The sequence below is a fragment of the Pelobates fuscus genome, chromosome 6, assembly GCF_036172605.1.
Source record: "Pelobates fuscus isolate aPelFus1 chromosome 6, aPelFus1.pri, whole genome shotgun sequence".
Taxonomy (NCBI): domain Eukaryota; kingdom Metazoa; phylum Chordata; class Amphibia; order Anura; family Pelobatidae; genus Pelobates; species Pelobates fuscus.
The window spans coordinates 22,868,287-23,012,465 of NC_086322.1; the positions used below are offsets into that span (position 1 = coordinate 22,868,287).

At 42.5% G+C, this 144,179-nt stretch overlaps 3 protein-coding genes across 4 annotated transcripts; 1 reads left to right on the forward strand and 2 right to left on the reverse strand.

Moving 5' to 3' along the window:
• The first annotated feature begins 13,186 nt into the window (after positions 1 to 13,186).
• TEX261 (testis expressed 261) lies at positions 13,187 to 52,221 on the forward strand. Its single transcript, XM_063459799.1, has 6 exons — positions 13,187 to 13,517; positions 38,676 to 38,755; positions 39,616 to 39,769; positions 46,863 to 46,930; positions 49,314 to 49,416; positions 51,470 to 52,221. Exons 1-6 carry the CDS (start codon positions 13,448 to 13,450, stop codon positions 51,583 to 51,585), a joined length of 591 nt encoding a protein of 196 aa, XP_063315869.1. The 5' UTR covers positions 13,187 to 13,447; the 3' UTR covers positions 51,586 to 52,221.
• Positions 52,222 to 65,094: 12,873 nt separating this feature from the next.
• Positions 65,095 to 75,749, reverse strand: ANKRD53 (ankyrin repeat domain 53). The gene is made up of 6 exons (XM_063459800.1): positions 75,646 to 75,749; positions 72,144 to 72,300; positions 71,022 to 71,221; positions 70,625 to 70,789; positions 69,209 to 69,329; positions 65,095 to 66,361 (listed from the first exon to the last, which is right to left on the reverse strand). Exons 1-6 carry the CDS (start codon positions 75,660 to 75,662, stop codon positions 65,657 to 65,659), a joined length of 1,365 nt encoding a protein of 454 aa, XP_063315870.1. The 5' UTR covers positions 75,663 to 75,749; the 3' UTR covers positions 65,095 to 65,656.
• A 25,969-nt stretch (positions 75,750 to 101,718) lies between these two features.
• On the reverse strand, positions 101,719 to 132,688 carry LOC134614112 (shootin-1-like). Of its 2 annotated transcripts, XM_063457553.1 has the most exons (18): positions 132,555 to 132,688; positions 131,231 to 131,326; positions 129,807 to 129,911; positions 124,342 to 124,464; positions 122,344 to 122,451; positions 121,229 to 121,351; positions 120,513 to 120,608; positions 117,396 to 117,493; positions 116,314 to 116,395; positions 111,232 to 111,326; positions 110,421 to 110,567; positions 109,887 to 110,040; positions 108,933 to 109,074; positions 108,648 to 108,709; positions 105,984 to 106,081; positions 104,585 to 104,647; positions 103,456 to 103,651; positions 101,719 to 102,013 (listed from the first exon to the last, which is right to left on the reverse strand). In XM_063457553.1, exons 1-18 carry the CDS (start codon positions 132,676 to 132,678, stop codon positions 101,895 to 101,897), a joined length of 2,031 nt encoding a protein of 676 aa, XP_063313623.1. In that variant the 5' UTR covers positions 132,679 to 132,688; the 3' UTR covers positions 101,719 to 101,894. The 2 variants fall into 2 exon arrangements, with proteins under 2 accessions (XP_063313623.1, XP_063313624.1); XM_063457554.1 differs by lacking the exons at positions 122,344 to 122,451; positions 124,342 to 124,464 and having other exon boundaries at positions 121,229 to 121,327.
• Between the last annotated feature and the right edge of the window lie 11,491 nt (positions 132,689 to 144,179).

Below are 144,179 nucleotides of genomic sequence, written 5' to 3' on the forward strand. Positions count from 1 at the left end.
AGTGTTTCCTAAGCCTCGGATGAAGAAACGGAGCAGCAGGGGTCTACCTTGGGCCTTCCTCCTAACAAAGTGCAAGTACCTGCTTTCTGCCCACCTAGACTGGGGGCCACAAGGGGAATGATCCCTCGGTGTCAACCGGGGGGGCAGAGGACCTGCAGCAAGTTGCGGCTTTCTACCACCACGGTCTTCTGTCTCAAGGAAGGACTGGGACTCTGTGAGCATCCGAACCCGTGGCTCAAAGACGGCAGCCAGAAAACCGATCTGGGGCTGGGGAGGTGCCCAGCGGCATGTCCAAACTACTGCTACTCCCAACACTGCTATGAAGCACAACATTTCGAAAGTGCCTGATGGAAAACTTACATTCCGGCATGCCGTTGCGTGCCTGGGAGAACTACCCGCCGTCGGAGAGTGTCAGCACAGAGAAGCTTGCTGAGAGAACACCCAGAGGTTCGGATCCTGAGAATTGCAGGGATGTAAATCCTGAAGAAACAACATGTAGGTACAGCCGAACCCCTGGGCAGCCCGGCAGACTGCTGCACACGGTGTCCCATCTACAGGCATCGGCTGAGTACAAAACAAATACTCCCTGCAGCCATGGACTCTATTATCTAACTATAGCTTCCACACTGCTAGGAAGGGCCATCTGTAGTCTTTCTATTTTCTCCTAACACCATAGTCACCCGGTGGTACTAAAGCTGTTATGCTCACTAGAATTGCCAAGCATGTTTATTTCTATTTACTTATATTGTTTATCTATGCATGGAGTTAGCGAGCTCTACTCAACAACAGACAGTGTAGTATTTCTTAATTTTCAATGCCTACTTCATATGACCTATTACTGTCAATATTCATGAAAATATATGCATGGATTTAGCCTATTCTACTTTACTAAAAACAGTGCAGTATTTCTTGATGTTTTGTGTCTCCTTGTTTTGACTTGTATTGTTGTCTTTTACATCATTTAACCCTCGGTCAGGCGCAACGTGAGTAAGAACAGGATGGGGCGCATTGTGCGTAATAGGCCACTTTTACAAAAACAAACTTTTTACTCCAATAAAAACATGTTTATTATTCCATTTGCTCTACAACATTGGCAAAAGCAATTTCTGAGCATTTATTACAATAAAAAGTAGCATGTTCCATTCATAATGCACGTTTACACTTGCTGCACTCATATCTTGATAAGCGACATCCTTCTCCTCTTGCTAGGCATTTCCAAAGTTTCCTCTTTATCTTCTTCTACATTTTCACATCGTTTCAGTTTTGATTGAACATGCAGCGGAATGCCAATTGTTTTTTTTTTTACTTCGTCTTTGAAGTTCATCTAACGTAAGTTCGTGAGAAAGCTGCTTCAGAAATAGATGCCTCTTTATTGGTTTCAAATCATTTCCCAGATAAATTATCTGCAAATTTATGCCAGCAACATTCAACATGGTGAAGAATATATTCATAGGCCAACGTTTTATATTCCTTGCAACGCTGAATGTAGCACACATTTTGTCAACATTGTCTACTCCTCCCTTTGTGGAATTGTAAAATGTAATTATCGATGGTTTCTTTTTCTCGCCTGTTTCTGAATCAAGAGATTTATTGTGGTGAAAGCTGGACACAAGGATAACAGTTTTGTTCTTCTTTGGTACATATGATACTAATGTAGTACCGCGATTGCATCCAAAGCTACTTGAATACACTTCCCTAGATTTCGTTGTTACAAATTCAGGTGGCAGCTCTCTTTTGTTTTTCTTTACTGTGCCAACGTAGGAAAGTTTCATCTTGTTCAGTTCTTCCACTAAAATCAGGGCTCTATAAGCTCCAGCCAAATATAATATACCTATGAACGCTTTTATTTCAATGTCATCAGTAAGTTTAGCGTCTCGTTCGCATCCATATTTATTTTTGATAATATTTATATATTGGTTAGTATATTTTACAATGATATCCAATATATCTCCAGTGAATAAGTATTTCCAACAGTCAACTGGAGATTTCGATAGCTTTGCGGGGCCTATAACACCTGGTAACTGCTTTAACAAATTATGAGGTGCGGCGCGATTTTTCTGGACTTGTCTTTTCCGAGAAAATATGAAGCGTTATCTGTGCTGTCGTCATCGCTGAATTCTTCATCGTTTTGTTCTGATTCAGAACTCTCAATGCGTGCTTCCATGTTATCTTCAGTCAAGCTATCGTGGCTTTCATCTGAATCTTCAAAAATATTTTCATCATCTGATTCGTCCTCTAGCATTTTCATCATATCCGCTACATCGTTCGGATTATTGAAATGGAAAATTCTCTTTGAGTTGTCCATTTTTAATGCCGTATCTACAAAGAAATAACAAAAATAGCATCATCATGCGCAATGTGCCTGAGAGGAACATCGTGCCTCATTATGGAGTTGAACATTATAACTTTGAAAAACAATCAGGTATGGCATTAATATGCTTGCATCAATTAGAAAATGTACTTATAGACATATAATGGTTATACTGCAATCGGGCGCAATGTGCCAAAGAGACACAAAGTGCTGCGACTCGCACACACGACGTTCAAATGCGTACTGCGCATTATAGGTCGCTGCAGAATGTAAAAACAACAAGCTACTGAGGCGGCCGGGCGGTAACGAGTGCTCGCTTTGGTAGGACAAAACAACAAACACTGGCTGTGCCTGTTGGATCAGTTGCGCCTGATCGAGGGTTAAAGCCTGTATGCCTTTTTATGCACTACAAAAATAAAGATTAATAAAAAAATTATAATCTTTACTGTCAAACAAATATACATTTAATAACACGAGTGTGAGAGCAACAAAATAAATCCAAAGTGTCCCTATTTTGGGCCTAAATCCCTCTGTCTATCCCTCTGTCTATCTACAATAAATGTGTTTAGAAATCAGACTGTGTAAATACGATAAATTGTTATTCTTCTAAATTACATTTTAGTTGCATAAATTGTTATTAGTCAGTAACTTAAAACTTCTCAGAACAGCCCCGCCCCTGTCCACAACTGCACTCACACCCCTTAAATTAAAGTGTCCCTCTGTCCATTTTAAATGTTGGAGGTGTCAAGGGTGGCCATACGGACCCCTGAGTGCCTGAAGATGATGGGAGTCTCAGGGTGGAAATGGACTATCAGGGCCTGGTGCAGGGTAACCACATGCCCCCTGGTGTTGAGCACCAGCGTTTGTGCGGCCACATACCAGGGCCCTGATGCAGCTTCTGCGGATCCCAGGAGCAGAGGAAAATATGCAGACCTCCCAGGATATGGATAGGGAGGCTCTGCAGCAGATATGTACTAGAAACAAGGCAAGACTAGAACAGGCACCTAACGAGAAAACAAGACAAGACTAGAAAACCCCAGAAACGGAGCAGGGCAGAAAGCAGAACCCAGAACATGTACACAAGACATGAGGGAAACATGAACAGGGCAGGACACGACTGTACATGAACTGGGAATACATGACAAAATAAAACAAGACAAGAGATACAAGTCAAAACAAGAGACATAACTAAGTACTATATATGTAAAACATTGGAGATTTAGACATACATCAATGGCCAAGATGTATGCAGCCCACCACTGCGCCAAAGTACTCCAATTGCGGTGGGTCCTAACTGCCTGCATATGCATGACTAAGTAAACAACAATAAAACACACACAGTACTTACCTGCAAAGAAAGGAGCAGAGGACATGAAACCACTGCCTGCAGGACCAGACTGAAACAAAAAAGGATTAATGGCAAAGGAATGGGCGTGGCAACAAAAAACAAATATTTAAAGGAATCCAGGAGACTGGGAACTCCAGGAACGGAATAAAGGAATGAACCCAGAAAACCCAGGGTAAAGAAACCAGACATAGAATAGAAAACCAGAAAAAACAAGAAAAACTAAACAAGAATTGTAAAAAGAGTACTGGATACCAGAAGCCATTGTCAGACATATGCGCAGAACAGGATGTGACTTGAGGTATGTAACAACCTACCTTTTTTTTTCATCAAAACTCACAGTGCCATAACTTTCATCCATGAACTGCAAACATAACACGTTCTTGCTCTGAGAGAACATGTGACTGGAGATCCCTGATTAAAAAAATCTGTGCACCTCTGCTAAAATCAGGAGAACAGTGACTCTCCAAATAACTGTCCAAACTGCTACTTTGCAATAATGCATTGAAATTTATATCTTTGAGGCTTCAGGGCAAACGTCAGAACCTGAAGAACAAGGTAGCATAAGAAGAGTACGTAGGAAGGACCTAAAATAAAAAGATAATCTGAGGAACAGAAGCCTAGGGCATAAGTCAAGCCAAGCTTCCTTAAATACAACTCTCAAACATTTTATTTATGGTTTTATTAGCTATGTAAATAGATTTATGCTATTTTTTTAATATATTTTTTTAATTATTATTTTCATAAGAAATAATTTATTGCGTGATTTTCAAATTAAATAGTTTACTCCAGAGATATTTTGACAATGATAGGGTGTCGGGTCCCCATTTAAAAAATAATCGCTCCACTTCTTTGAAAAAAGGTGGTGTTTCAACATTTTTGAAGAGTGGTAAAGGGTCCTATAGTTAAATTATTACGCGGGTGCCTTTCTGATAACCTGATGGTAAAACAAAAAGCCAATCTTTCAAATAGGGTAATATTATTACTTTTGTAATCAATTGGAGTGGAGAAGAGGTTCTTAAAATGCCTCCTAAACATTATCATTTCTGTCACCTGGTCATTGTTTTAGGGTTATTAGGCATAGTTTTATAACATTATTTGCTTACCTTATGCTACATGGCCTACTTCTGATTTAACCTCAGATCTCCATGTTTTAGGGACTTCTCTAGCACAGTTCCTTTCGGGAACAATTGGCAGTGTCTTTATTGCTACACATGAAACTGTAACAGGGCCGACATGGACTCTTATTAGAAAAAGAAGTGTATGTCCATTCCATAACAATATTCCATGTCTTTCAATATAACATATCGGGGACATAGGGGTTAACACTGATTCTCTCTCCCGCCTTTTAGAATCCTACTGGTGTCTAGAGTCACCACATCAGGAGCAGTCTTATAGACATTCAGCATTCTCAAATCTGGTAACTAAACTGCCCACAGAAGATGCCTGTGGAGACCAGGTCAGTCACTGTTACCCAAATAGTATTTAATAGAAAAGCAGCTTAATTTCAACGAAAAACTGCTTAATGCTTGGTGTGGACAGAGTCAACGCAAGGGTAAGGCGGCTCCCGGTGGCCTCCTTATGACCTTCCCCAGGAAAGGTGAGTAAAGCTGCTATAGGGGACTTTTTAATAAGACAGAGTAGGCACATGCCTCTTCCACAGCAGATGCCCACTCTGCCCAAATTAAATGCCAAGACGTGCTAGGTTAGTTTACACTTTAATGGCTCTTGGAGTGATACTTAAAGCCTCCAGTAATTTAAATGTGCATAGAGATTTGGGGATAGTGCACAGGTAACTTTTTATTAATTCTATGTATTGGGTCTGATGAGCACTATAGGCATTGATAATGTCCAAGAGTAGTGGGAGTTTGAGCACAGAATTTAATTTTGTATATTTGTATCTACTAAATGGCAGTGTTTTAGATTGTAGGGTTAAAATGGGCAGCACTTTTTGTATTGTATATATGATTTGTGTTCTGGAAAACATGATGGATATGGTATCCCTATTTAAAGGGACACTCCGGCAGCAATACAAGTTGTCTTTTGACCTTATAACTATGATATGAGGTAAAGCTGCAAATCGGGGTAACACGTTAATTATTGGAGATTTTAATTACCCGGACATAAATTGGGATAGAGGGACTAGTACTTCAGCAAGGGGAATGCGGTTTTTGAATGTGTTAAATGACACCTTTATGTCACAACTGGTACAAGCACCAACTAGAAAGGATGCTTGTCTGGATCTCGTTATAACAAACAATGTTAATCTTTTAACCAACATTCAAGTAGGGGAGCATTTGGGAAATAGTGATCACAATATGGTAACTTTTGAAATAAACTCAAAAAAGCAAAAGCTTGTGGGGTATATTAAAACGTATAATTTAAAAAAAGCCAATTTTAATAAGATTAGGGCAGCTCTACAACATATCGACTGGCATAAACTCCTTAGTGATAAAAACACTGAGGAAAAATGGAAACTATTCAAACAAATATTAGAAAGGTACATTTCACAGTATGTACCATTGGGTAATAAATATAAAAGAAACAAATTAAAACCAACGTGGCTTAGTAGAGAAGTAAAACAAGAGATTAAAAATAAGAAAAGGGCTTTTAAAGCATTTAAATCGGACAAATCAGAGGCATCCTATATTGCAAAACCCACTCCAACATTTTTTTCAAGTCTTTAATTCTAAAAAAACAAAAAATGAAAGTGTAGGTACACTGAAAACAGAGATGGGTCTGTTAGTCAATGAAGACCAGGAAAAGGCAGAAATGTTAAATAACTATTTTTCTTCAGTTTATATATTAAGGAGGATCCTATGGCAAGAGATATGCAAATGATTGCTGCAACAAACTTGCAGATAACTTGTGATTGGATAACTCAAGACAAGGTGCTACAGCTATTAAAGAAAATTAATGTAAATAAAGCTCTGGGACCTGATGGTATCCACCCACGAGTACTTAAGGAGCTAAGTGGGGAAATAAGTGAACCTCTGTATTTAATTTTTCAAGATTCTTTTGTTTCAGGTATTGTACCGGAGGATTGGAGGAAGGCAGATGTTGTTCCTATATTTAAAAAGGGTTCAAAATCCTTGCCTGGAAATTATAGACATGTGAGCTTGACTTCTGTGACTGGGAAATTATTTGAACGGCTATTAAGGGATAATATTCAGGAATTCATTGGGAAGAACTGTGTTATTAGCAATAATCAGCATGGTTTTATGAAACATAGGTCATGTCAAACTAACCTAATTGCATTCTACGAAGAAGTAAGTAGAAATATAGATCAGGGTGTTGCAGTGGATGTGATCTACTTGGATTTTGCCAAGGCATTTGATACGGTTCCTCACAATAGGTTAGTCTTCAAACTAAAAGAAATTGGTCTAGATGAATATTCTTGTTCTTGGGTAGAACATTGGCTTAAGGATAGAGTTGAGGATGACGAGTTGTCATAAATGGTAAATTTTCAAGCTGGACAAAAGTGGTAAGTGGTGTCCCTCAAGGTTCTGTTTTGGGACCGCTTCTATTTAACATATTTATAAATGATCTTGAAATGGGCATTGAAAGCCATGTATCAGTGTTTGCAGATGACACAAAACTTTGTAAAGTAATAAAATGTGAGCAGGATATTTATTGCCTTGATGCAGAGGGATTTGGATAGATTGGGGGACTGGGCACTAAAATGGCAGATGAAATTTAACGTAGAAAAATGCAAAGTTATGCACTTTGGGGTTAAGAATGCACAAGCAATTTACACCCTAAATGGTAGTGAACTAGGGATAACCACACACGAGAAGGATTTGGGAATTGTTATAGATAACAAATTAGGTAGCAATATGCAATGTTAATCTGCCGTTGCTAAGGCCAGTAAGGTTTTGTCATGTATAAATAGGGGCATAAATTCTCGAGATGAAAATATAATTTTGCCTCTTTATAAATCGCTGGTAAGACCACACCTTGAATATGCTGTGCAATTTTGGGCACCTGTTCTAAAGAAAGATATCATGGCACTAAAAAAAGTGCAGAGATGAGCTACAAAATTGATAAAAGGAATGGAGCATTTTTAGTTATGAAGAAAGGTTAAAAATTGTAAATCTCTCTAGTTTGGAAAAACGTCGCCTGAGAGGGGATAAGATAACATTATACAAATATATTCGGGGGCCAGTACAAACCATTATCTGGAAATCTATTCATAAACAGGGCTATACATAGGACACAAGGTCACACATTTAGGCTTGAAGAAAGGAGATTTCATCTAAGGCAAAGAAAAGGTTTTTTTTACAGTAGGAGCAATAAGGATATGGAATTCTTTGCCTGTAGAGGTGGTTTTGTCAGAGTCCATACAGATGTTTAACCCCTTAAGGACCAAACTTCTGGAATAAAAGGGAATCATGACATGCCACACACGTCATGTGTCCTTAAGGGGTTAAACTGCAATTGGATAAATACTTGCAAAAACATAACATACAGGGATATAATTTCTAATTAGTGGGGTAATAGCTGCTTGATCCAAGGAGACATCTGACTGCTATTTTGGGGTCAAGAAGGAATTTTTTCCTAGTTTGTTGCAAAATTGGAAGCGCTTCAGACTGTGTTTTTTGCCTTCTTTTGGATCAACAGCAAAAGCATATGTGAGGAAGGCTGAACTTGATGGACGCAAGTCTCTTTTCAGCTATGTAACTATGTAACTATGTATTTGTTTGCATACTGAACTCTTTATAGTTTTTGCTATAAATATGAAGAGGTATACAAATAATATACGTGCACAATGGTAGTAGTGGTGGTCTCTATACAATTTGACCTCAAAAGATAAGACATACAAAATAATAGTGCAGTAAATCAAGTACAGTGGGTATGTGAATGAATACTTGAAATAATTCACACTCACATTTCCCAGAGCTAACTAAGAGCTCAGCCGTTAGTACGCATGGACGGAACAATCCCCGTCTAAGGATATGTGTAAAACAGTAGATATCTTGGCCGCCTCAGATGGATAATATGTAAAGAGACAGAGAAATCCAGATAGTGCAGTATATACTGGTGAGATGAATAAATTAAATAATAAAATTCCGTACTCACATTTACTAGAGCAGAACTTGCTCTAGTTTCTATAGCATAGGTGGTATAGTCCCCACCAAGGAGCAGGATGGTAACCAGGAAGTAGAAAGTGAAATCCAAATATATATAAACAAGGATAATTTATTTAACAAAAATAAATAAAAAAGATAAAAATACTGTTGCAATACTGTAGTGGACAGGAGAAGGTCACTACATACAAACACACCCCTGCATTCAAACACAAACACTACACACAAGCACACCACCACATTCCAATGGCAACAGTTTTGTTTTTTTAATACAGTCAACTGAATTCTGTTGACGCAATGGTTTGGCAGGTCTAAATTTTGTCCATGCAAACTATTCCAGGAAAATGCATCAGACAAACAATAAATATGTGAAAAAATGAGCTTATTACTGTAAAATACATACATGATATATTGGTTGTATTTATTTTCGCTCCCTTTTAATTATGTTAATTTACGTGATATGTTACCATTAAAGGACCACTATAGGCACCCAGACCACTTCAGCTTAATGAAGTGGTCTGGGTGCCAGGTCCAGCTAGGTTTAACCCTTTTTGCTGTAAACATAGCAGTTTCAGAGAAACGGCTATGTTTATAAATGGGTTAATCCAGCCTCTAGTGGCTGTCTCATTGACAGCCGCTAGAGGCGCTTCCGCGCTTCTCACTGTGATTTTCACAGTGAGAAGACGCCAGCGTCCATAGGAAAGCATTGTGAATGCTTTCCTATGGACTGGCTGAATGCGTGCGCGGCTCCTGCCACGCATGCGCATTCAGCCGATGACGGCGATATGGAGGAGGAGAGGAGGAGGAGGAGAGTTCCCCGCCCGGCGCTGGAGAAAGAGGTAAGTTTAACCCCTTCCTCCCCCTAGAGCCCGGCGGGAGGGGGATCCTGAGGGTGGGGGCACCCTTAAGGGCACTATAGTGCCAGGAAAATTAGTATGTTTTCCTGGCACTATAGTGGTCCTTTAAAATTGGGTTCACATTCAGTTAATATTCACAATTTGAGCTTTCATTACTTTTGAGCAATCGGTTTGCTATGCATTTCATTCGGTTGATCCGTCGTTTCTTTTCTTTTTATTTAATTAAATTTAATGGCTGTTCCCTAACCATTAATCATCTCTCTTTTTTTGCACCACGGATGGAACACTGAATCACGAAGCAAACAAATGTATTTGGCCACTGTCTGTGTCACTTTCTCGTGATATATATCAATATCGTGCATCAGAGTTACAAAATTCTGACACTCCACCAATCGGCCCCAATTTGGAAGAGTTGCAACTTGGAATGGGGTAGCATTCAGCAAAACATTTTATTTATTTTTTTTTTATTAAAAAGATTTGAGCATGCACAAATTATCAATAAAAATAATACAGCACATTAATGACGTCAGAACATATTAAACGCATTCAAGTTTTATTGTGTTTTTTGGAGTTTCCCTTGAATCTACAATAAACATGTTTATAAACCAGTCTGTGTAACAAGATACACTGTTCTTGTTCTAAGTTCCATTTTAGTTGCATTCTATAAAGTGTCCCTCTTAGCCCATGTGACATGTTGGGGGGCATGCCTGCCACTCTCTGTCTTTTAAAGGGACACTATAGTCACCTTAACAACTTCAGCTTAATGAGGTTGTTTAGGTGAGTGCTACAGCTACCCGGAGCCTTTTTCTTGTAAGCACTGTATTTTCTGAGAAAATGCAGTGTTTACATTGGAAGCTTGGAACACCTCTTGTTGCAGTCAATCAGACGGCCACCAGAGGGACTTCCGAGTTCAGAGGCCCTAAAAAGGCCTCTCGTCCGATGCATTCTGGGTGAATGCATCAGACGGACTTCAGCACACAAAGCACTGTGAACGCGCTTTGTGTGCTGATAGCCTGTCAGCACTGCTGTGGGCGTGGCTTCAGCTGACAGCTTCAGCTTCAGCTGACAGCTGAAGCCCGAACCCACAGGGACGCTTACTGTCCACAATAGTGGTTGAAGGGGGGGGGGGGGGAGAGACCTACTCTCCTCCCCCCCCCCCCCCCGGCCCCCACCGCTGTGCGGTGGGTGGGGGCCCTAAATACAAAGGGGGGGGGAACCCTAGTTAACCCTCCCCCCCCCCCAAAAAAAAAATTATCTCCCTACCTACCCCCCTCACCTAAAAATAATGAGGGGGGGAACATTAACTAAAAACCTGTAAAAAAAAAAAAAAAAAAAAGAGATAAAAAAAACTTACCATTCAATGTTTTCTTTCTTCTAAAATCTTCTTTCTTCAGCCCCAAAAAAGGCCAAATAAAAATCCATAATAACCGACGCAATTAAAAAAAAAAAAAAAAAAACGAGCGCAAAAAAAATAATCAATCTTCACCCATGGAGGGCTCCGCGCAGACTGAGCTCCGCAGGGTGGGGAAGGCTTATAAAGCCTTGCCCCGCCCTGCAATTAGGCTAAGAACACTCTGATTGGTGGGTTTAAAACAATCAGAGTGCTCTTTGTCATTTTACAAGCGTGGGAAAGTTCTTTGGAATTTTCCCACGCTTGTAAAATTACACAGAGCACTGTGATTGGATGGATTTCAAGCCATCCAATCACAGTGCTCTTTGTCATTTTGCAAGCGTTGGAAAGTTCTTTGGAATTTTCCCACGCTTGTAAAATGACACAGAGCACTGTGATTGGATGGATTTCAAGCCATCCAATCACAGTGCTCTTTGTCATTTTACAAGCGTGGGAAAGTTCTTTGGAATTTTCCCACGCTTGTAAAATGACACAGAGCACTGTGATTGGATGGATTTCAAGCCATCCAATCACAGTGCTCTTTGTCATTTTACAAGCGTGGGAAAGTTCTTTGGAATTTTCCCACGCTTGTAAAATGACACAGAGCACTGTGATTGGATGGATTTCAAGCCATTTTTTTGGGGGGGGGGGGAGGGTTAACTAGGGTCCCCCCCCTTTGTATTTAGGGCCCCCACCCACCGCTCAGGGGTGGGGGCCAGGGGGGACAATAGGTCCCCCCCTTATCGATAATTTTAGGGCCCCCACCCGCCGCTCAGGGGTGGGGGCCGGGAGGGGGACTGTAGGTCCCCCCCCCCTTATCGATAATTTTAGGGCCCCCACCCGCCACTCAGGGGTGGGGGCCGGGAGGGGGACAGTAGGTCCCCCCCCCTTATCGATAATTTTAGGGCCCCCACCCGCCGCTCAGGGGTGGGGGCCGGGGGGGGACAGTAGGTCCCCCCCCCTTATCGATAATTTTAGGGCCCCCACCCGCCGCTCAGGGGTGGGAGCCGGGGGGGGGGCAGTAGGTCCCCCCCCTCATTGATAATTTTAGGGCCCCCACCCGCCGCTCAGGGGTGGGGGCCGGGGGGGGACAGTAGGTCCCCCCCCCTTATCGATAATTTTAGGGCCCCCACCCGCCGCACTGAGAAAGCGAGCTGAGCTGTCAGTCAGACAGCTCAGCTCACGAACGCGCATTCCGCGCACATGCACGGTAAAGCGCTCAGGTTCTTCATAGGGCGGCATTCAATGCCGCTCTATGAAGAACGCGATTGGTGCAGCGCGAAGCCGCGCACCACATCGCGAAGACGCTTCTCTGTGAGAAGCGTCCTATTGGGCCCCGCGATTTCGTCATTTTGACGAAAAAGGGGGCGCGGCCTAGCGGGGAGCTCGGCGCTGGAACTGAGGTAAGTTTTTAATATAAAAACACCTCGAATTTTTTTTTTAATGAATGTAAGTTCATATAAAAGCAAGAAGGAAGGCTGGGGGACCTGTGTTTCTTGCTTTTATATGGTGACTATAGAGTCCCTTTAATACAAACTACTACATGAATCACAATATTATCTGTAGTCATTAATACATAATACAATACTAATAAAACCAATTTTTAATATATCACTATATACACAGTTCTACTTTCTCCATATACCATGCCATGAGCTATGGCCACTGGCACACTCACACAGTTACTGCAATGCACACTATTGGAATGCTGCAAAACTTTACCCAAATCAAAGATGGCCGCCGGAGCTTCGCACGCCGTCTCTATGATTCCTGGGAGAGCCCTGGGCTCTATGGTTTCCCGCTTACAGGAAGTTGTTGTAGGTCTGAACTCTATGGTTAACGGAGGCTCTATGGTTAGCTGTCCAGTCGGAGGGCTAGAGCTGGGGTAGTTGGTGGGTGCAGGGCGGGTGAGAAGGAGTGAGGCAATGCTGATAGCTTGGTAAGGCTGGGGAGAGGAGCTCTGGGACTGGGGGAGGCACACATAGGGCTAACAAGGTTCACAGGCAATAGGGCAGGTTGCAATAGGGGCATATAAGGAGGATAGGGGCAGTTAAGGGGTCACTGTCAGGGTAGAGAGGGGCAGATAAGGGGTCACTGTCAGGGTAGAGAGGGGCAGATAAGGGGTCACTGTCAGGGTAGAGAGGGGCAGATAAGGGGTCACTGTCAGGGTAGAGAGGGGCAGTTAAGGGGTCACTGCCAGGGTAGAGAGGGGCAGTTAAGGGGTGGCACTGCCAGGGTTGAGAGGGGCAGATAAGGAGGGACTCCCTGCCAGGGTAAAGAGGGGCAGTTAAGGGGTGCCACTGCCAGGGTTGAGAGGGGCAGATAAGGAGGCACTCCCTGCCAGGGTAGATAGGGGCAGTTAAGGGGTGGCTCACTGTCAGGGTAGATAGGGGCAGATAAGGAGTGAACACTAGGGCAGTGAGGGTCCCCTGTGTTAGTGTCTGATCCAGCAGGAAGATGTGGTTTATCTATATACTCAGCTGGCTGTCCTTGCTCATCCAGGTGGCCTTTGTCACTTTGGCAATAGGTGAGTTCCCCTCTTACAGTTTGCCAATTGCTAACATTTGGTCCTGTTATGTACTACCTTCCCATTCACAAACACCCGGCCCAATAGCTTGTTTGGTGTGAAAGGTGGTAGAAGACAGTGGCAAAGATTAGCCACAAATTCCCTAAATGGCTTGCTGCTGGCTTTACGTTATGTGGTCTCGAACTGTCGTGCTAGATTGTAATGTCTCTGGGGCATTGTAGGTTTAAACATGAATTGTGAAATAATGAATGCATTTATTAAATGCGAAAATATGTGAAACATATAATTTATACAAAAAAATAAGTGACTAAAGTTTGTCTTTTGGAAAAGGTGCGGGATAACACCAAACAGTTACAAAATAACTAAACTGAAGAAAAAAATAATTGTAACAAAGAGATTTGATGCAATTAAAATGTTTGTTAATCAGATTAAAACAAAAAAAACCTTCCAAAACGGAAAATTTTATTTATAAATAGAAAAAGAAGTGTATAGACTCAAAAAGTAAGTATTTATATATCAAAAAGTAACAGCAAGGATGATTATTTTATAGACTTGAGTGGCTTATCAAATTGCATCAATGTAAAATGATGTGATTACCCTCCCTGTTACATAGTAGTCATGGAGGAAGAAAAGAGAAACTCCTTAAGTGCCAAAGCAGTAAGTCAGAACTAAATAAATTAAATATAATAAGCATTGGAAGTGCAGAAAAATCTAGTTATATATTCAAAAATGAATCACGGACAACCACCCGGGGTGATATCAAAGATAGTAAAGTTAAGTGGCTACCTATCTAAACACTAATTAGCTGAACACTGTGCCTTCATTGGCACCAAAAGAAGCTTCAAATTCCTGTGCCTTTAAAGGTCACCTATCTACTAAACCGTGCTAGCCTAGAAATACAGGTACTGTGCCTTCACGGGCACCTATCATCTGCATAGCACTTATATACAACGTAGGTGCTAATAAAACGCTCTCTGCATTACAAATCCAACATTTTTAAAAGAGATCATTTAACCCCTTAAGGACACATGACATGTGTAACATGTCATGATTCCCTTTTATTCCAGAAGTTTGGTCCTTAAGGGGTTAAGAGAATAAAGTAAGTTGTAGAAATAAGTCAAACAGTCATAGTGTATGTAAGTAGTCAAAATGAATATAACTTATCAGTGTGGTGAGTGTAGACACACCATGGATGTTTAGCCACCCATGACACGCGCCTTTCGCCATTACACGACTTTTTGATTCATCTTTGGTAACATGAACAGTTTTTAAATGGATTAGCAAATGTGTCAGTCCCTGTACACGAGACTGAGATCTTCTCTCTCATCAAGGCAGAATGTTTTTTTTTTCTAAATGATACATCCAACTTAGTCCTATTTTTATGTAGTGACAATCAAGTATTTGAAACACAACTCCGGAAGAGATACAAAGCTTGTGTACCACTCATGGGTAGCTGTTTTGTCGTTAATGCAACTCATCAGCATGAGATTGGTTACTGGTTTGCTACTGAGGCTTGCCGTCACTTGTGGAGCACAAATAAGAAAGTTATGGTGGGGTAAAAGAGCGATCGAAAACTACTTCCAAGTGAGTGGTCCACTGGATTTGCATCTCTTCCCTGAGTTTTTTCAACACAGTTGTATAATGCAAACACAAACTCCAAGGAATTCATGTTTAAAATGGAACAATGAGGCAAAAGAATCCCTTGCGGTAGTAACATCACTGCAAATTTGAGATTTCTTTGGGAAAAGCAAGTATTATGGCTTGACTGGTGTGTGTAGATCTACATTTAACAATGACTTAATTCTATATGCATATATGTCACGGGATATTCCTTTTCCCTTTTTCAAAATTTCAAATTTAAGACGGTAAGTTTTCTAGAACTTACCACAAATGCTTGTTTATTGAATAAGCTACATCCTACGGTATACAGTTTTAGTTTTACACGTATTTATTTCTGGGGCCAAAACCTGAAATATTTAAAAATTGAACTAATTGCAGACACGGTCTACATACATCCCATTGATTGGTAAGCAATCACCATTATGTCTGGACCCTCTGCCCCATTTCCTATGTTGCACAGCTGAGATAATACCATCAATTGACACTTGCCAAGATAGACGTTTTTTTAGGACTGCTACTGGACGCAAGTGTGTGTGTGACTTAAACGTATGAGATCTCTCTTCCTGATAAGTAGCTGAAGTTGAGATGGCATTCCTCATTATCTGAATGCAAGAAATGCTGATGCAGACCCTCTATAACGTGCTACACTGAGTCACTGCTCTGCTCTTCCCATATGTGTGGAGTTAACATCTGGAGCTCAGGGATCTGTTAGCCAAGTACTAGGAGAAGGCCCTGGAATGAGAATAATGAAAAGCAAAGGCTGAGAGCAGCTTCTATTAGTCTGTTAACTCAACAGAGAACAGGGCTCACCCTTCATAATGTCTAGATAGACTGTACTCCTCCATCTATATTAGCCTTATTGTGTGTATTATGACAGGTAAAATAAGACATGTGGTGGCACCCATGCCATATGTTCGGAGACACTGACCTGAAGTATCGCACTGTTTTGTGACTTTTCAAAAGGATGAAACCGTTGTGAAAAAGTTGTGGGTGCATTTTGATTTCAGTGAAATAATGTCATATAGTTGGCATGGTAGGAGCTGTGTTGAAGTGTTGATTTATGGTATAATGCAAATGACAGCACTGAAAGTAGATTTTGCCACCAGATTGCTAGTGATGGTAATTGGATATCTTCTTGAATGATCAGCAATATATGCCCATAGCATCTCATTGCTATGCAGTGAGGTATGTGGACAATCCTGTGATGTTGCAGGGATTCATTGTGCCAAGGAGAGAGAAGTTTAGATAATCTGATGCTTGTTATATAATTCTCTGCAGCACTTTCTTGGGTAACCATCTGACAATTTATTAATTGGATCTGTGATATGTTTAAAGCCATAGAGGAACACACTTATTCAATATTTTGAATGTCAGAAGAGAGACAAAACTGCATTTAAACATTGTGAAAATAGTTGCTTTCCCATCTGGCACTGAACGGAAAACCTTAAAGGGAAACTCCAGTGCCAGGAAAACGATCAGTCACTTACCTGAGGCAGCGGCGATGTCCCTCGCCGCTGTTTCCTCCTCCGCGACGCTCCTCCCTGTTCTTCCGTCGGCCGGTGGGCGAGACTGATCCCGCCCACCGGCCGAGGATGCTTTCCTATGGGGAGACTTAATGCTGCGCATGCGCATTACGTCTCCCCATAGGAAAGCATTGAAAACGAATTTCAATGCTTTCCTATGGGGATTTGAGCAACGCTGGAGGTCCTCACACAGCGTGAGGACGTCCAGCGACGCTCTAGCACAGGTGTCCTGTGCTATAGAGCAGGAAGTTCCCTCTAGTGGCTGTCTAATAGACAGCCACTAGAGGTGGAGTTAACCCTGCAAGGTAATTATTGCAGTTTATAAAAAAAACTGCAATAATTACACTTGCAGGGTTAGGAGTAGTGGGAGTTGGCACCCAGACCACTCCAATGAGCAGAAGTGGTCTGGGTGCCTGGAGTGTCCCTTTAAAGGGGCAGTCTAGGTTTCACATAAATATTTATTTCAACCAAAAAACAGGTCAAGTTCTCCCTGCAGACTAATACTTCACTGGCTGGGAAAGCATTAGCGTCCTCCTGTCATATCTATAATAACAAATAACCGTGTGCTCAATCCACAAAACACACATCTGCTGACCACAACTACCCTTTAATGGAAACAGGTGTGTTTTCCACAAACCAAATCAAAGGCAAAAAATAAAACATAGCAAAGACTGTGCAAGAGTAGCAGTAATAACAATATATAAAACAGAAGTTAACAGAATATTAAATATTGTATAACAAAATAGATCCACTACACAATTTAGGAAAACCTAATATAACTTTTGATGGGGAGAAAAAACCTCAGCAATACAAAATGTGTACATAAAATTGAGATAAATACATAAAATCACTTCGGATACAATAAAAAGTCCAAATATCCAAATTGTTGCATAATATCCCCCACTGCCCCCCCAAAAATTGTAAAAATGTACCCTTGGAGTAGACCACTCAATGACTTCTGGACAGGGTGAGTCAAATAATAGGAGTCAGCTGACCATGAAACTATCCACAGCCAGCTATAGGGGGCCATGTGATCGCTCTTTGAGAGCGATCACATGGCCCCCGGGGGCCTGATTTGCCGTGGGAGGGCTGCCTGGGCTGTGAGGCAGTCCTCCCGAAGCGGATCGCGGCGGAGGTAAGTACATCTTACCTCCTGGGGCTGCAAGCCGTTACGGCGTGCTATGCCGTCATAACGGCTTTAAAGCCCACTTAACCCGTGACGGCATAGCACGCCGTAACGGCGTTAAGGGGTTAATGAAAAAAACATGGCCAAGCCCATTGAAATAAAATAAATGGTATCTGTGTTTATTGTGTAGTCTAAGTTATTTATGCGAATTATTGCCTACCGGACATAAAACCAGTGCAAGCATAGCTCAACTCTATTCGTAATCACCCAAGAAAACAATGAAATCTAGACTCATGCATTCTTTTTTGGACAAATGAAGATTCATCCAAATGTTGGGCATTTTTCTTCATTTGTCAGAAATATGAACGAACAACTTACACATCTAACAAAATTATTAGATTAGAACTAAAGCAGTGTCAGCCTGGCATGAACACTCTCCGGGTAACTGACTACGTCTCTGGCCGGCTCCACTTTGGACAGACCATGCTTGGAGTGCTGCTGAAGTGCTCTGTGCATCCCTGTATGACCCAGCCTGTAACAGAGGAAAGGAGACCAAAATCTGGATGGGAAATCAGGATGGGGATATGGCATAATTAATCTTTCAAGTATTTTTTTAAATGAGGAACGTATTAAAGTTTCAACTAAAAGCTTGATATATGCACCTATGGGAATATGGTACCTAGGGTTCACTTTTATTTCTAAAGTGTGTTATAGAGGCAGTTACTTGTAAAAACCGAGCTTGTGCTTTGCAAACTGCACGTGGGACATTCAGCCCTTGGGTATAGCACTCTAACAGAGCTCTGCGCATGTGTGTCCCCCATAAATTATTCATTATTTCCAATGAATAAAAAACAAACTGGAACAGAGAATTCAGTCTCTGAGAGAAAAAGGCACACTTGTCCGGCCCTATAAAAATGAATTCCAGGGATTTTCACACATGTCACTGTATACCTGGCGTTCAGTTTATGGGCATATAAAGAGTTTGGTACTATGGTCTATGAGTGCTTTGTATGGTCAGTCAGTGGGCATTCGCATACGTAGCTTGAAGATCTGATGTTCAGGAGAAAAACAGGCTTCTGCCCCTGGACTCACCAATAGTGGAGGACTCCAGAAGAAAAAAAGCCAATGTGTCTGGTCCTCCTGTAATATCTGCACAATCAAAAAGGGGCCGTGTCCTATAACATACACATCCATTGCGGGAATAGTAACGACTCAGGACTGCTTTAGTTTAACTTGTATGTAGGCTTTAAGAGAAGAAAGCTGAGCTTTATTAGTATAATTTGTTCAAACCATGGCTGCCAGATTTTGGGGCTTTTTAGGCACTGACTGTGATTGATCAAACAGCACCTACCTTAACATATCTGTTGATATTTTCTAACCTCTGGGCTAACACTACTTTGTATAGATGTTTCAAGCAGAACTCTGGCAATAACCTAAACCGTGAAGGTGAAATAATTAATTTTAAATAAAACCGGTCTTTTTGCCACCACAAACGTTATCACTTAGGTGTTTCATAGTTTGCCCTGTAAATGTTTGTTTTTAAATGTGACACGGCTCATATATTTATTGCAATAGAGAATGCAAAGGTCGCATGTTTGCTATATGTGTGCATGTTACTAAATGATTTGTTTCCCTGGCACTTGGCAGGCAAAGTTCAGTTATTTCCAATTAGCTGTAATGTAAGTCAAACTGCTTGTCCAAGAGACATGTCCCTACACGCAGTAATTTTAGATTGGATCACCTGCCTAGAGCCCTGGATGTTTAGAGTGTTATTCACTAAACTGGGATTATTTTTTTAGTGCAAATTACATCAGAATGGAAATACTGGGACACATAAAGCTGATCTTTAAAATGTTATGCATTTTTTGCCTCAGCTCTTCCATTCATATCGTGTCGGTATAAATACAGAGGTTAAAGATTCCAGTCCTATGGTAACCACTGCAAGCCTCCATGGTACACTAACCAGGGCTGTGGTGACTGCATGTAGTATGCATGTGTCTGCATATTGTGTGCTGTCTGAGTGTTGTATGTGTGCGTGTGTTTTTATTATTTAAGTTGATAGTAATTATTTTTCATGTGGATTTGTGTTCTTTGTTGAATTTTCTTTTTGTATTTAGTTGTTGAGCTTTTGTTTTCAGTTTGTGTTGCTTAGTATCTGTAACCCCTTAAGGACACAGCTTCAGAAGCTTGTCTTACACTTAATGACACAAACAATTTCAAGCTGTTTGCGTTCAACTGCAATTTGCATCTCTCTCGTTTATTGCACCGACACATATTATATACTGTTTTTTTTAAAGGACATAGTTACATAGCTGAAAAGCTGAAAAACTTGCGTCCATCAAGTTCAGCCTTCCTCACATTTGTTTTTTGCTGTTGATCCAAAATAAGGCAAAAAAACCCAGTTTGAAGCACTTCCAATTTTGCAACAAGCTAGGAAATAATTCCTTCTTGACCCCAGAATGGCAGTCAGATTTATCCTTGGATCAAGCAGTTATTGTAACGGATCACCTGGCACCCCGACTGAGTACCTCCGTTAATGGATGCTCCTAGTGCTTCCTGAGGACTCCAAGCACTCTGGCAGACACCACAATCACCGAATCCGAGAAACCTTTAAATTCTCCCAAGCATATGAATGCTGTAGACCATTGAATAGGAACCATACGAATAGGCTTGTACTCCTAGCAGTCAACTGGAACAGCATGCAATCAATCCTTCCCCCAATAATGAGACGACACATCACTTTGAGGGTAAAACAGGAACTCTGGACTGGCTCATCCAGCCTGGCTTTTATTACACTTGTACACTTACAGGCCACACCCAGGGGGAGGCACAAAATGACCAATCACATACATGGTTCAACCCACACATCCCCTCCCCTCAGATAACAGTAAACCCAATTATACGGTACACATTTTTAGCCAAGTTCTGGATGTACCCCAAAAATAGGGGGTACACCCTTAAATACAGCATCGCTGGATAGCCCTTATTCAGGGGGACAACATATCCAAAAATTCAAGTCATTTGGATGAATGGTTCGGGAGATATGGGGTTCCAAAGATTTGACCGACCGCATGGGTAAAGTATCCGAAAACAGTTCCATGCATTTTGGCCCTGCGGTCGGTCACAGGCAAGGGAATGAAAACAGACGAATTGCCTGTGTTATAGAGCCTGTAGAGGGTTTGAATGAATTCCCTTGTTTGTGGGGTTCTTTCTACCGAACGGCGGGTCATTCGGTAGTTTCTATACGAATTTCTGGAAGTATGGAGGTCTCAGCGGTGTTTGCCTAGTCAAGTGTCCGATTTTAGTTCCAGACACTCGACGGCAAAACACCGCTGTTCGGTAGTTTAAGATGGCCGCCGCCACGTGTTTGTTTCCCGAATGGCGGCCACCCAGAGGACAAAGAATACATTACACTGATTGCCAATTACCCGTTTGCAACATTGTTGCAAACTGTAATTGGAGGCACACTTATTCCTGGGTGGTCTGGTTGTTCGGTAGTTTCACTCAATATAATAAATGGAGTGATTCTACCGAACAATCAGATGAATGCTGCATACATATCCCAGGTTAAACTTAACACACAAATACACATATAATATTACAGGCAGTACACTAGAATATGTATCACAGTCTTAAAGGGACAGTAGTCCCAAAAGTCCCAATATGTCCATAGATGCTGTTAAAAGGGCCAGTAGCAGCAATATTCAGTACAATATGCCCCAAATAACCCAGGGGCCATAGTCAGCAGGTAGGAGGCTAGCAAACAGGCTTCTCCAGGGCCCAGTGGCGAAGTTGGTTTCGCCACATTTCTCCCCTTTTCCAAACAGACTAACAGGGTACCTGACCTCTTGCCGGTCAGTGCCCTTGTTAGTCCAGCAGCCCACCCACAAGACAGAACCAGCAGTACAGCCCACCGCAATAAATGGTTACTACACCTGGGTAAGGGAGAATCTTGTCCATGTCCAGGTGCCTTACTACGGCTGTGTGGGGGACTGGTAGGCTGCCTTGGTGGGTTGCTGAGGGGGCAGAGACCAGCGGTACTCTGTCCTGGTGCCAGCACTACCACGGGAGTAGTCTGTGTAGCGGAGAGCCGATCTTGCACAGCTATTCTCCACTAGAGATCCCAGTGAGGCTCAGGAACAAGGTGATGTTAAGTCCATAGGCAAGGTTTCCAGCAGGTAAAGTAATACAGCAGTATCCCCATCGCAATCCCAATAACTGGACGACACACAGTTTCAGGAGTAGACTGACAAGCTTTATTCCACAGTTCCTTATAAAGCCCTCTCCCATGCAAGGGAGGAGGTTCTATCACTTAAGACATTATCCAATCTCTAAGTAGTAACCTCCCACAGATCTCCTCCCCTCCTCTAGCATCATAATCCCCTTATTGTGTACACAGTTTTCCCCGAGTTTTGGATGTACCCTAAATACTTGGGGTACATCCACAAATCCAACATCCAATATCCCAGATAGCTCTATTCTGGGGGACCAACATACTTAAAAATTAGCCCATTCGGATGAATGGTTCGTGAGATATGGGGTTCCAAAGATTTGACCGACCGCATGGGTAAAGTATCCGAAAACAGTTCCATGCATTTTGGCCCTGCGGTCGGTCACAAACAAGGGAATGAAAACAGGCGAATTGCCTGTGTTATATAGCCTGGAGAGGGTTTGAATGAATTCCCTTGTTTATGGGGCTCTTTCTACCGAACGGCGGGTCATTCGGTAGTTTCCATACGAATTTCTGGAAGTATGGAGGTCTCAGCGGTGTTTGCCTAGTCAAGTGTCCGATTTTAGTTCCAGACACTCGACGGCAAAACACCGCTGTTCGGTAGTTTAAGATGGCCGCCGCCACGTGTTTGTTTCCCGAATGGCGGCCACCCAGAGGACAAAGACCACACTGCACTGATTGCCAATTACCTGTTTGCAACATTGTTGCAAACGGTAATTGGAGGCACACTCATTCCTGGGTGGTCTGGTTGTTCGGTAGTTTCATTCCCTTGTTTTATTTGAATGATTCTACCGAACAACTAGAGGAATACAATTCTTTACATACATTTAACTGTCATTCTACCCGGATACCATGCTTTCTATACATGTACATACACATTAAACCAGCCATATGACCAAATACACTTATTCTCATACATGTCGTGGGACAGCCCGGTACCAATCCGCTACACTGCTCCCCCTTGCCCACAAGCCGGCATACACAGTCTGATCCAACACGGATCGGCTTGGGGATGTCCGGGGGCTCACGGATCATTTCTCTAAGTCAGTTTGTCTTGACAACCCGTCAGCATTTCCATTCTGCTTACCCGGCCGGTACTGGATATTAAAGTCAAAAGGCTGTAGCGCCAAACTCCAGCGCAGCAGCCTGGCGTTGTCTCCAGCCACCCGGTTCAGCCAGACTAACGGGTTGTGATCCGTGAGCAAGGAAAAGGGCTGTCCATATAAATAGGGTTGTAGCTTCTTTAGGGCCCACACCACAGCCAGGCATTCCTTTTCGATGGCGGCGTAGCTTACTTCTCGAGGTAACAGTTTGCGACTGATGTAAGCCACTGGATGTTCCCCGCCATCGGCCCCGACTTGACTCAGTACTGCCCCCAATCCAAACATAGAAGCGTCTGTGTGAACAAGAAAACGTTTAGTTGGATTGGGAGCTGCCAAGACAGGGGCATTTATCAGTGCATTTTTCAATTGTTGGAATGCCTGCTCACACTCCGGGGTCCAGTTTACTTGGCGGGGAAGGTTCTTACGGGTCAGGTCAGTGAGGGGTTTGGCCAGGGCGCTATAATTGGGAACAAACTTCCGGTAATACCCTGCTGTCCCTAGAAACGCTAAAACCTGGGTCTTAGTCCTAGGGGTGGGCCACTGGGCTACAGCCTCTACTTTGGCGGGTTCGGGTTTTTGTTTACCGCACCCTACTCTATGTCCCAGGTATTGTACCTCAGCCATGCCGATACTACACTTGGCCGGCTTCAAGGTCAGACCTGCTTCCCTTATCCTATCTAGTACAGCTCCGATGTGAGCTAAGTGTTCCTGCCACGTATTGCTAAAAATAGCAATATCGTCCAGGTAGGCACATGTATAGTCCTGGAATCCATCTAGGAGTCGATCCACCATCCTTTGGAAGGTGGCCGGGGCGTTTTTCATCCCAAATGGCATGACCTTAAACTGGTACAAGCCAAATGGGGTGACAAAGGCCGACTTCGGGATGGCGTCTGGGGCCAGGGGGATTTGCCAATACCCTTTACACAAGTCAATAGTGGTGAGGTATTGGCCCCTGGCCATTCTGTCCAGTAACTCGTCTATCCGGGGCATCGGATAGGCGTCAGATACAGTCTTCTCGTTCAATCTCCTATAGTCCACGCAGAAGCGGGTCGTACCGTCTCGCTTTGGTACGAGGACTACAGGAGATGCCCAAGGACTGTCTGAGGGTTCAATCACCCCCAGTTGGAGCATTTCGTCGATCTCCTTACGCATGTTTGCCCGTACCGCTTCTGGAATGCGGTATGGCGTCTGGCGCATGGGTAGTTGCCCTGGGGTCTCGACCCGGTGAGTTGCCAGAGGCGTGTATCCAGGTACATTAGAGAACGTGTCGCGTTTCTCTTCCAATAGTTGCTGTACCTCGATCCGCTCCTGTGGGCTCAGCCGATCTCCCAGCGTAACCTCCCCTAAATCTCCGGACAGCTGCCCATCCCCCAGCAAATCGGGGAGGGGTAAGCTGTCAAACTCTTCCGTGTTAGGGGCACAGATGGCGGTTACCTCCTCAGTACGCTCGTGGTAGGGCTTCAGCATGTTCACATGGAGCATGCGTCGCCCCCCAGTCCCTGTGCAGGGGCCGATAATATAGGTGGTATCGCATCTTTGCTCCACCACCTTATATGGGCCCTGCCAGGCGGCCTGTAACTTATCATGTCGGACAGGTTTTAAAATTAGTACCTTCTGCCCGACCTGAAAGCTACGGTCCCTGGCTCCCCGATCATACCATGTACGCTGGCGGGTCTGGGCCTCCTGAAGGTTTTCCCGTACCGTCTTGGTCAACGCTTCTAGGCGGTCCCGAAAGGCCAACACATATGGTAGGATGGGAGTGCCATCTGTGCTCCGGTCTCCCTCCCAATGCTCTCTAATAAGATCCAATGGGCCTCGGACCCTCCTTCCAAACAATAATTCAAACGGGGAGAACCCTGTGGATTCCTGCGGCACCTCCCGGTATGCAAATAGGAGGTGCGGCAGGAATCGTTCCCAGTCCTTGTGGGTCTCTGCGAAGGTTCGGAGCATCTGCTTCAAGGTACCATTGAATCGTTCGCAGAGCCCGTTCGTCTGGGGGTGGTAAGGGGCGCTGATAATAGGCTTAATGCCACAGATCCTCCAGAGGTGTTGGGTGAATTCTGCGGTAAACTGGGTACCCTGATCCGAGATAATCTCCCTGGGTAATCCCATCCGGGAGAATATCCGCATGAGGGCATCCGCGACCGTCTCAGCGTGGATGTTGGTCAGAGCCACTGCTTCTGGATACCTGGTGGCATAATCTACGACCGTTAAAATATACCGTTTTCCTGACGGGCTAACTTTATTGAGGGGGCCTATCAGATCCACCGCTATTCGGCTAAAAGGTTCCTCTATTATGGGTAAGGGGTGAAGTTTAGCCTTCCTGCGATCCCCCCCTTTTCCCACTCTCTGGCAGGTATCGCAAGTCGTGCAATATCTGCGTACTTCCTGGCTAATCCTTGGCCAGAAGAAACTCTGGGTTAGTCTGTACCTGGTGCGACTAACCCCTAGATGTCCGGATAGCGGAATATCATGCGCTATCCGGAGTAATTCAGCCCGGTACCGCTGTGGTACCACTAATTGTCTCCTCGCTATCGGGTCTAACCCCGTAATCTGTTTGGTTGTTTCCCTGTATAAAAGTTGTTTATCCCAGATAAACTTCTCTCCCTCCGCCCCGGGGGAACCCGTGCCAACCTTGTCCCTATACACCTGAAGCGTGGGGTCTGTTGCGACTTCAGCTACAAATTCATTAGGTGGAGCCCAGGGGACACATTCTAAAGGGGGGGTAGGGTTGCTTACCTGGACCTCCGGCAGTGTGTTGTGGTCCTGGGTGCGGGCCTGTTGTCGGGTGACTACAGGGTTGACCTCTCCTGTGGTGGGTGACTGGGGCTCAAAAGCAGAAGTGAGCCTCCCCAGATCGTTCCCCAATAAAACCTCCGCCGGTAAATGTGGCATCAACCCCACCTCCACTTCCCCTGCCCCCGCTCCCCAATGTAAATGTACCCTTGCTGTAGGTAGCCGGTACACTGCTCCCCCAGCTACCCGGACGGCAACAGTTTTGTTCAGTTTTGCCTGATCTGAAATCAGGTGGCTCTGTACCAAAGTGATGGTGGCTCCCGAATCTCGTAATCCCCGGACTGCTGTACCATTCAGATATACCGTCTGTCGATGGTGCCGTAGATTATCCACATTGGCCTGGACCGGATCTGCCTCGTGCAGTACCTCCCATTGTTCCACAGTAGTAATGGGGACTGCGGAACCATATGGGGTGGTGACTAGGTCCTGGTAGTGGTGGGCTGCGGCCGCCCTGGGTGGAGGTGGGCCTGGACGAATCCAGGTGGAACGGTCCCGTAGCTGTGGGCATTCCCTTTTATAATGTCCCCACTTCTGGCAGTGATGACAGGGGCCAGCGGTGGGTTGTCGGAACCGGGGCTGTGCAGCGGGTGGTGGAGGTGGTGGTAGCGGTCTCGGTGGAGCTGGGGTGTAGTTGTTTCCCCCGAATGTTTTAAAGGTTGCTTTTGGAGCTGCAGGTTTTTGTGACCTGCGTGCATCCAGGTAGTCATCCGCTTTCCTAGCCGCCTCGGTAAGGGAAGTAGGGTTTCTGTCCCTTACCCATTCCTGGACCTCATTGGTTACTCCCTCATAGAACTGCTCCATCAGCAACATTTGTATTACATCCTCCATAGAACGTGCCTTGCTAGCTTGCACCCACCCGAGCGCTGCCCCCTGTAATCGGCATGCCCACTCTGCGTGCGAGTCCTTCTCTGTTTTCTTTAGATCCCGGAACCTCCGCCGGTATGCCTCGGGTGTTATAGCATACCTGGCGAGTATAATTTCTTTCACTTTACTGTAATTCCTTATTTCGTCATTAGGTACAGTCCGATATGCCTCTGCTGCCCTCCCGGTTAACCTTCCGGCCAAAATAGGTACCCAGTCCTCTGCGTTAATTTTATGCAGTGCACACAGTCTTTCAAAGTCTTGCAGGAAAGCGTCTATATCTTCCTCTGCCTCCACATATGTTTTAAAAGCCTGCTATGGTATTTTAGGCTTACCTTCCTGTGGCACATTAATTGCAGAGCTTTGTTCTGGTGCCTGTGTCCTTAGGATGAATTCTTGTACCTCGGCCATTGTCCTGGTAACAATTTCTGTTGGGGGGTTTTCCCCATAAAAGGATAGCCTGAACTGAACCTGCCTCTGGAATTCCGATCCTTGTGGTGTTCCTCCCGGCTCCCTCTGTGCCGGAACTGAATCGCCCTCCATTCTGTACTCTGCCATGAGTTCTGTAACAAGTACTGTTTTCTTCTTATTGCTGGCTTGTATACCCCTTGCCTCTAGGAGGTCCTTTCGCGTGGAGCGTTTTAGCGCAGAAAAATCAATCTCCATCCGTACTCCATTTACGCTTGTTCCTCTGTGAGTTTGGATCCCACCGCTGCCAACCAATGTAGCGGAGAGCCGATCTTGCACAGCTATTCTCCACTAGAGATTCCAGTGAGGCTCAGGAACAAGGTGATGTTAAGTCCATAGGCAAGGTTTCCAGCAGGTAAAGTAATACAGCAGTATCCCCATCGCAATCCCAATAACTGGACGACACACAGTTTCAGGAGTAGACTGACAAGCTTTATTCCACAGTTCCTTATAAAGCCCTCTCCCATGCAAGGGAGGAGGTTCTATCACTTAAGACATTATCCAATCTCTAAGTAGTAACCTCCCACAGATCTCCTCCCCTCCTCTAGCATCATAATCCCCTTATTGTGTACACAGTTTTCCCCGAGTTTTGGATGTACCCTAAATACTTAGGGTGAATGGTTCGTGAGATATGGGGTTCCAAAGATTTGACCGACCGCATGGGTAAAGTATCCGAAAACAGTTCCATGCATTTTGGCCCTGCGGTCGGTCACAAACAAGGGAATGAAAACAGGCGAATTGCCTGTGTTATAGAGCCTGGAGAGGGTTTGAATGAATTCCCTTGTTTATGGGGCTCTTTCTACCGAACGGCGGGTCATTCGGTAGTTTCCATACGAATTTCTGGAAGTATGGAGGTCTCAGCGGTGTTTGCCTAGTCAAGTGTCCGATTTTAGTTCCAGACACTCGACGGCAAAACACCGCTGTTCGGTAGTTTAAGATGGCCGCCGCCACGTGTTTGTTTCCCGAATGGCGGCCACCCAGAGGACAAAGACCACACTGCACTGATTGCCAATTACCTGTTTGCAACATTGTTGCAAACGGTAATTGGAGGCACACTCATTCCTGGGTGGTCTGGTTGTTCGGTAGTTTCATTCCCTTGTTTTATTTGAATGATTCTACCGAACAACTAGAGGAATACAATTCTTTACATACATTTAACTGTCATTCTACCCGGATACCATGCTTTCTATACATGTACATACACATTAAACCAGCCATATGACCAAATACACTTATTCTCATACATGTCGTGGGACAGCCCGGTACCAATCCGCTACAGTCTGGTTGGAGCCTGGTTGCTGGAGACCGACTGTCTCCTCTTTAGCTGCACAGCTCTGCTGCTGGAGACCGACTGTCTCCCCTTTGGATACATAGCTCCGCTGTTGGAGGGGGAGACCGACTGTCTCCCCTTTGGCTAAGCAGCCTTGTTGCTGGGGGACAGGACTGACTGTCCTTACCCCCTGTGCTGTAGGTGCAGAGACCACAGTCCCATCTGCACAGTTGTGGGGCTTACAGTCTCCCCCTGGTACATTAAGCTGCCGCTGGGGAGAGGTGGTAACCAGCTCCTCTCCCATTAGAACACTCTGCCGCTGGGGAGAGGTGGTAACAATCTCCTCTCCCATGCATACTTTCAGTCTTTGTGGAGGGAGACCGACTGTCTCTCCTCCCAATGCAGTGTCCTGCTGCTGGGGAACGGAGACTGGGCTCTCTATTCCCCAAAAATCACGCTGCTGCTGGGGGGTAGGACCCACTACCTCTGCCCCCTGTAACTCGGGCGCAGAGACCACGGTCCCATCTGCACTGGTGTGGGGCTTACTTTCTCCCCTTGGTGTGCTAAGCTGCTGCTGGGGAGAGGGGGTAACAAACTCCTCTCCCTTACACACTTTCAGCAGCTGGGGAGCAGGGCTGACCCTCTGTACTCCCTGTAGGCAGGGCGCAGAGACCACGGTCCCATCTGCGCTGGTGAGGGGTTTACTGTCTCCCCTTGGTGGGTTAGGTTGTCGGTGGGGAGAGGGGGTAACAAACTCCTCTCCCTTACACATCTTCAGCCGCTGGGGAGAGGGGATAACAGGTTCCTCTCCCTGAACCGTAGACTGCCGCTGGGGAGGAAGGACGACCCCTTCAGCTCCCTTTTTGTCTAAATCTGCTAGGCGCTGCAGGAAATCTGCCGTTGATTCCCTTATGAACTGCACAATTTTCTCAGAGGGGTTGGGTGCAAAGAAAGCCAGCCGTATGGCAACCTGTCTTTCCAACTGCTCCTGAGTGTAGCCAGGCGCCATGCTTGCTCTGCTGCAGTTGCTTCTTTTGTGGATAGGGACGCTGTACGGGTACTAGCGTTGTCCTCCCTTTGTAATCCAAACGAACTGTGTCTCCGAGCTGCTTTACCTCACACTAGGACGCCATCCCACCGCTGCCACCGATGTAACGGATCACCTGGCACCCCGACCGAGTACCTCCGTTAATGGATGCTCCTAGTGCTTCCTGAGGACTCCAAGCACTCTGGCAGACACCACAATCACCGAATCCGAGAAACCTTTAAATTCTCCCAAGCATATGAATGCTGTAGACCATTGAATAGGAACCATACGAATAGGCTTGTACTCCTAGCAGTCAACTGGAACAGCATGCAATAAATCCTTCCCCCAATAATGAGACGACACATCACTTTGAGGGTAAAACAGGAACTCTGGACTGGCTCATCCAGCCTGGCTTTTATTACACTTGTACACTTACAGGCCACACCCAGGGGGAGGCACAAAATGACCAATCACATACATGGTTCAACCCACACATCCCATCCCCTCAGATAACAGTAAACCCAATTATACGGTACACATTTTTAGCCAAGTTCTGGATGTACCCCAAAAATAGGGGGTACACCCTTAAATCCAGCATCGCTGGATAGCCCTTATTCAGGGGGACAACATATCCAAAAATTCAAGTCATTTGGATGAATGGTTCGGGAGATATGGGGTTCCAAAGATTTGACCGACCGCATGGGTAAAGTATCCGAAAACAGTTCCATGCATTTTGGCCCTGCGGTCGGTCACAGGCAAGGGAATGAAAACAGACGAATTGCCTGTGTTATAGAGCCTGTAGAGGGTTTGAATGAATTCCCTTGTTTGTGGGGTTCTTTCTACCGAACGGCGGGTCATTCGGTAGTTTCTATACGAATTTCTGGAAGTATGGAGGTCTCAGCGGTGTTTGCGTAGTCAAGTGTCCGATTTTAGTTCCAGACACTCGACGGCAAAACACCGCTGTTCGGTAGTTTAAGATGGCCGCCGCCACGTGTTTGTTTCCCGAATGGCGGCCACCCAGAGGACAAAGAATACATTACACTGATTGCCAATTACCCGTTTGCAACATTGTTGCAAACTGTAATTGGAGGCACACTTATTCCTGGGTGGTCTGGTTGTTCGGTAGTTTCACTCAATATAATAAATGGAGTGATTCTACCGAACAATCAGATGAATGCTGCATACATATCCCAGGTTAAACTTAACACACATACACATATAATATTACAGGCAGTACACTAGAATATGTATCAGTCTTAAAGGGACAGTAGTCCCAAAAGTCCCAATATGTCCATAGATGCTGTTAAAAGGGCCAGTAGCAGCAATATACAGTACAATATGCCCCAAATAACCCAGGGGCCATAGTCAGCAGGTAGGAGGCTAGCAAACAGGCTTCTCCAGGGCCCAGTGGCGAGGTTGGTTTCGCCACAGTTATTACCCTACATTGAAAGATTATATCCTTGAATATTCTGTTTTTGCAAGTATGCATCTAGTAGCTGTTTGAACATCTGTATGGACTCTGATAAAACCACTTCTTCAGGCAGAGAATTTCACATCCTGATTGTTCTTACAGTAAAAAAACCTTTCCTTTGGCTTAGACGAAATCTTCTTTCTTCTAGTCTAAACGCATGACCTCATGTCCTATGTAAAGTCTGGTTTGTGAATAGATTTCCACACAATGGTTTGTATTGGCCTCGAATATATTTGTATAATGTTATCATATCCCCTCTCAGGCGACGTTTTTCTAAACTACATAGGTTTAAATTTGTTAACCTTTCTTCATAGCTGATATGTTCCATTCCTTTTATTAATTTTGTAGCCCGTCTCTGCACTTTTTCTAGTGCCATAATATCCTTCTTTAGAACAGGTGCCCAAAATTGCACAGCATATTCAATGTGTGGTCTTACCAGTGATTTATAAAGAGGCAAAATTATATTCTCGTCCCGAGAATGAATGCCCTTTTTCATGCATGACAATACCCTACTGGCCTTGGCCACTGCTGATTGACATTGCACATTGTTGCATAGTTTGTTGTCTATAACAATTCACAAGTCCTTTTCGTGTGTTGTTATCCCTAATTCGCTTCCATTAAGGGTATACGTTGCTTGTGTATTCTTTACGCCGAAGTGCATAACTTTGCATTTTTCAACATTACATTTCATCTGCCATTTGAGTGCCCAGTCCTCCAGTCTATCTAAATCCCTCTGCAGCAAAGTAATATCTTGCTCACATTGTATTATTTTACAAAGTTTTGTGTCATCTGCAAACACTGAAACATGACTTTCAATGCTGTCTTCAAGATCATTTATAAACATGTTAAATAGAAGGGGTCCCAGAACAGACCCCTGAGGGACACCACTTGCCACCTCTGTCCAGCTTGAAAATGTACCATTAACGACAACTCTTTGTACTCTGTTTTTAAGCCAATGTTCTACCCAAGAACAAGCATTTTCATCTAGACCGATTTCCTTGAGTTTAAACACTAATCTTCTGTGTGGAACTGTATAAAATGCCTTGGCAAAGTCCAAATAGATCACATCCACTGCAACACCCTGATCTATACTTCTACTTAGGCTTTAATTTGATGTTATATATATATGCACACATTATTGCAAAAACTGTAAAAAAACAATTAATTTTTTTGATAATAAATAAGTATATATATATATATATATATATATATATATATATATATATATGCTTATTTATTATCAAAAAAAATGTTTTTTTACAGTTTTTGCAATAATGTGTGCATAATTAGTACAGGTTAAAGAAAGCAATTAAAAATAAATTTAGTTGTTCTGATATACAGAATATATAATGTGTCTAGGATTTTAAGGTTTTTTTGGTAGTTACAGGTCACAAAGCACAAGGAGAGCAATTTTAGAATTTGGTATGTTTGTCTTGTAAGCGTAATAGCCATAAAAGAAAACAAAATTGCCACACAAAAGTATATATTTATATAAAGTAGACATCACAGGCTATTTACCTAAGGTTGTTTTGACACTTTCTACGTAGTCATTTTACCGCCAACCTCTGCTAAATATTGGAGATTTTTTTTTTGGCACACAAACTTATAACAAAGAACTTCTCATGTGTATTTTGTAAAGTTGGTGTGTGCTATTCCTTTACAAAGTTTTATTTTGTGTTCAGTTACACCTGCTGAGTAAAATGACACCCCCTTTGTATGTCTTTGGCACTATTTTGTGAAGCTACAGTGCCATATAGGAGACCTGTCCTTTTCAGTATTCACAGTAGAATTTTGAGAGACGGATTTAATGAGCCTATGCTTCCATTTGGGGTATTATAGTAGTTTGACTGTTCAAAAAAAAAAACCCCACAAAGGCCTACCATTTGTAAAAGTAGACACTCCAGGGTATCTCATATGGTGCATATTGTGCCTTAACATGCCCCCATTTTTTCACCAATATATGCCAAAGTATGTGGTAAAAAATTATTTTGGGCATTTTTTACATACGGATTAAATTTTTGCTGGGCATTTTGTATATTTCATATGTGCCTCTAAGTTCAAACCCCCCCAAATTATGCTCAGCTAAGATTTCTGAGTAAAATTGTATGTCTTTGGCAATATTTTGTGAAGTTACACTGCTGTAAAAGAGACGTAACAAGTTAAAGGACCACTCTAGTGCCAGGAAAAGATACTTGTTTTCCTGGCACTAGAGTGCCCTGAGGGTGCCCCCACTCTCAGGGACCCCCTCCCGCCCGGCTCTGGAAAGGGGAAAGGGGTTAAATCTTACCTTTTTCCAGCGCTGGGCGGAGAGCTCTCCTCCTGCTCTCCTCCTCCGATCCGCCTCTTCTCCTCCCCGTCGGCTGAATGCGCACGCGCGGCAAGAGCTGCGCGCGCATTCAGCCGGTCACATAGGAAAGCATTCATAATGCTTTCCTATGGACGCTGGCGTGCTCTCACTGTGAAAATCACAGTGAGAATCACGCAAGCGCCTCTAGCGGCTGTCAATGAGACAGCCACTAGAGGACATAGGGGGAAGGCTTAGCCCATTCATAAACATAGCAGTTTCTCTGAAACTGCTATGTTTATGAAAAAATGGGTTAACCCTAGAAGGACCTGGCACCCAGACCACCTCATTAAGCTGAAGTGGTCTGGGTGCCTAGAGTGGTCCTAAGGTTTTTAAGTGTGAATTTTCATGGAGGGTTTTGATGCGTCCATGTCCCACTTTGGAGCACTTGAGCAGGCTACATATTACAACTACACCATAAAGGCATACCATTTCTTAATGAACACATCCCAGGGTATTTCAAAAGGCATATTTTGAACCTTCGCGTGGGATCATTTTTCCACTAGCTTGTACCAGGTGTAGTGGTAATAAGCATTTTTTCTGCCTTTTTGACACACAAAGTGAGTTTGTACAGTATATTTTGCAAACCTTATGTGTGCTACGACTGTATAATACTTCATATGTTGCTCAGCTATGTGGTCTGAGTACAGCAATACCCCCGTATGTACATTTGAGACGCAGCCATTCAGTTTTTTTCTAACTTTGAAGTTGTACGCTGTGTCCATTTTCCATTTTGGAGTAGATTAGATGGTTGGTTATTGAAACTTCCCCCCAAACACATACTATTTATTAAAGAATACACCCTGGGGTAATTCAAAAGGCATATTTTGAACTTTAGCGTGGGATCATTTTTTCTCTAGTTTGTTCCAGGTATAGTGGTAACGAGTATTTACTTTTTATACTTTTTTAACTTCTTAAACTAGTTTTTAAACTTTTGTTTTGCTCATTTTTTTTTTAAACTTTCTTAAAACTTTTTTTTTACAGATTTAACATTTTTCTAAGCTTTTTTTTTTTTACCGTTAACCCCTAACTAGCAGTAAGCAGCACTAACCGTAAATTCACCATTTTCCCATAACTCCCACCCACCCCAGCTAGCAAAATATATAATTATAAAATATTTTAATTAATTAAATAAATTGAACCCCTGAGAGTTAATAAATAAATAAATAAATAAAAGTTAATCCTCAGGGGTTAAAACAAATTAGATCACAGTATAATACTGTGATCTGTATTTTGATCACTGTAGGCAGTGACCGACTGGCAGGGAAGGGGTTAATTTTTATTTGGACTGGGTAAAGGGGGGTGTCTTTTTTATTTTTTACTTAAACGTTATTAAAACTTTTTTTTAAAAAGTAATTTTTAACTTTTTAAAGCTTATTTTAAAACTTTTTTTAACGTTAACCCCTAGTTAGCCTAACTCCAAATCCCCAAATTCCCCACTAACTTCCACCCACCCCAGTTAGCTAAATATATAATTTGAAAATATTTAAATTAATTAATAAAATAAATTTAACCCCTGAGGGTTAAAAAAAATAAAATCAGATGACAGTAAAATGTAATCCCTGCCAATTGATCACTGTAGCCAACAATTGGCAGGGAAGGGGTTAATTTTTTATTAAAAGGGGTAAAGGGGGGTGGGATTTTAAATAAACTTTATTTATTTTTTTTAACAGGGGGCAGGATCAGCACTGATCCGTCTCCCTGCACTTCACAGTGAACCCGGAAGTGCAGGGAGGCGGAAGGTGAGTATACTGAGCACATGTGCTCGCTCTGACATGCTGTCAGAGCGGGCACATGTGCTGGGACAGCCCGATCCGGTGCTCTCGGTCTGCCTCTAATACAGAGGCAGACCGGAGCACTATTAACCCCGCGATCGCAGCGATCTGCGGTTAATTTTACCGCGTGACTGACAAGGTCCGTCACCCGTCGTTAAGGGTATCCCCAGGATGACGGACCTCGTCCGTCACCCGTCCTTAAGGGGGTAAACACGGGGGACATACTGCAAGTGCTCTGGTAGCTGCTCTGGTCTGCTCCCAGATGACATTCATGTTACTTTGTTCAGAGCTTAATGTTTACTGCTCACTAATATACAATGATGCAGTCAGTATGAGGTTTATTGAAAATGTGGCCTGTTGGTTTTGAATGATATTTGGGTATGGGCTTTGTTCATATAAAGTAGTGCAAGTGAAGCAGTTGCCATATGAACCAACATTCCTGCCACTTCATTGAAATAAAATAGTTTTGGTGTCAGGAGGTCCCTGGCGCCTGCTTCCTTATATGGTTTAAACCGCTTACGAATGGTTTAACCCAAACATTGAGTATCCAGTGCCGTTTGCCTCTGACCCTGTCCTTGCACATGGCTCAGATTCTTGAAAGAGGACGCCTTGGACAGGAGTGCTGCTGATTGGTTAAGAGCGTCAGCTGAAATTATCAGCCAATCAGTAGGTTTTCGTTCACAAAATGGCATGAGAAAGAAAAAGAACAATTCGTTTTTCAATGCACTTGCCTCACAACCCTAAAAAAAGCTTTATTTGCTTCAATAAAGCTGCCTTTTGGCTATTACCTTGAGTGCCTGAACCAATACTTAAGTGCCCAGTCACTCTACAGCTGAGACACTCTGTCTGGCTAGTTGAAAAGTTGTGAAGCTTCAAACTGCTGGACTGGGGCTGTGGACTGATCTGATTCTGGTTTTAATCTGTAATGATTGTTGATACTGCTAACCAGTTCAGCTACTTCTTGGCTCCATATTACCACTGCAGATTAATGATGTAGCCAGTTTCAAATGTAATAAGGAGTCAGTATCAGTTTCCTGCTTCTATAACCCTGTGCACATTGTGTAATATTTAATAGAAAGCTAAAACATTTTACTGATATTAATGTGTGGGAATTCTACACACAGTATTGTGTGTTTATCTCTGTATTGCAGCTCTGTGTAATCCATCACATTGATCCTGGCTGTGTGGGATAGTAATGGTATCTCCTTATTGTGCCAAGCTCTGCGTGTTATTTCTCTGTATTTTACTCTGCTCTACCTGTTGTATGGTATATCTGTAGTCTACCCAGCTCTGTGTATTGTATAGGTATCTTTGTATTGTGCCAAGCTCTGTGCATTGTATCTTTATTTTTGTATCCGCTCTGTTTGTGGTATGGTTATCTCTTTACTGTAACTCGGCTCTATGTATTTTATAGAAATCTTTATGATGTGCCCCATTTATTTTATTGTGTGATCATGATTTCTGTATTATGCTCGGCTCTCTCTATTATATAAGTAACATTTTGGGTGAGGAATCAAGCACCCCACCATCTTAAAGTGTTACTAGAGTTCCTGTAATACAAAACTGTATTCCTGGTACTATAGCTCCCTCTACATCCCCCCTCCTCCCCAGGCTTGAATAAAGGGTAAAAAACTTTTTTTTTTACTTACCTGACTCCAGCGCTAAGGGACATCATGCGAAGAAGGGGCACTAAAGCGCATGTACGGCGTCAGTGCTTTCCTATTGGGAAATAGCTGACACTGGATGACCTTATGCAGACCGTGAGGGTCCAAAAATCCGCTAACATCCCCAAAGCGCCTCTAGTGGCTGTCTTAGTGCTGCATTGTAATCATTGCAGTTTCTCTAAAACTAATGTTTAACATTGCAGCACTATATAGGGACACTGCACCCAGACCAATTCAATGAGCTGAAGTTGTCTATAGTTGTAGATGTGTGTTAAGGAAGGCACAAGACAAGGGGAGAAAGATCGGATAAGGTGAGATGGGACAGGATCAAGCGGGCAAGTGGTTGGGCGATAGGGATAGGGAAAGGAGAAGCGCAGCCACCTCTTGTTCAGTAGCCGGGGAGAAAGTCTGGAGGGTAGGAAAGGCATGATCTACGTGTGGTTGAGAAATAGAGGGGCAAGGTGGGGAGAATTCTTTCCTTAGCTGGTCAATCTTGTCAGTAAAGTAGCATGCAAAGCTATTGGCTGTAAGGTTAGTTTGGGGGGTGGCCACAGCAGGGCGAAGAAGAGAGTTGAAGGTATCAAAGAGACGCTTGGGATTGCGGGAGCATGAACTAATGAGAGAGGAAAAGTAGGACTGTTTGGCAAGGGCTGTGCTGTATGAACACAATATGAATCTATAATGGAGAAAGTCTGTCTGGGTGCGGGACTTCCTTTAGGAGCGTTCAGCACAACGGGAGCATATTTGCAGGTAGCGTGTTCATTTAGTATGTCAAGTTTGGGGTTGTGCTGTCCTGGAGGTGCATGTTTGGAGCGGGGCTGGCAGAGGTGAGGGTAGTGTTATATGTGGAGATGGCCAGTGAGGGACAGGAGAGGGAAGGGATGGATAGCAGTTGTGAATCAATATCAGCTGACAGCTGCTGGAGGTCAATAGAATTAAGGTTCATCCTACGTTGAGGGGGTTAGGCTGAGGTTATTGGGTGAGGGGGAACTTGAAGGACCACTCTAGGCACCCAGGCCACTTCAGCTTAATGAAGTGGTCTGGGTGCCAGGTCCCTCTAGGATTAACCCTTTTTATTATAAACATAGCAGTTTCAGAGAAACTGCTATGTTTATAATAGGGTTAATCCAGCCTCCAAATCCTCTAGTGGCTGTCTCACTGACAGCCGCTAGAGGCGCTTCCGTGATTCTCACTGTGAAAATCACAGTGAGAGCACGCAAGCGTCCATAGGAAAGCATTGTAAATGCTTTCCTATGAGACCGGCTGAATGCGTGCGCAGCTCTTGCCGCGCATGCGCATTAAGCCGAAAGGGAGGATCGGAGGCGGAGAGGAGGAGGAGAGCTCCCCGCCCGGCGCTGGAGAAAGAGGTAAGTTTAACCCCTTCCTCACACCAGAGCTGGGCGGTGTTGTTTTCCTGGCACTATAGTGGTCCTTTAATAGCAAACTATAGAGGTGGTGATCAGAGAGCGGAAATAGTGTTGCAGATATTAGACACTGTACATGCATAAGAGACATTATTAGGACAAGTTGGGGTTTTATTAAGAAGGTGGAGTATTAGGAGGGGTTTAACTGTTGCATTTCTAGGTGACTGCCTGACATTTATGGTCTAGACAGACTGGATAATGTTGTGCACTCCCTCTAATCCTATGACGAATAAATTTGCGCTAAATAAAAATTGATCTTTCTGTACCTAAATTACGTAATTTTCCAATAGAAATATCCATTACAGAAAAGATCGCTACAAAAGGCATGAAACGGTGTCCTTGATATCACAAGTACAGTCATACTGACACTGTACACACACACAGTGTATATACACCTGCTCCATCAATATGTACTAACTAAATTATCACTGATAACCATGCCATCTCTTCCTCAGCTGCCGGACTTTACTACTTGGCGGAGTTAATAGAGGAATATACCGTAGCAACAAGCAGAATCATAAAGTACATGATCTGGGTAAGTGGTATAAATCTTTCATTATGTGGCTTTCAGTGTTCATGTGTATAGAACTACTAAAAATAGACTAATATCATTTTCCAGAGCCAATAAAGATAAAGATTATCCATCGCTCGCCGTTCTGCCGATTGCCAATGTCCTTTACATTTAAGGGTTTGAAAAAGCAACACAATTTTTACAGAAATCTGACATTGAATGAACATGCTGACAACATTCACACTCCTGTCACTCTCAGGCAGCCACTAAATGCTGGGATCACTGAGATCCCAGCATGTAAAGTGCGGTTACTGGTGGGAGCAATCATACTCCTATCACTGCCAGGCAACCAGCCCAGTACATTGCAGTAGCTGAGCTCTGCATGCTTGGAACACAAGGGGGGGTGACATGAGGTAGTTATGTGCTGTCTCATTGACTGACAGCTGGTGTTAATTTATATATATTGATGGCTTCACCATCCGTGCAGCATGGAAATCTAAAACATGTAATAGAAATATTAAGAAAAGGATTCAGTATACCTCTTGTTATGGTTTGTTTAGATCTTTTACCATAATTTTCAGTCGTTTGTGTTACTCTGTTCCATGAGTTTACATCCTGCCTGCTCTTATTACCAGAACTGTGTGTGTGTGTGTATTACCAGACCTGTGTCTTTCTTCTCTCTGTTATTTATATAGGCCAGTGGTAGATCCCCAGGTGTTTTAAAACTACACCTTCCATGATGCTTTGTCATTCTAAAGGCATTTTAAAGGCGCGCAAAGCATCATGGGAGGTTTAGTTCTACAACAGCTGGGGATCTACTTATTGGGTACGTTTGGTACAGGCCATTTGAACATGTTAAGTGATCTTGTGGTTTTGCCTTTCAGTTTTCTACAGGGGTGCTGATTGGTCTGTACCTGTTTGAGAAGTTCCCCGGGGTGATGGTGGGAGTAGGACTTTTCACGAATGTAGTATACTTTGGATTGCTACAGACATTCCCTTTCATATTGCTAACATCCCCCAACTTCATTCTATCCTGTGGTGAGTACTCCTCTGTTGCGGGGAGGGGTTGGGGTTTTTAATGATATTGATATACAATGTGCTGAGAAAGTATTCAGCCCCCTTCATTTTTTTACTTAAATAAAATTGCAGCCTTTAGCTACAGTTGTTTAATTTTGTTAATTTCAAGCTTCACTCAAAACCTTATAATGTAATACCCCCTCTCACTATACTTTAAGGCAGAGTTTTCCAATTGGTGTTCTGCGAGAACAAAACTGAGGTTCCATCGTGATTTGCCAATCCAAAATGTCCGCCATTATTTGCATTTAAGGCCACCCTATGGGTATCTTTGCTGTAGTATCAATGCTGGGAGAAAGTGACACATGGAGAGAGGCAACAGTAAGGAGTGAGCTGCTGCAGACCTTCCACAGATCAGAAACAGAGAGAAATAGGCGCTCTCTATGACACAATAAATAAGTGAGGGCTGCTGAATATAGTAAGAGGATTCCCAAACCTCGTGTTACAAAAAGAGTAAAGAGTATACTGCGCCTACTGCGCCCAGAGTTATACGTACTTACAGCTATAATACGAAACGGCTGGTTGAAAACCTCAGAATAAAAAAAATACAGACAATAATAGTACTGTACAATTTTTTCAGGGTAGGAAGATATTCAATGTGTCTCTGTGTGTGTGTGTCTCTGTGTGTGTGTGTCTCTGTGTGTGTGTGTCTCTGTGTGTGTGTGTCTCTGTGTGTGTGTCTCTGTGTGTGTGTGTGTCTCTGTGTGTGTGTGTGTCTGTGTCTGTGTGTGTGTGTGTCAAGTTGTGTTTACAGTTGCAATCAAAATTGAAAATCGGGTTTATTGTAAAAATGTACAGGCTTTAAGCTGTTTACAATGAACAAATCAAACAAACCATTGAAATAGCTCAACGAAACGAATGCTTCAAGTGGTTTCCCAAAATTCACTTAATAATGCAACATGTAATGACTTCTACGGTCTCAATTTCAATCCCTTCATGGCAAGCATCTTTAGTACATAGTAGAGCACCCTTTTGCTGTTATGACCTGCTGCGAACGCGATGAGTAGCCTGACACCAGTTTATGTCCGCGTTCCTCAGGAATACTAGCCCATGGCTCATGGCCTACAGCAGGCATAGGCAACCTTCGGCACTCCAGATGTTTTGGACTACACCTCCCATGATGCTTTGGCAGCATTATGGGTGTAAGAGCATTATGTGGGGATGTAGTCCACAACATCGGGAGTGCCAAAGGTTGCCTATCCCTGGCCTACAGTTCAGTAATATTCTTGTGTGTGTGTGTGTGTGTGTGTGTGTGTTGCAAGCGCCTTCTTTAAATCCCCCCAAAGAGGGTTCTAGTCAGCTGAATGTGATGGCCACGGTAACATTTTCCAGGGCGACTTCTGCAACTAAGTCTTTGTGGAATTTAAGGGTATGCTTGGGATCATTGCCGGTGGGAGAGCTCAGTGGGCTAATGCATCATCAGTAGAATCTGTTCAACCCTTGGGTTCGAATCCCGGCAGGGTTGACTCAGCCCTTCATCCTTCCGAGGTAGATAAAAATGAGTACCATTAAATTGGGTAATAGTAACAATTATAGCTAAGGTGATATCCCCAGGATGTACCAGGGTACTCTGAATGTCCCTTTCCTAGTTATATACGTTGTTGTTAGTATTGTTTTGTTGGAAGCTTCAACTTCCTCACAGATGGCATGACATTTTCTCCTAGGATTTTCTGATACTTAAATTAATCCATCTTGCCTTTCACATGCTGCTGGTTCCAGTGCCGTAAAATGCAAAGCAGCCACCACCATGCTTAACTGTAGTATTCTTTTCAACGTATGCCTTCTCCAGACATACTCCAGACGAAAGGTTATTTTGTTTTATCGCTCCACAGAACAGATTGCCAATATTTGTGGCTTATTTATATGATTTTAAGCATACTTGAGCCGACTTTTCTTGAGCTTTTGGGGCATTAGTGGTGTACCTCTGTTCTGGCATGGAAACCTTCTGCGATTAGTACGCACCTTACTGTGCTCACTAAAAAGGGTCTTATGCAGTCACTCAAAAGTTTTCCACAACCTGTCTTCTCATAAATCTGGTTGCACCCATTGATAGCTTCCTGTTTTTTTGCTATGGCCAGTATAAGTATAATCACTGTTCTTGCAACTTTGAACTTGCGAACTATGCTTCCAATGGTGTCTCTTGGAACATTCAGTGCCTTCGCTATATTTTTGTATCCTGTTCCTTGTTTGTTTAAATTTGTGAACAATTCTTTTGACTTATCCATATTTCTAACATGCAGTTAAACGTGACACTCAGCAAATCCCTAGCCAGTTCAGGTATTTCAAATGTTCCAGCTCAAACACACCTGTTGCAACTAGTGAAACCTTGACTAGTCTCATCAGGTGTGCTTGAGGCAGTACTTGTTTTGCATATTTCTGCTATTGTGGGGCATTCTGTTTAGGGGTTGAATACATTTGAGACTGGAGAAGTCATTATAAGTTTTGTTTTCAGTTAAATTTGGGGAAACCACTGGAAGCATCTATGTTGGTTACAACTGCGTGTCACTGTGTGTGTGTGTGTGTGTATGTGCCAGTGTGTATATTTGTTTGTATCTGTACCTGTGTGTCAAGGTATGCGTCTTCGTGTTTGTGTGTGTTTGTGTGTGTTTGTATGTCAGTGTGTATATGAATGTGTGTCAGTGTGTTTTTATGTTTATATCTTTGTAAGTATGTGGCAGTGTGCATACATCCCATCAATCAAACACCAACACACCCCTGCAAACACTAACATTACATACAAAAACACCCCTGAATTCCAACTCCGAACTTGTATATAAACACCCAAACACCACACTACACACAAATGTACATCTGCATTTAAATCCAACACTACATATAAACACACCCCTGCTCGCAAATGCAAACGTTACATACAAACACATCCCTGTACTAATATATATATATATATCTCTCTATCCAGAGATTAATAGGAGCACTCAAAAGGACTTTGTTTTCGTGTTTTTAATGTGGCAAAAAAGTTTACATCAAAGTGTAACGCATCAAATCAATCTGATTGATTTGATGCGTTACACTTTGATGTAAACTTTTTTGCCACATTAAAAACACGAAAACGAAGTCCTTTTGAGTGCTCCTATTAATCTCTGGATATATGTTTGACGCTGGCAGCACCAAAGGCAAGAATAATCAGAAAGTTTTTAAAGGGTGAGTGCCTAAACCATCTCTGTCTGTCTGTCTGTCTGTCTGTCCACACACACACACTCCTACGTACTACAACCTGTTTAGTATCACCAAAAAAATTGCAACAATAGAAAACCTTACACTCTGCTAATTAAAAGGTAATGAACCCCCCAAAATTTAGGGGTTCCACAATGTTGGTACACTATGTCAAAGGGCACCACTGGAAAAGCTAATTGGGAATCCCTGCTTTAAGGTATTGTCTACTTAAAATTTGACAATATATTTTTAGTTTAATCCTAAATAAGTCATTTTATATATATTTTGCTGAAAAAGTTAAAAGATGTTACTCTGAAAAGTTTTGCTTTGTGCGCTGCTTAGTGGGTTTGACTACATCTGCAGACAGACACTCCCATGCCTGAATGAGACAATCCAATCAAGCTCCTAACATTCTAGTGTATTGGGAATTATGCGAGAAGTAGTTTATCCCCAAAAAGCTTTTTCAGTCACCACACGTTGATTTACTAATACTGGACTATGTTTTAAAACGTACTGGAATCTTATAGCAGCAGAGATCAGGGTGAATTAGGGGTGCTCTAAGAACTATGCCCTTTGTAGTGATGTAAAATATTTATTGCAATCCGTATTCACCATGCTATATAGGCTGTCAGTCTATAGTATTCTGAGTTAGCAGTATACACAGCATTTAGACTGTACTGTATACCGAGTTAGCATTGTACACAGTGTATAGACTGTCAGTATAGGGTATATTGAGTTAGCATTGTACACAGTGTATAGACTCGGTATACGGTATATTGAGTTAGCATTGTGCACAGTGTATAGACGGTCAGTATACGGTATGCTGAGTTAGCATTGTGTACAATGTATAGACGGTCAGTATACGGTATGCTGAGTTAGCATTGTGCACAGTGTATAGACGGTCAGTACACGGTATATTGAGTTAGCATTGTGCACAGTGTATAGACGGTCAGTATACGGTATACTGAGTTAGCATTGTGCACAGTGTATAGACGGTCAGTACACGGTATATTGAGTTGGCATTGTGCACAGTGTATAGACGGTCAGTACACGGTATATTGAGTTAGCATTGTGCACAGTGTATAGACTGTCAGTATAGGGTATATTGAGTTAGCATTGTACACAGTGTATAGACTCGGTATACGGTATATTGAGTTAGCATTGTGCACAGTGTATAGACGGCCAGTATACGGTATGCTGAGTTAGCATTGTGTACAATGTATAGACGGTCAGTATACGGTATATTGAGTTAGCATTGTGCACAGTGTATAGACGGTCAGTATACGGTATACTGAGTTAGCATTGTGCACAGTGTATAGACGGTCAGTACACGGTATATTGAGTTAGCATTGTGCACAGTGTATAGACGGTCAGTATACGGTATGCTGAGTTAGCATTGTGCACAGTGTATAGACGGTCAGTACACGGTATATTGAGTTAGCATTGTGCACAGTGTATAGACGGTCAGTATACGGTATACTGAGTTAGCATTGTGCACAGTGTATAGACGGTCAGTATACGGTATGCTGAGTTAGCATTGTGCACAGTGTATAGACGGTCAGTACACGGTATGCTGAGTTAGCATTGTACACAGTGTATAGACTCGGTATACGGTATATTGAGTTAGCATTGTACACAGTGTATAGACTCGGTATACGGTATATTGAGTTAGCATTGTACACAGTGTATAGACGGTCAGTACACGGTATGCTGAGTTAGCATTGTACACAGTGTATAGACGGTCAGTACACGGTATGCTGAGTTAGCATTGTGCACAGTGTATAGACGGTCAGTATACGGTATGCTGAGTTAGCATTGTGCACAGTGTATAGTCTGTCAGTATACGGTATACCGAGTTAGCATTGTACACAGTGTATAAACTGTCAGTATACGGTATATTGAGTTAGCATTGTGCACAGTGTATAGACTCGGTATACGGTATGCTGAGTTAGCATTGTACACAGTGTATAGACTCGGTATACGGTATATTGAGTTAGCATTGTACACAGTGTATAGACTAGGTATACGGTATATTGAGTTAGCATTGTACACAGTGTATAGACTAGGTATACGGTATATTGAGTTAGCATTGTGCACAGTGTATAGACGGTCAGTATACGGTATGCTGAGTTAGCATTGTGTACAATGTATAGACGGTCAGTATACGGTATACCAAGTTAGCATTGTGCATAGTGTATAGACGGTCAGTATACGGTATACTGAGTTAGCATTGTGCACAGTGTATAGACGGTCAGTATACGGTATACCAAGTTAGCATTGTGCATAGTGTATAGACGGTCAGTATACGGTATACCAAGTTAGCATTGTGCACAGTGTATAGACGGTCAGTATACGGTATGCTGAGTTAGCATTGTACACAGTGTATAGACTCGCTATACGGTATGCTGAGTTAGCATTGTGCACAGTGTATAGACTGTCAGTACACGGTATGCTGAGTTAGCATTGTACACAGTGTATAGACGGTCAGTATACGGTATGCTGAGTTAGCATTGTGCACAGTGTATAGACTGTCAGTATACGGTATACCGAGTTAGCATTGTACACAGTGTATAAACTGTCAGTATACGGTATATTGAGTTAGCATTGTGCACAGTGTATAGACTCGGTATACGGTATATTGAGTTAGCATTGTGCACAGTGTATAGACTGTCAGTATACGGTATATTGAGTTAGCATTGTGCACAGTGTATAGACTGTCAGTACACGGTATGCTGAGTTAGCATTGTGCACAGTGTATAGACGGTCATTACACGGTATGCTGAGTTATCATTGTGCACAGTGTATAGACTGTCAGTATACGGTATGCTGAGTTAGCATTGTACACAGTGTATAAACTGTCAGTATACGGTATATTGAGTTAGCATTGTGCACAGTGTATAGACTCGGTATACGGTGTATTGAGTTAGCATTGTGCACAGTGTATAGACTGTCAGTATACGGTATATTGAGTTAGCATTGTACACAGTGTATAGACGGTCAGTACACGGTATGCTGAGTTAGCATTGTGCACAGTGTATAGACTCGGTATACGGTATGCTGAGTTAGCATTGTGCACAGTGTATAGACTCGGTATACGGTATGCTGAGTTAGCATTGTGCACAGTGTATAGACTCGGTATACGGTATGCTGAGTTAGCATTGTGCACAGTGTATAGACTCGGTATACGGTATGCTGAGTTAGAATTGTACACAGTGTATAGACGGTCAGTACACGGTATGCTGAGTTAGCATTGTGCACAGTGTATAGACTAGGTATACGGTATATTGAGTTAGCATTGTGCACAGTGTATAGACTCGGTATACGGTATATTGAGTTAGCATTGTGCACAGTGTATAGACTGTCAGTATACGGTATGCTGAGTTAGCATTGTACACAGTGTATAGACGGTCAGTACACGGTATGCTGAGTTAGCATTGTGCACAGTGTATAGACTAGGTATACGGTATATTGAGTTAGCATTGTGCACAGTGTATAGACTAGGTATACGGTATATTGAGTTAGCATTGTGCACAGTGTATAGACTGTCAGTATACGGTATACCGAGCTAGCCATGTAGCTGGAGTACAGTAATCCCAATAGAGAATTAAATTACTGCAGGTGTCCCGTGTGAGCAGTTCCGTGTACACTGCTCTCAGTACAGCTCAGCGTACTAAAATGAAATCAGTGAAGCACAATATGAAACAAGTGTGTAATCTGTTTAGGATTCTGCTGTTAAAGTGTCCGCAGCTGCAGGCTTTGTATTTTGCCAACATAAGCTTTATGAGCGCTCGCGCACAGACTTGAATGTATAAGCAGTTGTTGGTGATTAAATAAAGCCTCTGTATTTATATCTCACAGCTAAATCTTTAATGTTCCTTGACAGCTCTTGTGGTGCTGAATCACTACTTGGCTTTCCAGTTCTTCGCTGAAGAGTATTACCCCTTCTCAGAGGTACGTGATTATAGTATACTGCAAACACAAGGCGTCTTCTATCGCAGCTGGATCAGCCCCCTGCCACTTACCTTGATATGCTGTCTGGTTAGGGAAAGGATTTCTTTAACCCCTTAAGGACCAAACTTCTGGAATAAAAGGGAATCATGACATGTCACACATGTCATGTGTCCTTAAGGGGTTAAACTCGATCAGCTCTTCTTTGCATATCTACTGTCCGAAAAAAGCTAACATTTTCCTTATGAATTGTATATTTTCTAATTTATGAAAATCCATCCTTATTGAATGTGTAACTTTTATAAGCAGCATGTGTTTATTGGCTTTGTGCTTTATATTTTAGAATATCTATGTATGAAAATAAAACCTTGCGCCATACTTTGTTTTAACTACAACAAATGATTGTGGAGTATCGGTGGCATAGCTCTGGGAATTGGGTGCTGATAGGTAACTCCAACTTTCTCCAAATTAGCCCCATACCTAATAGAGAAGAGCCCAGAAGGTAGATCCCCTGATGTTTAAGGACAACATTGACTTTTTTAAAGTCTAGCAAAGCATCATTGGAGCTGTAATACAACAGCATAGTTTATAAGGCATACAGTGAGTTAATTTATTTTCTTTACAGAGGTGGATCCCTTAGTCTGTTTTACAGCAAGTCCCTCTGGTCCATCTGTAGCAACCAATCCTCATCCTCTCTGTTCCTATTGGAAATGTGCATTGGTGCTGTATACAGGCTCTCATTATCCAGCAATTCACTGGTTTTGGATGCTTTTTATCTCGTTCTCTAGATTCCCTGTGAAAGGTTCATGTAGTTTGTGATGTAGTTAGAACTTGTAGGTGGCAGCGATACTAACGGAGAGTCGTATAGGCAGCTTTTACAAACTATAACCAGTGTTTGATCTTGTGATTTGTCCCTTTAGTGATCTGTAAGGTGTGCTTGAAATAAGATTTTATATTTACAGCAAAATCATTTTACTGATTTCAGTCTCTTTTTATGCTTGTTTATAGTGAGTCGGCAAACCTTGTATAAAAGGAATTAAGCCCTGCTTCTGTGTGTAATACCTCTCATACATTTCTCAGATTATTGTAAATATTCTCTCATAATTTCTATTCACACATGCACACAGTGGAAGGATATTCCAGAGTGTCCACCAATGACAGAGTGTTTGCTCCACTGATGGAACCTTGCCCCAGAATTGGTCTCTATAAATAAATCCCTATGTGCCAATCACATGCTTCCTTTAGGCCCTCAGTGTTCTATGATATACTTGCTGCAAAATTGTGCATTGTTTATTCCACCCATACTCATCACATGCCTGCCTTTAATTTAAAAACATGTTAGTCCCTATAGTGTGTTGAAATGTTTTTTGTCACTGAAATATTTTTAACAAAGAAGTGGACCGTGAATAGCAGATACCGTTAATTCTTATCCACCTGTTTTGATTGATGTGTGGTTAGGTTAGAGGGTAACACCAGCTGTTTATTGTATGTGAAGGATCTGTTATTGTGCGCTGGTGCATAAAACAAGCACTGCCAACTGCTTGGCATTATAGCAATCCTCTTGCACAAGATACACTACTCAAGGGGAATTTGGTTAATCTGTCAAGGACACTGATTGCTTTAATAGGCTGCTTGGCATTTGTTTGTAATAGCACTGCATGAAACCGGTTATCATAGATCACATTGGTGTGTTTAAATATATTACAAAGGAACTGATTGAGCACCATAACCAATATAGTACATTGTTGTGGCTATGGTGCTAGTCAGCAGTTTGCTAAACAAAGGGAGTCTCTAGGGTGTGCAAGTGTAAATTGTTCTTTAACCCCTTAAGGACACATGACATGCGTGACATGTCATGATTCCCTTTTATTCCAGAAGCTTGGTCCTTAAGGGGTTAAAATGTGGCAAGAAGAGATGCTGTGGAGATTGTGGTACTTAAACTGCCCCTTTAATAGTAAGTCAGTGCTTGTTAAATCCAAGTCACTGTATGGGACTAAATGCCCAAAATGTGTGTCCTTGTCTGTCAGAAGTGATTAAAATAGTCTTCACTAACACGCACTTTTCAGCTCCGTTATGCTTCCATTCCTTCTCCCCCACTGCAGTCGGAGGTGAGAGGATATGGGGCGATCAGCAGTTCCGCCCTTGGTGGTAGTAGTGGTGATACGGAAATAAAGGTCCCTGTTCCCTTTCAAACACCATGTGAAGAGAAAAGGGAGTAGGTGAAGGTGCTCCTGTAACCAATGAAACCTTCAAAGTGTTTCTAAAACTGTGAACTGGTGCCTGCTGATTGTTTGTTGATTTTACTGTTCTGGTACAAACAAAGAAGTCCAAGGTAATTCTCTTAATGATATACATGCCGGTGATGTGTGTGTTTTCTCCGCTGCAGGTCCTTGCATACTTTACCTTCTGCCTGTGGCTTATACCTTTTGCGTTCTTTGTGTCCCTGTCAGCGGGAGAGAATGTGTTGCCATCTACAATCCAACAAGGAGGTGAGTCCTTAATGTCACATAAATCCTGAACTGCCTTAAAATGGACTCGCCTGTGGCAGAGGTTCTGTTAAGTGAGTCAGTGGTTGAGGGCTGCTAACAGCATTTTTTGGGCGTGGGAATGTTGTGTATCTTCTTTTTTTTTTTTCCACATTTTCTATACTTTGCTTAACGTCAATGAATGCTATCAGCACCCAGACCACTTCACCTCAATTAAGTTTTCTAGGTCCATTGTCCCTACCGTTTAATTCCCACAATTTGAGACATTGCCATTTAGGAGAGACAGCAGTGTTTGTATTGTTGGGCTCAATGCACTTTCAAGCTAGAGCTACTAGATGGTGCCTCCAGAGCCAAGTCAAACACGCTTCTTTACACTTGACATCCTCATTCACTGCATGAGGATGTCAAACGTTTGGTGCTTCTCATAGAGAAGCATTGGATTCAGTGTATGTCTATGACAAACATTTGATTGGATCATCACGCTTGCTGCAAATGCGCATTAAATCCACAATGCTTCTCTGAGATTTGATTGGACAAAATGTTCATCAATCCTGATGTCATCGATGGCGGGTCGAGCTGCAGAGAAGCTCTCTCATCTTTGAATTACATGTGAGTAAAGGGTTAATTTCATTGGCTTTTGTTTTTAAACAAAAAAAAATAGGGTCCTGGGTTCCAAAAGAACTATTGGGTTCCTTTCATTTTTGCTAGCATTTTAGTAAGGAAAGAGATGGGTATTTATCGTGGTATAAAGATTTTTAAACCTGCTCCTTGTGACTCCTAAAAACTATGGATACCACTGCAACATGACTTGGTACAGCGTGTATATTGTTGCAAACACAGGAAATTGTCAAGAAGACGTGAGCAAGGTCTTGCCCACCTATGTTTATCTCTCTCTTGGGACCAGATACAGCTGCACTTCCTACAGTGCCTGTTATTTCACCACTGAAAGGCTAGCATTTACTTATCTCCTTAAAGGGCATGTGTTATGCCCGAAACATCTATCTACACATTGTGCTAGCAGTTTTACTAGCACATTTTATAGATTAGGAGGAAAAACTATTTAAATATAGGCTTTTCTCCCAGCTGTCCTGACAAGGAAGAGGGAAAAGCATCTCCCTCAGGAGCTCCTTTTGGTGCATGTTCTGTGGTTCCTATGGAAACTCCCTAGTTTCCTCTCCTTCTAGCTCCGGAAAGACGATAGGAACGGAGGATGTCACTCCGTTTAGTCTCTGGCAATGAAACCGGCGTCACTGAGGTGGCTTGCCCCTCACAGGGCAAATCACTGAAGACCAGGGGTGGAGCGAAGGTGGGTGTTCCATGAAGAGTAACACCTACTAAGCTCGATGATGGCAGGGCTGGAACGGAGAATAGGTGCATTAATCTCTATATTTTACATTGAGTACACCATGTATCTTTGTGATGTGATATATTCAATGTATATGGAGCAATTTAGGGTAAGGGGATTTTTTTTTTTTTTTTTGACCACCGTTTCACTCTAAACCTAAACAATATTATTTTTAGTTTTTAAAGTGACTGTGTACTCACAGCACAATGGCTATTGTTAGCTTGCCAAGTAGCCTCATTATTTAATCATGTTTATTTATGAATACGACTTATAACACCTACTGAAGTTCATATGATAAACTCCCATTTAAAATAATGTGAAAAATAGGATCTCTAACAGCAAATTGTGAAGGGCTACAGCACTACAAAGTGAGCATTCAGCAGTCTGTATGTATTTTTGTTTGTCTTTATTTCTTTTTTGAGTCATTTTAAATGGTAAGCCGATTACTTTTTAGTGACACAATTATACAGTTTTTTTTAATTGCCAGTCGTAGATCCAGGAGCTATTTTTCCGAAACATTAAAAGCCCTTATTGTTCAGATCCTTCCTGAATAGTTTAAAGCATACAAAAATAATGTAAAAATGCGAGAGAAAAACATATTTCTGCTGGTATGGCAATAAAGAGATTGAAACCTATCCATGCCCTGAATGTACAATGGAGGTTTACCACACAGTCATTTGATGATACTTATTATGTTTATTTGTCCTGTAGATGACGTGGTTTCCAATTATTTTACGAAAGGTAAGCGAGGAAAACGTTCTGGAATCCTTGTTATCTTCTCATTCATCAAGGAAGCCATATTGCCTACTAGGCAGAAAATGTACTGAGCCCTGCATTCCTCCTCCCTGTGGGATCGACCTGTGCACAGCAGCCACGCTGAAACACTAAAACAGAGCTTAAATAAAAGAAGAAAGACTTGCAAAGGGTTGAACCATGGAGGCTGTCTCGGGCTTCATATTTGCACGTACGCTTTTCCCAAAGGATGTTTTCAGGGATATAAGAGCTGCTGTGTGGATGGAAGTCCTGGATCCAGTGGAAGGTGCTGCTTTACGTGCCCAAAACCAGTTGAGGTTCTCCCGTTTGTCAACGCATCCCCGTGATTGCTCGAAGTGGAGGAGTCGTTCCCTAATTTACTGATTTACAGAAAAGGCTATTTTAAACTCACTGGGTTTACTTGTTAGGAGTACTCTTATTTAATTCAAGAATAAAAAGTAGACTCATTCTGCAATGAAAAATCCAAGGTTCTAGTCAATTTTTTTAAACAAAATTTACTTAATGCCGATAGATTTTTTTCTTTATTTTTTCTGGCGTAGGCCAGTTTGGCCTCTCTTAGTCATTCAGCTCTGCAGAGATTAATGTGATTTCTAATAAATGTGTGTTTTCAGCATAGTGGACATTTAACAAGAAACGTGCAGTGACTGCAGTAGCCTCTGCTCTTGTGAAATAAAAGCAGCCTTTCTTAATTGTTGTCTTGATTTCTATATTGTTTAATTTTTCTCTTTAATGTTTGGTAAGATTTTATCTACCTAGGAAAATGTTGAAGCTGGCTGTTTAATTGTGCATTGATTCCATTTTACCTAAGTGATTTGCATTGGCTGATATTGTGAAAGAAAGTTAAAGGACCACTATGGACAACATATCTTCATTGGAATGACGCCTGTTCACTCTGCCCCCGAACCTCTGCTCAATATCCAAAGCTCAATGAACTTAGCGCTTAGAGCGGTTTGATCTCCACTCAGATATGTCTTTATCCGTGAGCCGCGATCATATCGCTCTTATCGCCATCTAAGATCTGATTGGAGGCTCTCCATTTGTGAGTGTATATTTATCACTATAGAAAGTAGGTCTTTGAATATACTGGGTTACACTATTTTTTTCTAGGTTTACATTTCGTATCAGATATTGAGAACCGATCCAGAACAGGTTGCCCTCTCATCTTACTTAAAGATCTGATCGTTTGCCCATCAAGGAGGATAACCGACTAACCTCTAAAAAAAGATTTTACTTCACTACTAAAGGTACTTTTCTCTTTGGGACATGTACTGTACTTTGTATTCAAGTTGTTAGATTTAAATCGTATATATCCTCTTATTTACATGACACTCCTATTTATGTGTTTGGCGCAGATTTTACTGCTATCCTTTCCATTTTTCTTGGATTGTTGGGGTATTCAAGATACAGTCCTGCTTCATGTACCTTATTTCTGTATTTACAACCTGCAGGGAGGACCAAGTACAGGTGGTCTTTGTGGTGGTGGCTTCTAATGAAAGGACTGTGATGTGGACACATCAGTGACCAACTTCTGAGACCACACCGTGGGACCATTTATTAAAAAAAGCAGGGGGGACATATTGTGCCCCGTGCCAACACGGTGCAATCCAGCTAACTAATAATGCGTGGGTTGGGGTCATAATGCCCCCTCCACAAGTCCCTACCCATGGGCAGTATTAGAGTCCCCACTCGTTTATTACTTAGAGCCCTGTGAGTGAGGGCTGAAGGACAATAAATGCCACCCTCATTACAGTATAATAACCCCCACCTGCCGCCTATTATTAATTGCTTTAATTTTCTTAATGAACGTCCCCTCTGGTGTGAGCATGGGGAGGATCTGTATGTTGCTAGCAACTGGGCAGTAGTTAAGTGGGCATGGAGTGAATATAACCCCCTTGTACTAGTGTGGGGGTCTTTTTGACTCCCATAGGCTTTTCATTTTTTTGTTAGTGCTTTCAGCGGCAATTAGGCAAAAAATATTTTTCAAACGCTTCTTGCTGTCAAATTCGATAGGTCCATGAATAGTATGGAGCGGACTAAGCCTGTATTTTCAAAGAGACTTATTTTTGTAATTCCCTGTTTTAACAGTGGGAATTGAATAAATCTAAACGATTAAATGGTTTAGCAGGTGAAGAAAAACTTATCGACACTTCTGCATTATCCAAATTAATTTGTTGTACTATTGTCAACACAGATAATAATCCAGGGCTCGTACGCCAGAGAACAGTGTTAACAGACTCGAAACACCATAACCACTGCAGTGAGCTATAACATTATGAGCATGTAACATTGTCAAGTTAAGATTCTTACTGGTATTTTGTAGGAAACTGTGTGAGAGATAATCTACACCACATGATGTAGGGCTAATATGTGTGCATTGCTTTTATTTTTTTATTTTTTTCTTTATTTTTGTAGTGCATAGTTTGAAATTCTGGCATGCAGAAACATTTCACAAGATGGATTACGTCAAGACATGGATGCAACAACAGTATAAAATGTCAAGAGAGGACTGCACTTTTTGTACGATTAGAAAAATCATAAATGTTAAACTTGCATATCTGGGTCAAATTGGTGTCGCAGGCTTTATAAGTAACAGAATAACAAGGCAATAACACAGTAATGAAAATTAAACCTCTGGTATCAGCAGCACTTTCCTAAGACCATTACATTCAGAGGAAGGTGGAGAGTAACTCATTGTAAAACAAGAAAACCAAAATGGTGGTTACTGAGATTGCTAGGCTCTAATGTTTAGCTGATAGGTCACCACATGCTGGTGTACAGGCGTTCAGCCGACTCCCACACTTGGTAGGCTCAGAGTGGAACGAAAAAGTCTGCTGGGATGAACAGCCAGGGAAGTGTCGGGAAGGCCCGCAGACCTAGGATCTCATAGCATACGTTCCTCCCTTGGGGGAGAATACGGTAAGTCTGGATGTTTTGGCGCCAATACCGGTGAGTGATTTTCCGCTTGGGTGGACAATGTGGTGGGTGCAATCCCTGTTTGGCCCTCAGTCAGGGAGGGCGGGTGAGTAGTGAGACACAAGCTTGTGAAGTTGAATTTTCTATGAGGGGTCTTTCCTGACTCTTGTCTCTAGAATCTCTGATCGCTCTCAGACCGTGGGAAGTGTGATGTTGACAACTGCTCTGCTAGTTGTCCCCAGAAGTGCTCAAATGCAGCTTCCAGTTGTGACAGGATATTAGTGGCATAGTCCTGTTGGTCTGAACAGTGACAGGCTCTGCAGCTCAGGAGTATTTCTCTGCCATTTTGAGTGTTGCTGGCACTGTAAGCTTTTGGGACTGTTCAGCAGAGTCGTGCTTGATGTTGCAGAGGGGACCAGGATAACCCTCACTGGTCCAAAGGGGGATGGGAGGGGGTAGGAGCTGGGTAAGTTCATGTGGATGTCTGTAGAGCGGCCGTCTATCCCCAGCACAGTCACTTGTAGGCTGCAGATTGACTCCGGGGGGCCCCGACTACCAAGCTGCACGTCAATAGTATGTCTGGGTTCATAGAAGCTTCCCCTACACAGCACACTGTGGGGGTGATTGTGGCTAGAAAAGCGTGGTTATACCAGAAAGATCCTGCGAGGGGAAGGGAGCTCGGTTTCCACACGTCCTGTCGACTCGGACGTCAGGCTCCGCCCCCGTGTATGCATTGCTTTTAAACTCTAGTAAGTATGTATATCATTGGTTCTCAACATTTTGTCAGGACGAACCAGTGGTCCAACATGCAGAACTAAGTCAAACACGGACAAAAATAACAAACCGTAACAACGTATTATCGGGCCTTAGAATGGCCAGATTTAACGTAAGAGCCTAACCAGACACGAGCCAAGGTCAGGAATACAGAAAGGAACAAATACGATTAGAACAAAGCCAAAGGGTCAGGGATACCAGAAATACAGGAAGTCAAGCAAAGGTAAAAAACAAATAAACAGTATCAGGAACGCGCTCTCGATAACCAACAGCATGGAAACCACGACAGGGCACTGAACAACTGCAGTTTTTCTGATGACTATAGTGTCCTTTTAACATTTATACTGTGTGCTTTCCACTCTAGCAGTAATTCTTGATATGAGACATATTTTCTTTTATAGAGAAATTATCTTTTCTCTGAAATTTACACCATTGGAAATAATATTGAAATCCACTATAACCTGTGTTAACTGTTTTTCATACGATGTTACATTTTATTTTAAATTTATTTTAATTAAAGGAACTCTCTAAACACCATAAACACAATTGCATGCTGTAGTAATTATGGTGCTGAAATACAAACTTGTCTTTCTTCTGTCAGCATGTCAGTCTCAGTCAATGCTCAGTCAGGATTACACCATAGAGATGCACTAACCAAATGCTTAGTGATGCTGAACATCCTTCCTGCAATCTTTGCAGGACCTTAATTAGGAAGTCCCTCTAGTGGTTGTCTGAGTGACAGCCACTGGAGTTGGTGTTAGGCAGCAAATATAGGGCTTGCAAATAAAATTCTCTGCCTGGCAATTCCTCCAATATATACTTAGTAAAATCACGTAATTATGTAAACATAATACATAAATATACACGTAGGCAACATGGGAGGACTCCACGCCACCCTAACAGAGTTAAAATCCTCCTCTTGTCAGCAGGGGGGATGACGTAGGACGCGTGTGCGCGAGCGCTACGTAAGGGGGGTGGAGGGAGTGAAGCCCGCCGAGAGTGCCGTGGGAGTCGGATGACGGACGGAGGAGATTTGAATGAAACGCGAGATCTATGATCCAGGATTCATGATTAGCCCGGTCGTGCCCTCGACCCGAGTGGATACATGTACTGCGGGAGAAATAGAGGCGCCCTATTATTGCTGAGGTCGGGGCAGAGACCTGTGAGCATTGGACTTCTTACTCATAACTACACGCTTAAGCTGCTAGCTGTAACTTAAGGCTGATGGGCGGATGCAGTTTAAGGAAGACGGGTGAGAATTATACCAATTACAACAATTATACATATTGGTACTCAGCACTCAGCACCCGACAAAGCAATACAATATCTTGGAATTTTTTTCTTGTTTTCCCCGCTGCAGTAATTCCCCCCAGGTCTAGTTAAACGTGGGGTGGTAAAAATAATTCAACGGAAAGTGAAAGGGGAAGAAAAGTAAGACAGAGAAAGTGATATTTTAGTTTACTTTTCTTTTTTTTACATTTACATGCCTTCATAAATATAGAAGGAATTGGGAAACGGTGTATTGGAAGCGAAGGAGGGGGAAAACCCATGATTTCCCATAATTTATCCTAAAACTGAACAGTGTTAAACACCATAGCTTGGAAAAAGTAAAGAGTGCATATAAAGAACCTCCACCTATGAATGCATACTCTTAAAGGAAAAAGGGAAAAAATAAAAAAAGGAGTTATGAAGATGAAGTAGAGAGAAGGAAAACTAATTTTAATCAACCAATTATCTAAGGGTGTAACGTGATACATAAATTAAAACGTCAAAACGTCACTAAAGTTGAAGAAATACGTTTACATTGACTAAACGGACTCACGCTGATATATTTTTGGTGATTTTTCTTTTTTGTTGTTTTGTTTTGTTTTTTTTTGTGCTGCACGATATCACTAAAATTACGTCAACTAGAAGAATTCAAGAATAAAAATGCCATGAAGATGAAGTAGAGAGAAGAAAAACTAATTCTAATCAATCAAACAATTATCTAAGGGCGTAACGTGATACATAAACCAAAACGTTATTAAAGCTGCAGAAACACGTTTTCGTTGACTAACTATCTCACACAAGGAATTAAGCTGATATACTTTTGGTGATTTTTTTTTTTTTTTTTTTTTTCTCTGTGCTGCATGATATCTCTGGGATTATGTCAACCAGAAGAAATCAAGAAAATAAAGTGTCCCTTGGCAAAGATAAAGATAAAGAACATAAAGAGAAGGTTGAAAGAAAAGAGAACAAGACGGAGAAAAGACTCTCTAATTTCTTTTCCCCCCAAACAGATAGATCATTCCCAGAGAGTTCTGTGAAAGAAATTAATTTGACAGCGGGAGAGAAAAAAATATCCCAATTAGAAACATCTCAAATGGAAAACTCGATGGTTACGCCAGAATTTTTAAAAATCTGCCTAGACCAGCAACTATTAGCAATAAAACAAGAAATTCTCAGCAATAATGAGGATTTAAAAAAGGAAATTAAAGAGATAGGCTTCAGAATTAACCAAGTCGAAAGAAAAATGGATCTTATTGACTCACTAATTAAAGACCAACAGCAGCAACAGGGAGAAATAAACCAGAAAATCCAACAGCTACAATCAAAGATAAATGATCTTGAAGACAGATCAAGACAAAACAACTTAAGATTAAGGAACATCCCGGAGAGTATCACACAAGAAAAAATAAAAGCATTCTTGGATTCATACTTCCTGGAACTGGGCATTCAGAAGGATGATAATTATAAATTTCTAGAGAGATATCATAGAATTCCAAAACCTAAAAATCTCCCAATGGAAGCTCCCAGAGATATTATGGTTTGCTGCAACTCATACTTATTTAGAGAAGAAATAAGAAAAACCTCAAGGCAAGGCAGTAAAAAAGAAGAATATGCGAACATAAAAGTTCTCCCAGACTTATCATATGAAACGAGGAAGAAAAGGCGATCATTCGCTTCGGTTCTGGAGACACTAAGGAAAAATGATGTTAGACACTTCTGGGCTTTCCCAGCAAAATTAATTATCACTCATGAAGCAAAAACTCTGGTATTTGCCAACTCAGATTTAGCCAGGAAATGGCTACAGGAGGTCCACATGCAAAATTAATCAATAAGTTTGGACATGCCAGCGGATCGACTAAGGGATGAATTTTTTTTTTTTTTTTTTTTTTCTCTCTCTCTCCTCTGATGTAAATATAATAACTAGATATACTATACTGTAAATGGCTGACAAGGTATTGATCTGATCGGGTTACTTACAGCTTATAAAGGCGTATAATCTAGCAGCTGGTACATGGGAAATTGCAATATCTATACTGAAAATTGTTTACATAATTTATATAATTTTTACATAACAGGGGAATAGGTTATGGTATATATAAATGACACTCACGTGAAAGTATATCCTCTCAGAGGAGAACGAGATTACCCACAGATAATGATAGATATGGACACTTTTGGGTGTAATTTGATTAGTTAAATTGATAGGAATCCTCTGTATGATAGAACACTGCTTCAAAATAATCTCTAAAGCACAAATATTGAAATCACTAATATAAACTTACTAGGTAGTAGTGAAGAGTAGGAGAATGTACACATATCTTTTTTTTTTTTTTTTTGTGTTTACTGTATTTTTGGGGGTAAATTTAAGGGTTAAATTGGCTATCTGGTCCACAAGATATTGTATGGATAACACTTTAGACTGTAAAGACAGATTTTAGTAATATAAAACTGTTATAAAGAAATTGAAATAATCACACTTAAAGGCACTTTTGGCCAAAGGGAAATGGGATAATATATATATAAGGACATTTATTGGAGTAAATTGAATAGTAAGATAAATACACGAGATGTTATTGGTCTAGAGTAATTTTTAGACCATAAGGAAAGTACGATGTATTATAGGAAATTGAAATTATATTGAAAGTAGTTTTCACAACGTGGTTTATGATTGATATGTACATAAAAGGTTTTTTTTTTTTTTTTTTTTTTTTTTTTTTTTTCTTTTTTTTTTTTTTCTCTCTTCCCTTCTCCTTCCCGCTGGGTATATATGGACACCAGCGGCACTCTCGGGGAGGGTTTTCTCATGCTCCCCCAAGTAACTCCATATTTCGTTGTGGAGTTGTGGATGTATTCCCAGAGTTCTGGGATGCATTTTCTGTCTTCCACTAAGTGGGAGTGGAGACGGAATTTTTTACAAAAAATGTGGGTATGTGTGGCCTTATGTTCGACTTACATGAGGTCATATGAATGTAATTGTTATGTGCTTTCCTCCCCCCCCTCTTTTTCTTTTCTTTTTCTCTCCCTCCCGCCGGGGGGTACGGTCTCGAGTTTCAAAGGCTTAGACTATGGTTAAGTTTATGACGCTGAATGTACAGGGCCTGAATAACCCAACTAAAAGAGCCATGGTGTATCAATATATTAAAAAGGAAGGTGCAAAAGTTGTATTACTACAAGAAACTCATTGGCTAAGGAAAGATATAAAACGTTTCATCCCCAAAAATTTTAAAATCCAAATCTGCTCATCATTAGAGGATAAAAAGAAATGTGGAGTAGCTTTACTAGCGACAGATGATTTAGATATTCAAGTCACATACCAGGATATAGATAAAAATGGCAGGTTCATCTTAGCCATATGTAAAGTACAGGATGAAGAATTCACTATTGTAAACATCTATGCTCCTAATACTAATTCAGTTCAGTTTATACAAATGGTGCTGAGTAAATTAGAAAAAATTAAAAAGGGTAAAATCATTATAGGAGGAGATTTTAATTGTATTCTGGATGGCACGTTGGATAGGAACTCATTGGCAGGGGTAACGCAAGATAAAAGGGGAAAGAAATCCTCAATGCAATTTTCAATGTTGATAAATAACTATGAATTATTAGATCTTTGGAGGATAAACCATCCATCAGAAAAAGACTATACCTGCTTTTCGAAAGCACACTGTACCTATTCTAGACTAGATCTGTTTTTGGGTTCGTTAGAGGTCTCATACAAGACTAAAAAGGTTCTGATTCATGACGTAACCTGGTCAGATCATAACCCAGTAATACTTGATCTCACTATCTCACCAGATATTAAAATTAGAAATAGTTGGAGACTAAATGAATTCCTTCTTAGGGAGGCTCAAAATATAAATACCATAAAAGAATTAACAAACAATTTTTTTGAGGAGAATAAGAATAAAGGAACTTCAGATGCCATAGTTTGGTGTACATATAAGGCCGTGCTGAGGGGACAGTTTATTAAATTAGGTACAATCAAGAAAAAACAAAAAGAAGCTTCCCTGACAGAATTATATGTGTCTCTCTATAAACTAACAAAACTTAACAAAAATAATCCAAATATAGAGATAAGTGAGAAAATAGGATTAATAAAAGATAAAATCAATAAAATTCTACTTTTACAAACCTCAAAAAAACTCGAATATCTAAAAATAAAATGGTACTATAAAGGAAATCGAGCAAATAAAATGCTCACAAATCGAGTTAAAGGTGCGAAATTAAACAAATTAATACAAAAAATTATTACAGATGATGGCATCCAATTAACGCCTGAAAATATAGGTAAAGCATTTAACTCATTTTACCAAAAATTGTATAATCTACCTGAACCCCCTTATAAACCAGAAACATACTTTCAAAATAAAACCCTAAAAAAATTATCAAGGGAACAACTGAATTCTATTAATGAACCCTTTTCAAAACTAGAAATAATAAATGCAATAGAGTCTTTAAAAAAAAACAAAACCCCGGGGCCGGACGGCTTTCCAAATATATTTTACCAACAGTTCCAGGACGTGTTGGTAACACACCTTGAAGATCTTTTCAATAGCATAGCTAGAGAAAAAGATTTGCCCAACGAATTACTATATGCTAATATAATTCCCATACAAAAGCCAGATAAATCGACGGAATCAGTGGGGAATTATCGTCCTATATCCTTACTAAATTCCGATATAAAAATATATGCAAGTATTTTGGCAAAGAGATTACAAAGAGTACTCCCGTCCATAATCCATGGAGACCAGGTTGGATTTATGAAGGACAGACAATCAAATAATAGTATAAGGACAGTGATTGACATTTTGGAACACGTTCAAGAATCGGGCACTCCATTGCTGGCCCTGTCATTGGACGCGGAGAAGGCCTTTGACAGGGTCAGATGGGACTTCCTTTGGGAGGCATTAAAGGCCTTTGGTTTCGAAGGCTGGATTCTGAGCGCTATCATGGCCCTGTATAGCTCCCCAATGGCAAGAACAATCGGTAGGGGAATAACCTCTGAGTGGTTTAACATAAGAAATGGGACAAGACAGGGGTGTCCCCTGTCCCCGCTGCTATATTTGATATATATAGAACCCTTGATTTGTGACATCAGGTCTAATGAGAAAATAAAGGGAATAACAATAGGTCAAGAGGAACTTAAAACTTTACTTTATGCAGATGATGTCCTAATCACTATATCAGACCCTATATTATCAATAGACGAATTGTTAAAGGCGATTTATGAATTTGGGTACTATTCCAACTTTAAGTTAAATGTAGATAAGACAACTATTCTTGCCAAAAATATAAAGAAGGAAGAGAAAATATATATTAAAGCGAAATATAGTTTCGAATGGGCAAAAAAATGTATTACCTATCTAGGCATTAAGATTTCCAGTAATCCTTTTAGGATTATGGAATATAATGTTCTACCTCTAATGATGCAAATTAATAAACAACTAAAGGACTTGAGAACAGCAGAGATATCATGGACAGGTAGAATTAACATTGTAAAGTCTTATTTGGTTCCTAGATGGAGTTATATATTCCGTATGTTACCATTGAAAATGCCTAAACCATGGCTCATGATGATTCAAGCTGCTTTAGACAAATATATATGGCTGGGGAAAAAACCCAGAGTTAATAAAAAAATTTTGAATTTAAAGCCTAAATTGGGAGGGATGGGAATCCCTGATATTATGGACATATATGAAGCTTGTTCATTTGCGCATGTTATTTCCTCTATGAAAGAGAGTTCTTGTGGTGAAACATGGGAAAAAATTGAGGCTAGGAAAGCGGCAGTTCCGGACTTAACGACTTTATTCTGGAGTATAGATAAGTTTGAGAAAGATGATATTGGTATAATCCTAGCTAACCTATTGGGCCAATGGAGAATCTGGAAAAAAAGACTCAAGATTGAAGATAAAATTATCATTGATTTACCACTGCATGTATTGGCCAGTAATATGGAGGATTTAAATCTAGAGCCATGGTTAAGCAAAGGTATTAATAGAATAGATCAGCTATTCCAACAGCAACAAATTAGACCTTTTGAGGAGATTAAACAAATTTTTTTGCTTTCTTATAGAGAAAGTTTTGCGTATTTAAGGATAAAACATTTTCTAATGAGACACAGAATAACTGAGATTTCCGAGGGATTACAACTTTTTGTAGACTTGATAAACATCAGACATAATAAAAATTTAGTTTCTAAAAGCTTAAAACTTTTTAGTAAGTATAAGGCAATCCCTGAATTTCCAGCCCTAAAAGCATGGGAAAGAGACTTACAAATTATAATTACGAGAAAGGAATGGCTTAAGGCCAATAAAGCGGTACTGAAAGCTTCACATTGCCTAAACCTAACGGAAAGTCATTATAAAGTCATCAATAGATGGCATTATGTTCCAACTAAATTAACAAAAATATATCCAGGATCTCAATATCTCTGCTGGCGTTGCGCTTCATTGAGAGCAGACTACGTCCATATATGGTGGTCATGCCCGATTATATCTTCATTGTGGCAAAAGGTAGCGAAATTCTGCAGGGAAGTAATAGAGGTAGATCTTGATTACACCTGTAGTTCTATGATATTGCACTTGGGCTGGCCTATAATTCCAAAGGATAAAAAAGAGTTAATAATCCACATTCTCATTGAAACTAAAGCTACTCTTGCAAGATTCTGGAAAAACCCAGACTCCCCGACTTGGGAGCTGATAAAACAGCAGGTCTTGAATAACTGTAAAATGGAAATAGGGATATTAAGACAAGAACACTACTTTAATCCGAGAATTGAACAATGGCAGAAATGGATTATAAAATTAGGTAGAAGAAATGATTCTTAATTTACACTAAGATGTATATGCTATGGATCTGTGGCTGGGGGTGAACCCTGTGCATTCACCTTTAAGATACTTGTGGTTATGAGAAACCTGATTAGTAGTTAGAAGGATGTGTGTTGCCCTTCGGGTTCTTAAGACTGACTCGGGACTGACCCTCGGCGGGAGTGTGATTTTCTTTTATTTTTTCTTTTTCTTTTTTTTCCCCCTAGGTTTTGTTAATAGAGGGCCAGGGCAATAGGGAAATCTAGGGCAAGGTAGAAACATCTAAGAAAGGGACTTATAACCAAGAGGAAGGAGGAAAGGGGAATTAGAAAAGGAAAGGGCCTTAACAAATTATTACACATACTTAATACCATCTTCTTCAGAATGAAAATTGCCAAATTATGACTGAAACGTAATACGTTTCATAGAGTCTTCCCCAGTCTTTCTCTCCATGACTCTTGCAACAACACATGATGTGGGTCTTAAGGTTATGGGAAAATAAGAACGATAGACCGATAGGTATACAAATATAAGGCTCTGTAGTATAAAAGGACGGTTGGAGACAAGCATCTCTTGAACCCTGGTTATTGTGCTTCATAGCGCTTGAAAAAGTTTGTTCCCCCTAACCCTCTCCCCCTCGAATCTTGGTATAGCGAAAGGTGTGTGTGTGTGTATTGTTGTTTTATTGGGAAAAAATTGACATAGAGAGCTTGGTGCTTCTTAGTACAGGCAGATGGAGTCTGACCACCTCATTAAGATAGGCTGTGCAAGTTTACAGAAAAGAATTTTTATTCTTATAAACTGGACATTTGGGGATGGGGAATGATGGTAGAAAACGGAACCGAATACCCAAAAATCCATATGTAATGTCAACATCGGAGAATAAATGTTTTGATTTTTTGTATTTGTTTGTTGCATGATATGGAATTATTGTTAGAAAAGAAGGGGAAAACACAAAAAGATTGGTTCTGAATAATAGAATTTGTACTGCAATTGAAAGAACTTTAATATGCAATTTTTGTACCATATCTCTTTGTAAAATGACAATGTCTTTGTATGAATGTTTATATATATCTATGTTAAAAACTTAATAAAATATTATAAATAAAAAAAAAAAAAAAAAAAAAATCCTCCTCTTGTAGGATGACAAACTGCCCTAACATCAGGAAGGGTTTAAGCTGTAGTGGTTCTGTTGCCTATATTGTCCCTTTAATAATTAATTTGTTTTTTTACTACAGTCTACTTTTACTGTTGTAATAAATAAGGAATCATACATGGTATAAGCAGGATAACCAGATGAACTTTATAGCAGTGTATCACTGTAACACTGGTTATATGTGGCTCTCATGTTTTCAATACTATATAATATGGGGCATAGCTTCGGCAGTCCTGTCCCCGCTGAGTTTCATGGCAGAATCACACATTCTAGTTAGAATACCTTACCCCACATCAGAACTAACATCTTGTTTTATGATTGGAGTCCTTATTGCATTTATTGGATATTTGTCAGATCTTTAATAACAGACATAAAATAATATATAGCCTCATCAATACTTTTATTGTGCCTTCTAACAGTGAAAGAAATGGAAATCAATTAATGGCATGCACAAGGCTTCTAACTGTCCCACCATCCCCGTTTAGTTCCCTGGTGTCCTGCATCCAGGGAACTGTCCCCAGCAGAACCATTCAAGCAAATCAAAAGATGTGCTCGCTCTGTGAGGTGGGCACCAGGACCATGCAGAGAGCTCTTCAGCATCACTCTCTGCATGGTCCTGTATGCTGGAGGACAGCAAGAGCCTGGCGTGCTTGATGCCAGCTTTATTCACCCCTTCAGCGAACAGGAGTGTCAACTTACCATACAGGCTTGCTCATTATGAGCATCACCAGAGAAACATGTTGTTTCACTGAAAATGCCCCCTGAAAGCCCGCCCAACCGTTCTGAATCCATATCTGAATGTGGGATGATTGGAACGCAAGTTAAAGAAACACTCTGAGCACCATAACTACTACAGTGGTTATGATGTCAGAAGTGCCCTAGTATCCTTCCAGTGTTAAGTAGCCGAACTGTTTTGGAACGGTTTGCCAATTTTCCTAGGTTCTGCATAGAGTAAAGCCCAGCAATAATGAGGTTAGCTCATCGGCCGTGAGGTGCTCTTATGGCATGGCAGGGCTTAACTATCAGTGGATCTTTGCAGCAGCCCATCAGACCCCAGGTATGTTGGGAAACTATTAAATGGTTAAACAGCTTGTCTACTGACACTCAGAGGGAGCAAGGGCACTCCTAGTACCATAAGCACAACAGCAAGTTGTAGGGGTTATGGTGCTTAGAGTGTTCCTTTAGCTTCATGAAAGAGCTCTGATATTAAGCTATCTTAAGCTTGGGGTCAAGATTTTGTCGCAGATGGAAAACCATCTCTGACTGGTATCGTCGACCACTGGAGGGCTGATTCTTTTTGGGCAAATCAAAAACATGAATTGCTTGGAAATCCTGTGGCACTCGAACCCTCTCTTGTGGAATGATATCTGGAAAAAGGCTCTTCTTTACAGTCTCATATGGTAAATTGTGAGGCAAAGAGCTAATCATTCCTGTAATTGTCTTAATATTTAAATTTCCATTTTCATCTTTTGTGAGTGATACATAAGGGCTTAAGTCCTCTGTCTTGGCTTCTTCAGGCTGGACGCCCAATCTAACTGTTGGAGCTCTCGTAATTTTGGTAGTTGGTGTCATTGAAGGATTGACACTTGGATTCCAAACACGTTTGGCAGATACATGTTTCCTTTCATTTCGCATTTGTCCTTTCACTGTTGTTTGCACTTGGTCTGTCTTTTTAGAGCGGTGTACTTTGTTTGTCCCACACTTCTTTTTAAAGTCCATTTCACTCTGCTCTGAAGAATGGCTTAGTTCATGTTGACGTCCATTAGAAGATGTTTTTGAGCAGTCATGAAGATGCCTTGACTCTGCTAAGACATCTGCTCTGCAACCAAACTTCTCTTTTAAGCGTTCAGGAAATCCCTTTGTGTCTATCCAAGCATAAAACTTCTTTTGACAAACACTGTCCTCTTCTTTCTGTAATTCATACCAATACCATGCATTTATTGAATTGTTATACATACAATTAATATGAAATGTCATCTTTGATTTTCAGTTAAAGAGGACATTTCTTGCACCTTCCCAGGATGAATAAGGGAGGTATACTGTCACGTACACTGACATGAACATAAAGCACGTCCTTTTCATTTGTATCCGATAATCATGGAATACTTTGCCCATATTAACCTACTGACCAGGTTTAACCTGGAGATACCCTGGAGAGGTCCATAACTTGAGAAAGTGGTTTGTGTTTTCTACATATGTAGGCCAGGGTTTAGCAATACATTTTTTTTATTTGGCACAAGTAAATTTGTCTCACGGACGTTTGTAGACATCCCTTAATTCACTGTGCACCTACAGCTGACAGAAAATTATAGGAATCTAGACTCAAAACATCTTGGCAGTCCACAGATGAACACCCCCTTCTATTTAGGTAAAGTGGTTCTGTTACTTATTAGTATGTCATAAAAATATACTCTTTATGGAATACTGATGCTGGCTACACTGGAATTTCATTGAAATCCCAACACAATCCAAAGATGATAGAAGACAAATTAGTAATAATTTGTTTTATGGCCAAGCCTTGGGTGGGCAAAAATTGACCAACGGTACTTGTCAACTACTGTCCAAACCCACTGGAAAATTGCAAAATGGCCCAGCCACACACACAGATTTCCTCAGAGAGGCAAACTTTATTCAGGAACAGTGCATCACAATGTTTTACCTCTCACATGAGCCATTGTCAAGGCTTGACAAATACTGATGTGAGAGCGGAAATGTTGTGATGCACTGTTCCTGAATAAAATCTGCCTCTCTGAGGAAACCTCTTAGTGTGGCTGGGCCATTTTGCAATTTACCAATGTGTTCAGGAATTTGCCTTCCCCTCCTAGAGCACCCCTTAGAGATTACTGTCCTATGTTGTGTGCATTCCTCACATCTTGTGCAACTTTTGTCCAATCCCAGCGGCCTTCACAAGTGACAGCTATGGACTTCAGGCATCAATCTATTGAGGGATCCTCCATAGACCTTGCATGCGCGAGAGTACAGCACTAGCGCGGCTCGTGACAAATTAGGTGCAAAAGGCTCACAGCACCCAGACCACTTCAATTAGCTGAAGTGGTCTGGGTGCCTACAGTGTCCCTTTCAGTATCAGGAGCCAAAGAAGACCACCAGGCAGCAGCCTAGATGGACACCTTCAGGTAAGTAAAGCCTACCTTTCCTACACCCAGCAGCCCACGGTCCCTAACTACAGCTTTAACAATTGAATTATTCTCATACTGGATCTTTTCAGTTGTATAGTTCCATTCACACCAGAGAGTCAAAACCTTTTAATTTATTTAAAATTCCTGCAGATTATGAGCCCAGAAATATTAGGGATATGTACACTAATGGCACACTTTCTGACATTAAAACATGATCTGTTTGGCCTTATTTTTGCGTTGCACCAGTCTGGTGTAATGAGAACTAAATGGGCTTTACCTAGGACAACATTAAAAATGGCATAGTTGTGCATTTTAATTGTCACATTGTGACTTTATTTATAAAGCAGATAACAGCAGTAACCCAAAAGTGGTGAAAGGTTATGGTATTACTATCTCTGGCTGCTATACCTTTAGACATATATTCATTCAATTCATATATCAGTTGAATTCTTTTATGAAAAATAGATTTTTACATAACCCCAATCACACCCATTAGTTAGGTTTGACTCTTGGACTTTAGATATTGTAAAAATAATTATCTGGCAACCATCAAGCATTTTCTTGATAATACTGGCCACATATAAAGCATTGTCAAGATTATACGTTCAATACACTGTCATAATCCCATGCCTTAAACAAGCTGGTTTCAAACTAACTTACACAATGTGAAGATACCATTTTAAAACAAATGGTTAACAGCCCCTGTTATCAGAGGTGTAACTAGAAACCACTGGGCCCCGGGGCAAAAATTGCCCTGGGGCCCCCCCATACATCTACCTCCTACCCCACATGCAGACAAACAGATACATACAGACACACACATACACACAGAGACCCATACATACAGACACATGTATAGACACACACATACCCTCATATACACACACTCAGACATATACACATGTACACTCACAGACACACACATACACTTACAGACACACAGACACACACACTCACAGACACACACATACACACACTGAGACACATACACTTACAGACAGACACAGACACGCACTCACAAACACACACTCAGACACACATACACTAAGACACACATACACTTACACACACATACACACACTGAGGCACACATACACTTACAGACACACACACACATTTACAGACACACACACATACACCCAGACACACACACAAACTCAGACACACATACACTTACAGACACATACACATTCAGACACACACATACACTTACAGACACACAAATTATTAATATTAAATGTCCACCCAGCCTCCCTACCTGGAGAGCTGGCGTAGATCTGTCCCTGGGGTCCAGTGGAGCTTCAGTGTGGCGGGCGGCAGAGTTCCTGTCAGAGGCGGTGAGGGAGCTGTGTTCTCTCTGCTCTGCTCCCTGCTGTCTACTGATGCCGGGAGCCGGAATATGATGTCATATTCCAGCTCCCGGCATCAGCAAACAGCGCGAGAGGGAGAAGAGCAGAGAGAACACAGCTCCCTCGCCACCTCTGACAGGAACTCTGCCACCCACGGGGGGGGTCCATTAGATGGCCAGCGGGCCACTTCTTGGGCCCCACTATGATAGGGGCCCTGTAGTGAGGGGCCTGGTCGCATTTGCGACCGTAGTATATACCCCACTACCCGTTACCTTTATTTGCAAACGTGCATCTTTTTCTTCTTCATATATTTTTTCTTTAATTTTTTCCAATTTCTTCACCCCTCGGGCATAGTCTTCTTTATCCTTCTTCCACATGGCATCGCGTAGGAACCTATGACGGAATGTTGTCAGATAAAGACAAGGGACGCAAGAGTAACATTAAAAAAGCAATTTTGTTTCCCCCATGGAACAGATCGAATTTGTGTCTTTGACAAATAATTAATTGCATCAGATGGTAAATTCCTATAAAAGTGTTGTAACAACCAGTCTGAGCTTCAGTTACATTTTAGAGTGGCCTTTTATTGTGGCCAACCCAAGGCACACCTTTGCAATAATCATGCTGTCTAATCAGCATCTTGATATGCCACACCTGTGAGGTGGATGGATTATCTTGGCAAAGGAGAAGTGCTCACTAACACAGATTTAGACAGATTTGTGAACAATATTTGGGAGAAATGGGCCTTTTGTGTACATAGAAAAAGTCTTAGATCTTTGAGTTCAGCTCATGAAAAATGGGGGCCAAAACAAAAGTGTTGCGTTTATAATTTTGTATACATATATATGTTCATATTTTTAATATATGTTTATATACAGGATATTGAACTCTCCTATTATTTGAATGAGTACTTGGCATAGAAATCTGAATATTGTGAGCTTCTCTTTGTTGTGTTCCGGTGCCATTAATCATCTTGCAACAATATTCAGATTTAACTGCCATGTTTATCCTGAGAGGCTTCATTTTGCCCTAATATTGTGTGGACTCCTGGACTGATATATTTATTGACGTATTTATAACAATTTATCGTATTCTTTAATATTATATTGGACTTTCATTTTACTCTTTATTTAATAGCATGTTCTGTGGCCCATTTATATTTGCACGTATTTGTATTTCTCTGTATTTGTGGATTTTGAATGACTATAGAGCATTATATATCCTATAGCCCCTGACCATCCTACTATACTTTTAGTTAGGTTATATCTATACATATATATGTTTTTGGTTTTCTTGTGTTTTATTATTTTGCCTAGCCCTATTGACTACCTTCAGTTTAGGACTCTAGAGTCTGATTGATGACCGAATTAAATTGGATTATTGGGCTGAAGGTAGTTCGCTCTGTCTGTTAATAGAAAGTTCTCTGGAAGTTGCAGTTTCAGCCAGTGCATTCTTTGGGATTTCTTTTTCCTATGGAGTCAGGAACTATAAATAGAGCGATCATGGTCCAAACCTGTTCAGTACTAGGCATAGTCTGAGTAGTCAGCACCATCGTATTGCTCTATTACACTATTTCAGTAGCAACAGCATCATCCATTGATTTTCGATTAGAGAGGAATACTCATACAGCTCAGGTATCACTACAGTGAGATATTGGTAAATGGATGTTGAGTCATGTATATAGCATGTACCTTGCACAGACTAAATGGCAGTAGATTGTACACCAGTCAATGGGTTTAAACCCACGTGAATCTTTAGCGTGAAGATCAGCCCCGGATCCCACCAACATCACGATGCACTCCTTCAGCCCCTTACTAGCAGCCAAGTGAAGGGGAGTCGCATTGTCTTTCCCAAGTCTAAAGAGAAATAAAAGGCTTATCAATATACCATAGAGTTGGTGTCATGTAATTCTTTTTTCTAAGAGAGGAATCTCTTATATCCTCAGAGAAATAATTAGCAAGTCCTGCCTTAGAAAGGTACGGTCACCTAGAAAAGAAGCAGTCTCACCTATGAAAGAGGTGAGGGAAAGTTGCCATCCAGTCCAGTTAAAATAAAAGTCTTATAGGAACACATTGTGATATTACTTACACGTTGACATCGGCACCATGTTTTATGAGATACTGGGCACATGTGAGCACCTGAGATCCTCCTTTCTCACTTAAAACCAGGTGAAGAGGTGTCAGTCCAGAATGGGTGGGCAGGTTTACATTAACACCGTAATCTTCCACTAAGAGTTGTAAGCACGGGAGCCTGCAATACTGGGCAGCTCTGTGCAAGGCGGTGAATCCCTGTTACAAAACAGAAATACTATTGATAGGGACATGTGGTGAGTACCGTGCATCGGTGCATGCCTACATTAATAACGAATAATTATATACTTATACAAATTTACAGGTTATTCACTGTACTCTGAATTTCAGCAAATTAAATCCGAATTAACTGAACTTGCTCAGGAAAGCAGCTCTACCTGAGGATGTCCAGACAGATGATCATGAAACCAGTAGAAGCCAACAACAGCAATCCTTCAATCCTTTCTATTGTTGGTGGCCAACCAAAGTTCACCAATCTTGGAAACGAGAAGGAACTGTTACAGCTTCAGTAACATTGGGATTCGCCCAAGAGAACGTTTAGTTCCAGTTCTTTTACCGCAGGCCAAATAATTTCACAATGCTTTTGTATCGCTTTATATTTATGTAAACGCCTTTATGTTTGTAAGTGTGCAATTTTATGAACAATTAGTATTTTTGTGTTTTAATATAATGCACTATAGAAGCTCTGTTTCTTAAGCATCTTAAAGAATTGAAGATTTTTTCCATATACAGGTCCATAGTGGTGTGCGCTACGTTGGTGGAAAGGTGTGAGGGATATTTTTCCTTCAATTTTTTTGCGTTTCTACTCACCATTGTGTTTATATTATTTTCATACCTGTTTTGGAGTTATACCTTAAGTATGTATTGAGGAACCTCAACCACTTATAACCCTGTGTCATAAGTGATTACTGACATGTGCAAAACATCCAATGTTTATCTGTTAACAGGACATTTTTGCACGTCCAGTGATTATTCTTTCGGACTTCTGGGTGAAAAACCTTTCTAGCAAGAAATCACCTCAGGGAATTAAAGGTCGGTTTCCCTTGGCAAGAGGTGAGAAATAGTCTGATTGTTTAAAGATAATTTTCTCCATAAATGAAAGTATAAATCCAGTACTTACCTCCTTGTCCGCTTTGAGTTTGCCGCCAGCGGTATTCATACCTATCTGAAGTAAATCCACATTCCCGACAGTAGCCGCCACTACTTGATCTTTCATTGCATTAACGCTATTTGCAGCACTACCGTAAGTGCTCCTGCGTGAAGTATTTTTCGAGTCCCTGTAGGAAATACAGAAATATAAATTAGCTCCAAATACGCCTTATCGATAACCCTACACCATAATGGTTCCTTTGTTCATAAGGCTTATTTAACTTGGTGCTCCTCACACTTCAACACACTTCAACGATTAGGACACAAGTATTTGTCATGATTTATTCACTAAACAGTTAACTGTACTGAATTGAACACTAAATAGTAAATTTTCGACAAAAATAGACTGTTTATGGTTGATCTGAGAATTTTTTTCCAAATCGGTTATTGTTACAGAAATGTTGCCATTCAGTTGTCAATTCACTACAGTTTCCACGTCCCAACCTCTACTGAACTACCTTTCTGCACAGTATGTTTAATTTGAGGTCCATCAAGGTATTGTATAGCTGTGTTTCAGGTAACCTAACTCTTTTTCCGTTTCCAGGTGGGCTCTGCTACACTGTAGCTTGGAATATGGTATCATTATTTGATTTAGGCCAGTACTACACATTTTCCGTTACACTATACTAATACCATGTTATTGAGATGGGGTCGGGGAGTTGTGGGGAGATAATCAAAGCAGAGGAATCCAAAATATAGTTTACAATATGGCGACCCCCATATAAGTATAAACCATATCCTGGTTAAGCTCTGTAACTAAAAAAACTAAACAAAAAAAAAACTGGTATAAGATGACGACTGGAGCCTACTTCCTTGTATAGTAGAGTCATTTTCCCTTAATCCACAAATAAAGCACTGGTTAGATTGCAGATATTTATTCTTATAACAAACAAAAGGGTCACATTGCAGGATTACCTCATCCTAACATACTAAAGACGAGGGAAGAAAAGGAATTTGTGGAAAACAATAGTTCAAAACATTGTTAAAAAGGCCACCGTGGGTTACAACTATGGTGTCTGCCCGTTCTCACTAGCCAGTCACCGCAGTGAAAAGTTAATAAGATAAATAACTATCTCTGCTGGACATTTTGTAGTTGGGTTCACGTTCACTAAACAGTGAGCAGCAAATGTTTGGTTCACTGTTAGTACCCCATCCCCCCACACACTGCCCATCAGAGGCCTAATCTGACTAGTGACTGGGCAGCCACAGAAAGGTCCTCCTTATTCTCATTATTACAAAGCCTGGTCCACTGCTCGGGTTATGGGCTGCTAATGGTTGAGCTGTCGCTGTTGCTCGATATTTAGCAGATATGCCCCTACCCACGGCATACCAGGTGGGGTTAAGGTAAACATTTTTTGGACATGTTATAGGAAAGTATGGTAAGGGGTTCTCAAGATATGTGAGACAATCCGTGCAGAGGGATCCAGAATTATATTGTGTAATAATGTTATTAATATAAAGCATCTCTTTAAAATTCAACATTTTCACAACAAGAACTGTACAGTAAATCTCAAATGATTGGCAACGTATACTTATTTTCATGGTTTTTGGTTTATTTTTTTTATCTTTGCACCGAGAGTCTTCTTTGCGTGTGTTGAAATTTCAAAACGCTTTATTAAGTAAAACATATGATTTCATTATTTCTCCAGGACCAAAACAAATAAGTCTCTCCTAATCTCTTACGAGGCCGTAATACTACACGGGATTACAGAGGTCACACAAAGGTCTGTATTACACAACAAAACAAATGTAAAAAGATTCCTACATTAGCGGTATTGGGAAAACTGGAATAAAATGAGAATATTGTGATGGCAAGATTTCATACAGCATGTGAAGGGATGCTAATCTATGCCTGTAGTCCTATCCTATCCCTGGGATTGGGAGCATTTTACAGGAGTGTTTCCAAGCTATAAAAAAAATTGTAAAAATATAAATAATATTAAAAAAAAATAAAAAAAAATTGTCCTGAAGCTGGGTTAGAGAATTTTTCCAGTTTGACTATTTTGACCTTAAATTTGAAATTCACTTTTAATTCACCATAGAATTTCACTTTAGTGAATTGGTCTGTGCGATATTTTCTCATTTACCCACAGGTATTTGCACAGCAGTCTTGAATCTTTGTAACAAGAATCTAAAATATTTAATAAAAGCTAAATTGCTCAATGTTTAATAGCAATCATTATAATAAATATGCAAAATGTCATTGCAATCCCATGTGTTCTCATGGATATATATATCTACTCATTTTTCACGGTGAATGCATGGATATTGCGTGCACCGTTTGCTGTTAATGAAAACGAAATTAATTGAATGTATTTTACATGAGGAATGAATCTGCCATTCTAATTACCGAGCAAAATCCGTGATATTAGCGCGGAATTTGCATAGCAGGTAAAACGCACATCACATGGAAAACATTAGCCTGGCAAAGGCAATCTCCCACACATGAGCTGCAGTCACACGGCTCTCCAGCAGAGGCGCTCTAAACACGTGTTTTATAACTCCTCCGGGAACACACTGGCTCCCCAGGGAACTGGTAGGTGATCTGACTGCCCCAAGGATCATTGGTAGACAATGAGGTGATATTAGATCTAATTAATGACAACTGGTAACCCGTTCATGACAAGGCGTAATATTATGGCTGGGAGTGATGTTATGGCTGAGAGTCATGTGATGGCTGGGAGTGGTGTGATGGCTGATAGTGATACTATATCTGTGAGTGGTGTTATGGCTGGGAGTGATACTATATCTGGAGTGATGTTATGGCTGTGAGTGATGTCATGGCTGGGAGTGATACTATATCTGGGAGTGATGTTATGGTTGTGAGTGATGTCATGGCTGGGAGTGATGTGATGGCTGTGAGTGATACTATATCTGGGAGTGATGTTATGGCTGTGAGTGATGTCATGGCTGAGAGTGATACTATATCTGGGAGTGATGTGATGGCTGGGAGTGATACTATATCTGTGAGTGATGTTATGGCTGTGAGTGATGTCATGGCAGGGAGTGATACTATATCTGTGAGTGGTGTTATGGCTGTGAGTGATGTCATGGCAGGGAGTGATACTATATCTGGGAGTGATGTGATGGCTGGGAGTGATACTATATCTGTGAGTGATGTGATGGCTGTGAGTGATACTATATCTGGGAGTGATGTGATGGCTGGGAGTGATACTATATCTGGGAGTGATGTGATGGCTGGGAGTGATACTATATCTGGGAGTGATGTCATGGCTGGGAGTGATGCTAGATATGGGAGTGGTGTTATGCCTGGGAGTTGTGTAATGGCTGGGTGTGATACTACATCTGGGAGCAGTGTTATGCCTGGGAGTGGTGTGATGGGATGTTCCTCAAACTATGTCAACCTCCATTAAAATATTACTTCAAACCTTACTGTACAGAAATAAAAAAACAGAACCCCTGTGCTGTGATGCCCTTATCACACCCAGCCAGCCTGAGGGGATCCATCTTACCTGTGGGGTTCAGGCATTGCAGAGGAGCTCACTGAGATAAGGAATGTCTGTAGAAATACAAGCTGAGTGCCATAGGTGTGTACAATGCCAGAAACATGTTACACAGCCAAGGAGTCCAGCTCTAATGTTATTAATATTGTTGCTAGGCAACCGTAAACACAACTTCCCCGGGTGAGGGAACACCGATTGTGACTTAGTGATGTGATTGATATTTATAATAGCAGTGACTGTGGGAGTCGGTGTACTGAATAGAAATACTGTCTGAAGCTAGCCATAGATAATATAATCTCAGAGCATATGTCAATCCAGCCAGGGATAATATAATCTCAGATCCCATGTCAATCCAGCCAGGGATAATATAATCTCAGATCCCATGTTAATCCAGCCAGGGATAACCCAATCTCAGATCCCATGTTAATCCAGCCATGGATAACCTGATCTCATATCCCATGTTAATCCAGCCATGGATAACCTGATCTCAGATCCCATGTTAATCCAGCCATGGATAACCTGATCTCAGATCCCATGTTAATCCAGCCATGGATAACCTGATCTCAGATTGCATGTTAATCCAGCCATGGATAACCTGATCTCAGATCGCATGTTAATCCAGCCAGGGATAACCCAATCTCAGATCCCATGTTAATCCAGCCAGGGATAACCCAATCTCAGATCCCATGTTAATCCAGCCAGGGATAACCTGATCTCAGATCCCATGTTAATCCAGCCATGGATAACCTGATCTCAGATCCCATGTTAATCCAGCCATGGATAACCTGATCTCAGATTGCATGTTGATCCAGCCATGGATAACCTGATCTCAGATCGCATGTTAATCCAGCCAGGGATAACCCAATCTCAGATCCCATGTTAATCCAGCCAGGGATAACCCAATCTCAGATCCCATGTTAATCCAGCCAGGGATAACCTGATCTCAGATCCCATGTTAATCCAGCCATGGATAACCTGATCTCAGATCCCATGTTAATCCAGCCATGGATAACCTGATCTCAGATTGCATGTTGATCCAGCCATGGATAACCTGATCTCAGATCGCATGTTAATCCAGCCAGGGATAACCCAATCTCAGATCCCATGTTAATCCAGCCAGGGATAACCTGATCTCAGATTGCATGTTAATCCAGTCAGGGATAACCTGGCCTAACATCTCATGTTAATCCAGCCAGGGATAACCTGATCTCAGATCCCATGTCAATCCAGCCATGGATAACCTGATCTCAGATCCCATGTCAATCCAGCCAGGGATAACCTGATCTCAGATCCCATGTCAATCCAGCCAGGGATAACCTGATCTCAGATCCCATGTTAATCCAGCCATGGATAACCCAATCTCAGATTGCATGTTAATCCAGCCATGGATAACCCAATCTCAGATCGCATGTTAATCCAGCCAGGGATAACCTGATCTCAGATCACATCTTAATCCAGCCAGGGATAACCTGATCTCAGATCGCATGTTAATCCAGCCAGGGATAACCTGATCTCAGATTGCATGTTAATCCAGCCAGGGATAACCTGATCTCAGATCGCATGTTAATCCAGTCAGGGATAACCTGGCCTAACATCTCATGTTAATCCAGCCAGGGATAACCTGATCTCAGATCCCATGTCAATCCAGCCATGGATAACCTGATCTCAGATCCCATGTCAATCCAGCCAGGGATAACCTGATCTCAGACCCCATGTCAATCTAGCCTGGGATAACGTGATCTCAGATCCCATGTTAATCCAGCCAGGGGTAATATAATCTCAGATACCGTGTCAATCCAGCCACGGATAACCTGATCTCAGATCCCATGTCAATCCAGCCACGGATAACCTGATCTCATATCCCATGTGAATACAGCCAGGGATAACCTGATCTCAGATCCCATGTTAATCCAGCCAGGGATAACCTGGCCTAAAATCCCATGTTAATCCAGCCATGGATAACCCAATCTCAGATTGCATGTTAATCCAGCCATGGATAACCCAATCTCAGATCGCATGTTAATCCAGCCAGGGATAACCTGATCTCAGATCACATCTTAATCCAGCCAGGGATAACCTGATCTCAGATCGCATGTTAATCCAGCCAGGGATAACCTGATCTCAGATTGCATGTTAATCCAGCCAGGGATAACCTGATCTCAGATCGCATGTTAATCCAGCCATGGATAACCTGATCTCAGATCGCATGTTAATCCAGCCAGGGATAACCTGATCTCAGATCCCATGTCAATCCAGCCAGGGATAACCTGATCTCAGATCATATGTCAATCCACCCAGGGATAACCTGATCTCAGATCCCATGTCAATCCAGCCAGGGATAACCTGATCTCAGATCGCATGTTAATCCAGCCAGGGATAACCTGATCTCAGATCATATGTCAATCCACTCAGGGATAACCTGATCTCAGATCCCATGTCAATCCAGCCAGGGATAACCTGATCTCAGACCCCATGTCAATCTAGCCAGAGATAACCTGATCTCAGATCCCATGTTAATCCAGCCAGGGATAATATAATCTCAGATGCCATGTCAATCCAGCCAGGGATAACCTGATCTCAGATCCCATGTTAATCCAGCCATGGATAACCTGATCTCAGATCCCATGTTAATCCAGCCATGGATAACCTGATCTCAGATTGCATGTTGATCCAGCCATGGATAACCTGATCTCAGATCGCATGTTAATCCAGCCAGGGATAACCCAATCTCAGATCCCATGTTAATCCAGCCAGGGATAACCCAATCTCAGATCCCATGTTAATCCAGCCAGGGATAACCTGATCTCAGATCCCATGTTAATCCAGCCATGGATAACCTGATCTCAGATCCCATGTTAATCCAGCCATGGATAACCTGATCTCAGATTGCATGTTGATCCAGCCATGGATAACCTGATCTCAGATCGCATGTTAATCCAGCCAGGGATAACCCAATCTCAGATCCCATGTTAATCCAGCCAGGGATAACCTGATCTCAGATTGCATGTTAATCCAGTCAGGGATAACCTGGCCTAACATCTCATGTTAATCCAGCCAGGGATAACCTGATCTCAGATCCCATGTCAATCCAGCCATGGATAACCTGATCTCAGATCCCATGTCAATCCAGCCAGGGATAACCTGATCTCAGATCCCATGTCAATCCAGCCAGGGATAACCTGATCTCAGATCCCATGTTAATCCAGCCATGGATAACCCAATCTCAGATTGCATGTTAATCCAGCCATGGATAACCCAATCTCAGATCGCATGTTAATCCAGCCAGGGATAACCTGATCTCAGATCACATCTTAATCCAGCCAGGGATAACCTGATCTCAGATCGCATGTTAATCCAGCCAGGGATAACCTGATCTCAGATTGCATGTTAATCCAGCCAGGGATAACCTGATCTCAGATCGCATGTTAATCCAGTCAGGGATAACCTGGCCTAACATCTCATGTTAATCCAGCCAGGGATAACCTGATCTCAGATCCCATGTCAATCCAGCCATGGATAACCTGATCTCAGATCCCATGTCAATCCAGCCAGGGATAACCTGATCTCAGACCCCATGTCAATCTAGCCTGGGATAACGTGATCTCAGATCCCATGTTAATCCAGCCAGGGGTAATATAATCTCAGATACCGTGTCAATCCAGCCACGGATAACCTGATCTCAGATCCCATGTCAATCCAGCCACGGATAACCTGATCTCATATCCCATGTCAATACAGCCAGGGATAACCTGATCTCAGATCCCATGTTAATCCAGCCAGGGATAACCTGGCCTAAAATCCCATGTTAATCCAGCCATGGATAACCCAATCTCAGATTGCATGTTAATCCAGCCATGGATAACCCAATCTCAGATCGCATGTTAATCCAGCCAGGGATAACCTGATCTCAGATCACATCTTAATCCAGCCAGGGATAACCTGATCTCAGATCGCATGTTAATCCAGCCAGGGATAACCTGATCTCAGATTGCATGTTAATCCAGCCAGGGATAACCTGATCTCAGATCGCATGTTAATCCAGCCATGGATAACCTGATCTCAGATCGCATGTTAATCCAGCCAGGGATAACCTGATCTCAGATCCCATGTCAATCCAGCCAGGGATAACCTGATCTCAGATCATATGTCAATCCACCCAGGGATAACCTGATCTCAGATCCCATGTCAATCCAGCCAGGGATAACCTGATCTCAGATCGCATGTTAATCCAGCCAGGGATAACCTGATCTCAGATCATATGTCAATCCACTCAGGGATAACCTGATCTCAGACCCCATGTCAATCTAGCCAGAGATAACCTGATCTCAGATCCCATGTTAATCCAGCCAGGGATAATATAATCTCAGATGCCATGTCAATCCAGCCACGGATAACCTGATCTCATATCCCATGTCAATCCAGCCAGGGATAACCTGATCTCAGATCCCATGTTAATCCAGCCATGGATAACCTGATCTCAGATCCCATGTTAATCCAGCCAGGGATAACCTGATCTCAGATCCCATGTTAATCCAGCCAGGGATAACCTGGCCTAAAATCCCATGTTAATCCAGCCATGGATAACCCAATCTCAGATTGCATGTTAATCCAGCCATGGATAACCCAATCTCAGATCGCATATTAATCCAGCCAGGGATAACCTGATCTCAGATCACATCTTAATCCAGCCAGGGATAACCTGATCTCAGATCGCATGTTAATCCAGCCAGGGATAACCTGATCTCAGATTGCATGTTAATCCAGCCAGGGATAACCTGATCTCAGATCGCATGTTAATCCAGCCAGGGATAACCTGATCTCAGATCGCATGTTAATCCAGCCAGGGATAACCTGATCTCAGATCCCATGTCAATCCAGCCAGGGATAACCTGATCTCAGATCATATGTCAATCCACCCAGGGATAACCTGATCTCAGATCCCATGTCAATCCAGCCAGGGATAACCTGATCTCAGATCCCATGTCATTCCAGCCATGGATAACCTGATCTCAGATCGCATGTTAATCCATCCAGGGATAACCCGATCTCAGATCCCATGTCAATCCAGCCAGGGATAACCTGATCTCAGATCCCATGTCAATCCAGCCATGGATAACCTGATCTCAGATCGCATGTTAATCCAGCCAGGGATAACCTGATCTCAGATCCCATGTCAATCCAGCCATGGATAACTTGATCTCAGATCGCATGTCAATCCACCCAGGGATAACCTGATCTCAGATCCCATGTCAATCCAGCCAATAGATAACCTGATCTCAGATCGCATGTCAATCCAGCCAGGGATAACCTGATCTCAGATCCAATGTTAATTCAGCCATGGATAACCTGATCTCAGATCCCATGTTAATCCAGCCATGGATAACCTGATCTCAGATCACATGTCAATCCAGCCAGGGATAACCTGATCTCAGATCATATGTCAATCCAGCCAGGGATAACCCTATCTCAGATTTTGTTAATCCAGCCATGGATAACGTGATCTCAGATACCATGTCAATCCAGCCAGGGATAACCTGATCTCAGATCCCATGTTAATCCAGCCATGGATAACGTGATCTCAGATCCGATGTTAATCCAGCCAGGGATAACCTGATCTCACATCCCATGTCAATCCAGCCAGGGATAACCTGGCCTAAAATCCCATGTTAATCCAGCCATGGATAACCCAATCTCAGATCGCATGTTAATCCACCCAGGGATAACCTGATCTCAGATCACATGTTAATCCAGCCAGGGATAAACTGGCCTAAAATCTCATGTTAATCCACCCAGGGATAACCTGATCTCAGATCCCATGTCAATCCAGCCAGGGATAACCTGATCTCAGATCCCATGTCAATCCAGCCAGGGATAACCTGATCTCAGACCCCATGTCAATCCACCCAGGGATAACCTGATCTCAGATCGTATGTTAATCCAGCAGGGATAACCTGATCTCAAATCGTATGTTAATCCAGCCAGGGATAACCTAATCTCAGATCGCATGTTACTCCAGCCATGGATAACCTGATCTCAGATCCCATGTCAGTCCATCCAGGGATAACCTGATCTCAGATCCCATGTCAATCCAGCCAGGGATAACCTGATCTCAGATCCCATGTCAATCCAGCCAGGGATAACCTGATCTCAGACCCCATGTCAATCCACCCAGGGATAACCTGATCTCAGATCGTATGTTAATCCAGCCAGGGATAACCTGATCTCAGATTCCATGTCAATCCAGCCAGGGATAACCTGATCTCAGATCATATGTCAATCCACCCAGGGATAACCTGATCTCAGATCCCATGTCAATCCAGCCAGGGATAACCTGATCTCAGATCGCATGTTAATCCAGCCAGGGATAACCTGATCTCAGATCATATGTCAATCCACCCAGGGATAACCTGATCTCAGATCCCATGTCAATCCAGCCAGGGATAACCTGATCTCAGACCCCATGTCAATCTAGCCAGAGATAACCTGATCTCAGATCCCATGTTAATCCAGCCAGGGATAATATAATCTCAGATACCATGTCAATCCAGCCACGGATAACCTGATCTCAGATCCCATGTCAATCCAGCCAGGGATAACCTGATCTCAGATCCCATGTTAATCCAGCCATGGATAACCTGATCTCAGATCCCATGTTAATCCAGCCAGGGATAACCTGATCTCAGATCCCATGTTAATCCAGCCAGGGATAACCTGGCCTAAAATCCCATGTTAATCCAGCCATGGATAACCCAATCTCAGATTGCATGTTAATCCAGCCATGGATAACCCAATCTCAGATCGCATGTTAATCCAGCCAGGGATAACCTGATCTCAGATCACATCTTAATCCAGCCAGGGATAACCTGATCTCAGATCGCATCTTAATCCAGCCAGGGATAACCTGATCTCAGATTGCATGTTAATCCAGCCAGGGATAACCTGATCTCAGATCGCATGTTAATCCAGCCAGGGATAACCTGATCTCAGATCACATGTTAATCCAGCCAGGGATAACCTGATCTCAGATCCCATGTCAATCCAGCCAGGGATAACCTGATCTCAGACCCCATGTCAATCTAGCCAGAGATAACCTGATCTCAGATCCCATGTTAATCCAGCCAGGGATAATATAATCTCAGATACCATGTCAATCCAGCCACGGATAACCTGATCTCAGATCCCATGTCAATCCAGCCAGGGATAACCTGATCTCAGATCCCATGTTAATCCAGCCATGGATAACCTGATCTCAGATCCCATGTTAATCCAGCCAGGGATAACCTGATCTCAGATCCCATGTTAATCCAGCCAGGGATAACCTGGCCTAAAATCCCATGTTAATCCAGCCATGGATAACCCAATCTCAGATTGCATGTTAATCCAGCCATGGATAACCCAATCTCAGATCGCATGTTAATCCAGCCAGGGATAACCTGATCTCAGATCACATCTTAATCCAGCCAGGGATAACCTGATCTCAGATCGCATCTTAATCCAGCCAGGGATAACCTGATCTCAGATTGCATGTTAATCCAGCCAGGGATAACCTGATCTCAGATCGCATGTTAATCCAGCCAGGGATAACCTGATCTCAGATCGCATGTTAATCCAGCCAGGGATAACCTGATCTCAGATCCCATGTCAATCCAGCCAGGGATAACCTGATCTCAGATCATATGTCAATCCACCCAGGGATAACCTGATCTCAGATCCCATGTCAATCCAGCCAGGGATAACCTGATCTCAGATCCCATGTCATTCCAGCCATGGATAACCTGATCTCAGATCGCATGTTAATCCATCCAGGGATAACCCGATCTCAGATCCCATGTCAATCCAGCCAGGGATAACCTGATCTCAGATCCCATGTCAATCCAGCCATGGATAACCTGATCTCAGATCGCATGTTAATCCAGCCAGGGATAACCTGATCTCAGATCCCATGTCAATCCAGCCATGGATAACTTGATCTCAGATCGCATGTCAATCCACCCAGGGATAACCTGATCTCAGATCCCATGTCAATCCAGCCAATAGATAACCTGATCTCAGATCGCATGTCAATCCAGCCAGGGATAACCTGATCTCAGATCCAATGTTAATTCAGCCATGGATAACCTGATCTCAGATCCCATGTTAATCCAGCCATGGATAACCTGATCTCAGATCACATGTCAATCCAGCCAGGGATAACCTGATCTCAGATCATATGTCAATCCAGCCAGGGATAACCCTATCTCAGATTTTGTTAATCCAGCCATGGATAACGTGATCTCAGATACCATGCCAATCCAGCCAGGGATAACCTGATCTCAGATCCCATGTTAATCCAGCCATGGATAACGTGATCTCAGATCCAATGTTAATCCAGCCAGGGATAACCTGATCTCACATCCCATGTCAATCCAGCCAGGGATAACCTGGCCTAAAATCCCATGTTAATCCAGCCATGGATAACCCAATCTCAGATCGCATGTTAATCCACCCAGGGATAACCTGATCTCAGATCACATGTTAATCCAGCCAGGGATAAACTGGCCTAAAATCTCATGTTAATCCACCCAGGGATAACCTGATCTCAGATCCCATGTCAATCCAGCCAGGGATAACCTGATCTCAGATCCCATGTCAATCCAGCCAGGGATAACCTGATCTCAGACCCCATGTCAATCCACCCAGGGATAACCTGATCTCAGATCGTATGTTAATCCAGCAGGGATAACCTGATCTCAAATCGTATGTTAATCCAGCCAGGGATAACCTAATCTCAGATCGCATGTTACTCCAGCCATGGATAACCTGATCTCAGATCCCATGTCAGTCCATCCAGGGATAACCTGATCTCAGATGCCATGTCAATCCAGCCAGGGATAACCTGATCTCAGATCCCATGTCAATCCAGCCAGGGATAACCTGATCTCAGACCCCATGGCAATCCACCCAGGGATAACCTGATCTCAGATCGTATGTTAATCCAGCCAGGGATAACCTGATCTCAGATCGTATGTTAATCCAGCCAGGGATAACCTGATCTCAAATCCCATGTCAGTCCATCCAGGGATAACCTGATCTCAGATCCCATGTCAATCCACCCAGGGATAACCTGATCTCAGATCCCATGTCAATCCAGCCAGGGATAACCTGATCTCAGACCCCATGTCAATCCACCCAGGGATAACCTGATCTCAGATCGTATGTTAATCCAGCCATGGATAACCCAATCTCAGATCCCATGTTAATCCAGCCAGGGATAACCCAATCTCAGATCCCATGTTAATCCAGCCAGGGATAACCCAATCTCAGATCCCATGTTAATCCAGCCAGGGATAACCTGATCTCAGATCCCATGTTAATCCAGCCAGGGATAACCCAATCTCAGATCCCATGTTAATCCAGCCAGGGATAACCCAATCTCAGATCCCATGTTAATCCAGCCAGGGATAACCCAATCTCAGATCCCATGTTAATCCAGCCAGGGATAACCTGATCTCAGATCACATCCTGCTTATCTGACTACACACACACAGGATTATTCACTAAAATAAGAATTGTCAGGGATTCAAATGTCACATTTCAGACCAAAATAGCCAAACTGGAAACAGACAGCTGACTTGCATATTTTTTATATATTCAGCTATTTTGACTTTATAGACTTGATAATGTTCCATCTTATATCACCTAGTGTGCCTTCTTCTTTTACCCTCCCTAGTGTGACAATCGTTCCACTCTACACCTTTTATATGTTATTGGTCTTAAAACATTTCTACGCCTGGTGCTACTGCAACATAATTTAGTAGTGTCCCTCCCGACATCAGGCTCTGCATCCTCCCCAGCTCAGCCGCAGACATTTTACGTAGAACCGTGACAGCCCACCATTGTATGTGATAAAATATAAAGTACTGTCTAGGCTTCTGAACAGTCATTCCCAGTAAGGCAGATTGGGCAACTGTATACTGTGGCAGTCAGCCACGGTCTCTTCCACAGAGTGTCCATAACAACTTCTGGACAGCAACCTTCTGGTTACATTTTCGACCCCCCCTTAACTCAGGGTTGGCAACTGTGTAACATAGCAAGAACTGATTTATAAGAGGAAGAAATAAGAACAGACATTACATGGCATTTATTAGAATATTATTAGGATATTTTTTACGTGTCTCTTTAAAGCAATTCAGGCTTACGATCAAGATTAAGTCCTATTTTGAAGAAATCCCATTAAGAGGGACATTATTAATATAAAATAACAGCCATTAACCGATGCCTGTATCATTCATGCAAAGTTTCTTCTTAAAACGATAGAAGTGCAGTCTGCCCAGATCTCCTCCGTTGACCTTACTGCCTTTACATATCTTTCTTGCAATTAAACTCTCCTTGCGCGTTCCTCGCTCTTGTGTTCCTGATGAGAAGCTGGTGACATTTAAACTATCAATATTTAAGGATCTGAAAAGTATCTTTTAAATGTGGAGTGCCAGGAGGAAATGTCATGAACTGACACCTGCCAACATTCATTGCAGCAGCAGGTTGAGCAAATTCCTCATTATTGACATGACCCAGCGCTAGCACAACCTGACGTACACTCAACTTGATTCTAGTCTTGAGTTGTTCTTCTCGTTCGGCTGGTCTCGATGCACAATCCACTAGGGAGATAAGATAGCGGCTCTTCTCTCCTTCCATGCACAGCTTATTGATTGTTCGCTGTCTGTATCAGTACGATGTATGGCTTATTAATTACCGTGACCTATACAGATACCCTGAAGGGACAGAACATTGATGAGACTTACACAACATTGCACCTCATATGACTCTTGTAAATAAAAGCAGTATATTTATATTTTACCTGGACCTCTCACCCTGACACTCCAGCTAGAGGTTATAACTCTAGGTTATAAAATTTCCAAAACAGAAATTCACAGGACTCTGCTTCTTGTAAAAAATATGCACATATGCCATCAGGAAATACTAGAGACATTTATGTGAAAAAAATAGATTTAATACCTGGTGTTATGCCAACAGACCATGTAATGCCAAAAATTAGACTACAATATTCGGTTTCGTTCAAATTGAGATTCAGCCGAATTTGGGCTGATCGGCCGAATTCCATATCTGAGAAGAAACATCTGAACGTAATACCGAGCAAATGACAAGGCGATACCGGAATATATTCAGCTGCTTTGAGATTAGGGTTTTGGATTAGTTCCAGAATAAAATAAAAATTATTGATAGGAAAACAAATGATTGATGGCTAGGGGACAGCCACTAAATGTTGATTTTGGTGAGAGATCAGGTGAGAAATCAGTAGATTGAAAATGGAGGAGCAGTCAAATAAAATAAATTATATATATATATAAATACAAATTTTTTTTATTGTTCTTCCTGTTTCACCATCTATTGGTAACTTTTTATCACTTGATCTGTGAACCAAATTGCTGTAAAATGGGCCAATCAGTGTGCTGCAAAATATATGTACTTACTATTTGTTATATATATATATTTTGCAGTACACTGATTGGCCCTTTTTTGTTTCTCAATCATTTTTTTTTTTTTGGCAAACACTAATCTGCATTTTCCAGATTAACACTACGCAGCAGTGAGCTCACTAGACAAGTCTAAAGAAGCCCTACTACAGCAAAGAGCGAAACAACTGGATTTATTAGCAGCAATGTTGGAGTAATTACAGGCCATCTTTAATGATGATTGTACCCTGGGCAAGTATTTGTTTGGGCCCCCTGGACCATGCCTTCCCCCACCCCCCACTCCCTGGCATGCAATCACGGCATCCACCTCAACGCAGTGGCAGGAACTAAAGTAGAAAGAGTCCTGGTGCAAGAATTTTATTGGGCCCCCCAACTGCAAGGTTGGACAAAAGGTAGTGTTTGTTTTTTAATGTAGGGGTTTGTTTATATATAATTTTGTTGTTTAACACAGAGGTGTGTTTTTATGTAGTCTTGACGTTTCAATGCAGGAGTGTGTTTGTATGTAATATTGAAGTTGGAATGGAGGAGTGTATTTGTATTTAAAGGACCACTATAGTGCCAGGAAAACAAACTCGTTTTCTTGGCACTATAGGGTCTTTAGGTCCCCCCACCCTCAGGGTCCCACTCCCGCCGGGCTGAAGGTGGAGGAAGGGGTTAAACACTTACCTTTCTCCCGCACTGGGCTCCCTCGGCGTTGGGGACTCTCCTCCCTCTTCCGACTTCATCTGCTGAATGCGCATGCGCAGCAAGAGCCGCGCGTGCATTCAGTCAGTGCGTAGGAAAGCATTTCTCAATGCTTTCCTATGGACGCTGGCGTCTTCTCACTGTGAAAATCACAGTGAGAAGCGCGGAAGCGCCTCTAGCGGCTGTCAATGAGACAGCCACTAGAGGCTGGATTAACCCTAAAGTAAACATAGCAGTTTCTCTTAAACTGCTATGTTTACAGAAGGACCTGGCACACAGACCACTTCATTGAGCTGAAGTGGTCTGGGTGCATATAGCGGTCCTTTAATGTTGGTGCTCAGATACACAGATACACACAATGACTACATACAGATAGACACACAGATACACACACTAACAACATTTAGGTTCATATACACATACAGATACACAGGCACATACACTGACAGACATACTGGCACACACACATACACACATGTAAAATGTACCTTTTTAAACCCACCCTCCAGTTTCCTACCTTTTGCTGGAGGGTGGCTTTCCTGGGGTCCAGTGTGGTGCCTGAGACTAATGGGAGTGAGGAGCCTTAATCCTTACTGCCACTGCCTCCTTCCTTTCGTACGACTCCTCCTGCCCCCTCCCGAGCTGCTCCTCTCTTTATGGGAGGAAGTGACTTGCGGCTGTCACTTCCTCCCATACTGGCAAAAAGCAAGTGATACCGGAGAAACTGACGGAAGCCAAGCACAGAGAGATGGACACAGGTTTCTTCAGGAAGGAAGAGATTCTTTATTGGATCACCGATCGGGACTCAGAGGGACTAATGTCACCAAAATACAGCAAGTTCTGAGCCCCTGACAATAGTGCAGGCTCCTTATATAGGCACATAACTCCTCCCATATTAAGCTCCACCCGCACATTCTCTTAACCAATCAATACAAATAAGAATTAACTTCCTGCTTGACCGCATGGCCTGTCCAGCACAATGGAGGAGGGGAATACTATATCCTGTATTCTTGCACATGCTCCGTACACTACTGATCGTATCTTGCCTCGTGCAACCAACTGATCGATACGTCAGCATATGCACGTACACATGCCACGTGGTAATCTCGGCCTACTAAATTTATTTTTACCGAGATTCCACCACATTCCCCCCTTTGATGCCTCTTGATATTTCACAATTACTTGAGGCATCACTTAACCTTGGTTTGCATACACCGCAAGTTACCTTGAACCAGACCAGACTTATCTATGATGTGAATCTTCAACACTCATCTTCCTGCATTGGTTCTCCCTGATCTAGAGCCTTATATTTATAAATTGCCATTATCTGTGCAGCAGCCTTCCTCTCTGCTATAATTTCTATCAGGCTTTGCACAGACCTAACTACTAAGGGTATAAGACACGGCAGGAGTAGACACAACATTAAAATTAGTAGGACTCCACCTACCACTGCCTTAAGCCCTCCAAACCACTCATACCAGCTACCAAACCAACTACTTGGATTATACCCTTTCCATACCTGAGTAGGCACATGCGCTAGTTTAACCATATGGCTAGTAAGTTCAGCTATTGCTTGCCCTTCGTCATCTATTTGAAGACAGCAATTGCTCAGGTTAAACTTCCCACATACACCTCCCTCTACTGCCAAAAGGTAATCCAAGGCTAATCTATTTTGGTATACTGCTGTCCTCATCCTGGTATTGTGCTTCGCTAGAAGATTGAGCGCTTGTGATGTCTCGTTAGTAATGATCTCAACCACTGCCTGTAATCTTATAATACGGTTGAGTATATAAATTGGGGTTCTATAACCAAAGGTACCGTCCTCTGCCCACGTGGCTGGCCCATAGTAATCTATAATACGCTGGGGAGGCCATTCATTATCTTCCCAGGCGCCTATCTCTATGGGTCCCCTTTTCTTCCTATGATTCACATCATACACTTTAACACCTAAAGTCTCACCTGTTTCAATAGGTAACAAGAAGAAGGATGGTTTGAGCATACCCAACACACATGCCCCTTCCCAGTCCTGTGGCAACTCCGAATAGGCTTTCTTACCACAGATCCAGTACAAATTTGCTGGGGCTCTCCAGTTAGATGTGATGGATAAATCAAACCACACATCCTTTAAATTGGCGTATCTAGCAAACGGGTTAGATGGTTCTGAGACATTTGAAGCCGACCACCAAGTTGTATTCTTCGTATCATCATCATAAGCTTTTTGCCCTAGACAAGTTAATTCTCCTACAGAAGTATTATACATCATTCCTTTCCTCGCTATGCAAACATAACCTATGATGGAGGTCTTTAATCTCCACTCAGATTTACCTCTAACACTCATATGATAATCGGCTTGTGTAGATATTAATTGGTCAACTGCCTCAGAACCGGACAATACCTCCTTTGCTTCCCAAGGCCATTGGTCTCCCATGTTAGTACCTCCACACACATAGCAGTTGGTAACATTAAGACTACCGGCAATACTTTCAGCTAAATCGATAAACAGGTTTTTAGCATTATGGGGGATCTTGTTATCTATGCTCATCTCTTCATAAAAGGAATGGTATACTTGATGAGTCTGGGAGGATACCGTATCAGTCTCTATCCCTATAAACAATACTGTCCCAGGATCTAAACCCGTCCCATATATTTGAAACCCAAATAAATTACCATATTTATCTAAGAACTTGTCGGGGTTATTTATAAGTATATGGACTGGATTGCATTCCATAGACTTACAATATGGACTAGTAGGCAACTTAGTCACAATCATGTCCTTGTCTACTGTCTGTCCCCAAGTTGCCCACCCCACACAAGACCAATATGGGCAAAAGTTATAATCTCTATTTGGGCATCTAGGGCTCACATACTTATTTTTACTACTGGGACAAATATATTTATCGTTAGACCCATACGTCCTCTCCCATCTAAGATCCCCACATACATTCCACGGCTTTCTACCACTTGATATCGCCTTACACGCATCAAATAGCAGAACACCCGAAGAATGTACGGATTCTAATACCGTCTTATTAATCAGGGTCCCCTGAGGATCTCCATTCCTGAGAGTCAACCAAATTGTACGAGGTTGATACTCTGGACTGAAGCACTTAGGTTCTCCTACTCCTAAATGGCACACACTATATTCTATATTTAGGTATCTACATCTTGATACATCTCCTTTACACTCGTATTGCGAATGCCAAATTAGGGTTTGGGAAATATGGTTACCTGTTCTTGTAGTCTTAATGCATACCTCACAGCTAGGAGTGTCGGTACCTCTACCTTCCTGAATATAAAAATACACATATAAAAACATTATTAAGAATACATCTTTCGTCGTCATCCTCAGTCTTCGTCCATGCGAAGGCACCTCAGCTTCCAGGATGTAAGGGCTGCAGGGAATGGAGTTCTGCTCGTCTTCACAGGGGTCCCTTCGGGACTTTTCCTGGCTTATACACTCGTTGGTAAGCGGACAGGCTTTATTATGACCTTCTCACTCACTTACCAAATCTCTGAAACAATAAAATTTGTAATCCACAAGGTTCCTCGTCACTCCGACTGAGTCGTGCGCTTTAACCGGATCTTGCAGGGATTCTCTGGATCTGCTGTAGCTTGCCAAGAATCGACTGCTGCTGGTTTAACCCTGGAGTGATGTATCCACTGTCAGGGTACCTGTAGTCTCTACCTCAGAGGAGGTGAGAGACTTAGACGTTTATCCTCCCAGAGGGGTTGTTTCTTCCGTTCCTCGCGGTTCTCTCGGCCATTTACAAGCCGACCGCGAGGGATCCACTTCCTTATATGACGCGACGCTCAGTAGTCGACGTCATGACGCCAACCCGGGTCGACCTGTCAGTCAAGTCCCGAGCACTAATCAGGACCCGTCGGGGGCGTTATTACCCTCTAGAATCAAGGTATAAAGTAAGGCTTTCGGCATCTGCTCATTGCCCTGTCGTGGTTCTAGCCTGTCTAGTCACTCAGTGCTCTTGTATTCTAGTTGTCTCTTTGGTTCTGACCCGGCTTGTTTGTACTACCCTGTTTATCTCTGTTACCCTTTGACTCGGCTTGTCTCTCGCTTACCTGTCCTCTCGTTCCCTCGACCTCGGCTTGTTCCTGACCATTCTCTACTTACTCCTTACGTTAAGTCCGGCCATTCTAAGGTCCGGTATACGTACCTACCACCTGTTTGTACTCTGCGTGTTGGATCCCTGTCCCGATCCTGACATCCACGGAGTCACTTCGGCTACTTTTATCGCTGTAGGGGTAGACAAAAGAACAACATAAGGACCTCTCCACTTGGGCCCTAACGGTACATTATTCCACTCTTTAATCCACACTTGGTCTCCTGGGTGGTAACTATGAACTGGGGGATAAATATTCACAGGTAATCTATCTTGTACCCATTTCTGTACCTCCTCCATAGTCTTACCCAACTCTACAACCTGCTGCCGGGTAATTCCTTCTCCCAACTGACTCAAATCCCCCCTTAAGTTACCAAGTACGGGAGGTGGTCGCCCATACATGATTTCAAAAGGAGAGAGGCCCATCCTTCTGGTAGGTGTACTGCGGATTCGCAATAGAGCTATGGGCAAGAGAACGTTCCACTTAAGTTGGGTTTCCTGACACATTTTAGCCAACTGATTCTTAATAGTTCTATTCATTCTCTCTACCTTACCAGAACTCTGGGGTCTATATGCCGTATGAAGCATCCACTTTATACCAAGCATATGAGTCAGTTGTTGTAGGCACTGATGAACAAAAGCTGGACCATTGTCCGATCCTATAGAGCAGGGTAGTCCATATCGGGGTATTATTTCTCGTAGCAGGAATCTCACAACTTCCCCTGCTTTCTCCGTACGAGTAGGACATGCTTCTACCCAGCCTGAATAGGTACACACAACTACCAGCAGGTAGCGATGTCCACCAGATTTAGGCATTACTGTATAGTCAATTTGTAAATCGGACATGGGGAGTCCCCCCATAAACTGGACTCCTGGTGGCTTTACTGGTCCTTGCCTTGCATTATTTTTAGCACACGTTACACATCTTCGTACAATGGTCTGAGTCAAGTTGGACAATCTTGGTATGTAGAAATGTTTTCTGAGGGATTCTTCTGTACTATCTCTGCCAGAATGTGTCCCGTTGTGATAGTTTTGGACAATTTCTACCGCTAGTGATGCTGGAATGACTATTCTTCCATCTTCTAACTGATACCATTTGTTCTCCAAATACTTTCCAGGTTCAGTCTTTAACCACTCCTCTTCTTGAGCTGTATAAACTGGAGTCCATTGAGACAGTGGAGTTGGTATAAGAGCAGCTATATGCCCCACATACTCCTGTCTTCCCGATTCAGCGGCACGCTTAGCTGCACTATCTGCCATCCGATTTCCTTTGGTTACATCACCATCTCCTCTCAGATGCGCTCGACAATGTATAATACCGACTTCTTTCGGCTCCCACACTGCTTCCAATAGTTGTAGGATTTCAGCTGCGTACTTGATTTCCTTGCCTTCTGAATTCAATAGTCCTCTTTCTTTATACAAAGCTCCGTGGGCATGAGTGGTTAAAAACGCATACTTGGAGTCCGTGTAGATGTTCACTCTTAAACCTTCAGCCAATTGTAATGCTCGTGTCAGTGCTATCAATTCTGCCTTTTGTGCTGATGTTCCTTTTGCCAGTGGCCGAGCTTCTATCACCTTGTCTATCGTTGTTACTGCATATCCTGCATAGCGGATCCCTTCTTTCACATAACTACTGCCGTCGGTGTAATATTGAACATCGGGGTTCTGGATGGGAAAATCACGAAGATCTGGTCTACTTGAAAATACTTCATCCATTACTTCCAAACAATCATGTTGACTTTCAGTAGGTTGTGGCAAAAAGGTAGCTGGATTTAAGGTGTTTACAGTCTCTAAATGCACTCTTGGGTTTTCACACAACATTGCTTGATACTTGGTCATACGGCTGTTACTAAACCAATGATTTCCTTTGTAATCCAACAACGTCTGTACTGCATGTGGGACTCGTACATAAAGTTCTTGACCCAGAGTGAGTTTATCGGCTTCAGCTACTAGCAGGGCGGCTGCAGCTACGGCTCTTAGACAAGGTGGAAGTCCGCTGGCCACTGCATCCAGTTGTTTAGACATGTAGGCAACAGGTCTTTGCCATGATCCCAAGTACTGTGTCAATACTCCCACAGCCATTCTTCTTTGCTCATGTACATACAGGTAGAATGGTCGTGTGTGATCAGGTAGACCTAATGCTGGGGCACTCATCAAAGCCTTCTTCACATCTTCAAATGCCGTTTGCTGTTCTTGAGTCCATAAGAAGGGGTCGTGCTCTGTACCTTTGATAGCTGCATACAGAGGTTTTGCCAGTATCGCGTAGCTGGGAATCCATATCCTACAGAAGCCTGCTGCCCCCAAGAATTCTCGCACTTGTCTTCTATTCTTGGGTATCGGTATTTGGCACACAGCTTCTTTTCTCTCTGGCCCCATAATTCTTTGACCTTCAGAGATATGGAATCCCAGATATTTGACAGTTGGCAAACACAACTGAGCCTTCTTTCTAGACACCTTGTATCCTGCCTTCCAGAGAATGTGTAGTAGATCGTGCGTTGCTTGCTGACATATTTCCTTTGTAACTGCTGCTATCAACAAGTCATCTACATATTGTAACAATACACACTCTCCTGGGATGGACTCGAAATCCAATAAATCTTGACTTAGAGCTGAACCAAATAGGGTAGGTGAATTTTTAAACCCTTGGGGCAGTCTTGTCCAGGTCATTTGGCGTTTTGAGCCCGTTACAGCGTTTTCCCATTGGAAAGCGAAGATACATTGACTTTCTGCAGCAATTCGGAGGCAAAAGAAGGCATCTTTGAGGTCTACGACTGTAAAGTAAGTAGCCCCGCCCGGAATTAAAGCAAGCAGGTTATATGGATTGGGCACAACTGGATGTATACTAACAACCGCATCATTGACTGCTCTCAAGTCCTGCACAGGTCGATACTCATCTGTACCGGGCTTTTGAACAGGCAGCAATGGGGTGTTCCAGGGGGAAGTACAGAATTTTAGGATACCATACCGTATGAACTTATCCAGATAAGATTGGATGTTCTTCTTAGCCTTCTGCGGGATGTGATATTGTCTTAGGCTCACTGGATAAACCCCAAGTTTTAGTTCGATTTTAATAGGTGGAATATTGCGGGCCAGTCCTGGTGGGTTGTTCTCTGCCCAAACTCCTGGTATGTTGAATAAGGACTCATCACTCCTAGGGTTTTGGCTAGTCAATGCTGTATAAAGTCGCCACTCTTCTTCCTTTGGTACGGATAATGTCATAATACCTGAAGGTCCATTAAACTTTAAGGATGTTGTTCCATTTGGTAGGAACGTAATCTGCGCTTGTAACTTAGATAGCATATCACGTCCCAGCAATTGGACTGGACATTCAGGCATATAAAGGAATTGATGTTTTACTACGTGGCCTCCCAATGTACAGAGTCGACTTTTAAGAACCGGTTTTGCAGCACTTCTTCCAGTTGCTCCTATTACAGTAATAGTTCTTCCAGATGGAGGAGCAACTAGATCAGTCACCACCGAATGTTCAGCACCAGTGTCGATCATGAACGCACTCCTTTTTCCCCCTATTGATACATCGACCATAGGCTCCGCTCGACCAAGGGGGATGGAGCCCGGTCGGTATCAATAGTCCTCCATGACCGTGTCAGCCAATCCTACAAAGCGCTGCTGGATAGTACCTATCTTCCCTTACACTTCCTCTGTTCCCATTACTCCCTCTATTACCATTGCTCCCTCCGGGGCCTCCTCTACCTCTCGCTCTTCCTCTAAAGTTTCCGTAACCTGCCCTGGGTAGGTCTCTCTCGTACTGCTCTCTTTGCGGACACTCGTTTCTCCAATGCCCTTCTTCCTTGCAATACGCGCACTGATTCCTACTCAAAGGCTCCCTATTCCATCTACTATCGCCTCTATCTGGGCCCCGTCTATCTACGCCTGCGATCGCTACCGCTAGCATATCAGCCTTTTTACGCATCTTGTGCTCTTCCTCTTTCTTTGTCTCTGTTTCCCTGTTCATGTATACTTTATTTGCTACCTCCATTAGTTGGGTGATAGACATTCCTGCAAACCCTTCTAACTTTTGTAGCTTGCGCTTAATATCTCCGTAAGCTTGGCTGACAAAGGCGGAGTTTACCATTCGGGAATTATCAGCGTCTTCCGGATTAAAGGGGGTATACAAGCGGTATGCCTCCAATGATCGGTCATAAAAGACACTGGGCGCTTCATCACTTTTCTGAATCACCTCAACTGTCTTCGACATATTAATAGCTTTCTTTCCTCCGACTTTCATGCCAGCAATTATAGCGTCTCTATAGGCTTTGAGTTGAACCATATCTGCGCCATTAACATTCCAATCGGGATCGGTATTAGGGTAATGTGTTGCGGCCCATGCTGCCGGATTGGCTTGATTTAAAGCAGGGGCTCTATCCTCTAGCGCTTTAATGGCCGCTTGGTTAATCCTTGTCCTTTCCTCATTATTAAACAATGTCATTAATAACTGCTGGCAATCAGCCCATGTCGGATTATGTGTCTGAACTATCGAGGTGAACAGATCGGTCATAGCTTGTGGTTTCTCAGTGTACAAGGAATTGTGGGTCTTCCAATTCAAGAGATCGGTAGTCGTGAATGGGACATATACGAAGACTGGGTCAGCATGTGCCATTTGACCTGCGGCATCGAGATAGGCTGACCCAAGATTCAGACGAAGAGGCATCTGATAATGCTTAAGTTGTTGGGTACTGGTCAGTTGTCTGGTTAGTATAGGGCTACGTGAAGGGGCGTCAGTTATGTGTTCCAGTCGGGGGGAAATAAGGCATGAGGATGTGGGAGCTTGATTTTGGGAAAAGCTAGTAAATAGAATACTCCCAGCCGAGCTAGAAGAAGCTTGACCGGAAGTTTGAAGTGGCGCCAAATCAGGATATTCAGATCTAACGGGGGTTGGTTCTGGTTCCGGAAGGGGAGGTTTAATACGAGGGGGGGTGGATTCTGTACTGGAGGAGGAAGCGGAAGTGGATGAGGGCAATGAGGGGAGGGGTATAGAACTTCCTGCACTCGCGTCACCTCTTCCTGTAGGGAAGTAAGGGGGCGGCAAAGGGATCTCGGACTCAGGGGGCGTGTCCAAAATGGGCCTAACCACTTTCCTAGTGGACAAACAAGTCCTGGCCACCATGAGGCGACATTGCTCCTCGTGGCATATCTGAATCCATTTTGGCGAGTCGTTTACGGCCTGTCTCCAACAATCAATATATGGAAATTGTCCGTAAAGTTCAGGCCTACCTGACACAGCCACGTGTACACGCTGTATCAGGGTTGGATCCAAACTACCACGTGGTGGCCATGCCGCAACCAAAATAGGCCACTCCCTAGTGCACAAAGTGACCAAACGTACAGGAGACATTTTAACCCCAAAATCACATGTTTTAAATCCCTTTTTAAAATGCTTTACCATACAACCTAAGGGATCCAAAATCGTTGACTCCGACGCGCCCATACTTATCAATGGAACGTCGTTGACAACGAATACTATGCACGCGTTCTATTCAACAGTCACACACGTTTCCTTCGGCAACAGCACCACGTGGTACGGTTACCAAGTGAAACGTACACAATAACACAATAAACACTCAGGGAATTCCCGTACACACACAGCTGTTACACCAGTCACTAAATAATCAATATTATGCCCTTTGGCGAAACTATACAGTCACCCACGCTATAATTCTCTATATATGAATTACCCGTCTATAACACACCCCAGTAACATCGTCTTTTACAAACAGCGGTTACAGTACGGTTAGCATAGGTCAAAGCACAATTTAAGGTCACAATACAATTATTAGTGGTTATGGTGTTAAACATGCAATAGACGACAATGATTAGTACTTATATACAGTGTCAGTAAATATACAGGGTTATGGTACCGTGCACTATGATACAGCAACACACTATTAACACTCTCGCTAGACGGCTGAGCTCGCGCTATCTAACAAGATATACACTTTACTAACAATCTTTAACACATATACAATCCCAACTAAACTATTGGCCAGTACCTTGAATGGACTACCTAAAACTATGTACACCCGTTTTGGTTAGCCACACTGCCCAAGCACCACATATAGCGAACTAGAGGGCGGAATTTACAACAGAACCCTCTTAGTCTATTTACTCTATCAAAAATCTAGTGGGTTCCAAATTTACACGCCTTCCCACTTAGCCAAGATAGGTTGAGATCTAGCGAACCGAATTTACACAGGCGCCGCTTAGTCTCCCGGTCCCTCCGACCTAGCTAACGTAATATACACCCTAGAACGCTAGTCTAGACAAGACACCGGTGTCCGGCTAGGGCTATTTACACAGGACCCCGCCTGACTCCAAACCAAATCAAACGGTCTTACTAAAGAGCGTTCGATTGAGCGGTGCGCCTTCGCTCCTTCCCTCCGACAGAGGGGGCAGATTCCATACACAGATTTAAACCCCTTTTGGGCCTACCGCACAATCGGTATACCCCTAGTGGGTCTGCCGTCTAAAACAGCAGTTGTCTTACCTCCTCGTTCCTGAACCTGAGTTCACACTCATCGACGGGGACACCCCAGCACTTCTTACGTAGAGGCCGATGATCTCCTGGACAACAGACCAGTGGCGCCGAGACGAAGGGAGGTCCACGCAGAAGTTCAGGGGTGCAGCCGTAGAGAACGTGGGCAAAGATAGACCGTCTCACGCCTCTGCCTCTCAGCTACCGTTGAACGATGAGCTTCCCGGCCAATGCACCAAATGATACCGGAGAAACTGACGGAAGCCAAGGACAGAGAGATGGACACAGGTTTCTTCAGGAAGGAAGAGATTCTTTATTGGATCACCGATCGGGACTCAGAGGGACTAATGTCACCAAAATACAGCAAGTTCTGAGCCCCGGACAATAGTGCAGGCTCCTTATATAGGCACATAACTCCTCCCATATTAAGCTCCACCCGCACATTCTCTTGACCAATCAATACAAATAAGAATTAACTTCCTGCTTGACCGCATGGCCTGTCCAGCACAATGGAGGAGGGGAATACTATATCCTGTATTCTTGCACATGCTCCATACACTACTGATCGTATCTTGCCTCGTGCAACCAACTGATCGATACGTCAGCATATGCACGTACACATGCCACGTGGTAATCTCGGCCTACTAAATTTATTTTTACCGAGATTCCACCACACAAGGACCTGCTGATACAAGCCCACCGGTTGGCCCTAAGTGCATGGGCTACCCGGTGGGACTCTTTAGAGCACTGGAAAAAAAATTGCTTAGGGCAGCGGGGCCCACACAGCACCGGTCACACACACAGCACCCCTCGTACACATCACACACAAACACACACAGCGCCCCTCACACACACACATACACTGCAACCCTCACTGCAGTCTGTGTGTGTGTATTCACCAGTATGTGTGTGTGTATTCACCAGTATGTGTGTATTCACCAGTATGTGTGTGTGTATTCAGCAGTCTGTGTGTATTCAGCAGTCTGTGTATATTCAGCAGTCTGTGTGTGTGTATTCAGCAGTCTCTCTGTGTGTTTGTGTGTGTGTACTCAGCAGTCTGTGTGTACTCAGCAGTCAGTGTGTACTCAGCAGTCAGTGTGCGTGTATTCAAAACGTGTTGCACCGATTCCATACAGTCTAATCCAATAATTAATGCTTTAACTTTCAAAAAGAACATTTCTTGTGACTTAGATAAACGTTTTGGTTAAATACTTAATCAAATTGTCACTTCTAATTTTTCAAAAGCTTATTACATTTAATGAAACTTCTAACTGTGCGGAAACAAAACATGGTTTTAGTCATCAGGACTGTAGAGGAGAGATTACCAAATATGTGGTTTTGCTGCAACTTAGGGACAGTCTGTCATGGAAACTGTTGGGCTGGGCATCTGTGATGGATCGGATCTAGTTGTGGTCTAGACTCTAACATTATGGAGAGAGCTCCATAGAGTTTCTGCGTGTTTTCCATTATCAGGGTTTTAGTGTGAGAGAGTACCTGGATGGAAACAAGGTATTGTCTGCAGGTGGTTATTGTGGGCCTGGACCTTAAATTGTATCGCATTTGTGGTGGCATTTCAAAGAGGAAAGGAGGATGTCCCTTTTCCCAGAGTTTTTCTTTACTCCTCTTGTTTCTCTGAGACGGCTGTGTTGTATTATCTTCTACAGGTAAACATGAATATTGACCATTAGAACCTCTTTCTCAAACTAAGACCTCGATTTAATAAGCTTTCCAAATGATTCAATACTGATAGAAACGCTTTCTAAATGACTTATCTACACAAATTCCTATATACTTAAATGGCGAGTTCTGTAGATAAATCATTTGTAATGGGTTTTTTTTAATGATAGTGAATCATTTGGAAAGTTTATTAAATTGAGGCCAAAGTGTGCTGTAATTGTACGTTACATGCACCTGACTTCCTCATGACGTGTCCAGTCACAAATGTTATGCCATTGAGCAGGCATAGAAGCTCCGCGTAGGCTGCATTCATTGTATAATGGAAGATTGGTGTTTGTCATGGTACCTGGCCACTCCTGCATCATTCGCAGACAATCATTTTAGGGTCTTATGCTCAGTCTCACACTATTCTTACTTCAATTCTGATTCTGCTGGAAGGTCCATCTCCTTGTCAATGTACAATGCAGTGTCAATGCATCTTAATAATGATGTAAGCTACCTATAAAAGCCCATTGTGGTCAGTAGCTAATGTTCTGTTGTGGTCTCTGTACCCAATAGCATGTTTCTTGCTCTGTGGTAACCTTTGGTATTTTGACCTGTCCTGTCCTGACCTTTCTGCTCTCTGGCATCCACTGATCCAACTCTGTCTAATGTTCACACAGGCCTCTAATGTCCTTGACCTTGGCTAGCCGATCAACTATTCTCTTGTCTGTACTTGTTTTAAAGTCAGTCACCTTAAGGGCCGATAATACACCTTCTATCCTACCCTCCGTTGTGTGCTGGTTCAAGTACTGCGTGTTCACTTGCCTTACCACTGCAACGGTGTTGTAAACTCAATAGTTTCTGCAATTGTAATCTGAATACCTTGAAGTGTTGGCGCATTGCCTCTAGGGCCAACCTTGGCAAGGACAATTATCACACCTACTCAGTGTATTCATCTAGAGCTGGAAATAAGGCCATCATATTAAAGGATAAATACCTTCTCCCTAAACCATGATAAAATAGACAATATTACTACATTCAACTGGCACTTAAGTATCTCCAAAAGTGAATTCTCTTTCCTTCCTTTATAGACATGGGTGACGTGTCATCAAACGGAAGTTATAATGGATTTTTTTTTATAAACCAATGCAGTAAATTTGAATACACCCGCAATATGTTTGGTGTCACAAAATACATTGGTGCCCCATTAACCAGATAAGAGTTATAGGTGCCGTCTCCAGTCACAATATGTACATTTTATAGAATGTAAGTAAGTGGCACATAGTCAATGAAAACATTTGTGTTCTTGTCTACATTTATTTAAGGTTTTCCAATATGAATTTTCCATATTCATGAATGTAGCTCCCAAGATACAAAGAGAACAGATCCTTTCCTGCTGCCGAGCAGCATTGTCCAATTATTCCATTTGCTCGGTTCATCTTGGCTGAATTGGCTGAATTGATCCTTCAAGACCAATAAGGTAACACTGTATAAATCATGGCTGTGTTCTGGGTGTTTGGTGGGCCACAAACAATCCTACTGGAGCACACATATTAACACATACAGTCCTCTGGCTGGGCAATAGTGGCTATAGAAATTAGAAGACAGAGATCTCTTCCTTGGGACCAACTGAATGATACAATGTGTTTGGAAAAATGTCCTGCTGTTACTGCTCCACGTGGTCCAGAGTTCAGCTAGATACTGATACACAGAAACGTTGAAAACCAGCGTCAACCACGATAAAAGGAAAATATTTATTTGTAGACACCTGAATAATCAGCACGGGGGGAAAGAACATACAGCAGAACTCCTTACGCGTTTCGGACCAGTTAGGTATTACTCATAGTCCAATAGAGTTCTCCTACTTTTCTGGAGGCTGGATGATTTCTGCCTCAATTTTACCACAATTGGATTTTTCTGCGTAGATCCTGGATTCAATGTTGACTTTAAATCAGCTGCAGAGGAACAAAATATATATTCAGATGTTTAGCAGTTTTAATTATAGAATAATTATAGATGACTATTTAGTCATGTAGTCTATGTTTTCCTGTGAAGAGGATTCATCATATTGACCACATGCTCTCAGATGTGACTGAACTGGCAGCTAATAAACAGATGTTATAATTTCAATGGTCCTCAGGTGGTCACGATACCTGGGAAGAAATCTTATCTACAGTTCATAGATTGCAATGGCTCTTTGCACATTAAGCTCCCATGGACCTTTGTAATTTACATGCTCTGTGTTTGGCTGGAAATGGCTTATGGGAGATGTAGAACATCATCACTTCTACTGAATCACTCACTGCTGGAATTACTGCCTCCCTAGCATCCTCACTTCTAGCTGAATGCCTCTGACAGTGGCTGCTGCTCATTTAACAAATTACAACCTCACACCAAACTATAAAAGCAAATGTAATTAATTTCACAGAGCCATACAGGGGATTCTGACCTTCTAGCATGTACCTTGTAACTCTGAATGTATTATGGGTTTCAGTGGTGGAATTAATGTTGGAAGGGTCCAGGTGCTTTATTTATGATGGCTGTATAATTCATGGAAAAAAGTTAAGACAGACTGCTTCATTACAGACACACCATAAAGATAAGAGATATGATAGGACATACGACCTCACGGGGCTAAGTGGGTAGAACCCAACAATTGAGGAGGTTCTTTAAACTTCACCAACTGACCACAAATCACCACTGACGAGGGAATTATCAAATCATTTGGCATCATTTAAAGGGACACTTTAGTCACCTGAACAACTTTAGCTTAATGAAGCAGTTTTGGTGTATATAACATGCCCCTGCAGCCTCACTGCTAACTCCTCTGCCATTTAGGAGTTAAATCCCTTTGTTTATGAGCCCTAGTCACACCTCCCTGCATGTGACTTGCACAGCCTTCCATAAACACTTCCTGTAAAGAGAACCCTATTTAGGCTTTCTTTATTGCAAGTTCTGTTTAATTAAGATTTTCTTATCCCCTGCTATGTTAATAGCTCGCTAGACCCTGCAAGAGCCTCCTGTATGTGATTAAAGTTCAATTTAGAGATTGAGATACAATTATTTAAGGTAAATTACATCTGTTTGAAAGTGAATCCAGTTTTTTTTTCATGCAGGCTCTGTCAATCATAGCCAGGGGAGGTGTGGCTAGGGCTGCATAAACAGAAACAAAGTGATTAAACTCCTAAATGACAGTGAATTGAGCAGTGAAATTGCAGGGGAATGATCTATACACTAAAACTGCTTTATTTAGCTAAAGTAATTTAGGTGACTATAGTATTCCTTTAAAGGTTAATAGGTGTTCATCCTCTTTTGATGTGATGGGAGAATTGGACTTTTTCTGAATGTTTTGTCCTACGATGCACTTTTGCAGATATTACACTCAAACAAAACTTACATACGTGCATGTTATTTCCAGGTGCACATTCTTCTACTTTCTTCTCTTGCTTGTCTGTAGTCTCTGCAGACCCATCTGTCTCTGCACAATCCACCTTCTTACGCCGGCGCCGGAGGATGCCATCAAGCTCGTTCTCAGCAACCTTTTTGCTGGCCCTTCGAAAGCTTTTCCTTTGGTTGGGTTTCCTCACTGTATCCTACAAGACCAGTAAGGTAGTATGTGAGTAAAATGTATAGCTTCAATTAGTCATTGGAGACCAGAAAGTAAAGACTCCATCAATTGTTGAATATGAGAAATTAAAGACTGTTTATGTGTAATTGGAAATGAGTTAGTAAATATCATAGAAACACATACTCATTCATTTCATTTTATTACGGTTCTAGATATAGCAAAAATTAACTTGGTAATTGGTAACACAATATTCTGTCCATCTAGTATTTTCCATTATTACATTGTATGGTATTATTATATCTTATTGTACATGTACAGTGTATTAGATTATTATTTGGTGGTGGTTCTGCTTTAGGTGTATTCAAATCAGCGTTCTAAAATGTTCTACACAGCATTCGGGGGAATTTTCTAAAAACAAAAAACCTTAAACTTTCCCTGAAAAGAGGAATCTGAGTGGGGAAAAAAAAAATATTTTTAGAGCTACAGTTTTATAAAATGGGGTAAACCTTGAACCAACCAATTCTGGAACCAAGTTTGTGTTTTAAGTAAAAGAAAATGTGTTCGGTAATAAATGGGACCCTATGCACTTGGTGGGATTTACACAGCCGAAAACAGAAAAAAAAAATCATTATCCACCTGGCAACGGCTACCTGAACTAAACCTTCTCTCTCTCTCAAGCAAGAGGTTTCGCCTGTTGTGACGATGTAGTTATGTGAGCTCCTCCTCATCCATAAATATCCCTCACCCACGGCATCGCTGGGCAAAGGATATATGGTCATGTTACAAGAAAAATAAAATACAAACACGCAAGGACCGGGTTCAATCATATATAGCTGCTAAAAATAACATTTTTGTATGTTTGTAAATTTGACTGTATTTAATTTAAGAGAGAAATATCTAGATAAAAGTAAGCTGTAGACAAAATAAACAAATTGAACAATAATCACTTGCTACTTACCGTAAAAATTCCTTTAAATTCATTGATCACACTCTTCCGTTTGTTGATAGCTTGTGTGTGCTTCTGGAATGAAAACGGACCATCATCTATGGAAGCATTGCCTAGTTCATTGCACAGTAAATGGCTATAGAAATTGAATTCAGCTAATTTGGGGTTTACCGACTAGGGGCCTCGTTTACAATCTTGTCGCTACTTATTGCAAGCCGACTACTGCTTTCTAAAATGCGTGACGATACGTTTGGCGAGGAGTGGCTGCTTAGCTTCCTGTATCCTATAGGAGTCAATTCAAGTACTAATTCCCACCTATAAAGCACTGAACAATTCTAGCCCCTCTTATATCTCCTCACAGATCCATAGGTATGCCCCTTCTCGGTCTCTCCGCTCTGCCCGTGACCTTCTCCTGTCTGACTCTCCCCTAGTCTTTAAGTGCCTTACAATGACAGCTTGCAACAGCTATTTACCAACTTAAAAAAATGAATTAAAATTAATATCCTAACCAAAGCCACCACCATCTCTTTCGGAAAGCTTATGGCCTCCCAGTGTGACCTCTACCTCACATACCTGTCCTTTGCTCTCTCCTAAAGGGCAGCACTCTACTCTCTCCTCCAGCTCTGCTTTACTCCAAACTATTTCCTGTCCTAATGAGTTTTATATCCCACCTCCTATAGACTGTAAGCTCGCGTGAGCAAGGTCCTCTTCAACCTATTGTTCCTGTATGTTTTTGTAATTGTCTCAATTATAGCTAAATCTCCCCTCTCATAATATTGTAAAGCGCCACGGAATGTGCTAGCGCTATATAAATTCCAATATTAATAATAATAGTAACTGCCAAATATCAACAGGGAGTTGCCGGCGCTAAGTGGCAGCTCATGGTTTAAATGATACTCTATGAGAGCTACTTATGAACAGGTTTCTGACTGGTTTACAACACTGTCACTAGTCATTACCAGCTGCCACTAATTAAATCTGTATATGCCCTATTGAAACACAAAGTCTTGTTTCAACCCAGTTGCTAAGTTTTATCGGAAAGGCTCTACTTGTCTGTTGCTAATAGCCACACAGAGCGAAGTGTGTGTTTCAGTGCTTCACTAGCAAGAAGCTAATATACAAGGGGCTGGAATTTGTAGCGGCAGCTGGGTTTAGTGATAGACTACAAATATGTTGCAACAATGTTGTAAACCTGGTGTCAATCCGTTACCATTACACGTTACCTCGTATTGGTAACCATGACAGCTTGCAACAGCTGTTTACCCAATAAAAAAAATGAGCACCAGAAAATGAATTAAAATTAATATCCTAACCAAAGCCACCACACTGGAATAATAACGGCATTATTTTTTTGACCTAATTTCAGTTTTTGAGGAACCATTTCCATGAATACACAGAGATCCATACAAACCTGTCCTTCTTTCCGAGCTGGCCTTAGAACAACACCATTTTTAATTCTCTCAACCATCTCCTTCATCGCATCAGCTTTGACATCAACGTTCTTTGCAGCTAAAAATAAATATGGATCGTATTACGGCCTCAGTATCATATTTTTGGATATCAATTTATAAACAATATCAGAACATTAAAATATTTAAACATTTTGAAAAATAACTGTAAAAGTTTATCCAAAATATTAAATTATTTGAAAAGCGTATCGGAAAATGTTAAAGCGAGGCCCTCAGTAGACTAGAACAGACGTTTATTGGTGTATTGGTGAACACACAGAGGACCACTTCTAAATGTTGACTGAACGTTGGTGGTGGCAGAGGGTGGTAAACGAGGAGAGAGGGAAATGTAGCAACAAAAACATAGGAGGGATAAAATGAGTAGGCAAAGAAAGATGGGGTTTTGACACATCTACATCTATGATATTTCTATGAATAAACAAGTTGACACTTGCCACTGCAGCAATGTTTTTATATGATTGTGTATCCACGTGAGTTACACTACATGGGCAGAACAAACACGTGCCCTACATACCGTATATACTCGAGTATAAGCCGACCCAAATATAAGCCGAGGCCCCTAATTTTACCCCAAAAAAATGGGAAAACGTATTGACTCGAGTATAAGACTAGGGTGGGAAATGCAGCAGCTACTGGTAAATTTCTAAATAAAATTAGATCCTAAAAAAAATATATTATTGAATATTTATTTACAGTGTGTGTATAATGAATGCAGTGTGTGTGTATGAGTGCAGTGTGTGTGTGTATGAGTGCAGTGTGTGTGTATGAATGCAGTGTGTGTGTATGAGTGCAGTGTGTGTATGAGTGCAGTGTGTGTGTATGAGTGCAGTGTGTGTGTGTTGCAGAGCCTTGGTGGGGGGTGGGCAATTTTTTTTTATAATTTTAATTTTTTTTAATTATTATTTATTATTATTTTTTATTTCATTTCATTATTATTATTTTTTTATTATTTAATTTAATTATTATTATTAATATATATTTTTTTCGTCCCCCCTCCCTGCTTGATATATGGCAGGGAGGGGGGCTCTCCTTCCCTGGTGGTCCAGCATTGGCAGTTCAGTGGGGGGGAGAGGGGGGCTGGCAGAGAGTTTACTTACCTGTCCTGCAGCTCCTGTCAGCTCCCTCCTCCTCCGCGCGTCAGTTCAGCTCTTCTGTCAGCTCACACTCTAAGTCTCGCGAGAGCCGCGGCTCTCGCGAGACTTACTCTGGGAGCTGACCGAGGTGCTGAACTGACGGCGCGGAGGAAAAGGGAGCTGACAGGAGCTGCAGGACAGGTAAGTAAACTCTCTGCCAGCCCCCACAGCCCCCAGTCTGTATTATGGCAATGTAAATTGCCATAATACAGACTATTGACTCGAGTATAAGCCGAGTTGGGGTTTTTCAGCACAAAAAATGTGCTGAAAAACTCGACTTATACTCGAGTATATACGGTAAAATAGGAGAGCATGTTAGGAACATAAGGGTTAACTATGAAAAATGTAGTGTGCCTCTACATTTTAAAAATGCACACAGCAGCGATCCACATGGACTTAAATTTATAACATAGAAACATAGAATGTGACGGCAGATAAGAACTATTCGGCTCATCTAGTCTGCCCAATTTACTAAATACTTTCATTAGTCCTTGGCTTTATCTTATAGTTAGGATAGCCTTATGCCTATCCCACGCATGCTTAAATTCCTTTACTGTGTTAACCTCTACCACTTCAGCTGGAAGGGTACTGCATGCATTCACTACCCTCTCAGTAAAGAGCAAGCCAAAATATTATTAGGAACTGGAGAGGGGTTACAATATTATAAGGATACTAGGACAGTCAAAGATGAAATTCATTTTTAATTTAAACACAACAATTTTATAATTTCATAACAATATTTTTTCTTTTATATTTATAATAAGGCGAGGGAGAATATCAAGAGTAGATCTTCAGGTAAAGGTCCATATTTAAGATATTTTATGTACCGTAATTGGTTTTATTTAAATTCTCATTGAGTAATAGTTTTAAATATTATTTAACAATTTTAAAATATTATAATATTTGCATTGTTCAAATTAAATGATAACAATGGTGTTTTTAAATACATGCAGGGTTGTTTCTATTTTAATATTGTTTATCATTTTTGTTCTTTTGTTTGTTATGTAGTATTTATTTGGCAAACAGGATCTTGAACCATGGATATTTGCCATTATATAACCTTAGTTAGGAGAGTCACAACAAGGAGGACTGACAGTTATCATTAGCATACTATAGACACCTGAACCAGTATAGATTAATGTACTGGTTCTTCTACAGCGAGCCTGCCCCTGCAAAGGACACATTGCATTAAAAAATTAAGAAATTTCTTAGAAACGGCATTGCTGCTTAATGCCACCTCTAGTGGCTGCCACTACAGGGACTTCCTGGACGAAGTCTTGCCAAGACACTAAAAGCTCCCCATAGAGATACAATGACTCAATGCTTCTCTATGAGAAGATGCTGATTGGTTGCAGTGCGGCTATTGCGGAGTGGAGGCAGGGTGACTGCAGAGAGACTGTGTACCAGGAAAATAAAGAAATAAGAGAGAGGTTTACTAAATATCACTAATGGGAAATAGTCACTGGTGCGTACGTTTTAATGTGGCAAGTCCAGCTTCCTTCGATCGACGTCTATGTCTGATTAATGTAAGAGCACTGTAAAAAAACAAAACATGTTTACAGTCTTATATTTTCAGTAAAAGGAAAGGTACATCCAAATCTGACACCACCATTACTACATCTGAATGTGGACTTTTAATGCTCTTTAGATGTTGATCTCACGGGTTACTGCAAATAGACTGATACAATACATATTCAGAAAATGAGGGTGGCCATATAGTCCAGTGACAAACATCTCTAGTTATTTACATATTCTTACTTTTCCGAGCAGTTGTGAGGAAGGGTTGGCCGTGGTGGAGGTGGCACAGGGGGCGGTGGAGGAATGGGAGCTTCTGTTACTAGCTCGTCATTCCCACTCGAAAGTGATTCCTCCTTTTTCTTATGTTCTTCCAGAGCTTTAACTAAAAGAAACAAAAGGTAGGCACCCGATATTGTCAGTAAATCAGTTACTTTTTGGGAAATAACTAGTTTATCATAATTTAGGAGATGTTTTTGTTGGATGTTTGCAGATACCTAGTGTCCTCTTAAAGCTTATTTTGCCTTAAAACTCCAGAAGATATCGGATTTGACAGTATAGTTCCAGTGCTGCTCAGAATCCATCATCAACAAGTCAGAATGTCAAAATATTGATGCATTAGCACATGTGCGTTAATCAATGGCTCTGTCATTCTAACTGAAACACTTTGTATATCCAGTAGGACTATGATAAAAAGACAGTACTGGAGGTTTACTAGCAGTCAAATGTCAAGGCAAACTTCGGATGTAGTGTGCCCATGGGGACCAGACGGAAATCTTAACGTTAAAATGTAATCCAATTCTGTTCAGTCAGTGGATTCAAACAGACACATTTCAATCAAATCTGCTGCATACACTCAATAGAGAAACCGCAGTGACATTTCTTCAGGCCAATCGTGCATATTTCCTAAGTGTGTCATTGTATGCCTGGGTGCTTTTAAAGGCATTGTGTAAAGTGCAAACTCTGATGCACCATCAAAGTCCCTCTGGATGCCTTCCACCCCTGGTTGACCTCCCTACCTTATCTATGTTATTGATGAGCGGTGGTGACCTCTAGTAAGATACTCATATTAATCAATGGATATAGTGTATAGACAAATTATATATAATTGAGCCATATACACAGTAAACATCTAAACACTATCTCTAAAAATCTGGCATAAAGATCCAAGAATAGGGAAGACCTCAGTCTGCTTACTTTTTCCTTCTAGAAGTGAGCAAGTCTCCTTGGCTTCTTTCAGCTGGTCATGTAGCGCTCGTTTCTCTTTACTGGTAGCCTTTAGCTCTTCACGAATCAGATCAAATTCTTCTTGAGAAGGTCTCTCGGTCAACTGTGATTCCAAACTCACAACCTCGGGAGTAAAGTAAGAACTGCCATTGTTTATTTATGAAGCAAGAACAGATTCGGCAACACAATGATGAATGATAAACTCTTAATAAAGAGACCTCCAATGAATACTGTGGAAGAAAAAGATTGTGGTGGAATATATTTGCTTCCATGTATGTGTATATTGATGGCATTATAAATATATATCCTACCTTACTTATTGTGTGAGTGTACATTTCCCTGTGTCTGGACATTTTGAAAGCTCATACTGGCTGACTGTCAGCTGTTGCTAAACAATAACAATCTTGATATGTCAGTACCCACTGGGTGCAATACATCAGTGGGTATTTATTACAGCAGACCATTTATGGGCAGCTCTGAATGTGGGGCAGGTTCACTGATTACCTTTGTCTGTAGCTCCTGTTTAGTTTCATCCAGGGCGCAGGTGAGTCTACGGACTTCCTCCAGTGCATGGACCAACATGACGCTGGGTTCTACATTCTGCATCAACAGCATGCTCTGCCTGTTAGCAGCCTGCTTCTCTATCAGCATCTAGGAAAATAAATCAATATGAAAACCATGTCTTCTGTACCTATGAACATGTGTCAGCCAGTCCCTTTGAGGTTGAGTGGATTACTGGCACATAATTTTTTATGTCTATTCTAGACAAGTCTGCTTTTTTTTTTTCTGGAGCAATATGAACTGCACAATAAAGTTATATAGTGGGTTTAAATCCCTTCGTTCTACAAAGTACCAGTAATGCTGGCATATTAATGGGTGTCCCTCCTTGCACTCCAGCTGCCATTAGATTATAGGAACTATGATAAAGGATTTTTAATGTTTTTTTCTGTAATCCCTCCTTTTTCATGTGCTTTGCTTCGAACTTGTCCTATCCCCAACATGCGTTTTCCTGACAGCTAGGAGAGTAAACGTCAGCAGAAGAGGATTGGATTTTGACCAGAGGAAAAAAGATATAAAGAGTCAATGTAACCAAAACCAGTATTTTTGTTAATACATTGTTTTTTTATTGCAGTAAGTCTTTAGTTATCGCTATGTGTCATGTATTATCACAAAGCTACACCAAATTCAGGAGTCCTCCAAGACTGTGACATAGGGTAGAAGATGGCCTGTACATTGTATTTCTCTGCTCTGTACAAAATTGCAAACACACACTCACCACATGTGTTACACTTCCTCTATACAAAAATTCTCCTACCGTGTGCGCTAAATGCTCTGCCTCCTGCCGCAAGTTCTCCTGCAGTTCCAGTTGTTGCACCATATCATTGTATTCATGAGACACCATCACAGACACTGTTTACAAAGAATGGTAAATGTTACATTTTTGCTTTTAGAAGGTTGATCGTTTCTTCTAAAAGAACTAGATCCTCTCTCTCCTTAATCATTCTGATTGTGATTAGACACAGTTGCTGAGTGTCAGAAACTGCTTTAAGGTTGACCCATTAGCATTACATAAATATAATGCATTTAAAAAACACGTTTTTAGCCATGTTGCCTGTCTGTGTAGGTGATATATGTATGATTTATAAGTCTCTGTCAACGAGCCATAATGGACATTGTTGGCATACCCTACTCATCATTAATCCATTAATAAATCCCTTAAAATGTATCTCTTCAGGAAAGCCAATAACCCGGGTAGATCTTGGTTACAGAGCTGTCTGCTCACTTTCTCTCACCTTCCAACTCTGCTTTTTTTCTCCAAACAATGTCCTGCTGATCTTATCCTCTCCATTGGTCTACCATCTTCCTCCTGTGTTTTTATACCTCACCACCTCTAGATTGTCAGCTTGTGCAATAGTTTCCTGATGCTTGTAATAGTTTGACTTATTTGCTCTTATATCGTAAAGTGCTACATCATTTGTTGGTGATATTGATATATATATAAACCAGGACTAATCTTACTAACCAACACAGTAGGGATTTATTTAGTTGTGCTGATGAAATGCAGACATTTACACATTGCAGCCATTGTTACGTGGTTTGACAGAAGCCAATGGCTGCTAGGTGTCTGAGGTCTGAGCGCACACATTTACTTCTATTTTATAATTAGATATTGGTGCGACTGAGGGTGTTGGGAGTAGGGCTTCCCTTTGGTTTGGAAGTCCCTTTGTGGGAATGGGGGTGATATATTGGAGTTCTAGATTTTTTTAAGGGGTGCCCTCGAAGGCACGATAGGGTACTAGCTATTTAGGATCTATTTAACCCGTTCTTGGCTCTATCCCTGCTAACCCCAGCATTGCTAAAGAGACAGATTGACTTTTCATTTTGCCATTTTCTCCCCTTTTTACTCTCAGCAACGGTCTTAATTTTAAACCTGTATTTTTTTTTGCAAACCTACATTGATTATTTTTTGATATTTAGATTACCATACTTTTCACTTCCCTGATTTGAGTTTTAAGCCAATTCATTAAAAGTGATGTTTTAATGATAATATTATTTCTCAGAAGGGCTGCTCTCCCCCTTGTAAAGGGTAGTCTTTGGAGGTATCTATATTTCTTTACCTCTCAGTCTCCCCTTGAGTTATTGTATTTACGTTTCAACTGATTGGCTGAGATCAACAACTGACATGGCCAGCTAATGAACACTGTATACATTTGTACCACATTGATATTGCTAATGCAGAAATGTACCTTGTGTAATAGCAATATGCCAAGCTCGGAGCTGGCTATAGGCATCCAAGAGACCCTTTGTTTGAAACAGAACCAGGGGACAACGCTACCGCCATACTGGCACATAATCACTACCGCTTGCTGTTTTTGGTACCCCTTTAATCCAAATGATGTGCCAGGCATGAGCTTGGCAACCTATTTTTCAGTGAAGAGATCATTCTTGAAGACCACTGTAGCGAAAGCCATTTCGCCACTGTGTTTTGGAGGGGGCTGCTTGCCCGCCTCTTACCGTGTGACTACGGTCCCTGGGCGATTTGGCCCTTTATGCACGGTATTTGGGCATACTGTGTTTTATCGTGCGGCTACTGGCCCTTTAAGCACAGTGAATGGACTTTTATTGTACTGTGCTGGCCTTTTAAAAACAGTGTATGGACATACTGAAACTTTTTGGACACTTCCTCTTCCCCTCCCCCGGATCCATTGTTCTCCAGCAGGGTGTTGTCCCAGGGACAAGGAAAAGCCATGCTTGCAAGTGAAAACAAAGGACTGCGACCTAACCGTTAAACCCCTGAACCTATTCAAGTGAATTTTGGATATGTTTGTCCCCAAGTTATACTGGTTAAAATAATATAAGTTTTATGTATGTACGATGTTAACTCACAAAGTTATAAAAATGTATAAAAAGTGTAACTTTTCAGCTTGGAGATAATTGAGTAGATACAGTAATTGACTCAATTATCTCCTAAGCAGAGGGGAGGAATATGCTGGGTGTGTTTCTATTGTCCCATTGTGTCTGATTGGCTGCTGTACTTGCATTGTATGTGTTGTAATGTGTTTATTGGTTGTTCTGCAAAACCCTGTGAGCAGTACTAGGTTTTGTGGATTGTGAATAAAAAGGGCTGCAAGCTAGCAGCCAGGGAGTTCCTGTTTTACCCTCAACTTGAGTCCTGTGTCTTATTGGGGGAATCTGCTACAAGGGATTGCTATGCTAGGCATATTCCCTTGCTATAATCACTGAGCTCTTGTAAGAGCTTGTTCCTGCTTCGTTCTGAAGGGAGATAGCTGCAGCCTGCGGTGCTTATGGTGTCTGGTGGAGTGCTTGGAGTCCTCTGGAAGCGCTAGGAGCATCTTTCAACGGAGGTACCCAGTCGGGGTGCCAGTGGATCCGTTACATTGGTGGCAGCGGTGGGATGGCGTCCTAGTGCGAGGAGAAGCAGCTCAGAGACACCGGTAACTTGTGGAGTTGTGCAGCGTCCCTATCTTCAGCAACATAATGGAACCAGCAGTGGCTACAGCAAGCATGGCGTATAGCTACTCCGTACTAGAGTTTGGCACGATGGTAGGGTTGCGCCTGAAGTTTTACGGACCCAATCCAGAGGAGAAATACGTGCGGTTTGTGTGGGACATGGTGACCCGGAACCTACAACACAGGGCGTTGAGGGAAGGCCAGTGGGCACGTTGGGAGAAACTCCAGCCACAGGTAGAGTGGGACGAGGAAGAAACCGAGGTGGCCGGTGGAGATGGGACCGAGGTCTCTCTACCGGCCCTACAGGGATGCTGGGCACCCGGCCCAGATCCCCAGCGGCAGTATGTTTTACAGGGAGGGGAGACAGTCGGTCTCACTCCCCAGCGGCAGAATGTGTTATTGGAGGAAGAGACAACCGGTCTCCCTCCCCAACAGCAACCAGAGGTACCCGAGGTAGAGGACCTCATAGACTGGTCCTGGGAGGACCCTCTGCAGGCAGGTGGAGATGGGACCGAGATCTCTCCACCGGCCCTACAGGGATGCTGGGCAACCGGCCCAGATCCCCAACTAGAGCTGGAGTTACAGAAAGTGGAGAGCATCGACCTCCCCCCCCAGCAGCAGCCGGAGTACCAGGGGGAGGTAAGTGATATTTCTCCTCCCCAGTCAACTCCTTTGTTCCCTGACCCCCCAGCAGAAGAGCTGGCAACTGGGCAGAGCGCCGCTGGCCTCTGTCCTCCCTTGTTTCCTTCCCCTGAGCCTGACTTTCTACAGGCTGCCTCAGCGGAAGAGCTGGCAACTGGGCAGAGCGCCGCTGGCCTCTGTCCTTCCTTTTTTCCTTACCCTGAGACTACCCCAGCTCTGACCCCGGAGCAGAGCACATCGGGCATCTGGCCCCCAAGTACTCACAGCCATTTGCCCAGCAAGGCCGAGGGTGCCACAGTTTCACCCCACAACTTGGGACCTACAGGCCAGTATGACTTATTGTTGGGGGGCTATTCTGTGAATTCTTTATTGTGGGGGGGCTACACTGCTAAATTTGTTTTGTGGGTGGGCTACTCTGCTAATTTTGTTTTATGGGTGGGCTGCCCGACTAATATAGGTACTGACCGGCAGAAGGTCAGGTACCTGTTTAGTCTACCCCCGAATGGGAAGATATGTAGCGAAAGCCATTTCGCCACTGTGTTTTGGAGGGGGCTGCTTGCCCGCCTCTTACCGTGTGACTACGGTCCCTGGGCGATTTGGCCCTTTATGCACGGTATTTGGGCATACTGTGTTTTATCGTGCGGCTACTGGCCCTTTAAGCACAGTGAATGGACTTTTATTGTACTGTGCTGGCCTTTTAAAAACAGTGTATGGACATACTGAAACTTTTTGGACACTTCCTCTTCCCCTCCCCCGGATCCATTGTTCTCCAGCAGGGTGTTGTCCCAGGGACAAGGAAAAGCCATGCTTGCAAGTGAAAACAAAGGACTGCGACCTAACCGTTAAACCCCTGAACCTATTCAAGTGAATTTTGGATATGTTTGTCCCCAAGTTATACTGGTTAAAATAATATAAGTTTTATGTATGTACGATGTTAACTCACAAAGTTATAAAAATGTATAAAAAGTGTAACTTTTCAGCTTGGAGATAATTGAGTAGATACAGTAATTGACTCAATTATCTCCTAAGCAGAGGGGAGGAATATGCTGGGTGTGTTTCTATTGTCCCATTGTGTCTGATTGGCTGCTGTACTTGCATTGTATGTGTTGTAATGTGTTTATTGGTTGTTCTGCAAAACCCTGTGAGCAGTACTAGGTTTTGTGGATTGTGAATAAAAAGGGCTGCAAGCTAGCAGCCAGGGAGTTCCTGTTTTACCCTCAACTTGAGTCCTGTGTCTTATTGGGGGAATCTGCTACAAGGGATTGCTATGCTAGGCATATTCCCTTGCTATAATCACTGAGCTCTTGTAAGAGCTTGTTCCTGCTTCGTTCTGAAGGGAGATAGCTGCAGCCTGCGGTGCTTATGGTGTCTGGTGGAGTGCTTGGAGTCCTCTGGAAGCGCTAGGAGCATCTTTCAACGGAGGTACCCAGTCGGGGTGCCAGTGGATCCGTTACAACCACTATAATTAGTATTGTTTATTTTTTGGCAAAACGTCTTAATCAGACCTAATCTTAATGTCTAAAAGGTTTACAGCACTGGACAAGTCAAAGAAAACTACTACATTATTTTCTTATGGTGGGCAATTGTTTGTGACCTGATAAATATTATTTAGTCAACTACAATGAGTTAATGTGTGTGAGCTTTTTGTTTTAAATTACTTCTCAAACTCAACCATGTTACATTGACACTTGTTACAATATTCTCCAAGATGCATATCTCTGTCTGAAACCTTCAATGCTGATTTTACCTCCCAGGTATCTCACATGTTTCACTCATTCCTCACCTCTGTTTAATTTTTGGAACATTCTTTGATTCTTAGCCAATGTTCTTAACAGAGATTTTCCTTCTTGTCGCTCATTTTCAAGCTGTGTTGTACATAAAAATTTAAACGGTTACTGTGATTGGATAACTCAAGACAAGGTGCTGCAGCAACTAAAGAATGTTAATATAAACAAAGCTCCAGGGCCTGATGGTATGCACCCACGAGTACTTAAGGAGATAAATGTAGAAAAAAGTGAACCTCTCATTTTAATTTTTTCGGATTATTTTCTTTTAGGAATTGTACCGGAGTATTGGAGAAAAGCGAATGTGGTTCAAAATCCTTGACTGGAAATTTTAGACCTGTGAGCTTAACTTCTGTGGCTGAGAAAGTTTTTGAGGGATTATTAAGGGATAATATTCAGGAATTCATTGGGAATAATAGTGTTATTAGCAAAAATCAGCACGGTTTTATGGAATGTCAAACTAACATAATTGCATTTTATGAAGAAGTAAGTAGAAATATAGATCATGGTGTTGTCATTTTTAATTTGTTGGGTAATAGCTTCTTGATCCAAGGAGAAATCTAACTGCTATTCTAAAGTCAAGAAGCATTTTTTTCCTAGTTTGCTACAAAAGTGCTTCAAACTGTTTTTGGGATTTTGGATTAACAGCAAAAACAGGTTTAAGAAATGCTGAACTTAATGGATGTAGTTGTCTTTTCAGCTATATAACAATGCAGCTATGTTATCAGAAAAGGATGGTTTTCTGAATAATAACTTGTGTTAAATAATGTTTTGGTAGATTTTTTTATTTTTTTTACTAAGAACACAATCCATATATCCATTTTTATATAACTGTAAAAGTATACACAATCACTCAGAAGTCATGTTTCAGAAAGCACTGATAAAACGAGGAACTGAAATTAACAACAATTTATCAGTGAGGCGTATAAAGTGATTTATTTATTTTTAGATGAATCCTGTGACCGACTAAAGAGCCTATTAGTGAGGTTATCTATACACCTTTTTTTCAGTATCCTATGGCAGTAGGTTTGCAAAGATGTTATAAAAAAAAGTCCACTTTAAAAAGAGGTTGTGGATTTACCTCCGCCTCCACCTTCCTTATCTCGTTGTTTAGATCGTCTATTTGAAGAAATGCTTTTCTCTTGTCTTCTATCAGCCTTGTTATGGTCTCCTGCAAAACTAAACGGATAAAGGTGAGGCCCCTTAATGGATTTATAATTAAATATTCTCAGTCTTGATAGTAAAATATTCACATATTCATACGGGAAATCACCTAGAACTGACATGTCATTGGACTTGCTGGATGACTGAAGAAATTCCAGGATATTGAACATGCCATCTGTATTATTTACCCTCTTTCTATTGTGAAATAGTAGAAATCTGGTACCTACCTATAGCCACAGGCGATCCAAAGGTCGGGCACTATTGCATGCTAGATTTATTTAGTGGCCCCTGTTGGTATAGTTTAACCAGTCACTCCCCTTACCCTTTCTGTGCCTCTTAACCCCCTTTTAACCTCTTCTTACCCCATATCCTCTGCCAATCTGTAGGGTTTTGGGACACATAAAAAAAGATGATTAGGGGAACAGAAAGAAGGGAGGAGTCCGCCATCATCAGTTGTCATTTGTATGAGTATGTAGTGTGTGTAGAGGATTGAGTGTGTGTGTAGAGGATTGAGTGTGTGTGTGTGTGTGTGTGTCAAGGGACTGTAGAGAGTACATGTATATAGTCGACTGAATGTGTGTTTGTAGGGGGCTGTAACGTGTGTGCATAGTGGATATAGTATGTGTATATGTATACAGGGGCTGTAGTGTGTGTGTAGGGGAAGTAGTGTCTGTGCATATGTGTCTAGGGGCTGCAGAGAGTGTGTGTATGTATACAGGACCTAGTTTGTATGTTATTTTAGAGGGTCATAGAGAGTGTGTGTCTAGAGGCTGAAGTGTATGTGTGTGTATATGGGATGTAGTGTGTGCATAGGAGCTGTATTGTGCAAAGGGGCTGCAGTGTAGGGATGTAATGTGTGTATAATGGCTGTAGTGTATCTGCTATTTTTATTTTATGGGGCTGTAGTGTATAGGGGTCTGCAGAGTGTGTATAGGGTATGTAGTGTGTGTCTATTTGTAGGGGGCTGTAGAGAGTGTGTGTATGTATACAGGACATGGCGTGGGTGTTATTTTAGAGGGTGAAAGAGAGTGTGTATGTCTAGAGGCTGAAGTGTATGTGTGTGTGTGCAGGGCCGGTGCTTGGATTTTTAGGTACATAGGCGAAGATGCATTTTCCCCCTCCCCCCCCCCCCAAAAAAAAAAAAAAACACACCATCTTCACCTATGTGCCTCTTAACCAGCCCCCCTCCCCGACCATTAGTGGTCCCTTCCCTGTCCCTTAGTGTTCTTCTCCCCTCCCCCCTCTTTTCCCTGTCTCTTGGTGTTTCTCTCCCATTCCCTCCCTGTCCTTTGGTGCTCCCCACACCCCTTTAGTGGTCACAATTCCCTTCCTGGTGTGCCTCCTACCTCTATTGTTGCATTGCCGAGCGGAGCAGATCCCCTAAAGGAGCTTCAGTTTTCTGTACCCGGCCGGACTGACAGGGAGTGCTCTCTCTGTAGGCACCTCCTGTCAGTCTGGCCAGGTACAGGAAACAGAAGCTCCTGTACTGCGCTCTGCTCCACTCTGTACACACTGACAGTCACACACTCAATGACAAACACACAGACGTCACTGGCAGACACAGACTCATTGATCTGACACACACTCATTCATTGACACTGACAGACCCACACTGATTGACACTCATTGACAGACACACTGATAGTCACACACAGACTCAATGACAAACATACTCTCACTGATTTGACAGACACACACTCATACACTGACAAACACACTCATCATACACTGACAGACACACTCATACGCTCACATGCACACACACTCATACATACAATCACTCACAGACACACACAAACAGACGCACTCACACACACACTCAGTCACTCACAGACACACACTCAGTCACTCACAGACACACACACTGTCACTCACAGACACACTCACTGTCACTCACAGACACACACAATCACTCACAGACACACTCACTGTCACTCACAGACACACACAATGTCACTCACAGACACACTCACTGTCACTCACAGACACACATACTGTCACTCACAGACACACACTCTGTCACTCACAGACACACTCACTGTCACTCACAGACACACTCACTGTCACTCACAGAAACACACTCTGTCACTCACAGACACACACTGTCACTCACAGACACACACTCTGTCACTCACAGACACACATCACATACATTCACTAATTATTTTATAAATACACATTTTCCACCCAGCCTCCCTACCTGGAGAGCTGGTGTGGATGATGGATCGGTCCCTGGGGCTGCTGGGGGGCGTGCGGCAGTGCTGTGATCAGACGCGGCGAGGGAGCTCTAATCTCCACATGGGATGTAGTGTGTGCATAGAAGCTGTTTTGTGCAAAGGGGCTGCAGTGTATGTGTGTAGGGATGTAGTGTTTGTATAATGGCTGCAGTGTAGCCGTTATTTTTATGCTTAGGGGCTGTAGTGTATAGGTGGCTGCAGAGTGTGTATAGGGTATGTAGTGTGTGTCTGTTTGTAGGGGGATGTAGAAAGTGTGTGTGTCTAGGGACTGTAATGATATTGTTGTATAGGGATTGTAGTGTGTAATGGAATATGTATTTGTGGGGTGGTTTAGGTGCTGTATCAGATGTTTCTGATCTAGAACTCCCATGATTTTTTGTCATTTCTTCCATTCACAGAATTCAGGGAGTTGAAGTTCATCAATATCTGGGGTCCAGGGTTTGAGATCCCTGGTTTGCAGAAAGGGATTTAAGCCAGTCTCAAGTAGACTATTAATATTTAATTGCGGTATAGAAAAGATTCAATATCCAACACATAATCTCTCATTGAACAATAAAATATAGGAAAATAAATATAAAAAAAATTGTAAAAATAATAATATTAGAATCTTCAAAGCAAGAATCACTACAAATAGAGGTTATGTAGCTAATATTAGTAAAAGTCAGAATTAATTAAAAAAAAAAAAAATTTGGCACATCGAAAGAGCCATCAAAAGAAATCGTCATTCAAACTGCACGCTAACAAATTTCACAACAAGTAGTTCTCTCTAAACTGAGGAATAGAAAGATAATCCTTACTTTTTAGCTGCTGCTGATAGTCCTGAGCGTTATCGATTGTTTGATCAGTATTATCTTCTTTGATAAACTCTTCAGATGCTGGTGCCTCAGGCATTGCTTCCACATTTAATGTAGCAAAAGAAAACATTTTTATAAAATTATACAAAACAAACCATTCAAATGTATTTTCATAATGTAATTGTTTTACTGTGTAGACTACAAATAAAATGGTTGTCGTTAATCACTAAAGTCTGAATGGCCCAATGGGGCAACACCATTGGGCTCCATTCAGACTCAAATCCGAATATTGTTCACAGTATATAACGTCTGGACTTTGCAATACAGGATCTGAGTGGGCCATTCAGTCCGCATTCAGGCTAGACCAAAAACAGCCAGACGGCTTAAATCTGGACAGAAAGCTCAAAATCCATGTCTGGATAAAAAAAAAAAAAAAAAAAGGTTATGAGAATTCTGTCGAGACCTGGCTGTCAAAACACTCTATTGGTATTGGTTGGCTTTCCCATGCAATTCAATATCTGACGTAGTGTGGGAAAGCCTATAAAACAATATTGACCAGTGGGTGGTGAAGGTCCTCTCTCAAAAAATGGAGAACAGCTATGAAGGCTTTATTTATAGAGGTTACAAAATATTACCATTCTGGTCGTGGTTCTAGATTCCTCCACAGTTATTGATAGTTGACACATAGAAAACACGTGATTCAGTCAGTAAGTCATTACCTTTAACTGGGTGCTGATCCCCTTCTTCTGCATTCACAGATTGGTCTATGGACTCCATAACTTCTTTGCCCTCAGCCAATAACTCTTTAGAACCTTCATCTGACAAATAAATCTCTGCCCCATCTAGATGGAAAATACTGAGAAATGTAAGTAATTCTGACCCACTATATCAACTAACTGAGCTAACTCATGAGAATGTGCGTGCCGAAAGACATAAAATCAACTAAATAGAAGAGGAATTAAAGCAGGGGTGCTAAAAAGGTAGATCCCCAGATGTCGAAGAACTCCAGCTCCATGATGGTCTGCATGCTTTTAGAATGACAAAGCATCATGGAAGCTCTAGTTCTAAAACATCTGGGGACCTACCTTTTGGGCACCCCTAAAGTAAATAACAGCCCGGCTGGGCACCAAAGAGTTATCCTGGAAGTCTGGCAGAGGTGCAGACTCGAGATGTTTTCCCCTCCACCTGTTCCAATAGTTTGGACTGGACTGGTGAGGGAGATCCGTGATCTGTTTCCTGGCCCATGAAGGCTACCCCTGCGCTCATGGAATTGGGTGCTTTGCACCTCTCTCTATAACTTGCCCACCAGTATTGCCGCATAGTAAATTCCTTAGCGACTTAAAGTTGCCCAAACACCTCCACAAGGATGAATACAATACTGTTTAGGGCAGGCAGCTCAAACTCCAGCCCTCCAGATGTTTCAGATCTACTACTCCTATGACTCTTTAGCCATCCATTGCATTCAGAGAATTCTGGGAGTTGTATGCAATCAATGTATGGCGGCCAGGGCTTGGAATCCCTGTTTTGGGGAAAGAGATTGAAGCCGGTCTCTAGTAAATTGTTTAATATTTAGTATAGAGGTATAGATTATATTTCCAGCTTATAAACTCTGATAAAACATAATAAAATGAATATAATAAAATAATAATTACGTGAGAATCTTCAAAGCAAGACTCACTGCTCATACAGTCAATGTAAATAATACTTGAAAAAGTCAGAATTTATTTCAAAAAAACTTTGCACATGTAAAAATGAATCAGAAGGATTAGTCATTCAAACTGCACGCTAACAAACTTCGTAACAAGCGATTCTCTCTATACTGGGGAATCCTTACTCTGCAGCTGCTGCCGATAGTCCGGAGCGTTATCGATTGTTTGATCAGTAACGTCTTCTTTGCTGAATTCTTCAGGAGGTGCAGGAGCCTCAGGAATTGTTTCCGCATCTAAAGTAACAAAATAAAACATTTTTATAAAATTAAGAAAAGAAAAACAAGCATTCAAATGTATAATTGCAATACAATCATTTTACTATATCGTCTATAAATAAAATGGTAAATATGACTTCTATGTGAAGTTATATTAGCTCACACCCTGGTAAGATTCCTACTGAGAAATATAACATTTTATAACATGACAGGAGGCGAATATTTTGCTTAAGTTTCTCTTTACTTCTTCTTCTACCCATATTTCCCTATTCACCCTAAACTATGTGTAGTTTCGGCACTTTCTCGTTATTTGTCCATTCACGGCTGGAGCCTCACTACAAGACATCCTCCGATCGGCAGATCGGTCCTGTGAATAGACGTTTCGCAACTACTACTTTCGTCCGGCTGTCCACGCTTCCTTAGCTTTACTTGGTGAGCGTTAAAACAGCAAAATATGAAGCCTCCTGTCATGTTATAAAATTGTAGATTATGCTAGCTTTAGTGTACCTATAATCTTAATTTTATTAATGACAGGAGGCGAATATTTTCCCACCCTTGTTGTTACCCTGCCCCTTTTTACCTCTTTAGGTGAGACTCCTGGACAGAGGGGTGAGTACGACTAGATTTATTACTGACAGATTCCATTATGGATCGGTTATATTTGATGGGGGGTATAGATAGTTTATCTATAATCATTATTGGAATATTTGTCTAATAGAGTTTAGTGGCATGCCTTTAGAAGTCCAATTCTTAGATCAATCCTCCTTTTCGTTATTTCGTTTCAGTTTAATCCTCCCTCAAGATGTCAAGCCTAGTTTCTGTTCTTCGTACACTTGAACGCTTCTCGTCTTCTATGCTGAGATCTTCTTCCAGTTATTCTCTATTTCCTGTTATTGGTTCATTTTGCAGCCAGAGAGAGGAAGTGACGACAGTGGGAGGGAGTTTTGTAGCTTGTTACTTTTTTCTGATTGGTTTATCCTGTTACTATGTTAAAATATGCTGCTGTGGAGCTTAAGTAAAGAGAGACTTAAGCAAAATATTGGCCTCCTGTCATTAATAAAATTAAGATGATAGGTACACTAGCATAATCTACAATTCTCAATATAAACACGGTTGCTGTTAATCACTAAATTCTGAATGTCCGGTACCGAATGTGGCAAATACCGCCATAAGATTCTCCCCTAGTCTTGCATCTTTTAAGAAGTGCCTTAAAACCCATCTCTTTAGGAAAGCTTATGGCCTCCAAGACTAACCAATACCTCACATACCTGTCTCTTGACCTCTCCTAAAGGGCAGTCCACCTTATTTGATTGCAAATTCCTGTCCTAATGTGTTTTACACCCCACCTCCTATAGAATGTAAGCTCGATCGAGCAGGGTCCTCTTCAACCTATTGTTCCTGTAAGTTTATTTGTAATTGTCCTATTTATAGTTAAATCCCCTTCTTAATATTGTAAAGCGCTACGGAATCTGTTGGCGCTATATAAATTGCAATAATAATAATAATAAATACATTCTGCTGCAAATGGGGCCATTTGGGCTAAAAATCCAGACTTTGTTCACAATATTTAAAATTTTTTAGATTTTGCAATTCAGTACCGGAATGGGACTGAATTTCATTCAAATGTAGGCTAGACCATAAACCGCCAGATGGCTGAAACCTGGATCGAATGCTTCAAATCTGTGTCTGGATTTAAAGAAATCACAGCTATGAGAATTCTCTGGACTTGGCTGTCATAACGCTTATAGTGGTTGTTTTTTCCAATGCAGTTCAATAGCTGACATTGTGGAAAGGCTTCATTTGTAGAGGTTACACAATGTTACCATTCTGGTAAATGATGCTAAATTCCTCCAGGGTTATTTACAGTTTACACATAGAAGATATTTGATCCAGTCAGTAAGTCATTACCTTTAGTTAAGTGCTGATCCCCATCCTCAGTATTCATGGATTGGTCGATAGACTCCTTTTGTTCTTTGTCGTTAGTCAATAACTCTTTTGAACCTTCATCTGACAAAGAAATCTCTGTCACATCTAGGTGGAAATAACAGAAATTGAAGTCGTCCTGATCCATTATATCAATAACTGAATTAATACATGAGAACTTGCATACCAAAAGACAACACAAGTTAAATAGAAAGTAAAGAACAGTCGCATTGGTCACCAATGTTTGTGTGTTTGTGTGTAGGGGGAGATAGAGTGTGTGCAGGTATATGAGATGTTGTGTGTGCCTCTTTGTAGAGGGCTGCAGAGATTATGAGTCTTGGAGCTGTAATGTGGGCATGTGTGTGTGAGTGCTGAATAAGGAACGAAGTGTGTGTAAGGGAATATGTGTGTGGGGGTAGTATATGTGCTGTTTTGTGGGGGTTGAGATAGGGCACTTTAGCTTGTTGAACACCAGGGGTGAGGTAGCAATTTAACATTTTGTTATCAATGTTATACAAATTAAAGTTTACCCCCTCCTCCCTCCCTGTTTTAATACCTTCGACCAGGGAAAGGGGATATCTAAATTACTGATGGTCCAGTGCTTCAGGTTTGCACCTCTACTGTGTGCAGTAGTAGTAGTAGTGTGAATTACTCTTGTGAGTTCTGGCACCCTGAGTGTCAGAGAGTTATCCTGGAAATCCGTAACAATGCTCTCAATGGCCAGAGATGGTGAAATGATTACACTCAGTCAGCACCTACTAATGGTGCAGACTTGAGTCTTTTTCCCCTCCACTTGTCCCAATAGTTTGGAATGAATCGGTGAGGGAGATTTATGATCTGATTCCTGGCCCATGAAGGCACACAGCTGTGCTGCCGACTACCCCTGCGTTCATGGCACTAGGTGCTTTGAACCCCTCTTATAACAGATGCCCAACTCTCTCTATAACTTGCCCACCAGTATTGCCGCATAGTAAATTCCTGAGCGACTTAACGTTTTCCAAACACCTCCACAAGGTTGAAAACAATACTGTTTAGGGCAGACATCTCAAACTCCAGCCCTCCAGATGTTTCAGAAGTACAAACCCCATGACTCATTGACCATCTATTGCATTAAAAAAATTCTAGGGGTTATTGGCAATCAATATATTCGAACCAGGGTTTGAGCTTCCTGTGTTGTTGGGGAAAGAGATTCAAGTCGATGTCTAGTAAAGTGTTTAATATTTAGTTGAGGTATAGATTAGATTTCCAGCTTATAAACTCTAATTGAACAATAAAACATGATAAAATAATTATAATAAAATAATAATTACGTGAGAATCTTCAAAGCAAGACGCGCTGCTAATGCAGGCAATATAAATAATACTTAAAGTCAGAATGTATTTAAAAAAAAACAAAAAAACTTTGCGCATTGAAAAATTAATCAAAAGGATTGGTCATTCAAACTGCAAGCTAACAAATTTCATTACAAGCGATTCTCTCTGAACGTGGGAAGACCCTTACCTTTCAGTTGATGCTGAGAGTCCTGAGCGTTATCGATTGTTTGATCATTAATGTCTACTTTGATAGACTGTACAGGAACTGTAAATGCCTCGGGAATTGCTTCCACATCTAAAGTAACAAACAAAACATTTTTATAAAATTAAAATAAACAAAATGGATAAATATAAACTACCTGAAGTTACAGTGACAACCATTAAGGGTAAAGTCTGAATGGCTTCGTACTGAATCAGAAAAAAACATCAGACTGCAAATGAGACCATTTGGACTTAAAATCCAGACATTTTGCACACTACTTAACAATGTCCAGATTTTGCAATTCAAGACCTGATTGGGCCTGAATTTGGTCCCATTTTCAGTCTGACCGAACAAAGCTGAAAGCCTTGCTCAGATGCTTCAAATCCAATCGCCAGATTTAAAAAAGTTGCACTATGATACTTCTCTTGAGACTTGACTACCAGAGTTCTCAGGTTGGTTGGCTAACTAAGCAACCAATCAGAGCACTCTAACTCATATTGCATAGTGTGGAAAAAAAATCCCACATGATGCAATAGCTAACATAGGGTTGGGAAGCGTAAAACAGGATATAGAAGATTGTCATGTGAATGATGAAGGTTCTCTCATAACAACAGAAAAAATCATTTGTAGGGGTTACAAAATTTTACCATTCTTGATGCTAAATTCCTCCGGGGTTATTTAAAGTTTACACAAAGAGGAAACCTGATCCAGTCAGTAAGTCATTACCTTTAATTGGATGCTGATCCACGTCCTCCGTATTCATGGATTGGTCGATAGACTCTTTTTGTTCTTTGTCCTCAGTCAATAACTCTTTTGAACCTTCATCTGAAATTACAAATAAATCATTGTTACTTCTATGGATGGAAATAACATGGAAATTGAAGTCATTCTGATCCATAATATGACTTAACAAAAGTGGAAAATGAACGGCACTCAATTCACTTAAGACAGGGTGCTTAGCTGAACCAAGGGCCAGCACAAGCCCAGAAGATAATAAATACCAGCATTAGAAAAAGGGTCCAGGCACTCCAATGTCTTCATACACCTTTATTGGAGCATGTGGCACACTGCAACGTTTCGACCCCCAATGGAGTTTTTGTCAAGCTTGTGAGTCGAAACATTACAGTGTTTCATATGTTCCAATAAAGGTGTATGAAGACATTAGAGTGCCTGGACCATTATATGTGAATGTGCTGAAATTATTTTGCAGAAAATCAAGGAAGTAAGGGACAGTCCCATTAGGCATTATATTAAAAATGTTGGTAGTAAAATATTGTGTGTGCTAGAGTATGTATATGTCAGTGTTTGTATCTGTGTGTCAGTGTGTCAGTGTGTTTGTATCTGTGTGTCAGGATGTGTATATGTCAGTGTGTGTGTGTGTGCGTGTTTGCATCTGTGTGTCAGGGTGTGTGTGTCAGTATGTGTTAATGTGTGTGCATGTGTCAGTGTGTGTCGGTGTGCATCTATGTGTGTATATGAATGTTTGTGTATGTGTCAGTATGTTTACATGTTTGCATTTGTGTGTTAATGTGTTAGTATATCTGTGTAAGTGTGTATGTAGGTGGCAGTGTATGTTTGCATGTGCATACATCCAAGTAAACCCCAAAATAGCATGCAAACACACTCCTGCAATTTAACACATATATTACATACAAACACACACTTGCATCCAAATTATATACAAACACACCCCTTCAGTCAAACACTAATAATACATACAAATGTACATCCACAATTAAAGCCAACACTACATAAAACACACACCTTGCATTCAAGCACAAACACTACACACAAGTACACCACTGCATTCCAACAGCAACAATAAACACAAATACACCACTACATGCACACATATTCTCTGTACAAAAACATGCTTACATTCAAACGCACAAACCCAGCTGACAAATATAACCCTGCAAGTATGGGCAAATGGTAGATCCCCAGCTGGCATAGCATCTTTGGAGATGTACAACAGATGGGGATCTACTATTGGACACTCTTGCACTAGAGGGGGCCCGTAAAACTTTCTTGCACCCGGCCCTCTCTACATTAGTTCTGTCTCTGGGTCAGAGGCCAGCTTATTAAATCTCAAAGATCGTTTATAAGCAAATCTATGTTAACCCCTTAAGGATTCCCTTTTATTCCAGAAGTTGTATCATTAAGGGGTTAAATTGGCCAGCTGAACATTTACAATTAGTTTTTTGTTTTTATTTGATTTTAACTTTACTAGTTGCAGTGAATTCTAAGTTAATGAAACTATATTGTTGAAACTATATATTTTTTCAAACTGACTGCAACCCTCACAAAACATAAATCAGTATATTAATCATATTAATTAGCATGCTTTCGTTTACCACAGGGTTTTGATCAGACATGGATACAGCCAGTAAGATGTACAATTTGTTTTCATAGGTTTCATTAGAAATTCTTGTCCTGGTCCCCACAAATCCTTAGATTCCTCTGACTGACATACAAACAGCTGGTTCCTTTGCTCCCTAATTATGAGGCCTAGAAACAGGACGTATGATGCTCGTAGTTATCATTTACTTTAATCTGTAAATTTCGGTTGTGGCGGAACCAACCTCGCCACTGAGAACTGGAGAAGCCTGGTTGCTAGCCTCCTGCCCAGTGATTATGGTCCCTGGGAGGTATTGCCCTTTAAGGGACTGAATTGGGGCTTATGGACTGCTACCATAATGTACTGACCCTTTAAGAACTACTTTTGGGCATGTGGATTGTAGAAGACTGTCCCTAGCCCTTTAAATACTTTGGGGAAAGATTGGTACTTTTGTATATGGCACTTCGGACACAGTCGAAGCTGTCGAAGCTGTCGAAGTTGTCGAAGCTGTCGAAGTGGCCGGTATCGGACAAAGGACCACGTGGCGGCGGCCATTTTAACTTCGAACACCGCCGACCCTTAACATCAACTCCACTTCGACACTTCGACTAAAGTCGAAGTACCAGCCAAACTTCGAATGGGACTTAGCCGTTTTTATGCCAGTAATTGACCGACCGCACAGCCCAAATCCATGGAACTGTTTTGGGCAGGAAAATGTGCTTGCGGTCGGTCACTAAGGGACCTCCAGCTAACTATTGATCTACTGGAAGGATTGGGATGATTTTTGAGAGTATTACTAATTGAAGTATGCTGAGTAAATTTATGTTTTATGTTTGTGACATGTATATTTTAGAAGTTATAGATATTGTGTAAAAGTATATTTTAAACTGTATGCATAATGGGATTATGTGTCACACTAAGGGGAGGGGATGTGTGGGTTGCACCCGTGATACTATTGGTTATGTTATGCCTCCCCCTGGGTGTGGCCTGTATGTGTGAGATGGAAATAAAAGCCAGGCTGGATGTATGCTGTTCCAGTTTGACTGCTAGGATTGAAAACCTATTCGTATGGTTCCTATTCAACTGTCTACTCTACAGCATTCAGAGGCTTGAGAGGATTTATATGCTTCTCAGATTCGGTGATTGTGGTGTCTGCCAGAGTGCTTGGAGTCCTCTGGAAACGCTAGGAGCATCCTTTAACGGAGGTACCCAGTCGGGGTGCCAGGCGATCCGTTACATCGGTGATATGTCACCTATGCCAAGTAAGGCTGACGTTGGTTCAAACATTGACTGCAGGAGGTTTCTGATAGCCAGAGGAAAAAGGTTCTCATGATATTCCTAGAGATTCACTTACCATTGTAGATAAACAGAATAAGAACCAGCTGGTGATGAGTCCAGAAAGAAGATAGGCTTCACACAAGGCTTCTACATGGGCTAAACTGGACCTCTGGATGATAATGAATCTCTTGTGCTAAGTTCAGCAAACTGTCTAAGCTCCCCTATACTCCATGTAAATATATATCGAGACCGGCTACAGGCTTTATGCCGTCTATGATGAATGAGAATGAAAAGTCGAAGATGAGATAAGTTGTGTTACCTTTAATTTGTTGTGAGTTCTTAAAATCTGTGCCTTTGTTGGTAACGTCTGTGTCACTTTTGTCTGAAGATATTTGTTCTGGTTGCTTGTTTACCACAAAGATCTCTAAAATAAATTTAGGAAAAAAAGAAGTGACTGTAATCACTAAAAAATACTATATTATATAAAGGGGCACTGGACCTCATGTTCAGCACACTGGGCTTCTCACTCAGGGCACTGGTCCTCTCACTCCGAGTACTGGACCTCTAACTCAGTGCACTAAGCCTCTCACTCTTGCTCTGGAACTCTCAGTCAGCGCTCTGGAACTCTCACCCATATCCCTGGTTTCCACCTGATCCCTGTTCAGGAAGTCAGTATCTCTTACAGGCAGTCTAAGTCCCTGACTCACAACCCATTACATGTTCCATTGTTCCCTGTGTCCTGTGCTTGTGCCCTAACGATGATTACTCGTTATGTCCCAGAATGCTCTCTGACCTCTGGGAGCAAGTATTCCAATCACTGGCCCTGGCTGAGCTCGTATATACATCATGAAATTTAATGCCAGGTAATGCTATGCCTACAAAACCCTTTGTGATGAGTGGTTAGCCAGGCCAGCTATAGAGTGTTCACAATGGGCAGAAGAAGGAGTAACATGTTTAACCCCTTCACTACCGAGCACGTGTTGATTGAAAATAATATTAGCATACCATTTAATTGATGCAAAGGATAGATATCATAGAAACATATCATAACACAGCAAATTTGGGTATAGATTGCTTTGCAGAAAAAAAAAATAACACAACACAATTTTTATGTATCACTTATTCGCCTTTATAAAAATATTTGGGAAATAACCAGCTTTAGACAGTATACAGGGTCCTTTATCCTGTAATATTTTACATGGCCTGAAATGTAAGTATAAAAGCTCTGGAAAAAATTAAATTTTTCTTATACACAGTCGGTGCAACAACTAAAATAAACAAACAAATAAGAAAATAAATAAAAATGGTCAATGCTTGTAAGTATTTGGAAGTACCCTGAAGGCATTACTTGCAGTGCAGCTTCCTAAAATTTGCAACATAATCTGCGTAAAATGGCCACATACAGTAAATACAGTTAAATCACATATTTTTAAAATAAAGATATTTGGTAATTTCACTTCTCTTTTCCCCCTCTGTGACTGTAGGAATGATGTAACCCATTGAAACTTCCTGTACTGTTTGAAAGCTGGGGGTGAGCTGACATTTTCAGTAACTTTACATTTGTTAAATTGGTGACAAGAGGCTTCTGGCAGACAAAGTGCTCCTCTAAAGGCTGGTACAGTATACATATAGAGGATTGAGGCCTTATAGACTAGATTTCATACTGCAAAATACATGAAAATAAAATGTTTAGACTCGATTTTGGTATTGAAGGGGTTACTAAAATATCAGTTTGCTGCTGACCTTCCCTGGTGGTATCTGCTGCTTTCTGTATATGATCCAGGTCTTTGATGTGCGGAGTCAATGTATCTTCTCTCATCTCATGTATCACAGGAATCGCTGGCATACACCAAACAGGAATATCAAATTGTGAACGATACAAGATAGTATTATACCACATGACATAATATTATTATTATTATTATTACTGGCATTTATAAAGCACCACTATATTCTGCAGTGCTGTACAATTAGGGGAGAAAAGTAGAGGAGAAAAAAAAAAAGCAAAGAAATGTACAATATACACTGATCAATACAGGAGGTAAAGAGCTGAGATCTAGCCATTCAAGCTATTTAAAAAAAAAAAACACTTAGAAAGGTAGCCTGTGAGCTTACAATCTAAAGGATTATTATGCTTAAATTCTTAACAATACAATGCTGTGCTCTTGTCATTAGACCTCTATTTCTTAAATTAAATAGAAAATTCAAAAGTCTTAAGATTATATATTACAAAATGTAATAGTAGACCATCCTCCGGGACAAATCTATGGGACAAACCATTCACCACCAGTCAGCTGATCAGAGTGAGGGAAACAGGAATGGTCCTTGGGGGGTTTGAACTTGCTACACTGTATTAGAGATCCCCACTTTATTAAAGTGGTGGGGGATCAGGAGATAAAAGGAATTAAGTATGAGTGTAGTGACAAGTTTCCTCCGGTGGTGATGTTATAGCAGTAGAATTCTTGAGAATCGTCATTAAAGGGACACTCTAGGCACCCAGACCACTTCTGCTCATTGGAGTGGTCTGGGTGCCAACTCCCACTACCCTTAACCCTGCAAGTGTAATTATTGCAGTTTTTATTAAACTGCAATAATTACCTTGCAGGGTTAAGTCCTCCCCTAGTGGCTGTCTATTAGACAGCCACTAGAGGACACTTCCTGGTCCCTAGCACAGGTTTTCTGTGCTAGAGCGTCGCTGGACGTCCTCACGCTGTGTGAGGACCTCCAGCGTCGCTCTATTCCCCATAGGGAAGCATTGAAATTCATTTTCAATGCTTTCCTATGGGGTGCGCTAATGCGCATTAGGTCTCCTCGGCCGGCGGGCGAGATCAGTCTCGCCCACCGGCCGACGTAAGCAGAAGGAGGAGCGGAGGGGGAGGAGGAAGCAGCGACGTGGGACCTGTCGCTGCCTCTGGTAAGTCACTGAAGGGGTTTTCACCCCTTCAGCAACTGGGGATTGGGGGGTGGGAGGGAGAGGGACCCTCCAGTGCCAGGAAAACGGATCGTTTTACTGGCACTAGAGTTTCCCTTTAATGACAATAGTATATAAGACCCAATACCATCTTACCTTTAACTTGCTCTTGGCAATTGCAAGATGTATCTGAAATGGAATTAGTAATCTCCTGGACCATTCTCAATGGAGACAATATTTTCTCAGGCGTCTTTTGTAGCATATGCTCTACAATAAACATTGAAATATAAAGTTGGATATTTAGATTTTATTTCCCACGGTTGAATAGAGAGATCTGCAGTTGCAACAGGTAAAGGTAAACATGTATTCTATATTCAGCTAAAATGTGAATACCCTGGTAACTCTGCCTCTCATTTTGTTTAGATTTTTCCAAAAACTCAAATGAATATTAAGGGAAACTGCAGTCACCAAAACAACTTTAGCTTAATGAAGTAGTTTTGGTGTATAGATCATGCCCCTGCAGTCTCACTCCTCAAATTTCTGTCATTTGGGAGTTAAATCACATTGTTTATGCACCTTAGTAACACCTCAATGCATGTGACTTACTCAACCTTCTTAAATACTTCCTGTAAGGAGTCATCTAATGTTTACACTTCCTTAATTGCAAATTCTGTTTAATGTAAACTTTCTTATCTTGTGACCTGTTAATAGCTCGCTAGATGCTGCAGGAGCCCCTCTATTTATTTAAAGTTCAATTTACTGAGCAGGAGATACAGACTTTTAAAATAAGTTACATCTGATTAAAAATTAAACAATTATTTTCTCTTTTTTTCCACAGCCAGGGGAGGTGTGTTTAGAGCTAAATGGACAGAAACAAAAATGATTTAACTCCTAAAGGGCAAAGAATTGAGCAGGATAACTTCAGAGGCATGTTCTATACACCAAAACTGCTTGATTAAGCTAAAGTTGTTTTCAGTGGCGGCTCTAGACTTGACGAGGCCTTAGGCGAGACTCATACATGAGGCCCCCACTAACACCATTATTGAAAAAATAGCAGTTGATTTGTGTGTATAAGAAGCTGTAGATATATTGAAGAGGGAGCTTGCAGCACTGGATATAGAGAGCTAGTCTATGTATACATTGTTGCATTGTCTACCTCTGTGTGCCTGAGAATGTGTGTCTGGCAGTGAGTATCCTTGCATATGTATGTATGTTTCTCTGAGCATGTGTATGTTTGTGTACTGCCTGTGGCCTTTGGCACTGAGTTTATGTCGGAGCTATTTTATGACAGTGTGTATAATTATTGCCTTCGGGGGGTGACAGGGTGAGTAAAGGGGTAACTGTGGCAGGGTGAGTGTAAAAGAGCAGGAGGGTGCCAAAGTGTATGGAGGTGGGTGCCAGAGTGTTGAGGGTTGACAGTGAGCATGAAGGGAGGTGCCCGAGTGCGGAGAGTGGTGCCCGTGTGTGCGGAGGGAGAGACCGTGTGTATGGAAGGGTGTCAGTGTGCCTAGAGAGTGGTGACAGAGTATGAGGGTGGTGACAGTGTGAGAGGGTTACATTAGTAAAGGGGTGTGACAGAGTAAGAGGGGGGTGTCAGAGTAAGAGGGGGGTGTCAGAGTAAGAGGGGGGTGTCAGAGTAAGAGGGGGGTGTCAGAGTAAGAGGGGGTGTCAGAGAAAGAGGGGGGTGTCAGAGAAAGAGGGGGGTGTCAGAGAAAGAGGGGGTGTCAGAGTAAGATGGGGGTGTCAGAGTAAGAGGGGGGTGTCAGAGTAAGAGGGGGTGTCAGAGTAAGAGGGCGGTGTCAGAGTAAGAGGGGGGTGTCAGAGTAAGAGGGGGGTGTCAGAGTAAGAGGGGGGTGTCAGAGTAAGAGGGGGTGTCAGAGAAAGAGGGGGTGTCAGAGAAAGAGGGGGGTGTCAGAGAAAGAGGGGGTGTCAGAGTAAGAGGGGGGTGTCAGAGTAAGAGGGGGGTGTCAGAGTAAGAGGGTGGGTGTCAGAGTAAGAGGGTGGGTGTCAGAATAAGAGGATGGGTTAGAGAATAAGAGGGTGGGTGACAGAATAAGAGGGTGGGTTAGAGAATAAGAGGGTGGGTGACAGAATAAGAGGGTGGGTGACAGAATAAGAGGGTGGGTGACAGAATAAGAGGGTGGGTGACAGAATAAGAGGGTGGGTGACTTAGTGTGAGGGGGTGAAAGTGTGAGGTGGGGTGACAGTGTGTGGGGAGCGACAGGGTGAGGTGACAGAGTACGGGTGGGTGACAGTGTGGGGGGGTCACAGGGAGGGTGACATAGTAAGAGGGGGTGACAGGAGGGTGACCTAGTGTGTGAGGGGGTGACAGGAGGATGACCTAGTGTGTGAGGGGGGAGACCTAGTGTGAGAGGGAGGGTGACATTGTGTAGGGGGGTGACAGTGTGAAGGGGTGGCATAATGTGAGAGGGGGGAGACCTAGTGTGAGAGGGAGTGTGACATTGTGTAGGGGGTGACAGAGTAAGAGGGGGGTGACATTAGTGTGAGAGGGGGGTGACAGAGTGAAAGGGGGGTGACAGAGTGTTAAGGGCTGACAGTGTAAGGTGGGGTGACATAGTGTGTGGTGGGGTGACATAAATGTGAGGTGGGGTGACATGGTGAGAGGGGGTGACAATTTGAGGTGGAGTGACATGGTGAGAGGGGATGACATAGTGTTAGGGGCTGACAATGTGAGGTGGAGTGACAGGGTGAGAGGGGATGACAGTTAGGGGCTGACAATGTGAGGTGGGGTGACAGGCTGAGAGGGGGTGACATATTGTTTGGGGAGTGGCAGGGTGAGGTGACAGAGTAAAGGGGGTGACCGTGATATAGTGTGGGGGGGTCACAGGGTGGGTGACAGAGTAAGAGGTGGGGTGACAGGGTGAGAGGGGTGACAGGTGGGGTGAGAAGGGGTGACAGGGAGGTAACAGGGTGAGGGGGTGACAAGGTCAGAGGGGGTGAGAGGGAGGTGACAGGTGGGGTGGCATGGTGAGAATTAGTGAGGAAGGTGACAGGTGGGGTGGCATGGTGAGAATGGGTGAGGAAGGTGACAGGTGGGGTGGCAGGGTGAGAGGGGGTGACAGATGGGTTTGCTGGGTGATAGGTGGGGTGGCAGGGTGAGAGGGGTGACAGGGTGAGGGGGTGACAGGTGAGGTGGTTGCAGGGTGAGGGGTGTGACAGGGTGAGGGGGGTGACAGATGGGGTGGTAGGGTGAGGTGGGGTGACAGGATGAGGTGACAGCGTAAGGGGGGTGACAGGATGAGGTGACAGAGTAAGGGGGTGACAGTGGGGGGTCACAGGGTGGGTGACAGAGTAAGAGGGGGTGACATGGTGAGAGGAGGTGACAGTGGGGTGGCATGGGTGAGGGGGTGACAGGTGGGGTGGCAGGGTGAGAGAGGAGTGACAGGTGGGTGGCAGGGGGAGGGAGGTGACAGTGTGAGGTGGCGTTACTGGTTTAGGAGGGTGACAGGTGGGGTGGCTGGGTGGGGAGAGTGACAAGTGGGGTGGCTGAGTGAGGGGGGTGACAGGTGGGGTGACTGAGTGAGGGGGTTGACAGGTGGGGTGGCTGGGTGACAGATGGGGTGACTGGGTGAGGGATGTGGCAGATGGGGCGACAGGGTGAGGGGGTGGCAGATGGGGCGACAGGGTGAGGGGGTGGCAGATGGGGTGACAGGGTGAGGGGGTGACAGGTGGGGTGGCTGGGTTACAGATGGGGTGACTGGGTGAGGGGGTGGCAGATGGGGTGACAGGGTGAGGGGAGGGACAGGTGGAGTGGCAGATGGGGTGACAGGTGGGGTGGCATGGTGACAGATGGGGTGACTGGGTGAGGGGGTGGCAGGGTGGGGTGACAGGGTGAGGGGGTGGCAGATGGGGCAACAGGGTGAAGGGGTGGCAGATGGTTTGACAGGGTGAGGGGGTGATAGGTGGGGTGACAGGTGGGGTGGCTGGGTTACAGATGGGGTGACTGAGTGAGGGGGTGGCAGATGGGGTGACAGGGTGAGGGGGGTGACAGGTGAGGTGGCAGGGTGACAGATGGGGTGACTGGGTGAGGGTGGTGGCAGGGTGGCAAATGGGGTGACAGGGTGAGGGGTGTGACAGGTGGGGTGGCAGATGGGGTGACAGGTGGGGTGGCATGGTGACAGATGGGGTGACTGGGTCGGGGGGTGGCAGGGTGGGGTGACAGGGTGAGGGGGTGGCAGATGGGGTGACAGGGTGACAGATGGGGTGGCAGGGTGACAGATGGGGTGACTGGGTGAGGGGGTGGCAGATGGGGTGACAGGGTGACAGATGGGGTGACAGGGTAAGGGGGTGGCAGGGTGAGGGGGTGACAGGTGGGGTGGCAGGGTGAGGGGGTGACAGGTGGGGTGGCAGGGTGAGGGGGTGGCAGATGGGGTGACAGGGTGAGGGGGTGACAAATAGGGTGACAGGTGGGGTGGCATGGTGACAGATGGGGTGACTGGGTGAGGGGGGTGACAGATGGGGTGACTGGGTGAGGGGGTGACAGATGGAGTGACTGGGTGAGGGGGGTGACAGATGGGGTGACTGGGTGAGGGGGATGACAGGTGGGGTGGCAGATGGGGTGACTGGGTGAGGGGGGTGACAGGTGGGGTGACAGGGTGAGGGGGTGGCAGATGGGGTGACAGGGTGGGTGGCAGGGTGACAGGTGGGGTGGCAGGTACCTTTTTCCCTCGTGGTCCAGTGGTGGCAGTCAGACTCCCTGGTGGTCCAGTGGTGGCAGTCAGACTCCCTGGTGGTCCAGTGGGCTCTGCGATCTGCAGCTCTGCCGGATGCAGAGCTGCAGACCACATGGTGAAGGTCTCGCGATCTTCAGTCAGAGCGTTGCCGTGGTAACCCGCGGCAACGCTCTGATTGGCTAGAGATCGCGAGACACTTCAGTCTGCAGCTCACACCCGGCGGAGCTGCAGACTGAAGGCTGGCTCTCCCGGTCAGACTGACAGGAGGGGACTCGCACCCGGCGGCATACAGGGGAAGCCGCCGGGCCCCCTCCTGTGTCGGGTCCTCAAGGACCCGACATGTCAGTCTGCCCTATGGCGGTTTAGGCGGCCGCGAGGCCCAACACAGCGCGAGGCCTTAGGCGGCCGCCTAAACCGCCTAATTAGAGAGCCGCCTCTGGTTGTTTTGGTGACTATAGTGTCCCTTTAAATACTACAAGACTATCAGAAAATAAAACAGCCCAATGTAAATAGAACTTAATTTACCATGTTAGCTTTCCTTTCTAATTTCGGAAAAGTGATGACATTTAAGACAGTGAGGATTGCATATTGATGTCAGTACTATGGATGACACAACCTACATAGAGATCGGGCTACGATGACTATAGTCAGGGCCGGATTAAGAGCACAGTGGGCCTGGTGCTGACAATTATGATGGGCCTAATTACGGAATCTTATCGACCAAAAACACTAAAACAGTCATACCTCCCAAGCGTCATGTATCTGATAGAGATGGTGCTGGAGGGAAACTCATAGGATGCAGCTATAAGAAAACACATACTCTATGCTAATCTCTCTCTAACTTATACTTTCATATTTCAAGTAAATCTATACCCACTAACAGCAGTGTCCAGTGAAGCAGGAAGTCAATGGGCGGGGTAAAAGGGTGTGCCACTGGCGCGAATCACGTGACCAGACCTGCCAAAAGGGGGTGAACATGCCCAAAAAGGGGGCATGTTTGTCCAAAGAATTGAAAGGTCAGCCTGGCATGAATGCATGCCAGACTGCCTGCCAATCATGCAGGCTGTCCAACTAAGGGCATACTATGCAGGCAGCACCCTGAGCTTGACATAAATAGTCTAATGATGCACTCACTCCATGCTTTCTAAGGACTGTCCCCTAGCACTCGCTGATCCACTTGTCTCCTTACCTTCTTACTAGCAGGCAGAAGTTCCTGGTATATAGTCCGAGACAGAGAAAAGGTGTATGTAGTGAGTGTAGAAGAAAGGGGACATGCCACAGTGTTAGAGAGACCAACGTCTGCATTACCTAAACTAATTTTATTGTCAGCCAGTCCACACAAGTTTTGTTCCCATACATCCCTCTTAAGCTTCCAAACTTAAAGGGACACTATAGTCACCAGAACAACTACAGCTTATTGTATTTGTTCTGGTAAGTAGAATCATTCCATTTAGGCTTTTTGCAGTAAACACTGTATTTTCAGAGAAAATATCTCCACTGGCCGCTCCTTAGATAGCTGCTAGAGGTGCTTCCTGGGGCAGTACTGCCTAGTGTGCAGCACTGCCATTCAGTGTCTCCACCCTCTGCATGCAGACACTGAACTTTCCTCATAGAGATGCATTGATTCAATTTATCTTTATGAGGAGATGCTGATTGGCCAGGGCTATGTTGGACTGTGCAGGCTCTGCCCCTGATCTGCCTAGTTGACAGTCTCAGCCAATCCTATGGGGAAGTATTGTCATTTGCTCAGACTACCACTTCTGATGATGTCAGCAGACAGTCAGTTCAGAGGCAGAGCCAGCAGCTGCAGACTTGAATACAAGTAATATTTTACTATATTTAGGGAGGCAAGAAGGGGCCAGGGTGGTGGTTTTAACATAATAGGGTCAGAAATACATGATTGTGTTCCTGACCCTATAGCGCTCCTTTAAGCAAGAGTATGTGAAGAGTAGTTAAGGTTGCCACCTTTCTTGGAAAAAAATACCAGCCTTAATCATTTGTATAATTAATTAGTTATGCGTGACATCACATGATGTAAATCACAAGGAGTGACATCAGAGAAAATTCTGTAAAATCACCAACAAACTACTCACAGTTTGATTCTGCTGTATAGATGGATTGCTACCAGTGTCTCCCTGTCTCCTAGTGTCTCAGTCTCGCAAGTCACCCAGTGTCTCAATGTCCCTATGTATCACAGTGTCAGTGTTCCCATGTCGCCCAGTCCCCTAGTCTCCCAGTGTCTCAGTTTCCCCATTTCTCCCAGTGTCCCAATGTCTCAGTGTGTCCTCATGTCACTAGGATACTGGGGACACCGAGAGACATGGGGACACGGAGAGACCTGGGGACACAGAGATATGGGGACACTGAGACATTTAGGGAAACTGGGAGAAATGGGGACACTGAGACACTAGGGACATAGACACTGGGAGACATGGGGACACTGAAACATTTGAGGACACTAAGACACTAGGGACACAGAGACATGGGAACACAGACACTGGGAGACTAGGAGACACTGGGGACACTGGCTGGGAGACAGACACTTGGGGACACTGGGAGACATGGGGACAGTTGTGGACATAGACATGGGGACACTGGGACATATAGGGACAATGGGAGACATGGGGACACTAGGCACACTGAGACACTAGGAACACAGACACTGGGAGGCATGGGGACACTGAAACATTTGGGGACACTAAGACACTAGGGACACATAGACATGGAAACACAGACACTGGGAGACTAGGGGACACTGGCTGGGAGACCAACACTTGGGGGCACTGGGAGACATGGGGACAGTTGTGGACATATAGGGACACTGTGACACATGGGGACACTAGACACACTGAGAGACATGGGACACAGACACTGGGAGACTTGGGGACACTAGGGACACTGGGAGACATAGGGACATAGTGTCTCCGTGTCCCAATGTCTCAGTGTCTCCCAATGTCCCTATGTCTCACAGCATCCCCATGGGTCTCAGCATCCCCATGTATCCCAGTGTCCCCTAGTGTCTCAGTGTCCCCATGTTTTCCAGTGTCCCCAAGTGTCTCAGTGTCCCCAGGTCTCCCAGTGTCTGTGTCCCCATGTGTCCTAGTGTTTCAGTGTCCCCTAGTGTCTGTGTCCCCATGTGTCCCCTAGTGTCTGTGTCCTCTAGTGTCTCAGTGTCCCCATATGTCCCCTAGTGTCTCAGTGTCCCCTAGTGTCTCAGTGTCCCTATGTTTTCCAGTGTCCACAAGTGTCTCAGTGTCCCCAGGTCTCCCAGTGTCTGTGTCCCCATGTGTCCTAGTGTCTCAGTGTCCCCTAGTGTCTGTGTCCCATGTGTCCCCTAGTGTCTGTGCCCCCTAGTGTCTCAGTGTCCCCTAGTGTCTCAGTGACCCCTAGTGTCTCCATATGTCCCCTAGTGTCTCAGTGTCCCCTAGTGTCTGTGTCCCCATGTGTCCCCTAGTGTCTGTGTCCCCTAGTGTCTCAGTGTCCCCATGTGTCCCCTAGTGTCTTAGTGTCCCCATGTGTCCCCTAGTGTCTCAGTGTCCCCATGTGTCCCTGCTGCCTTTCCCCCATCCCTCACTTGCCTGAGCTGTAGAGCTGATGTCTGTGTTTCTGCTCCCCCACGGATCAGTGAGTAGTAGAGAGAGGCAGGGATATGCTGTAACTTCCTATCCCTGCCTCTCTCCACACACACTACTGGCTGGTGCTGGCATTGCAGAGTAATCTCCATTTATTCTGAGAAAAATACCTGCATTTGTATTGCCGGTATTACTGCAATATCGGCACGGCCAGGCAGTCTCAAATACCGGCTGTGCCAGTAAAATACCAGTCAGGTGGCAAACCTGAGTAGTGTGTAAAAAAAAACAAAAAAAAACAAAACATTGTATATATATATATATGCATAGTAAGTAGGAATTATTTTTTACAATTATTGCTTGTTTAACCTTAAAAGTCTAAAAACATATTTATATTTCCTAAACATAATAAACCTAAAATAAGTCAAATGCCAATGGCAATAGGAGACTCCTCTAGTGAGTACTACATAAAAAATATTTCAAAGACACTCTAGACTGGAACTCATAAACGCATAAAAACAGCTGAATGAAGTTTGAAAGTTAATAATGAATCATTTAATGCATACTGGCTGAGTCAGGATGGGTAATCCAATTCTAGGTTACCTTGCGTTCCGTCCTGAGGTACATAGAGTATACTAGCAACTTGTTCTGGATCTTCTTGGTTGTCTTCACTTGAAAAGAGGATCTCCTCCGAAACATCAGATAATAAAGGACTCACATGCCAACTAAGGCTCTCATTGCCAGCCTGAGTATGAAACAGTAATATTCCTTTAAATTCTCATAGAGTAAGTTTCTTTAAATCCTAATGTTCTTAGTTAAGAAAATGAGGTTAAACAGTCACAGCAGTGTCCACAAAATTCGGCTCGTAATAACTGCAATGTTCAAAAGATTGGGAAATAAACCCACTGCACTCTTGCCAGTAAACGTATCGAATGAATGTGGCATATACTCATAACCTATTTTATATATTTGTTATCTTTTTGGTACTGAAACCCCCTACCACCCAAATGTCTCCCTCCTCTCACTTCAACCATCTTCTGACCTGTGGCATCTGACTGGCCAACATCACGTACTCTGCCCATAAAGCAGTAGAAGAAGCATGCTCAGGTGCAAGAAGTTAATGCTAAGGGGCAAAAAACATTGAAATGCTAAACTACAAAATGATAGAGCACAAACAGAACAAACTTTTCAGGCATCTATCAATGTCAGATCCACACTGTCAATGGCAGATCCACACTGTCAATGTCAGGCCCACACTGTCAATGGCAGATCCACACTGTCAATGGCAGGCCCACACTGTCAATGTCAGACCCACACTGTCAATTACAGACCCACACTGTCAATTACAGACCCACACTGTCAATGTCAGACCCACACTGTCAATGGCAGATCCACAATGTCAATGTCAGACCCACACTGTCAATTACAGACCCACACTGTCAATGGCAGACCCACACTGTCAATGTCAAACCCACACTGTCAATGGCAGACCCACACTGTCAATTACAGACCCACACTGTCAATTGCAGATCCACACTGTCAATGTCAGACCCACACTGTCAATGTCAGACCCACACTGTCAATTACAGACCCACACTGTCAATGTCAGACCCACACTGTCAATGTCAGATCCACACTGTCAATGTCAGATCCACACTGTCAATGGCAGACCCACACTGTCAATGTCAGGCCCACACTGTCAATGTCAGACCCACACTGTCAATTACAGACCCACACTGTCAATGGCAGATCCACAATGTCAATGTCAGATCCACACTGTCAATTACAGACCCACACTGTCAATGTCGGACCCACACTGTCAATGGCAGATCCACACTGTCAATGTCAGATCCACACTGTCAATGGCAGACCCACACTGTCAATTACAGACCCACACTGTCAATGTCAGACCCACACTGTCAATGTCAGACCCACACTGTCAATGGCAGACCCACACTGTCAATGGCAGACCCACACTGCCAATGGCAGACCCACACTGTCAATGGCAGACCCACACTGTCAATGGCAGATCCACACTGTCAATGGCAGACCCACACTGTCAATGGCAGGGGTGCTGTTAAAATGCTTTGCACAGGGCGCCTTAAGGCCTAAGGCCAGCCCTGTTCTTAATAATGGATTTGATGGGTATATCAGGATCCCTACTAACCAGTTTGAGATCTCCCAACACGTTAATATATTATTAAAAATCATACTGTCAAGTTTCATTATAAAAGGGCTTCTCTGTTTATTCTTTATAAGCCAGAATAAAGAACTCAGATCAGTCTTATGCTGCTCAGTCTAAATCAAATATTGTTCGATTTTACACAATATTTGTTGTTTGGTGCTTTCTAATTCAGTGATAAAAGCATGTGATAAGTTACAGGCTTTTTTATAGTCTTTTAAAAGGGGTACCCCTAAACCTCCCATTTTAACTTTTAACGCTAAACGATTAGCATTAATTCGTGGGCGCATTCCCCAACCAAATAAATCTTTTAATGAAAGACTGTGCAAGAGCCATCCATCCATTTATTCTACACAATAAAAAAGTAAAATGAGAATGTTTTCGTTAATGTCTGAATGGCACCATACTGACTGGGGGGGAATCCATCCGGCTGCATATGGTGCAATTTAAACTGCAAAATCCATTTCAATTGCAAAAAAAAAAAAAATACATTTTAACACTGTTTAGCAATGCCCAGATTTTGCTAATCAGGCACCGAATGGACCTGAAATTGTTTCAAATCTGGGCCCCAATTTAAAAATAAAATTGGCATTTATTATTATTATTATTAATATTAATATGTATAAAGCACCAACAAATAATAATTTAAACTTAATTTAATTAATTTATCTTACATCATTTGGATACATTTCTTCCTGTTCCTCGCTTGTGGTTTCCATTTGAAACTCGGCCTCCAAAATCGAGAGTTCTTCCAGCAACTTTTGTGATACTGCAGGACAAATATTTATTATACAAACAAACAAATCATGTTCGGTGCATAACAAACATGAAGGCAGGTCAAAGTATTCAACATTTCTCTTTTGAATTGTGTTTTTGTTGATCTCTAATTAATTTTCATTCTTGCCCCAGACAGCACCTTAAAAATGTAACATGTATTAGACTGCAGGTATATAATTATTTACTAGATAACTCTTGAAGAATATATTTCTAAAACATATATATATATATGTACAAACATTTAAAAAAAAATACCCCAAAATATAATACCCCAGTTTCTTAAAATAGATTGTGAATTGTTTATAATTTATTACATTGTACAATATTGCACATACAATACAATTTTAAAAATATAGAAACTGATGTCTGATGGCTTTGTAACATTTAAAGAGACAAGAAATACTGCAGTCTATGTTTTGGGATTTTAGTTTATTTTCTCAATCGTTTTTGCTTTTCTTTTCTTTGGATTATAAAAAATCATTTTAACATTATTTAAAGTACCCCCATTCCATTTCCCTGCTGTCTAGCTTTACACTGTATTATATTAAAATTGTATGTT

Excerpts from the sequence above, each read along its gene's own strand:
- TEX261 (XM_063459799.1), top strand. The coding sequence starts at position 13,448 with ATGTGGTTTATCTATATACTCAGCTGGCTGTCCTTGCTCATCCAGGTG. Across the intron at positions 38,756-39,615 it reads TCATAAAGTACATGATCTGG|TTTTCTACAGGGGTGCTGAT; the intron begins GTAAGTGGTATA and ends TTTGCCTTTCAG. Across the intron at positions 39,770-46,862 it reads CAACTTCATTCTATCCTGTG|CTCTTGTGGTGCTGAATCAC; the intron begins GTGAGTACTCCT and ends GTTCCTTGACAG.
- ANKRD53 (XM_063459800.1), bottom strand. Across the intron at positions 70,790-71,021 it reads CATGGTGCCGATGTCAACGT|ACTTGGGAAAGACAATGCGA; the intron begins GTAAGTAATATC and ends ATTTCTCTTTAG. Across the intron at positions 69,330-70,624 it reads TGCCATTTAGTCTGTGCAAG|GTTCCTACGCGATGCCATGT; the intron begins GTACATGCTATA and ends ATTCCGTCATAG.
- LOC134614112 (XM_063457553.1), bottom strand. The coding sequence starts at position 132,678 with ATGTTTATTGTAGAGCATATGCTACAAAAGACGCCTGAGAAAATATTG. Across the intron at positions 110,041-110,420 it reads AACAGGAGCTACAGACAAAG|GTTGTGAGTTTGGAATCACA; the intron begins GTAATCAGTGAA and ends TTTACTCCCGAG. Across the intron at positions 103,652-104,584 it reads AATTTAAAGGAATTTTTACG|GATACAGTGAGGAAACCCAA; the intron begins GTAAGTAGCAAG and ends CTGGTCTTGTAG.